We start from the raw sequence: 137028 nt of genomic DNA on the forward strand, positions 1-137028 counted from the left end.
AGAGGCTGGGGCTCAGGGAGAGAGACAGAGACCCACAGAGACACACACCACCCCAGACAGAGACGCCAGCTAGAGGGAGAGACAGGGTGAGGGTGGGTGTGAGGTCTCCATCCCTCCCTGGCTTCGTGCCTCCCAAGCACCCCGTACCCGAACCCTGTGCCACAGACACACCTTCTCCAGGCTGGAAGCCGGTGCCCCATCTGTCTGACAAACTACCCCTCTGTCTGTCTTGCACAGTCAGCCTGGGCAGAGGTTCCCTTGTGTGTGTGTGTGTGTGTGCACGCGCATGTGTGCGTGTGCACATTGTGCACGTGTGCAAGCCGTCTGGACTGTGTGTGTCTGTGGTGTGTGACAGTGTGGTGGGGGGGGCTTGGCTGTCTTTTTGTGGGACTGTGTGATTGTGTTGCAGCACGTGTAAGTGTGACGTGTGGACATGTGTGTGTTTCTGGGCACAGTGACTGTGCGTGCGTGAGAACTTGGGATTGAATTAAGCCACGCGTGTCGTGTTTGTGAGCATGTGTGTGACTTGGGTGTGATGCTCAGCTGTCTGGTGTGTGACTGCCCCAGAACTTTGGGGCTGTTGCCGTGTCTGGAGTTTCCGAGTCAGGTGGCCACGCGGTGTGTCTGAGTGACCAGGACAGGACAGCCCACATCTCTGAGGGCCAGGAGATGAGAAGGCTTAATAGCCCAAGGGAGACGGGGTGGAAGGACCGAGAGTGCCACCCAGGTGGGACCCCAGGAGCCAGGCTGGTGAGTGTGCGTGTGAGGAACATGGCAAAGGAATAGCTGTGGACGTGGTCACAAAAATCCCCGCAAATCTCTGCGTCAAAGATTGGCTGTGTGAGTGTGTGCGGCAATGCCTTTTTGTTAAGGGGGTGCTGTTGTGTGTCTGAGCCTGTGGGCTTGTGTCTGAGTCTGGGATCAGACATGTACGGGGGTGTGTGTGTGTGTGTGTGTGTGTGTGTGTGCTCGCATTCATTTTGGGAGGCTGGATGTAACGAGCTGGATAAGGAGTACCAGTGCATGACAATTAAGTGACATACTATGTGTGACCAGCCATGAAGGGTGTTGAAGGCTGTGTGTGTGTGGTTGTGTAGTCACGTGTGACTGTTGGATGGTATATGTGTGTACTACTGTGTGAACCGATGCCCGGCGCTGTGTGGGGCTGAGACTCTGATGTCGTGTGAGCATCGGCCTGTGTATGGTACCACTGTGTGTGTGTCATGCGTGCCTGTGTGTTTCCCTCCCTGTGTTTTGTGTGGGGATGAGCCACCCTGTTGTGGGGATGACACTGTGTGGCCTTGAGAGAAGAAGTGAGAGGTGTGTGTGTGTGTGTGTGTGTGTGTGTACGCACAGAGACACCCCTGCCCAGGGTCAGGCCGGAGCATTTGTTGGGTGTGGGCCGGGGTAGGAGCGGGTGACCTGGGGAGTGTGGGGCAAGTCCGGGCAGGAGAGCCCCTGTCACCCTCGTGACCCCGTCCTCCCCAGGACAGCCACGGGGGTCTCATTGGTGCCAGTGATGGGAGGTCCTTGAGCCTAGGTTTGTGTACGCATGGACGTGGCATAATCTGTACGGACAGGTGTGCGGTGAGCACGTGCTAATATAGTGTGTGACGGCAGGCATCCGGCTGTGTGCACCCAGATGGGACACGGTGTGTGTGGTGTGTGTCCAGAGAGAGTGTGTGCATGCACCGGGGTCTGCTGTGTGTCTCTACTGTGTGCACAGGTGTGTCCTACACGGGTGTGTGGTGTAGGGAGGTGTGTGTCCCCAGGGTGGGTGAAGATGGAGTGTTGGTGTGTGTGTGTGTGTCTGTGTCCGGGTGTGATGTGTGTGCATGCAGGGGGCCGAGGGAGAAGGGTCTTGGGCCGCGTCTCTCTCCTCTTTAGACAGAGCCCCAGAGAAGATATGAAATTTAAAAAAAAAATCAATTTTCATTCCACTTGTGCAGATTGTGTTAAGGGGAGGCGGGGGGGGGCGCTGGGTGAGGGATGAAGGGGCTGGGGTGAGGGTGTGAGGCCCGAGGCGGCTCCCGAGGCAGCCGGAGCAGCTTAGAGAAATCAAAACAACTGGTTAAACCCCAGCCCAGGGGGCCGGGGTGATGGGGGGGTGAGGAGACAGAGGCAAAGAGAGATGGGGAGAGACAGAGAGGGACAGAGACAGGGAGAGACAGAGACACCCAGAGACAGAGACAAGAAACAGAGACACTCAGAGATGGAGATATTTGGAGATAGAGGCAGACAGAGAGATGGGGCCACAAAGACCCTGAGAGAGAGAGAGACAGAGAGACGAGACACTGACACCCAGCAGGCCTGAGAGAGGCTGGGATCTGTCTCTAGTGAGACAGCAGCAGAGGCAGGCCTGGGCCAGTGCGCGCCTCACACACGTGCACACGCAGGGGCAGGGGCTGGCTTGGGACATCCACAGATGGGTGGATGGACAGACAGCTGGACAGATGATGGCAGGAGCAGCGGGACCCCAGGGTGGGGTTATCTCTGAGTGCCCACCCCACCCAGTTGGGCTGTGGGTCTGTGTGTGTGTGTGTGTGTGTGTGTGTGAGGCCGCATGTGTTTGTGGCCTTGCGGTGGCTGGCTGTGTTGGTGTGGTGTGTGTGCCTCTGTCTCCTTGCATGATGGAGCATGTGTGCACGCAGGGTGCTTGTCTGTGTGACTCTGTGTGCTCTCGTGTCACTTGTGTGTGACTGGCTTGGCTGTGCTGCCGTGTGTGCCTGGGTGTGTCTCTGTTTCTGTGTGGCACTGTGTCAGTGTGTGATTGTAGGTCTCTGTGTCTGTATTTGATTGTGAGCCTTGGTGTATGATAGTGTGTCTATGTTAGTGTGTGTCTGTCTATGATTTATGATTGTATGTCTTTGTTTCTGTATGGGACTGAATTGCTGTGTGTCTTGTGCATATCTGTGTATAATTGTGTGTCTGTCTCTGGGTTGATGTCTATGACCATGATGATGTGTGTGTGACTATTTTGACATGCATGTCTGTTGTGTGTAACACGGTGGTATGTGTGCCTGGGTTGCTGTGTGGGTCTATGTGATGTGCGTCAGTTGTGACAGTCTTGATGTGTATGAGTTTGTGGACATGTGCATCACACATCTTCGTGCTGTGTGTTGTGTGTGCCAGTGTGGTGTGTGTCACTTTGTTGAGCTGTGGCAGTGTGGTGCGTGTGCCTGGGTTGGCGTGTGGATCTGTGTAGCTGCTTGGCAGGGAGAGGAGGAAGGCAGCTCTCGCCCGCCCAGCCCCTCTCCACACTGCTGCACGCACACGCACACGCGCACACACACATATTCGGCGCCATGGCTGCGGGCGGTGGAGATGGGGGGCGGGGGGTATGGAGGAAGCAAAATAAAATTAAAAATTAAAGCTTGCCCGGAGTCCCCATCCGCCCGCGCGGACTGGCTGGGAGGGGCGGGGTTGTGGCAGCTCCCCCTCTGCAGCCACTGGGGCTGTGTGTCTGTCTGTCCGGCCGTCCTGCCAGGCCCCTGCCAGGGCCGCAGCCCCGGCCCCACAGGCCCTGCTCCCCCCATCAGTCGATCTGCGATCAATGGGGCCAGGGGGGCGCCAGGGGCAGGGCGAGATCAAAGGGGCCCCAAGAGACGGTTGCTGGGACAGAAACAGAGATGCGGAGACGGGGAGACAGAGACAGAGAGACATGGAGACAGGGATGTTGGGAGGAGAGATGTGGAGACCCAGAGACATAAAAACAGGGTGGTGTGGAGACGCAGAGACGTGAGGACCCAGGGACGGAGAGACATGGGGACCCAGAGATGCGGTGCTGCACCCCGGACAATCAGGGCAGACATGCAGGGAAGGGGACAGAACCAGAGGGGGTGGGGGCCGGTCCCCGTGGGCCTGACAGGACACGGGCGGGGGACAGAGACGGGAGAAGAGGCAGGCAGAGACCTCGAGATGGCAGAGATGCGAGCGAGAGAGAGAGACGAAGGGGGAGCGTGGGAGCAGGGCCCGGAGCGCCGATCCCACGGCTCCTCGTTATAACGTGTCCGGAGGAGGCGGCGGGGAGTTGAAAGCGTCGGGAAGAGAAATCAAAACCAACACGGAAATGAGAGGGGCCAATAGGGGGTGGGGGCGGGGGGGGGGTGCGGAGGCAGGAGGGAGGGGAGCCCGGAGAGGCAGGGAGAGCTAGGGAGGTGGGAGAGAGGTGGACGGGGCGAGGTGCGGGGAGTTGGGGGATAGAGGGAGATGGGGAGAGAGGTGGGGGCAGAGAGACGGAGAGAGTTAGAGAGGGGAGAGAAGGGAGGAAAAGAGACAGATGGTGCAGAGAGAATGAGAGATGCAGGACCTGGGGAGACAGGGGGGGAAAGAGACAAGAGAAGGGATGGGGGACAGGGAGGGACAGACCTGGAAAGAGATGGGGGAGCAGACGTGGAAGACAGAGAAGTAGGAAAAGACTGAATGGTGGAGGGAGAGAGACAGAGAGAGACAGACGGGGGAGAGAGCTGAGTGGGGAAAGATGGGGAGAGACACCCCAGGTTGAGGGGAGACAAGGAAAGAGGGAGGAGAGAGACAGAAAAATGGAAAAGAGATAGTGGGAGGAGACAGAGAAGGGAAAAGAGAGACAAAGAGGGAGAGAGAGACAGGGAGGGAGATAAACAGAGAAAGTTGGGGAGCTGGGGTGAGATGGGGGTGTGGGAGCAGACGGGGGAGGGGCTGCCCCCGGGAGGGGTCTGAGTGCTGGAGGGAGTGAAGGGGAGAAGCCTCAGTAGACACGGGGCTGGGGTGAGGGCGGCCGTGGGAGACTGGACAAGTCTGAGGGCAAGTGGGCTGACAAGTCTCCTCTGGTGTCCAAGGGGTCGGGTGGGGTTTACGGTGTGGGTTTCTGAGGTGTGTGGGATCTTCTGAGCAGCCGGGCGTGGGAGAGGGATGGTGTGTTTATGAGTGTGTGACGGGGAGGGGTGGGTGGGTATCTGAGGGGCTTGTGTCTAAAGGAGGGAGGCTGAGGAAAGCGTGCCCTCTGAGAGGTGGGGTCTGGCGGGGTGGAGTGGTGAGAGGCAGAAGGACCTGGGGGTTGGGGTGTCTGGGATGGGCCTCTGACAGGAGCAGATGTCTGAGGGTGTGGGTGACTGAGGGTGGGGTCTGGGTGGTGGGGTATCTGAGGCAGAGGGCTGACAGAAAGGGGAAAGGGTCTGAGAGACAGGGATGGGCAGGGGATGGGGTATCTCAGGAGAATTAGGTACCTGAGGAGAGGGGTATCCGAGGGAGTGGGGATCTGAAAGGGGGGACCTGTTGTGGTGGGGGGGAGCCAGATCCAAGGGGTGTCTGAGGGGGGCTGTCTGGAGGGGGAGGCAGATCTAAGGGGGAAGAGGTATCTGAGGGGGGAGGCAGGTCTAAGGGGAAGGGGTGTCTGGGGGGGAGGCAGGTCTAAGGGGAAGGGGTGTCTTGCGGGGGAGGCAGGTCTAAGGGGAAGAGGTGTCTCGGGGGGAGGCAGGTCTAAGGGGAAGGGGTGTCTGGGGAGGCAGGTCTAAGGGGAAGGGTGTCTGGGGGGGGAGGCAGGTCTAAGGGGAAGGGGTGTCTTGCGGGGGAGGCAGGTCTAAGGGGAAGAGGTGTCTGGGGGGGAGGCAGGTCTAAGGGGAAGGGGTGTCTGGGGGGAAGGCAGGTCTAAGGGGAAGAGGTGTCTGAGGGGGGCTGCCTGCCGGGGAAGCAGGCCCAAGTGGTCGGGGTCTGAGGGGAGCTGCAGGTTTAAGGAATCTGCGGGAGCACTTATGCGGGCGCTGGGGGCCCACTGTGCGGGGTGGGTGGGGCGGAGGGCAGGGCCGGGACGGCCGCCGGTGCTGGCCGGCTCTGGGCCGACAGATGAGAGCTCCGGGCAGCGCGGGAGTGGATGAGGCAGCCGGGGGGGGTCAGCCGGGAGGGGCGGGGTGGGGCGAGGAGGTTGGCAGTGGGATAGACTCGGGGCAGCCACAGAGAGAGACAGAGGGAGACCCAGAGACGCAGAGACGGACCCTGAGAGGTCAGGCGAGAGGCGAGGGATGGAGAGACCGCGGCAGAGACGGTGCAGGGCGGGCGGGCGGCGAGAGCCAGCGAGTGTGAGTGAGTGAGTGAGTGAGTGAGTGGTGAGGAGCGAGGAGGGAGGCTGGGAGCCCCTGGTTAGTGATGGGGCGCAGAGGAAGGGGAGGCTGCCGGGAGGACTGGTTGGGAGGACCAGCTGGGAGGGAAGGACAGGGCACAGGGCCGGGAGAGGGACCGGGAACCCGGGGGACCAGCAGGCAGAGGGGTGCCCGCTGGAGGAGGCAGGCAGGCGGGGCGGGATGTAGGGGGCGAGGGCAGCGGGCACCAGGCTGGCTGGGACCTGGGTGGAGGGGCAGTGTCTGTCTCTCCCGCCTGCTCCATCCCGTGCTCACGCGTCTGTCTGTCTGGCCTCTGCAGGGCCAGCTCCACCATGGACTGCAGCTGCGTCTCCGACCTTCTCTTCGCCCCGCCTGCCCTGCCGGCTCTCTGGACCCCTGGTAACTGGCCTGGACCTCCCCCACCCCTTCCCTAGCCCTCGGGCCTTCCCAGCAAGCCGGCCCCGCCTTTCTGCATCTCTCACTGTCTTCCTTCCACCTCCCCGGGTCTCAGTCAGAGTCACCTGAATCCAACCCCTTCATGAAAAACTTGGCTAAAAACTTCACAGCTAGATGTCCCTGCCACCTGCCTGCTGGGACGCGAGCGTGTTTTGGAGGGCAGGTGAGGTGTGGAGGTTGGAGAGGGACAAGGAACCTGGGGCCTGAGGACCTGGGGTCTCGGCCAGCTGCAGTCTGCTCCCACCCAGGACCTGCGGTCAAAGAGAAGCAGGGAGACTGGAGAGAGACGGGCACTGATGGGGCAGGGACGGGGGCGAGAGGGGGCACTAGGCTAGGCGCTGGTGGGCAAGTGGACAGACTGGATGACCCAGGCAGGGGGACACGGAAACGTGGCCAAACCAGCCGGAGCCTGGGAAAGAGGACGGCTTGCTTGGAAGTGGACGACCAGAGCGGGGATGTGGGCGCGCCCCACAATGAGAGAGAGAGAGAGAGAGAGAGAGAGGGGAAGAGACGAGACTTGGTGCCTGGTTATTTGGGGTCTTGGAGTGTGTCTCTGTGTCACCCTTCAGGCTTTCCGGAAGAAGGGGTCACACTGGGAAAGTGTGCGTTCGCCTCTTCGTTGAGCTGGTGTGCCTGCTTGTCTGTGTACGTCCGAGGCTACCCAAGTGTCTCTGGGCTGGGCGTTTGTGTGTCTTTGGGACTTTGAATGGCTGCATTTCAGGGCTGGGGGTGTCTGCCCGCTGGCCGCCATGTGTGTTCCTGCCTCGGTGGCTGAAGAGCCTCTGGCTGCTCCTTTCGTGGTGTGTGGCATTTCGAACCGAATGGACGGCTAAGCTTGGTGCGTTTCGGGCTGCGGGGGTGGGTGCTCCCCAGGCCTCTGTGTCGGGGGCTGTGTCTGTGTTTGGGGTGTGTGGAGGTGGTTCTTGCATCTGTGTGTCCCTGAGTGTAGCTGGATATTGGGGGCTGTGTGTCTTGACGTGTGTGTGTCTTGACGTGTATGTGTCTGTGTGCCGAGGTTGCCGGTCCTCCCTCTCGTTGTGTGTGTGTCAGCATGTACAGCACATCCGAGGACGTGCGTTGGACAGGTGGCGTTTCCGGGCTGCACTGTGTGTCTACAAGTGTGTGGCCAGTTGTGCGTTGTCATCTTTGGGGTCGTGTGGGTGTGTCTGTGATACAGCCGCTTCCCCCCGGGACGTGTTCTGGGTGTGGAATGGGCCAGAGGTCGCGTGTTGATTGAGCTCTGTCTTCTTAGGTGAGAAAGACCCCAGATGGAGTTGAGAGAAAAGTCCTCCCTTCAGAGAGGAAACTGCCTGGCCTTCAGCCTCAGGCAGGGAGGCCGTATTTCCCATTTTTAGATACCAGGCAGCCTTGATGCGACCCTGCTCCTCCTTGCCTCCCATCCCTGAAATTCTAATAAGCCAGAGAGGGCAAGGAACTGCCCAGGGCCACACAGCAAGTGGATACAAATGGTCTGCCAGCTCAGAGTGCCCTCCCTCACCAACCTCCTTCCCTTTCTTGCATGGTTCTCAGCTTCTTATAGGCTAATTCTGCCTCCTGTTTTCATGCCTGGTTCTGGGGTCTCTGAGGAGGGGGAAGGGGACAGAGGATGTGGCATAGGAGAAGCAGGACGCAGGGCCTGAGGCCTTGTGGATGGGAGGTGAGATTTAGGGGTGGGCAAGCCCCTCCTGTCTCCACCTAGCATCTGGGTGTCTGGACATGGGGCGCAGGACGCCCACCTGAGCGTGAGACATACAGCGCTGAGCTGTGGGTGTTAAGACTTGGGTGCCTGTGGGGCTGGGGGTTGGGAGGCTGTTCTACTGTCGTGGTGTCACCCAGGGTGTGCCTGTCAGGTTGACACATGCGTCTTGATGCTGCACTCACTGTTTCCACCACAGTGTTTCATTTGGCCCTTTGGGGTCCTGCGTGTCTCTCATCACGGTCGTGCTGTTAGTGGATCCCAGTGCTGAGGGGCCCGAGACGTGCTGTTGCGTGTGCTGGGATGGGTGTGCGATGCTCCGTATCCGGAGTGTCCGCCTTGGCGGCACATGGTGTGTGGTGTGTCATGCCCCAGCAGGAGTGTGGCACTCTGGTGCATCTGTGTCCCGTGGTACAGCTGGGGGTCCCTCGAGGGTGAGTGGACGTCTGTGAGACCTATAGGCTGTGTGCTGTGGGCATCCGCAGACACTCACTGCTCTCAGACCAATGTAGCATGGATGCAGGGAGGGGACACAGGGACGTGAAAAGTATAAATTCATGGACAGGTGCAGAGACACACATGTACACAGGCCCAGCCTGGACGTGCCAGGGTGAGGTCAGCTGGGGTGGTGGGGGGAGGGAAGTTCAGGGAGAGATGGACAGGAGACAGGGAGGGGGGACAGCAGGAATCAGGGTCTCTCAGACCAGAGCCCTCGGGGGCAGGGCCAGCCTGGGGGGCTGCGGGGAGAATGCTGTGGAGGGCGTGCCCTTCCCTGCAAGCCCCTCCCAGTTTACCCCCACAGTCAAGAATGCAGGAAACTGGTCCCTCCCTCCCACTCTCTGCCCAAGTTGTGCGAAGGTAGGGGATCAGGCTGGAACTGCCAACCCAGTGTCCCTGGACGCCGAGCTCTGTCCCTCTATTTGGACAGTTTGGGGACTAGACACCAATTGGGGCGTGAAGAGCGGGAATCGGGTCCCTAAACATGCCTGAGGCTGGGTGACTGCTCATCAGAGACCAGGAGTCAGGGGAGAGCTGGATGCCTCCTGGCTCCTGAATCCAAGGAGGACCCAGAGCCCCGGACTTGGCGCCCTGACCCGGGGCCGCACCCCTGCCTCCTGTCCCCAGGGTTTGCCTTCCCGGATTGGGCCTACAAGCCGGAGTCGTCCCCCGGCTCGAGGCAGATCCAGCTGTGGCACTTTATCCTGGAGCTGCTGCAGAAGGAGGAGTACCAGGGTGTCATCGCCTGGCAGGGGGACTACGGGGAATTCGTCATCAAGGACCCCGACGAGGTGGCTCGGCTCTGGGGCATCCGAAAGTGCAAGCCCCACATGAATTATGACAAGCTGAGCCGGGCCCTGCGGTGAGGAGGGGCTGGGGGCCGGGACTCCCACTCCCACCTCGCCCCTCTCCTCTCACTGTCCCTCTGGGCCCCTGCCCCCTGGGGGCTTTCCCTCAACTTCCTGGGGCAGAATCCTGTCAGATCCCAGCACACAGGGCTCTGCACGTGTAGCTACTGTAAGTACCTACTTGTGAGTGAAAGGAAGGCACGAAGGAAGGACCAGAGCCCTGGGCTTTGGAGCCACACAGGCCAGGATCCCAGCCCCTGCCTCACCCCTTCCTTGCCCTGTGACCTTGGCCAAAGGATTTCTGCGAGCCTCGGTTTTCCCAAGTTGTTGTGCTCTCTGCCCAGCCCAGAGCATGTGTTAGGGGCTCTGCCTTCACCTCCCTGGGTCCCACCCCCAGCATCAGCATCCTCCTTCTGTCCACAGCTACTACTACAACAAGCGGATTCTCCACAAGACCAAAGGGAAGAGGTTCACCTACAAGTTCAACTTCAGCAAAGTCGTGCTTGTCAATTACCCACTGTTGGACGTGGCAGCAGCCACCACGGGCTCTCCACTCTTGCTGACCCCTGGTCCCTTTGGGGGAGCCCCTGGGCCAGATGCTCCTCCCCTCACCCCCGAGGTGAGTTAGGATCCTGGGATCCCAGAGCGAGGTGCTTAGTGCCATGAACTCCCTGGGGAGGGGGCAACCAGTCTGAGTGGCACCCACTCCCTCCCCTCCCTCTCCAGACCCTGCAGACCCTGTTCTCTGCCCCACGCCTGGGAGAGCCGGGGGCCCGGGCGCCCCTGTTCACCCCCGAGACAGACAAACTGCGTCTGGACAGCCCTTTCCCGTTGCTGGGCTCTGGTAAGGGCCTGGGGTCCAGGTGTGCCGGGGAGGGCTGTGTGAGGGCAAAGATGGGGGAGGAGACAGGATGCAGGAAGGAGGCTCCGGGCGAGGCTGTGTGTGTGTGTGTGTGTGTGTGTGTGTGTGTGTGTGTGTGTGTGTGTGCACGTGCGTGTGTTTAAAAGTCGGAGGATGCGAGGTGAGGCAGGGAGGAGGGAAGCCGGAGAGGGGGACAGGCCGAGAGAAGGGTTTTCTGGGGGCGCTAAATGAATGGGAGACAGGTGGGGAGGTAGAGATGGGGGGAAGCCACGTGAGGGTGGGGAGATCCCGCGTGTGAGGACAATGGGAGACTCGGGTGGAATACGGCAGGGAGGTGGCACCCTTTACTAAGGCCCCGGCAGCCAGCCCTGATAGTGGGGCAGAGTGGCCCAGCCTGAACGCCACCCCGGTTCCCCCCCCACCAGGTGCCACTGGCTATTCCAAGCCCCCCGGCCTGCTGGGTCCCTTCGGCCGCGCCTTCCCAGAGCACCCCTGGAACTTTAGCCCGTACCTCACCGGCCCCTTCCCCAAGCTGCCCCCACCTCTCTACCCCCCTCACTTCTACCCCAACCCTCTGGCCAGTTCCCTGGGCCACCTGCCCTCAGCAGGGGCAGGGGGAAGCCCCACCGCCACGCCCCTGCTGGCTGCCACCGCGGAGGGCCTGGGCCCCGAGCGCCCCTCGGGCCTGGCAGCAGCCCCTCGCCTGGCACTGCCAAGGGCTGGGGGCCCAGAGGCTGCGCTGGGGGGGAAGGAAGACAGCGACTCGGAGCTGGAGATTACCGACGTCAGCGGCTGCAGCTCTGACAGCGAGGGCGACGAGGGCCTCCCCGCGCCCCCCAAGGCCAAGGCGGGCAAAGGGGGGGTCGGCAGCTGAGCCGGCGCGGGGTGATGGATTCTGCCAGGGCGGGGACCAGGGTGGCCGCTCGCACAGCCTCTTCCGTTGTCTGGTCTGCTCTCGATGTCCTGCCTGAGGCCGAGGACCAGCCTTCGGCCCCTCCCAGGCCCAGGCCCACGGCGGCCCCAGTCTTCTTCCCCAGCCCCAGACTGTGGGTCTCACCTCCCCCTCCGGAGAGGGGAGGGGACACGATGGCCTCCAGCCTCCTCCCCAGGCTCCAGTTTGAGGGGGTCCCCGCCTGGCCCACTCCCAAAGTGCAATACGGCGCCCAGCCTTCCCTGCCCACCTGCCCCTGTGCTGTGACCTGAGTGTTCGTGCAGCCGCGTCTCCCCCTGTGCCGGCCCCAGTCCTGATGCCCCCGCCTCCATCACAGGCCCCCTGGGGACAGGGAGCTCAGAGCAATAACCCCGCCCCCAGCCCCCACCCAGGAGGGCCCCCTGCCCCATGACCCCCACCAGCGACCTCCAGAGAGTTTACTACAAAAATAAAAGAACAGAAAGAAGTGTGAGATGCAGGGCGCCCAGCGTCGTCGTGGGTGACCAGGGGGCTCGGGGGTGGGAGCTGGGAGGGGTGTTGGGGGGGGGGCTCGGGAGTCACTGTCAAGACACAGGGACGAATGAATGAACAACTGGAGAAAGGCAAAAGGCATAGAGGCGACGGGGTAGGACAGACGCAGGAAGTGATGCCAGACAGTTGTGGAGGGTTCCAGACACCGCGCCGAGGCCCTTGCCCGCCGTCACAAACACAGACCTCTCCTTAGATAATATATATTAAAAAATAAACCTCCAATTCAGGGTATAAAAACAGAGCAAAGGCACTTGGGGGTGGGGGCTGGCCCCCCCCCCGGGCAATACTGAGATGGCCCAGGAATGGGGGCCAGATGGTGCCCCCATGGAATGAAGCCCTGAGTCCCCCAAGCAGGAGGGAGAGAAGGCCGAGGCCAGTGGGAGGTTCGGGGGGCAGTGATCCCAGCTGGGCCCCCCTAGGCGTGGCCCTGGCAGCCTGGCTCCCTCTCCTCAGGCCCTTGGGGTTGGAGATGCTGCGGCAGCTGTGCAGTGGCGGGTGGCCCTCTCCTTCTTGTGAAAAGGCCTGGGGGGAGGGGGAGATGTAGGAGAAAAAAGGAGATGGAGATGGGAAGAGAGATGGAGAGAAAGAGGAGAGAGATGGAGAGAGAAACAGACAGGGAGAAAGGGAGGGTGGGGAAGGAGCACAAAAGAGCCAGAGAAACAGAAACTGACAGAGACGGACAGATGGAGGCAGGAGGCAGAGTGGGGAGATGCAAAAGTCAAAGACAGAGGGAGAGAGATGGATGGGGCTGTGGAGTGGCGAGTGCCTGAGGGAGCCACTCTGGTCCCTCCTCCCCAGGCAGTGCTTGGCTCCCCCAGTCCCCCACTCACCTGCCTGGGGCAGGGGGCCTCAGGTACAGCCAGACTGGGGGACAGTGTTCTCCCCGAGCGGAGACAGGAGGAGTCTCAGGCGGCAAAACTCCTCCTCCACCTCCTGGTTGGGGGATCGTCAATGAGGAGGGTCCCTCCACTGAGTCAGCCCCCTCCTCCCCACCCACCGCAAGGCCACCACCTCCAGCTGTTTAATGGTCTCCTCCAGGCTGAGCAGTTCCTCCCGAATTTCCTGGGGCTGTGCTGGGCTTGGGGGGCCACCCCCTGGGACTCCATCGCCTTCGAGCAGCGGCCCCACCCCACTGTCTTCCTCCGAGGGGAGCAGGAGCTGCTTCAGGGACAGCACTGGACAGGGGCAAGGGGACAAAGTCAGAGGCAGGGCTCGGGCTGGGATGGGTGGGAGGGGAGCGGTGGGACAGAGGCCAGGGGCCTGCGGGTGGGAGTGAGCTTCCGGTTGGCCAGACCTGCAGAAGGGGCTGGGGGCTGCAAAAAGGGGTGCAGAGGTGAGGCTGGGGCTAGGGTGGGGGCGGGGCGGGAGGGCACCGAGGATGGAGATGGGTCCAGGGAGAGGCTAAACTGAAGGTTAAGGAAGGGGCGGGGCTGCAAAAGGAAGAGGGACTTGGGGCCACCAAGGACAGTGGTGCAGGGTCGGGGCCACGCAGGAGGTGGATTTGGTGCATTTGTTTCTGGTGGCTGGCCATACGGCAGGTTGGAAAGCACTGTTCCGGCTGGCGGCAGCCCTGCGGGGGTGGGGCTGAGCTACCTTTCTGAAGGGCCTTGGCGGCGAGCTGGCCCTCAGGGCCTGGTCTGCAGAAGGGCAGGAGGGCGCTGAAGATTCTCTCCATCCGGCCTGAGTCGGGGAGCAGGCAGGGGACTCAGATCCTGCTGGGCTTCCTGTGGACACCCCACCCCCACTTGGCACCCCTCTATCTAGGCTCACCGTCAGCCGGGGGCATCTCTCGGCCACCGTTGCCGTTCTCAGAGCTGCTGAGCAGGGGTTCACGGGTGCTGGGGGAGCAAGTGCTGGGTGACCCCGCCGCCCTGGCCCTGGTGGGCAGCAGGGGCAGGGGGACAGAGAACTAGAGGTGGGGAGGCAGGGAGGTCCGGAGACAGAGACAGAGGTCAAGGCTGGGAGACAGGGAGACAGAGAGGCCCGGCTGGTGGAAGACAGAGAGGCCTGGATAGGAGACAGATGGACCGTGGTGGGGTCGGCGCACGCGTGTACATGCCTTCACAGGCACGCGCGTGCACACACACACACACACACAGACACACACATGCACGTGGAGACTGGGCTGGAGCTCAGGTTCTGGGGACACACAGGGAAGCTGGCCCCTGCCCTCCACTTGCCTCCCTGGCTCCCTCACCTGCTGGGGCTGGGCCGGTGTTTGGGTCGGGAGGTGCGGGCAGGGACCTTCAGGGATCCGGCGGTCTCAGTGATGAGGGCACACCAGCTGGGGAGACAGGGCAGCCCCTGGGCAGTCAGAGCCCCCAGACCCTGTGCCAGGACCTCCCACTCACCCCCTGTCCCCAGAGAACCTGGGCCCTGGGCCTCCTCCTCCTCCACCCGCTCTTGGAACCCAGAGCTGCTCACTTCTTCCGCTCCGACACGGTCTGGGCCACCAGCTCGTATATCTGGGCCTCCTGGTCCCAGGTAAAAATGACATAGAAGGCTTTGTGATCTGCAGGGGGAGGGAGAGGTGAGGCTCAAAGCCAGGGCCATCCCAACATGCACCTGGGGAAGGCCCCCATCATGGTGGCACCTTGTGGCTCCCACGACTCAACTCACCCCTCTGCCCCGCCCCCGGTGCCTCCCTCCGGAGCCCTCTCTCACCTAATCAGGAAACAAGCCCCCAGTCTGGCTCTACCTATGAGACCCCTGGAACCACTCCCCCCACCATGCCCCCTCACTGGGCTCCCAGCTCCCACCCCTGCTGCCTACAACCCCCAAGAGGCAGCCAGGGTCTTTTCAAAATACCAGTTAGAACTGGCTGCTCATCTGTGCAAAAACCTGGGGCAGTTCCCCATCTCGCTCAGTAAAATCCACAACCGGCCTGTGGCCCCGGCCGTGCCCAGCCCAGGGCCCCCCCTCACAGCCTTGGCCTTGGCCTTGGCCTTGGCCAGAACGCGCGTGCCGGGCTCCTTGGAGGGCTCCTCCCCTGCCTCGGGGACAGCCGTGCCCGGGGCCTCACCAGTGGCCACCTCTCGGGTCATGGCGGAGGTGAGCCGCAGCACCGGCCGCAGCATGGTCTTGCCGTCGGGTGTGGGCGTCAGCGTCCGGCTGTGCGACTTGAGCAGCAGCCGCTCATCCTGGCGCTGAAGCAGCAGCAGGAGGTCGTCCAGCAGCAGGACGTGGACCTCTGCAGGGGGGCAAGGCCCGTGCTCAGCACCCTCGCTTGACAGCCCCGTCCCGCGGCCCCCCGCCCGCAGCCCTGGCGCTCACCCACAGCCTTGTCCTTAGTCACCCGCCACGTCAGCGGGCCCTCATGGACCAGCTTCTTCTTGGTGATGTCCAGGTTCTGGAGGCAGGAAGGAGTGATGGTCAGTGAAGGTGAGGGCGGGGCAGGGGAAGGTGCGGATGACCATGGGGTCCGGAGGGGCTGCCCCGCTGGGAATGAGAAGGGGGTCAGAGTTGAGGGGCCCCTCTGGCTTCCTGGGTGTGTTATCAGAGAATCCCCAGGGCGGGGCGGAGGGGAGGAGAGGGGAGGGCAGGTGGGCCGGGGGCGGGGCCACCTTGAACTCGCTCAGCATGGGGTCGCTGCTCTGCCGCAGGTGGGACAAATCCAGGCGCCGCTGATAATCCTTGAGCCGCTGGGGCAGGGAAGGGAAGGAAGTGTCACTGTGACAAGCCAAGAGTTGGGGCCGACCCACAGCGACCCCGAGAGGGACAAGCCGGGGGTCCTGCACACGCGCGCCCCACTGCCCTGGCCCGGGGCCCCGCCCAGGCTCACCAGCAGGTCCTCCATATCGCGCACGGCTTGGTTGACGTGGTGCAGAATTTCCCTGCAGCACTCAGCCGCCAGCTCCACTTTCTCCCGTTCCGCAGGCTCTTCTGCAGGCAAGGGGGAGACCAGCCCCGGTGAACCCCAACCCTGGAAGCTCCCAGTCCCTAGGCCAAGGTTAGAGACAAGAGAGCTGAGGCCCAGCAGCATGGGGCAGGGCCTGCGGCTACCTGTGTTCTGCCCGATGCTCTGCAGGAGCAGCGGGTACTTGGTCAGACGCTGCATCTCCGTGGGGATCATGTCCTTCAGCTGCAGACGGCGGCACCGGGGGCGGCTCTCGGCCTCCTGCGGGGACGGCAGTGCTGAGGCGGCTCTGCTGCGGCTGGCCTTGGGGACCGGGACACCGGCCCCCCTCCCCTGGGACCCTGGGGCCCAGACCCCTGCCTCACCTGCACAAAGGCACAGAACCGAGGCTCCTTGCGCTGTTTGGCTTTGAGCTGCTCTAAGGCGAACGACTGGCGGCTGCAGAAGCGGGAGGAGATTTTCTGGAACCAGGAGCCCTCGGTACCATCAAACTACAGCAAGATTCAGGCCAGGGAGGGTGTCTCAGGTGGGATTGGGGGGAGCGGGGCCTCACTTGGGGATGGCAGCCTAGACAGGAGGACAGGTTAGGGGCCCAGACCCCTAGATCTTGAAGGGGTTGAAAGCTTGAGACCTGGTCTCCTGGGGCCTGGACTTCAGGTCCCCAGCCAGAAGGAGGGGGCGGGGTGAGGGGAAGGGGGTGGCCCTAGGCTGGGCGCCCTCACCTGGGCCAGCAGCACATCTCCGATCTCCTCAATGAGGTAGCCACTGTCCTGCCTCCGCTTCATCAGGCGATCAAGGAACAGGGCTGTGGGGAGCAGAGAGGAAAGGGGGTGCTGTCAGGGCCCGTGAGACTGGATGCAGAGCTGGTCGGGAGCTGGTGCGGGGTGTCGGGCTGCAGGTGGGTGTGTCTGATCCATGGGGCCGGTGGGCCTGTCCCCCCCCCTCACTCCCCACCACATGCTTGTTGATGATGTGTCCCTAGAATGTGAGCTCTGGGGTTCTGGGGTGGGGTCGTGCCCAGAGCTGGAACAGAGGCTGCCCGTGAGACCAGGCTCCAGGGTTTGTCGTCGAGGCAATGAAGGAGAGAGCTGGCAGTGGGACGTAGGGCCACAGCCCTGCACTCACAATGCACCTCGATGAGCTCGTCCAGGCTGGGGAAGATGTTCTGTAGCTCCTCCAGGGAGAAGAATCCCCCATCCGCCATGGGCTGGTAGAAGAGGTCATATAGCACCCGGAGCATGCGCACGTGGGCCGCCTCTGTCACCAGCAGCTCTGCAGGGCCACCGGGCAGGAGGCATGGTTGGGGAGCGTGCAAACTATGGGGGGGGCACTCTCAGAGGCAGGCTGGGGAATGAGTAGGAGGGGACGGGACAGGGATGATTCTCTCTGCGTGGAGTCACTTGCCCCTGAAATAGCCACTGAGAATTCCTCAGCCCCACTGCCTTTCTGTTTTGGCTAGGGCAGCCAGCCAAGGTGACCAATGGTCCCAGTTTGCCCCGCACCATGGTTTTCCCGGCACATGGGATTTTCAGTGCTAAAACTGGGACAGTCCCAGGCAAACGGAGACAAGTTGGTCTCCTCACTGCCTGAAGCTGTGTTTTATGTCTAACACAGCCTGCAGCTGTGTTTTATGTCTAACCGTCCAGCAAGTTTTCTCAGGCTCAGTTTCTGGCACAATGACCCCCTCTCTGCACAGGTTGATGGCCCGAGTTCCAGGGGCCCCAAAAGTCCCCGGAGACTAAATGTACCATTTTGTGTGTTACATATGTATATTTTTCTGGTGAGAGAAACCGCTATGCTGTCCGACGTGGTAGCCATGAGCCACACACAGCTCTTCAAATATTGCTTGATTAAAATGAAATGCAATGCAAAATTCAGTTCTTAGTTGTACTCACCACACTTTAGGCACTCAACAGCCATTATATGGCTGGTGGTTACCATGTTGGAAAGCACAGATATTGCATGTTACCATCATTCCAGAAAGTTCTATCGGATAGCACTGCTGATGTTTTGATCAGATCCTCAGAAGGATCTGTGACCCAAAAAGCATTTATCTACTGCCCTAAAAATTCTGAATGAGAACCCTTCTTAATATTAAGTAATCTGTAAATTAACTTCCAAATGAGCTTCCAAAAGTACTGTACGTTTGCCAAACTCCCCTCAACACACAAATGAGTTGAAATCACAGCACAGAATCGAGACAAAAACGATACTCCCATCATCTGCTCAGAAGTAAGCACTGCTAATGTATTGATTATCTTCCCAAACTTTTCTGGGTGGGAATCTTTTTCTCCCCTGAGCGCTGAAGATCACAGTCATAACAGCAGTTGCATCCGAATGTTCTTACCCTGGGCCCACCACTGCTGAACATTTCACACTAATCATCTCATCTTCATCTTCGTGACAGTCTTTTGAGGTAGGAACTATCACTGCCCATGTTTCCCAAATAAGGAAACAAAGGCTTACGCTACAAATACAATTTTATAGACCGTTTCTGGCTCCTAACATCAACACTGTCCTGCACTACAAAAAATTCTTTGGAAATGTCACTTCAACAATGGCCGCATTCCCGTTCCACGGAATATTCCACAATTTACTTAACAAGCGGTGCTCTGTCAGAAGCGGGCTGCCTTGAAGCTCTGCCCGGTGTAAGTAACACCGAGATGGACATCTCCCTGCGCCTGTCTGACTCTGCTGGAGCTGGGTTGTGTCCTCGGCCGCAGTGGGTTGGAGGGGGCGGCACTTACCGTTGATGACCTCCTGCCGCTTCACCTGGCTCTTGGGAAGGCTGTGCAGGGTGCCCGGGGGGACGAGCTCCCGCCAGCCGGGGGGCTCTTCTGGCTCCAGCTCTAGTCCCGATCGGCCCGGCTCCCCCTCATCTCCAGGCTCGGGGCTGTGGGACAGAGGCCTCATTAGGGCCCCAGCGCAGGGCATCCCAGAGAGCAGCCTTCAACCCTTTATAGTGTCCAACCCCATCCCCTAGGGCTGCAGACCAGCCCCCAGATCTGGAAAGAAGCCTCTTACCCCTCTCCTGTGACCACTGGAGGCCCTCAGTGACCTCAGCATCTGATACCCAGTTCTTGGTGATTCTGGCAAAGACCCCCCACCCCGGCCTCCCTGACTCTCCAGGCTGCCTCAGTGGATGGGGGGGAGGAGTGACGTACGTGGCTCGTCGGGCAGGGCCAAGCACGGCCGTGGCGGAGCTGGGGTCCATGTCCACGTCGCTCCGGGAGCGGCCCCCACCCCGGCCCTTAGCCCCGAGGCTGCCCCGGGAAGGCCGGCGGCGGTCACTCACCCGCAGGCTCTCCGAGCGCCCCAGACGCCCCGACAGCCTGGACCCCGAGGCCAAGGACAGAGTCAGGCAGAGGCCAGGACAGAGATAAGGAGAGACCAAGACAGGGACAGAGACGGGGAGAGGCCAGGACAGAGATAGACAGGGACAGATGGGGAGAGACCAGGACAGAGACGGGGAGAGACCAGGACAGAGATAGACAGGGACAGATGGGGAGAGACCAGGACACAGAGACGGGGAGAGACCAAGACAGGGACAGAGACGGGGAGAGACCAGGACAGGGACAGATGGGGAGAGACCAGGACAGAGATCAAACATGCAACAGAAGAGAGGAGAGAGTCAGAAGGACCAGTGTGACTTTGGGGTGCTGGGGCAGTGAGGGGGGTGGCCAGAAGGGATACTGAAATTGGTGGAGGAGGGGAGGGGAACCCAGTATGGAGCACAAAACTGACCCCTCCCTTCCCTGAGGCAGGGGGATGGGGACAGAGGCAGGAGTTGAGGGAGGGAAGGGGGATTTCAATACTTAGCTCTTCGGCTTGAGGGTGGCGTGCCCACCCACCCCTCACAGGGGTGAAGGGGAGGGGGTGGCCCATGGGGAGAGGGGAGGGGCTGGGAGAAATGGGGGAGGGGCTAGCCCTCCCCCCACCCAGGGCCCAGGCACCCACCTCTTCCACCTTCTGGGGAGAGAGGGGCACAGGGTCAGAGGTGGACCCAGATGGAACCCAACTCACCTCCCCCACCCGCCAAAGGGTCCCCAAAGCAGCGGCACAAGGACAGGCAGGGGGCAGAGCCTGCCCCCCAACTGTGAGGGGGACAGGGCCCCCAGGCACAGAGCACAGAGGGCTGGGGGATGGAGGGAAGGGGCACTGGGAGGCAGGAGCAAGGCGGCTGGGCTGGAGGCTTAAAAGAGAAGGGGGAAGAGATGGAAAAGTGCAGGGCGGAGGGTGGGGGCAGAGGGAGAGGGGCCAGGAGGAGCTGAGGGGAGGGAAAGCAGAGGAAGAGGAAGGGGGAGGAAAGGAGAGAAAGAGAGGGAGGAGGGGGAGAGAGAAAATCAGTGAAAAAGGAAGGAGAGGAAGAAGAGAAGGAAAAAGGGAGGAAGAAGGAAGGAAAGGGGAGATGAGGAAAGAGAGCGGAAGAAAAAGGGAGAAGACGGAAAGAGGGAGGAGCAGGGCAGAGTGGAGACAGCTTGGCTCAGGGACAGGCAGGTGCAAGTGGCAGTGCGACCCCCAACACACACCCTCCCTGCACTGGATAAGCCCGGTCCTGCGCCCGGCACCTCCCCTGCACCCGGCCCTGGGCACCTCTCCGTGTCAGCACCCTCCTCTGTGCTCTCCAGGGGCGCTGCAGGCTCCAGGCTGGCCGGGCCCTGCGGGGGCGGGTCCCCCAGCTCGGGGAGGGCATCAACACCTGTGGGGATAATGGGGGTGGGGAAAGCAAGGCTGGCTGGAAGGTCCCTGCCACGGTGAGACCCACACCCTGGGGGCCTCCGTTCCTCTAAAGCCATCCAGTGCCTGGCCGACACCAAGTGGCTGCTCTATACTTCAGCGGGAGACGGACAGATGGAAAGACCTCTGAGAACAGGGCCATGGGCAGGTGGGGCTCAGTGGGTGAAGATGCTGCAAAACTAGGGTGCCAGCCTCGCACTCGGGGAGGAGACTGGATGCGTCCACATCCATGCATTCTCCCGACACTCAACTGGGACTTGTGGGAAGAGAATGTACCCGTTTAGAGGTGAGGGGACTGAGGTTCGAAGAGTGGGGAGTGACTTCCAAGATCTAACACAAGTCAAGCGCACAGCCAGGATCTGAACCCAGGCCTGGCCAAGTATTAGTCTGAGATCCAGAGGGCTGAGGGCCACCCAAGGAGTGTGAGACCTTAAGTTCATGGAGCAGCTGGGCTCACCATCTAAGGGGGCGCTGATTGGTAATGCACTCAGAGAGGGTTCTGGGAAATGAAGCCGTGGGGGCCGATGGGAAACGTAGTCCAGGGAGGTGGGGAAACCTGTCACCAGAATAGAGGTGCGAGCTTGCGAAGAAAGCCGTGGAAAGGGTAAACCGAGGGAAGGGGTTGGTTATCAATAACCCTGGTGACCAGGAGCAGGGAGGGCAGAGAAGCAAGGGGCTGTTTTGCTGCGGGGCCCAGGAAACTCTCACCTGGTTCCCGGTCAGGGCTGTCCCCAGACAGAGGGTGCAGAGGAACTCCGGGGGTGTCCTGCCCAGGGGCTCCGACATTCCGGTCCCGGGAGGGCACCCCCAGACCTCCCTTACGTTCTGTAAGGCCTGGCTTCTCACCTGGGGAGGCATTGAAGGACAAAGGGGAATATGAGAGTCCAGCGACTCTAATCCACAAAGGCCTGGGGATCCAAGATGCTGGCTCTGCCCCATCCTCCCCATCACCCAGGAGACCCCTCCTCCACCCTCAGAGCCAGGAGTCCCAGCCCCTCGCCCATCCTCCCTCAGACCTAGTAGGTCCCCTGCCCTCCTCTCTCAGGTCCCCAGGATGGATGCTCTAGCTTCAGGACTATTACCATCAGCCTCAACTTTGAGGTGTCGAAAGTCTGGGGCTGAAACGAGAGATGGGACCATGAGGTGGGGGCAGCATGGGGAAGTCGGGGCAGGGCCGAGGCTGGGCACCTCACCCTGGGGCTCTCCCCGGTTCCAGCGGGCGGCATCCAGGAAGCTGCTCAGTCCTTTCTTGGTCTTGGTCGGTTCTTCTGACCGCCGGTTCCCCATCACCTATGGAAGGTGGGGGGAGGAGGGGGCTGGGCATTTCTGTGCCGATGCCAACAAAGAGGGATCAGACCCCAGCGGTGCAGAGTCTCGAGGCCCCCCGGGGGGTCTCTGGGGAGGTAAGGGCTGGGTTTGGGCGCTCAGGGAAGCACCTTTTTCCGGAAGAAATTCCTCCCCGACTTCTTGTCCCCACTCTTGGTCCGCACCCCGAGGTGGCGCATGTACAGGGTGATGGCGCTGACCACGGCAGCACTGTGGGGAGGGGACGGTGAGGGCGCACAGACACACGCACTGCCACGCGCACTCCCACGGACGCAGGTGCCCTGCTACCCTCACAGCTTCCCCTCCGCTCGCTTCCCACACCAGCCCCATGACCACTTCCTGCTGAGTATCTGAGCAAAGCGGGGAGAGAGAGGGTTTTAGGGGATGGAGCCAGAGATGTTGCTCAACGCCCAGGCCCCTAGGCAGGCAGGCCCTCCTCCCTCGGGCCCAGGAAACCGAACTCCCCGCCGGCCTCTCTGCTTCCATCACCTCTTTTCCTCATCGTTAGAGATGGTGTGTCTGTAAGAAGAAGAAAGAAGTTTGTGACAAATTTGCTAAGCCTGGGGTCCCTGACCACCCAGCACAATTGTCCAGGTTGCTGTCCCCTTCAAAGCTGGGACAGGGAGAGAGAGGCAGACGGGGGGGGGGGGTGTTGCTGCTGACGCATCTGGGAAGGACAATCACTGAAGGACAGACTCTCACCCGGGGTCGTGAGAGTTGCAAGGACAGGACCCAAAGCCCAGGCCTGAATGCAAGACCGTGGACAAGACCCGGAAACTAGGAGGGACCCCAAAGCTGGGAAGGGAAGATGCAAAACCAGATGGATAAAATGCCAGGGCTGGGCCCCTGAAGTCAGGGGAGGAACCCAAACGCTGGGAAATAAACGCTGAAGCTGCAGAGGGAGCCTGGAAACGGAAGGAACGGGGCAGCAGAGGGCGCCCTCTGGGCTGCGGAGGGGCTGGTCCCACTCACTGCATCTCCTCCAGGTGGGTCAGCTGCCGCTCGGCCAGGTGCCGCTCCCGGGCCTCATAGCTGGCGCGGTCCCGCCCAACCCAGGCCCCCAGCTGGATCAGCTCCTGCTCCCAGGGCGTCATGCCCATGAGCTTCTTGGAGCGGAAGTCCTCCAGCTGCCGGCTGACGGCTGCCTGCTGGGTCTGCACCACCTCCTGCACGAACTGCCGCTGGACATCCTCGGAGAGGAGATCGGGCCGCGTGCGGTCTGCAGGGACAGGGACCAGTTCCCTGGGCTGTGACTCCCCTCCCACCCTTCGACTCTGACAGCTATGCTTCCTTGGGCTGTGGTGGCCATGAAGAAGGAAGAACAATCCCGTCCTGGGAGCATGAGAGTGCGGCCTCCCTCCCGGGGGGCTCCTGGTCCCTGCTAGAGAACTCTTACTCATCCCAAAATCCCCTCTCCTCTCCTTACCAAGTTCAAAGGCCACGGTGGGAGGGACCGACACCCGCAGAATCTGCTCAGGGGAGAGAATGGAGTGAAGGGGAGGACTCAGCAGTGAAGGGGCAGCGACGGGAGGGACGGAGGGGAGGACTCAGCAGTGAAGAAGCGACGGGAGGGAGGGGAGGACTCGGCAGTGAAGGGGGCAGTGTTGGGATCAATGGGATGGCAGCCCAAGTACCAGTGGGTACGATGCTCTGAGGGGAGGGAGCAGTGGAGGGAGGGCCAGGCTGGCACAGGGTCTCCCCAGACCAGGCCGCCCTTCACGTTGCCCTCAGCAGGTTGGAGGTTGGGAGGAGCAGGCTGGCTGTCCAGGGTGAAGGGGACGGGGGATGGGCCCCCTCGAAGGTGTCTCTCACCGCACACTTATCCAGGAAGCTGTGGCAGAAGTCGCCGAAGGCCTTCTTGGCCTCCTTGGGGCCCAGTGAGCCCAGCATGTCCGCGTGCAGGCAGCAGAGCTGGGGGAGACAAAGTGTGACCCATCCTCCTCCCACCCCACCCAAACCGCACTGCCCCTTGGAACGGCTCAGGGCGCAAACCCTCTGTGAAGTGCTCCCTGATGTCCCCCATCCCCATACCAGGCCCCCGCCTGCCTCCCCAGGCCACCACGGCTTTCGTTAATTTTCTCTCCTGTGAAGTGGTTCTTTGGTCTGTCTTCTCTCTGCTGCTGCTGCTACTACCGCCACCCCCAGCTACAGTAAGCGGGCTCGGTGTGTTCCTGACGCTGTGCAAACTCTTTAGCCGCATTACCCTGTTCAGTCATGGGGAGGATGATCGTTATCCCATTTTACAGATGAGAAAACAGCTGGTAAGTGACAAAGTTGGGACTGGATCTCAGGCAGCCTGTCTCTACTGCTCCCCATTGCCTAGCAATACCGTGAGTTACTTGAGGGCGTGTGTGTGCGTGTGTGTGTGTGTGTGTGTGTGTGTGTGTGTGGCAGGGGGGACGTTCTGATTCATCTGTGTCCCAGACAGGGCCTAGTACACGGCGGCACTGGGCACATAAACAGGAGGACAAGTGGCACTCACTCACTCACTCATCAAGCACTCCTTGAGGTCGCCTACGTGGCAGCCCTATGCTGGCTGACACTGGCAATGCTGTGGGGCCTCCAACCTGTCCTGGCTCCTGGGGGACTCTCATCAGGTAAGGGACATGGTCTCAGTGTGCTAAGGACTCGCCCCAGTAATCTATGCCTGCCCCCTCCCCACGCCCCCATAAAGCAAAACTCCATCAGAGGCCAACAGGAAGCAGCCCAAGGGACCACGACTATCTCCTGGCCGCTCCCCCAGCCAAGGAGGTGAGGAAACAGCATGAGGACAAATCTCAAAATGCCGAAGGCCATCTGGGTCACCTCAGCCGAACCCCTGGCCAGGCCTCAGTTTCCACATCTGTAAAGGGACACGGCAGTCAGCACAATCCCTGGGCTAAATTCCAGGAGTTCAAGTTCTAGAAACCCTCAGGCTCAGCAGGGGGACTCCGTTGCCCAGAGGGCCAGAGCCTCCATGCACCAGGGGAGGGGGTAGCCACTTTTCTGGCAATTTCCTGATTGCCTGCCAGTTTTTGAAGCTTTGGTGTCAGTCGATACACTCTTCTCTCTGCACCCCCCAGGCCTCCCTCCCTGCCACTTCCATCAGTCTCCTTGTTTTCTGGAGGGATCTACCTCGCATTTCCAGTACAGAGCAGTGCCCTAGGCTAAGCCCAGCTCCCAGCCTGCGCTGGGCTGCACGGGGTCTTGGGACGGGACCCGGGTCCACAGAGCCCCCTCCAGCCAGTGTTGTGGCTTCTTCCTCCCTAAGTCACCTGCTGGGTTCTCTAGACTCTGCAGGTGTCTCCCAGATGGCATGGCTCCACATGCACACCTCCCCGGTATTTTCTGCCCGATAACAAGTTTTCCGGGTCATCCGTTACATTCCCTCTGCCTCGTGGGCTGCTTTTAGCAGTTTCCTTGTTTCTGGACCAGAGCCTACTGTGCCGCCTAGACCCGAGGAGGCTAACGGTTTTCTCCCAACCACCAGCTCTGAAGGACTGATTGGTAGCACATGCAGAGAATTTGATTTCCAGAGTCTGGGAAAAGTCGCTGTCACTGATGGGTGATGCTGCCGTGGGCACGGAAGGGGGCCGGGGGCATGGTTTCCACCAGGCTGCTGGATTCTCCGCTGCTCTGCGAGGCTCTGCCGCGCCTACTCTCCCGGGCTGCGCCCACTGCTCAGAAATTTACACGGGGCACCTGCAACCTTGTCTGCATCCCGTAGTGGGCTTCCTGGCTCTCAAGCTGTGCGCTCTGGATCCCGCCTGGCTCATCCTCGCTGGTCTAACGCACTGAGCACTGTGGCTGGTCCCAGCCCCGCCCCGCCCCGCCCCTCGCCTACCCAGCCCCGCCCTCACCAGGGGTCCTGGCTCGAACTGCATGGCCACGTGCTGCAGGAGGGCCATGAGGTGGGCCGGGCGCCGCTTCACCTGATCCAGGCTCTGGAACTGGTTGTTTTGCTCCTCGGGGTTCTGGGGGCGGGGATGGGAGTGAGACAGTGGGGAGCAGAGGAGGGGCTTGGGGCTTGACCCTCCCTCTTCCCCGGCACTTCCCGGTGGATCCAAGCTGGCAGGTGGGGTGCTGATGGTGTCTCTGCTGTGATGGTGGCAAGTCAGGGGTTGGGGAGAATGGATGAGATTTAACGTTACAATGGTGGGTGAAGAGGACGGAAATCAGGAGAGATGGAATGAGGATCTGTGCTGTAATTAGGGGGCGGGGGCAGCGATAAAAACTGGGGTTAAACAGGGTGAGAGTCTGTGCTGTAATGGGGGGGGCACTGAGGATGGGGTGAGGGCATGAGGAAGGAGGTACCAGGAAGATTAAAGAAAGAGAGATGGGCAGTGAGAGGAGGCTGAGTGACAGCATCTGAAGACAGAGAACAGGACCTAAGGTGGGAGAGGGGACACTGAAGACGGGACTTGAGGGCTGGGGCCCCGGGGGGCCTGGGACATAAGCTCTCCCACCCCACCTCCCTCTCACCGTCTTCAGCTCATTCTCAAAATCCTCGTCCTCAGCCCCAATGATGCTGACGGGCACCAGGCCGGGCCGGGGTGGCCCTGGGGCCTGTGGAAGGGGAGGGATGGCTTCAGCCCACAGTGCTCCCCACCTCACAGCCCCCCAGTCCCCTCACCCCTCGGCTCTCTCGGCTCTCTCCACTCACCGCCCCTCGGGCGACGTCTTCGGCCTCCATGGGCTCTGCAGGGCTGGGGGAAGAGGAGGGGCCGCGGTTAGAGGGGTGGGAGGGGGCGGCCCAGGGCGGTTACTCACAGATTCCTGGCCCAGGTGCCAAGGTGAGTAAACAGCCTCCGCCCCCATCCCGGCCTCCACAGCTCAATGGGGCCTCTGTGTGGCGACAAAGAGCCCTTCAGAGGCCAGCCAGGGCAGGGAGCCCAAGGACAGGGAGCCTTGTGGGGTGGGGTGGGGGGGAAGCTGGAGGCCAGGAGCCTGGGTCCGTGAGAGAGCTGTGGCCGGGAGAGCCTGCGATTTCGGGTCCCCAATGGAGGAGGGGCTGGGGGCTGGGTCCTGAGGAGGCAGGGCCTGCAGGCGAGCAGAGGTGGAAAGGCTAAAGGGGAGCTGGGAGGGAGATAACTGGGGCATGGGGGCTCTGCTCTGACCTGTGACAGGCTTGGGGCAGGATGCTGCCTCTGAACCCACCAGCCCTGCTTCCTGTGACAGGAAATCACAATGGCAAATCCCCCAACCCCCAACTGTCTCCACACGAGAAAACCAAACTCTGAACCCTCCTCCCTCAGGACCAAGAGTCCTGGACCCCACTTCTTCCCCTCAGGGACCTGGCATCTTTCCGGCTTCCATCCCAGAAAACAAGGGACGGTCCTCAGAGAGCCTATCCCAAGGGGTGTCTATCTCTCTCACCCTATGTCCACCTGTCCGGTCTGTGTGTCTGCCGGCTAGCCTCTCCCCAGCCGCCTCTCCATTGAATCTGCCTCATGCCTTTGACCTTCCTCTCCCCGTTTCTTCATTTTCTCTCGCCTTTCCTTCAGACCTGTCTCATTTTCCCACTGTCCCTGCCTCCCCTCCGCTAGGTCCCACCCCTGCTTCTCTTGCTCCCTGTCTTCCCCCTCAGTCTCTGCCTGTCTCCCCACATCTGGTTCCTGCAGCCACTGTCCCCGCACCTGTCTGCGTCACTGTCTCATGGGCTGTCTCTCGTCTCTCTCTCTCCCATCTCTCGCTGTCTCTCCCATCTTGTCTCCCTTAGAATCTCCACTTCTCCCCGCGTCTTCCCACTGACATCTTCTGTGTCCTTAATTAGTCTGACTAATGCCACTCGAGCCCGTGTCAGGTGGGAAGGCGCTGTGGAAAGAGGGGTGGGGTGGACCTGTGCGGGGGGGTCCTCCCCACAGCCCAAAGCTATTTATAACCCTAGTCGCTGGAGACCCACCCTTCTCCCTCTTCCACAGGCCTCCTCCCTAGCACTCAATAAATGGCAGCCGGGATTTTGATTATGATCATTAAACAATGATGCTTTCTGGAGTGTCCAAATGCCATCCTATGGGTTCACCCAAGCAGGCCTCATTTTTATTCTTTTCCATAAAGTGTATCTGTTCAACATCCAAGCTTGGGTGACTTAAGATCTGAGCATTGTTAAATGTTCACATAAATAAATTTGCAAAACAAGACAGAAAAATAATAGTAATTTATTATGAGAGCTGAACTTACACCACACTTACAGTGTGCTAGGCACTGCTCTAAGTGCTTCTCACAGAGTAAATCACTGAACCCTCAAAACCACAAGCACCCCATCTATTATTACTCCCATCCAAGATAGAAAACCTTCACCGGGGACTTCCCTGGTGGTCCAGCGGTTAAGACTCCGTGCTCCCAATGCAGGGGGCCTGGGTTCGATCCCTGGTCAGGGAACTAGATCCCGCATGCCGCAACTAAGACCTGGCACAGCCAAATAAATAAATATAAAAAAAAATAATAATAAATAAATAAAGAAAAAGAAAACCTTCACCGGGCCATCAGCTGCAACTTCTGGGCTGGAAAGCATGACCATGGACATGGAGGGTCCCTGCTCATCCCACTCAGGGGTGGAAAAGTTTGACAGAGGCAGGGAAGATTCCAAAAGGGCAAAGGCGAGGACACACACATTATCTGAGCAAATGTTTACATGCCAGGCAGGCCCTGGAACATGCACTTGATGTGTATTATCTCTTTTATTCCTCATCACAATGATAGGAAATAATAGTTAACACTTAATGTACACTAAGTGCCATTAAATACGTGCCAGGAACAGTATTACTGCTTGATAGATATTAACTCAGTCCTCTCAGTGACCCTGTGAAATCAGTCGTCTTCTTATTATCCCCATTTTACAGAGGAGGAAAGTGCAGCACAGCTCATAAGAGGCAGAGCCAGGATTCTGACCCAGGCAGTCTGGCTCCAGAATTTATGCATTTAACTCCCAGAATGTACGGCTTTGGAGCATGGGGAATCCCCACCCCGACCTTAGGAAACTGAAATCTGAACCAAAGCTGAGACACATCAGGTTTCCCTGTGGTGTCTGGGAGTCAGGGGTATGTGGGCACTGTGGCCTGGGCAGGAGTGCAGATTGGACTCAGCTGCCCCACAGAGGCCTGGGGCTCAGAGAGGATTGGGGAGGGGGGTGGTTGCTTAGAAGATGGGGCGTCGTCCCACAAAGGCTAGAGGATGATGGGTTGAAGCGGTCAGATGGATCTAAAGGCAGCTGACAAGCCCTGGGGTCCAGCAGAGGGGGTGCTATGTGCATGGGGCTGTGGAGATGAGGGCAGGTTCAGAAGGTCCTTAAGGGTGGGGGTCCTAGAGCAAAGCGGGCATGTGTGAGGACTACATGGGTGCCTGGGTTCTATGCAGGGCTCAGGGTCTATAAGATACTGAGTGGATGAGCCTGGTCTCCAAGAACCTCTAGGAGCCTTAAAGAACCTAAAATACAGAGTATTCAAGGTGAGCCCTTGGAATGCATAAGGACCCAGATTCTATCTGACATATGATGGGTCTACAAGGATCCTTGGATCACACAGGATCATAAGTCCTTAATGGAAAGAAGCTAGTTTACGGGATCTCTGGAGACTTAAAAGGGGACCAGAATTCTATAGGGGAGTGTGGTGGTCCCCGAGACCCAGGATCTACAGGGCCCCGGATTCTAGCGGATGCTATTGATCTATGGAAACCCCACATCTGTAAGGAGCCGGACCTCCATGGGGGGGGGGGCAGCAGGAACCTGGAGGGTCTGTAGGACCTTGTAATTTACATGGAGCGTGGCGGGTCTACACGAGCCCCAAATCATATGTAGGACGTGGCGGGTGTACACGGCCCCAAATCCTACAGGGAACGTGGCAGTGTGCATGGTCAGGGATGCTGGGGAGGACGTGCGGAGTCAGGGTGTGACGCCCGCCGGGGGCCGCGTCCTTCACCTGCTCCCGGTCGGAGGAGAAGCACCGCAGCTGCCAGAACCGAAGCCTCCGCGCGCCGGCTCCGGGCTCCCCCACCCCCGCCTCCGAGTCGCTCTAGCCACCCCAGAGTCCACCTTTGCTTCCAGCTCCACTCCTCCCGCCAGCCGCTCTAGCCCGCTCCTGCCAGGCTCCAGCCCGGGAGACTCTACTCCTCCTGCCGGCCGCTCTAGCTCTCCACTGAGCCACGCTGGCCAGATAGGGCCGCTCTGGCCTGCCTTGGAGGGCTGGCGTTTCCGTATCTCGACTGCCCCCGTCACTCTCCTGGGCCCCGCCCCCTGCCCCCTGCCCCCCGCCCCCAGGCCAGAGTTGGGGATGGTTCCAGCCCCCAGACCAGTGCTCAATCCGAGAACACCGAGTCGCCCCGGCCCTTAGCCCCCAGACTGGGATCCTCACCCTATCTTTCCGCCCTAACTTGGGACCGTTTGAATTCCCAACGCTCGTATATTAATTCTCCCTGCACTGCCTCCCACCCCGCCTCACACTTTCCGCTGGGGCCGCAAAGCAAAAATCCTTGGTTTGAGCATACCTTCCCATCTGACATGCAGTGGAACCTGGAAAAAGTAATTAACGCTCCCTGGGCCTCAGTCTTCCCATCTGTACAATGGGAAAAGATCTCCAGTTCTGTTCCCCTGCCACCCATCTCCCAGGGTATAACTCATGACCCAGAAAAAGACCTTTCCAAAAAATGCTTTCAAACGCGTTCTGCAACTTTCAGCTTCACAGCGGCCTATGACCCTGTTATTGTCGTTTTTCCTTTTGGGTGGCTCTAAAGCATGCGGGGTTGGAGGATGGCGCTTAGCTGAAAGCACCTGCGAGTTCAAATCCCAACTCCACTCGGTCTCACGATGTATGTGACCTGGGACGAGTCGGTTTTACTCCCTGGGCCTCAGTTTCCCCACCTGTGCAATGGGAGTGATCATCCGTCCTCCGCCAGACAGTTGGGAAGCCTTGACCCCCGGCTCGCAGCCCTCATCTCACCTACTGGGCACTGAGCAAGAATTAGTTCTCCTCTCTTTGTCCCCTTTGACAGATGGAAAAACTGAGGCCCAGGGAGGGGCGCCTGCTGGCTCAGTGGGGCCGGGAGGAGGCCGCTCCACTGCCGGCAGCGCCCAGCCCCCTCCCTCCTCCTCCCCACTTCCCCTAGCAGCCGAGGGGAGAGAGGCCGGGCGGCGCCAGGGACGGTGTACCTGGTGTCCGCGCGGGGAGGTGACCGGCGGGGCGCCCGAGGTCGGGCTCGGCGATCCCGGGCCCGGTGTCCCGGCTCCCGCTTCCTGGCTCTGGCGGGGCAGGAAGTTGGGGCGTTTTTCCGGAGGCCCCCGCCCCGCCGCCCCTCTCCGCTTCCTGCCCGCGCCCCGGGCCCGCCCGGCACCTCCGCCTCCTTCCCCTTCTCGCCGCCAGCCCCGCCCCTCCTTTCCCCGCTCCGCCCGGGACCCGCCCGACCGCTGCCGGCTTAGTCCGTCTGCCCGTCCGCAGGGCGCGGGTTCCACCTTTCTCATATATGTCTGGCGTCGGCCATCACCTCCCTGGCGAGGCTGGGGGCCCTGCGTCCGCCTCAGTCTGCGCAGCAGCCGCCCCTGCTTTCCGTCTCTGTATGTCTCTTGGTCTTCCTCTCTCTTTTTTTTTTTTTGCCTCTGTGTGTTTCTGTCCGTGTTCCTCTCTTTGTGTCTGTCTCTCTTTTTCCGTTGAGGTCTTTCCCTCCCGCTAACGGGCCCCTGCTTCTCCCCGTTGTCTTTTCAACTCTTTGTCACTTTCTCCCCCAGAGCCTTCTCTCCCCATCTCTGGGTCTGGATCTTTCTGCATCGCCATCAGTCATTTCCCCAACTGTTGCTTTCCCTAGAGTCTCAGGGGTCAGCCTCTCGATGTCCATTTATCTATGGACCCTTCTTTCCTTCCTATCTCTTCCTGCTGTCTCTCTGTCTCTCTCTGATACCCTTTCTCTTCAGTGTCTTTCAATTCACTTGCTTTGTCTCTCCATCATTATCTTTGTCTCGATTTCCCTCCCCTCTCTAGCTCAGAAACTCTGTATCTCTGTCCCTCTCTGTCAACCGCCTCTGGATTTCCCCACCATCCCCAGTTTAGGGCCACAGACTCTCCAAATCCCACTTCTACAAGGCCACTCCCAGAGAACAGGTGTGGCCATGGTTAGAATTTGGTACCAGTCTCACCAGACAGTCCACTGTGTCTTTGGGACTTAAATATGCATAAATGAATATGGTTACCTGGGTCCCCTTTGTGTCCCCCTCTGCTCAGGCACATGGCCTGGGTTGGGGCCCTTCCCAAGACACTTCCTGGTTCTTTCAGGGGACAGCCAAGACTGGCTACCTGGTCCCAGGTGTGGGGAGTGGTCAGGAGCTGGGGGAGGAGGGGGCTGAGGTCCTGGACTTCTGGGTCCCAGAGGAGGAGGGGGAGTGGTCCCCATGAGATCCGTGACTCCTGCGAGGGTCTGCAGTTGGGAAGGATTTATTATCACTAAGTGGCCATGACAGAGCAGGGAGCGGGGGGGGGGGAGGTGACATTAATGAGGCTGCTACAATCAGCTCCCCTAGAAGCAGCGACTAAGGGCTCATTACCCGCTGGATGGGAGGGGAACCTGGGAAAGGCAGTAAGGGGAGGATTGAGTTAGGGTGTGGGGAGGGGATGAGGACGGTCTAGAGGGAAGAAGAGTGGACACTCCCAAGGGGGAAGTTGAGTCAGGATACTCCCAGAAAAGATTGTGAAAAGAGAGCGGGTTCCAAGGAAGTGGGGTGAGACACGGTTTGGGTGCACAGCTGGTGGGGCAGCCCGGCTGGGTCACGGCTTCTCCAGCTGAACGTCTCCGATGTGGAGGCTGCCCACATCCTGGTAGGTGCCCTGGAGGCCCCGGGAGATGTCCTCGTACATGGAGCAGTCATCGAGGTTCAGGCCCTGGGGTGGAAACGGGGTGGTGAGCCGCAGGGCCCTGACGCCTGGGTCCCTGCTCCCGGCCAACCTCAGGGAGGAGCCCCGTAAGAGCCCCGCCCACCCCACAGACACGCACCTGCCCCGCACCTGCCCCCGCCTTCCACTCACCTCATAAAGATTTTCATCTTCGTAGTCATCCTGGACATCTGCCCCGAATTTCATGTTCTGCCACCGTTTCTGTTGGGGGATTGGGAGCCTCCGTGAATGGGGGGAGAGAATGTGTTTTCAGACCCTCATGGAGGCCAGGAGGTGCTTTACCAGAAAGGATAAGGGACATGCCCAGAGCCACATGTCCTGTAAGTGGCAGGTCTCTCTGGGTCCAAGCCAGTGTCCTTTTGGCTGTCGCCACTGCCTGTTCTTCTCCACGAATAACAACAGCAATAATAGTAAATGGCTGTAGTTGCCCCGCGGCCTAAAGAGAGACTGGTGCTGGCCAGAGACTCTGGGAGGACACCAGCCCCCATCTTCCCTGGCCTTGGCTACATCTGGAGGCTGCGGCACTCCTGGGTAGAGGGGGAGAGTTGGACATCTCTGTGGGGGTCGGGGAACGTGAGGACAGCCCTGAGGGGAGACTGAGCCAGGACGCCCCTCCGGGCCCAGTGCCATGTAAAATGCTTTCATTATATTAAATTCCTGACCCCCTCACCGCCCCTGTGAGGTGGGTGCTGCGATTCTGTCAAGTTTTAGGCGGGACCCTCGGACTCAGGGGGCCGCTGGTCCCCGGCGTGGCTCACCCTGAAGAGCAGCAGCGTCCCAGGCACCACGGCGCAGATCAGCAGGATGATGCCCTCGGCTGTGATGATGTTGTTCTTGGTGCCCTCCCCCATGTCCAGGAAGGGCCTGGGGAGTGGCTCTGCAAGGAGGGAGCGCTGCTCAGAGCCCAGCGCCTCAAGTCCTCCCCTCGCCTCCTGGCCACGCCCCCATCGAGGCCCAAGACCACTGAAGTCCCCACCTTGCAGGTGAGAAAATCAATCAGCCGCTGTGTGTGAGCCGGGGAGTGAGGATGCCCGAGATGCAGGAGCTGCAGGCACTGGCTCCATCCCCCCCCCACCCCCGTCACAGGTGAGGAAGCCAGTGGCCCCACCTGTGGAGTGATGTGCACTCACCACGCACGCGGAGGTAGGTCCCACAGGAGCGCTGGACCTTCTGGCCTTCCTTGACTTCGCACCGGTACATGCCCCTGTGGCTCTTGTTCACCTGCTGGATGATCAGCTCGCCCTTGGGGCCCGGGCTTGAGAGCTCCATCATAGGGGGCCACGTGGAGTTGCCTTGGAGGATGCGCCACCACGTGACGTTGGGGTTGCTGCCATTGTGCGTGCACAGGAGGCGGACCTCGTCCCCAATGCTCACCGTCACCGATGGTGGGCCCCAGTCCACCCACAGGGCCTGGCACCTTGGGCCTGCGGAGAGGCGAATGCGTGAGGGACCGTGAATGGAGACACAGGCCCAGCCCGGCCCCTGCCGCTCCAGCACTCCTGGCTGTGTGTGTGCATGTGTGTGTGGCGGGGGTGTGTGCAGAAGAGTGTGAGTGACACACTGCTGGGGGGTCCCCACTCGCCTCTCCAGAGCCACCTCCTGCTACCCTCTCCATACCTGCTCCGAGCTTCAGCCCCACTGAGCTCACTGGCACTTGGATAGTTGGGTCCCTCGTGCTAGCAGGGCCCCTGGCCAGGCTCCTTCTAGAATCAGTTTGGGCATCACCTCCTCCTGCAGGCCTTCCTAGATTATTTTCTCACCCCAGCCCCAGCCTGGCCCCATACCTGGCGCTTTATATATTGTGTATAACTGTCCCAGAACCCTTAGAAGTCGGTTCTCTCATTATCCCATTTTACAAGTGTGACAGCTGAGGCCCAGGGCAGCAGGAGTGGCTCAGGGGTTCAAACCCTGGCCTCCTGGCCCTGGGCCCCTTCCTGCCAGTTTGTGAGCCTGTCCTGCCCTGTGACCCTGGGCCCGCCCCTCGTTCTCCGTTTGCGTAACTTTGTGTGTGTCAAGCTGGGGGCCGGGGTGAGTTCAGCGTTTGGGCTGGGCTGGGTGTTAGGGGAGGGCCTCAGCTAGGTGGTTGGCGGGAGGGGGCTGGGTGGCCCAGGCTGGGGAAGCCCCAGTTCTTGTGCCACTATCCCCCCCGCGCCCCCCCCCACGCTGCCCCTGGGCCAGTCCACATGGCTGTCTGTGGCGGGAGGAGGAGAGAGGTAGCGGAAGAGGCAGCAACCTGAGGGTCACGGACTCCAGACTCAGCTCCCAGTGGAAATTTGGGGTGACTGGCCACCTCTCTCAACTCCTCGCTCACACGGGGTGGTTCACAGCCCTGCCAGCTGGCATTGCGTGGGAGGGCAAGGGGGAAGGTCACCGGCCCCCCCAGCACTGAGAAGGGCTTCCCTATGCAGGGGATGGTGACCGGGATTCCAGGCAGAGAAGGAGAAAGCTTCTTCTCCCCTGAAGCTGATTACTACCCACAATCCCCTCCCTGCCCCCAGCTCTGGAGCTCAGTCAAGGGCAACCTTAGTTCCTTATTTTGATCTGGGGGGACGAGGGGGTGCGGAAGGTGTCTCTTGCCCTGCCTCCCCCCACCGGGGGATGCTCCTTCAACTTCGCTGAGCCCCCCTCCAGCCTCCCATTGGCCTGCTTGGGACAGTCAAGCAGATGCAGTTTCTACGGGGTCTTTTCTAGCCCCCCTCCTGCCAGCTCCTCTCCCGTCCCCACTGCCTGGGCCCTCTCAACAGTCTCCCAGTTCCACCCCCACCTCCCCCCAGCACCTGCCTGTTGACCACGTACCCAGGCCAGCAGCGAAGATCAAGAGGAGAAAGATGGTGGCACGCGGGGTTCGGAGGGCTCGGGGACCCCCAGGCATCTTCTCCCAGTGGGTTGTTTTGTATGGGCTGCAGCAGCCCTGGGATACCAGATCCCACCTCGGCCGAGCCCCAAACCCCGCCCCACTTCCTGCCCAGCCCTGCGGAGATGGGCTCCACTGGCCCCACTGCTGGGTCCTTTGGTTGTCAGGCTGGGGGCAGCCCCTGCCGGGAGGCTTCAGGCCATGAGTGGAGAGGAACTGCTCCCTGCACCTGTGGCCGCCACAACTCCCCCGAGAGGAGGCTGCTTGGGTAGGGGCAAGAGGTTGGTTTAAGGCCTGGCTCGTCACTGGAAAGGAAGCCCGAGGGAGCCGGAGTTTGGGGTGCCTGCTGCGCACAGGTGGTCAGGGGACGGGAGTGGTTCCGAGCCAGGTCTTTGCCTCTCACTGGCCTTGGGCAAAACTTGTCCCCTCTCTGAGCCTCCGTGTCCTCCCTTCTTGGGGTTGGAAAAGAGGATTTAAAGAGGTTGTGCATGCACAGCACTGAACACAGGGCCTGGCACGTAGTAGGTGCTCAGTAAATGTTAGTTACTATTAATGCTCATGAGGAATAAATGAGGCACGCCCACCAGCTCCGTGACTAGGTGGTGGCTTCCCTTTCCAAGATTTGGCATTTTTAATTCAAGAGATGAGGATAAAAATATCTCCCTGATGTTGTGACATAAGTTGATGTTCCCGACCCCCAAAGGGCCACGAAGGGCTCTTTCTTGGTGTTCTTTCATTTCAGCCTCTCCACAAGTGGGCAAGGTAGGCCACCCCCCATTTTACAGGGGAGGAAACTGAGGCCATCACAGAGAGGGAACACCATCACTGTTACTTGCCCAGTTTATACAGTCTGGTGGTGGAGCAGGGATTCCAAGTCATTTGTGTGTGACCGGCTTCCTTTGAGCATTATTGTAGGTCAAGTGGGAGGAAAATGAGGCCTGAGGGGTGGGGGAGGGGAATGACATGAGGTTGTTTAGATGTTTGTGAGCAGTTAGGGGACCATCTCATACATGCACGCGCGTGCACACACACACACACACACACACACACACACACAAGGAGACACCATGAAAAAATTCATGGCAGGGAGATTTTTGGTAGCAAAAACTGGGAAACAGACGAAAAGCCCATTTACAGGAGAAGGGATGCATAAATTGAGGTATAGTCAGTCAATGGAGTAGCACACAGCAGGAGAAGAGGCCGAGCTTTGCTTGTCAACATGGCTGCATCTCAGAAACAACAAGAAAATGAGAAGAAATGTACTATGACAGGATCCGGCTGACTTGTTTTCAAAAAGCAAAACAACAGCATGTGCTGTTAGGGACACATGTGTCTACAGTAAAGGTGTAAACGCACGCAGGGGAGTGATACCCCACTCCTGAGAGGGGTTACCTCTGGGGGAAGCAAGGAGGTTGCGACTGGGAAGGATACGCAGAGGGCTTTGTCTGTCTTAGTTTTATGTCGTTTTACTTTTTAAGCTGGGTGGTGGGTTCATGGGTCTTATTTATTTATTTATTTTTGGCTGCACGGGGTCTTCGTTGCTGCGCGCGGGCTTTCTCTAGTTGCGGTGAGCGGGGGCTACTCTTCGTTGCGGCGCACGGGCTTCTCATTGCGGTGGCTTCTCTTGTTGCGGAGCACGGGCTCTAGGCACGCGGGCTTCAGTAGTTGTGGCTTGCGGGCTCTAGAGCGGAGGCTCAGTAGTTGTGGTGCATGGGCTTAGTTGCTCCGCGGCACGTGGGATCTTCCCGGACCAGGGCTCGAACCCGTGTCCCCTGCATTGGCAGGTGGATTCTTAACCACTGCGCCACCAGGGAAGTCCCATGGGTCTTTGTTACACTATTATGTATATATACTGTTTTGCATGCTTGAAGTATTTTGTAATTTAAAAAAAAGGTGCAACTGTCACCCGCACAGAAGAACGTGGGCCTCAAGAGTTCACACCTCCTGGGTTTGAATCTCAGCTCTGGTCATCTGAGCCTCAGTTTCTCCTCCTGTAATCTGGGCATAACCTCCCTACCTGTGAGGCTGTAAGAATATCACAGTGTGCTTAGCACAGTTCCTAGGACACAGTTCCTCTGGCCCTCGGGCCTTCCCTCCTTCCCTCCAGGGACCCAGGTGTTCTGTTGGGTCCCTCTCTGTACAGCAGGTCATTAGCCCCTCTGTACTAAAGTTCTTCCTATAACCCCCATGTAGGAAGAAGTCTGGATCCAGACGCTGCAGCCCTTAGGAATTCACCTCCTTCAGCATCCTTCCTGGCTGAGCCAGTTTCCAGGCCCTCGACTGACCCCCAGTGGCTGGAGGGGCGCAGCCGCCGCATTGCAGGCCCTCTCAGGCTCGCTGGCCTGTCTGGGCACCTCCACCTCCCGCTTACCCAGCACCCTGGTATCTGGCACTGTGTGAGCAAACCAGACGCTTGGCATTGCATTCCCAGGACGATTCTGGGAAATATCCTCCTCCTCAATCAGCAAAAGAGGAAACTTAGGCCCCAAACAAGGAGTGACTGGCTCAAGGTCATGCCCAAGAGTGTAACCCTTTGGGCCTCATCTTCCCCACTTCTAAGGGACAGTGCCCTGTAGTGGCTAGAGCCCAGGTCCAAATGCTGGCTTTGCCACCTCCTGGCTGTGGGACATCAGGCAAATTACCCAACCTGTGACTTATCTTCCCCATCTCCAAACTGCGTTTTTTGGCACCTACTTCACAGAGTATTAAGTGATATATTTATAAAGCACCTTGCACGTGGTAGGCTCTACTCCAGTGTTTATTCAGATCAGATCTTCCAGCCCTGACAACTTCCAGGCTGGCGGGAAATGACACCTTCATTCCCCACTGGGTGTAGGGGACTCTGGTTTGATAGTTCTTTCCATTTTGAACATCTTGGTCCATCAGGTGTGCTGCTTTGAGCCAAGACACGGCATCTCCCCGAATCCCTCAGGTAGGAGTAAGCAGCTTTACAGGCAGGCTCCGAAGGCTGAGGGTAAGTTGCTCAAGGTCGCACAGAATTTTGGGCAGCGTTGGAATTTGAACCCGTCATTTGGAGTTCAAAGCCAGGCTTGGCACTGGAAGGAAATGGGTTTGATCTGAGGAGTAACTTGGGATGGGGGAACCTCAGGGGTCTTGGCCTAGGCCAGCTCAGGCTCAGCATCTTAGTTTTCCCCAACTGGGAGGTGGGCCAGGTCTCATAGGGTGGTAAGGGGACCCTTCCAAGGCTTAGCACCTGCCTACTGGAAGCCCTTTGTATCTCCCACCTGGACCAGAAGACCATCACAGGTGGAGCTCCCGTCCCATTAGTGCAAAGAGCCAATCACCATGCAGAACCGTGCTGGGGGGGCGACACCACGAGGGCCCTGGGAACTTGGCCTCTATGCAGGGGCCATGCCCCTCCCTCTGGGAGGGAAGTAGCAGCCCCCTGCCAGCCGGGTCCCTGCTGCAGCTTCAGCACTGCATCCCAATTCTTGGGGCAGGTACAGCTAGCTCCATCTTACAGCAGGGCCCAGGCCAGAGATCCCCAAAGTGAAGGCTCCCGTGTAGGTCAGGAAAAGGACGTGCATACTAGGCAGGTCACCTTGGGCTAGAGGCACACAAAGGACCACCCCGAGTGACGGCTGTCCTTGTCCACTTTCTTCCAGAGAAGCAGCACCTGAGCCCCAGGGCCCTCCTGTTTTGTTCCAGCAGGGTCCAAGGCTCCACGTGGGGCCACTGCTTGAACTTTCAGTTTCTTTTTCTGAGAACCGCAAAGGCAAGGTGTGGGAGAGGAGCGAGGGCCCCTGGGCCTTGCACCAGCATCTCGCCCACTTGGGGCAGAACCGTGTGAGCCTGCAAGGCCAGGCCTCAGGTTTCCGAGGCTGTTGAGTACCACAGCCATGCAGAAAGGCCCCGGCCCCTCTCCTTCGCAATGGAAGGGAAGTGCAGTGCAGTGCTCCTTCCTCTTGCCCGCCCACCCTCCAATCAAGAGACCCAGACCAGGATTACGAATGAGGCAATTTATTAACCCAGCATCATTTGTTCTAATGCTTCTTGTTGGCAGCTGCCACCTGTGGGAAAAGACAGACAAATAGTTAAGATCAGTTGTGGGGTCTGTGTTCAAGCACTTCACAGTAGCTCCCCAGTAGCCATGGGACGGACGCCAGGCACCCTGATTTGTGGTTTACGTGTATTCATCTCATCCGATCCTCACAATCTTGGGTACCTCCCCATTCTACAGAAGGATAAAACTGGGACTCTCAAGGACAGAGAGCGTTGTCGTGTGTTTCCAACATCTGCCCATTACTCCCACTGTTTGTGAAAGGCCCTGCTCTGCCCTGGAAGAACCACCTACTCATTCCAGGCCACCCACAATCCCCAGAGGGCTGACACCTCCATTCTCTTCTGACACTTAAGTGACTCAACAGTCTAAGACTCCTAGGAGGCCTGAGTCAATAGGAAAAACAACAATGGGTTCATGCCAGGCCCTGGGGGCTTCTGTTGCTGTAGCTCACTGAATCCTCACCACCACCCTCCGAGGTAGGCAAAAGCAGATCACTCTACAGACAGGGACTCTGGCCCAGGGTGTCTATAGTCAGTCAGCATCTGGACGGAGACCTGTGTTCTGAGGCACCCTAATACTCAGTAAGCATGAAGGCTAAGAAGAAACACCACAGTCAGAACCAGAAGGCTGACCCGGGAAGAGGGAGTCGCGTGCCCTGCAGGAGAAGCAAGCCCAGCGAGCTGCACCCTGGGCCTCCCTTCACCCAGGCACCTGCATTTTCAACCAGCCCCCACAGGAAGTCTGTCAGAAACGCTCTTTCTCCTGCACCCTCCTCCCCTGGGCTGTGCCCTCCAGGGGAGGAAACTCCGAGCTGACAAAACCCAGGCTCCAGAAACACCCAGGCGGTGACTGAGGTACCCAGCCCTCACCTGTCCAGCGATTCTGTCCAGATCTCTCTGTCCCTGAGGTGTTAGTTTGCGGCCCCTGTGGGAGAGAAGGGTCATGTAGCCCCAGGTGAGTGCAGGCTCCCACCAGCGTCCCCGATCCCTGCCAGGCCTCCCCTGGACACGAGCCAGGCTTTCCAAGAAGGCACCTGGCCACAGGGCCACATGGCACCAACCAAGTCCCACTGAGGTCCCCAGTCGGCTGCATTCCAACAAGCTGGAAGCTGGGGTGGGAGCTCCCCCGGGAGCTGACGGGATGTTGTTGGTGCAAGCATTAGATCAAAAGCCCCGAAAAATCAATTGGGAAAAGCTAACGAGCAGGCTAATGAAAGCGGACAGTCGCTAAATTACCTTCCCGGAGCCTGGAGTAGTTAGCCAGAGAGGTCGGGGCGAGGCCCCGCGCTGTTCGCTTTTCTGAAGAACCCCCTGCCTGCCTGGGGGGCAGGTGCAGACTGTGCAGGACAGACCTGGCACCTCACTGCGTGGGCGGAGGGGGACAGTCCTTGATAACTTCATTATAGGGGATCTGGCCCCAAGGCTCCTCCACACCCCCAGCTTCCCCTCCCCTGCTTACCCGTCTTGGTCCTTTTCCACCATTTTCAGCCCCTCCAGGGCTTGGAGGACCCGACGGGCCACGCTCTTGGAGCCTCTGCTGAAGTGGCTGGGCATGACACCATTTCTCTGACGCCCCCCATAGATCTTGGTCATGGAACCAACCCCAGCGCCGCCCCGGAGGTACAGGTGCCGTGCTGTGGAAGCTGGGTGGGAGGCAAGGGAGACTTGAGAACCCTTCTCAGGCAGAGAAGACGCTTCTCCACAGCTGAGGCAGCCTTAGGAAAGGGCCTTGCTCAAGGTCACGAGTCTAGTTGTGTGCGGCAGCAGATTCTCACCTCACCGTTTTACAGTCAGGGAAACTGAGAACGTGAGAATGCACACCAAGCCCAGTACCTGACCCCCCCGCCCGCTGCCCAGTGCGGGAGACTGGCGTGCACAGGCAGTGGAGGGACCGCCGTGGCCATGTGACCAGGCAGGCTACCCGCGCCCCGGGACTTGCTTAGTGGTTAGTGCCCAGCTGTGCTGCGAGGTGGACCGGAGGTTCTGGGGGAGAGCCTAGCAAATGTTTAAGCCGTGACTGTCCCCCTCCATCTGCCTGGGCGCTCTGAAGGGCAGCAGAGCTGGAGAAGAGACCTACTGATCCTCCCACACCCAGCCCTGGAGCGCGTGGGTAATAGTGGTAGCAGGGCTGACATCCTATGCAGTGGACGTTCCCAACCTGGAAGGTGCGTCACCCCGCTCTGCGGACTGGGATTCTGGTCCCTCGACTGGCTTGGGCAGGTCCCTCACCCACCCCGGCCAGCCTCCTTGGAAATCCTCTTCTGTTCAACTGGAACACTTGCCTGCCAGGCCCTATGCCATCTGCTTTTCACACTCTCTCCTACGAGGCAGTAACATGGCCTTAGGAGCCCGCCCGATACTGTGGCCTTGGCAAGTCACCTACCCTCACCTGAGAACCAGGACAAACAGTACCTCACTGAGCGCTACTGTGAAGATTCCATGAACGCGTCAGGTGCTATTTTCCTTTATGGAAAAGGTTAAACTCCTGGAGTACCCTCACGCCACATAGCTCTATAGGGACAGCCCCTCCAGACGGTTCTGCTTTTCTACCTCAGGGGGCCACCCAGGTTTGAAGAACTGGGGCCCACGTGCTGGCCATCACACAGCCCTGCCTGGCTGAAAGCTCAAAGGTAGGGATTCCAGGTCACCCCCGAGACCAGCACGTTAGATTCCCCTTAGTCCTGAAGATGAACAGGGGAGTCAAGGATTCATTCCTTCAATAATGACTTGCTGCCAAGAGTCACAGGGCACTGGGCCATCTCCATGACCCTCCAGTGTCATGAGCTGGGGGGAGGGGCAGGTGGAACGGACCAGGTGAGGTAGGCTCCTCCTTCCCTCCAGCTGCCCCTCCCAGAGCAGTTCCTGCACACAACTGGTTCTCAGCCTCTCTCCTGCCCTCTAAGACCGTCTCCGGATACAGCCACAGGCTTCAGGGGCCAACAGCGCAGCACAAACCATCGCCATTTCTCCAGGACCACTGAGCAGCCCCTCCCTGATACCACTGCCTTTGGCCTCTGCTCACTTTAAAACCACGCTCCTTGGTTCTTTTTGTCCTCACCCCACCCCCTAGATCGGGGCTCTGACCCTCTTCCAGGCACCAAGCAGCCCACCCACTGCCAGGATCAAGAGAGTCACCTGTTACAAGCCACCGCCCCCCCCAATCTTTCTGCCAGGAGTGACCTCATGGAAAACTCGCCTTTAAGACCAGTGCAAATGCCCAATGGCTACCACTATCCCTCCTGCACCTGTCTGTGGAAGGCGTAAGAGCCTCACGAAGGGGGAAAGATGAACACCCCTAATTTCACGAACACCCAGAAGAGGCTGCACACTAGAAATGAATCTTGCTGAACCAGGACTGGCGCTCAGCCCAATCTCAGCACGGAAAGGAGCGAGCTGTCTGGTAGATGGGGTTTGAACCCCAACATTGCTCCCTGTCAGCTGTGACAGAGTCCACCCTCTTCAAGTGGTCTGCGCCACGGTACTAAGGGGACAACATACTTCAACCCTGAGCAGTGACTGGCAGAGAACAAACTCCAATAAAGCTCAACCTTAGTTTCTCCCAGGGGGAGTTTCACATCTTTCTTAATGACGCATAAAATTATCTGATGCAGGAGAATTCCCCGGTGGTCCAGTGATTAGGACTCTACCCTTTCACTGCAGGGGCCCGGGTTCAATCCCTGGTTGGGGAGCTAAGATCTTGCAAGCTGAGCAGCATGGCGCGCGCGCACACACACACACACGCGCACACACACACACACGCGCACACACACACACACACAAGCACTCAGGCGCCCCAATCCAACAGCTGCTCACTCACCGCCGAGCACCTACCGAGACACACACTGTATTCTTATTCTCACCTCCCCCCCAAGCAGGCCCTTCTGAGAATTGAGGTCAAGAAGCCTGTCCAGGGCCACATTGCACCACTCCCTTTCAAAGCCCTTCAGTGGTCTCCCCTTGACACTGCCCCTCCCCTTAGAGCACTCCCTCCACTCTCCTGAAACAGGCTCTTTCTAGCTCTACACCTCACCCCTCACACACACTGCCCCCTACACCACCGCCTGGTGAGTGCCCACCCCTACAGATCTGCACCTCTTGCGGACCACCCTCAGGAAGGCCCTGCCATCTACCCCTGTCCTCTGTATCCCCCATACCTGAGGTCAATAGTTGTCCACACCGTGCTCTTACATGTCCCCAGAATTTGACCCCCACTGCCCTGTTGCCTTCACTGCCAGAGCTCAGCCTCCCAGGACAGGTCGCTATCCCACTGTGCTTTAGACCCAAACCCCTGAGGGGGCAAAACAGGCCAAGCTCCCACGATCCAGAGGAGGAAAAGCAAATATGGCAGACTGTGGTTTTGGAACCAGCCTGCCACACCCTCCCAGGGTCTTCACCGGTCTGTATCTCACTTTCCTCCTGGGTAAATGACTATCTCCTATGACTCCACTTGTCCAGAGTATGGACTGACCAAACTAAGTGGGAGCACTCTAGACTCCACTAGAGGTCGGCAGACTTTTCCTGTAAAGGGTCAGACAGTAGACCATGTAGCCGGTGGCAACTGCAACTCCTGCCTGTCATGATTTTAAACAAACAGGCAGGGCTGTGCCCCAACAACGCGCACACAACACACCCTGGTCTAGGACCCTTACCCTGTGCCACTAGGGCAGCTGGGGAACTGAAGTCAAAAGTGAGCGTTGGAAATCCAAAGGGAGAGCAGCAGGGCAGGCAGAGGACGCACACCCAGCATGATGTGTTGGGGAAGCTGCAGTGGGCAGAAAGGGGCCACGGCAACTGTCAAGATGACCAGCAGGCTCAACTCAGTGTGCGTTACCCAGAGTCCTTTCCCCATTTCCCCTTAATCTCTCCCCACCTAGAAAAATAAAGTAGAAAATGCTGCCAAGGGGACAGAGCTGCCCCCACCTCCAATCGATGACAAGAGTCGGGTAGACTGTGGCATCAGGAGCTGGCAGACCCCAAGCATGCTAACCTCCCTGACATCAACTGCAAATCGGCAACCACCAATCCTACTTGGGAAGTTTTTGTTAGGTACAGGTTATACAAAATATGCATATTCACCTGATCAAATGGGAAAAGCTATTAGATTCTTTCTCTTCATCTTAGATCCAAAGTTGCCTTGCTTGACCTATCAGCTCTTGGGGCATCACCAAAGAGCAGTCAGGACCAGACATGCCTTGCTTTCCAAGATGGGTGGATGGCAGAGGTAGTGGTGGTCTCGTCCAGGCCCCGTCACCACTGACTGTGTGCCCAGGGAGGTCAAGTCAGCTCCCCTTCACCAGACCCATTTTTCTTTATAAACACATACAAGTGAGTAGACAGATATGCTACCCACCCGACTTATCTCACAGATTTGACCTTTTAGTCCTCAGGGGTCAGAGGCTGTGCCTGAGCATGCTGGCCCCTATGCCCAGTCTAGGGCCTGAAAGATTGGCCCACAAATCTACAAAATACTTCATGCTCTGAGGTGCTGGGCACCTTATACCAAGGCCAACTCTTCTCAAGGTCATTCTGGAGTTTTGTCCAAACTCTGCTTCCCACCTACAGACACGCTCTGGCCAGGACAGAGCCCCCACTTCACAGAGGACGGATGAAGACGGGAGAGGCCGAGAGCCTTTAGTGAAGGCCCTGTGCAGAGGCTGCCACCTTGGCACAATCCAGCCTTGAACCCCATCCCCTACTCCCAAGGTAAGCCTCCATGGGGGTGACTGGAGAAACTTGAAACATTAAAGACAAATGAGGCAACACTAGCACTAGCACTATGCAGTCAGGGGCTACACTTAAACTCAGTCCTTCAAAGTCATTACTAAAGGATTAATAAGAAGGTAAGAAAAGGGACCGGTACAGGGTGACCATAAGGTTTTCTCCAGGGCACTTGAGGCTTGCCAAGAAGATTTAGAGCAATGAGTGACCTGGTCAGATCCCCAACCCCTTAGTTACGAACAACTCATTTAACAAGACAATCTACTGTGATGATCTGAACAACAAAACAAACCCACAGACATTCGAAGGACAATGCCTCTCTCTAAAACAAACCGCCTCCAGGCAAAACGTGAACATGCTACTCATTTGTCCCTGGGTCTCCCACAAGGCCCAAAGCACAGGTCCTCACATGAATCTCTTACAAATGAAGAAACAAATTCAGAACACAAAAGTATTGAATGTCACACAAAACATGCAGTGATAGAGTTAAAGATTTCTCTCTTGTTATTTCTGAGAGCAAGTAAGAGCTCACAAAAGGGACACCCAGTCCCCCACGCCCCAGCCAAAGGCCCCAGTTCCTCACCAGCTCGTGTGTAGAACCAATTCTCATCGTAGGGAGCGAGCTCTTTATGCTTGGCCAGCTTGACAGTGTCCACCCATTCAGGGACTTTCAGCTTCCCGGACCTGGGACCAAGACAGTGAGAAAGACACAATTCAGGAGTCTCCACAATCTCCATCCCAGTTCCCTCCCCTCAACACAACTGCAGATCAAGAAGAGCCCAATGTGTCCCAAAATACAAAGAGACTGAAACTCAAACACAATTCAGGCCTCATGTAGAAAGGATGGACCCCACAGAGACCTCCAACAAGCCTCCCCAGACTGAAAGCCTGCGGGCGCTGAGGGATCAGGCAAAGGCGACAGCCTCCACCCACTCGGACCCCAGTCCCCACACTCACTTTTTGAGGAAGGCTGCCAGAGCTCTGACGAACTCCTGCTGGTTCACGTCCTTTACAGTAACTCCAGGCATCTGCGGGAAAGGTCAAGCATGTGAACACAGGATTGATGAAGACGACTGACAAGGGTCGGGGGCCAGCCGCAACGCGATCTAAACCGCCGCACTCTCCCTACTTCCGAAGGCCCTACTTCAATTCCCGGCTTTAAAGGCCCCTGCGCCTGTGGGTCCTAGAGAACTCACCGACGCCCACGGTCCCTGCGGGTCGGACGAACACTGCCTGCCCCCGTTTGTGAAGACGCTGTATGACCCCAACCCCTGATTCTGGGGTCCCTCGCACTCCCCGCTGCCCACCAGGCCCAGCCTCGGTTCCTGGAGCGCGCGCACCAGACATGCCCGGGCCTGCAGCTCGCACGTGGCCGCGACTCCAGGGGGCGGGGCGGCCCCGCGCGGGTACCCCGGAGCTCCCAGGCACACGCTCCGGGCTCGGGAATCGGGCCCCGACACCCCGCACCCGGGTCGGACCGGAGCACTCGCCTTACCGTGCGGCCTCCAAGCTGCCAGCCAGGGAAAAGGGAGCAACGGGGTTTCCCGGGCGCACAAGTCGGGCGTTGGTTATCGCGAGAGTTCCGAGAACTCGCGAGAGCGGGGTTAGAAAAAAGCGGCCGCGCCTCTCTCGGGGCAAATGTGGCTTCCCCTCCGCGAACGTGGGAGGGTGTGGCGTGAGAGCGGAGGCTTGTTTCCTCCCCGCCCTTCCTTCTCCTGCAGCGTGAGAGAGGAGCTCTCGTCTTGAGTTGGAGGGAATCTAGCTTCGTTTGCGTTGATCGTGGATGGAACAAACAGCGGCGGAGACTGTATCTCCTGGCGGAAGTTATTGGTGGGCAGGAAATAAAGAGACCTGGCTACTTCTGGCGCCACCAGCGGGACGACCCCTTTTCCGGGCGGAAGTGTCTTTTCTGGCCGGAAGTGGGGCTAGTAAGGGCGGAACTGTGACCGGGAGCGCAGGGGAAAGGCAGCGAAGAAATGTGGCCACCACCTGCCCTTCCTCGACCAGCAGTACTCGCGAGAGCGGAAGGGGCCAGAAACCGCACCCTTCTTAGGGCGGAAATTGCTTCACCACGGCCCAGGAAAGCGGAGTGGGAATGAGGCACTGGAGGCTGGGAGCAGATAAGGGCAGGGGCAAAGGCGCAGAGGCGGGACCTTCCGAGAAGCTCAGCTCTGCCTCCTAGCGCCTGAGTCTCTTCGCAGGTAGTGCACACATACTAATTCTATCAACAAATACTTTTTGTGTGCCTACTCTGTGCAAGGCACAGGTAAACATTATGTAGTATTACATGCATTATCTAGTTTAATCCTTCTAAGGTCCAACACCCAAGAACACAAAGAACACACCTGTGGTTTGATAAAGTTGCTAACTTGCTGCAAGGAGAAAACATTTAAATGTGAATCCTAATGTAAACGATACTGTGTCAGTGTAGATTCAGCCAGTGTAACAAATGAACCACTCTGGTGTGGGATGCTGGTAGTGGGGGAGACTGTGGGAGGGCGGGGGGACTATGGGAACTCTTACTTTCTGCTCAATTTTGCTGTGAACTTAAAAACTACTCAAAAGAAAAAAAAACCCACCTCTTAAAAAGTGGTTCGAGGGTAGGAAGTTGTTTATGTTGTGATGAGGGGAGAGGCCACGTTAGAGTACATTAACTCTGTAGGAAAAAAAAATTCCTAAGGAATCAAGACAGCGTAGTTTACTTAGTCATCAGTGTTCTGAGAACCCAGAGAGGAGTTGCACGCAGGCCCTGCCCTCTGAGAGTACTTATTCTTGGAGGGGAAGACATAGTTGGTCAGAGATAGGCACAGCTCAGGGTGATCAGGCCTGCAAACTGCGGGCCAAGGGCCCCCAAGGAATGTAAGGAAATCTACCTAAGGGGCTTATCAGAGACATTAAGTCAGATGAAAAGGATGAGGGTCTATGCAGGGCATGGGTTATAGGACTGTCTATGTGTCTATATTGGCGGCTGCAGAGCCAGCTACACAATGGGACAGGGATACAGAATGAGGTCTACATGGCCCAGGCAATGAGAGTCTGAGTAGAGAAACTGGATGGGGATGGGTGGTATGATGTTGATTCTACATTGCTCAAGGAGTGTGGTCTGGAGTGGAACATGTTCACATAGGGCTGACATGAAAGGAAGCATGGATTCCCAAAGGGCAGAATGTAAAATGAGCTCCTGAAGTGAAACATGGGCATCTGTGGGGGAGGAGACTTGTTTGGAGAGAGAAGCAGGATGGTGCTTTACATTTGGAACCTCATTGGTTATTTCTGCAGAACATCAGGATGGTACATGAAGGAAGCTTAGAAGAGGGATGATTTACTCAATACCCTATTGGACCTGGGCAACACCTTTCCTCATCTGGCAGTGGGTAATGGGAAAGGGAGTGACATATGAAACAGTGCTCACAGTCTATTGGCTTTAATCTCCAGAGGCTGGTCAGAGGCCAAGGGCCCGTTGGCTCCCCACAACCACAGGTAAAGGCTGCTGCAGCCACAGAGGAGCGTGAGCAATTTGTAAATGTGCCCCTTTCCCCACAGCTGACCTCGCAGAGCCTCCACCCTTCTCCCTCAGGCACCAATGGGGAAGCCCTGACAATTTGATAGACAAAGTAGCCCTAGCCAGTAGTGTAAAAAGCCCTGCCAGGTCTGACAAGAAAGGGAGATGCGCTGCAGAGAAATGGTCTGTAAAGAGTGGCCTGCCCCCAGCTCCTTCCTCCATCACTTTTTTTCCCCTCCCTTTTCTCATGTCATCCTTTGACCTCAAATTATACTTTCTCTTTTACTCTTCCCAGCTGTGTGAGCTTGGTGTACTGGGGACCTTTGGTCAGCCCCGAGTAGCAGGGTCTTAGCCATGTTGCATGTTTCAACGCTTCCCTCCCCCCTTGACTATGTGGGCTTAGCATGGCACAGCAAGGTTTAGGCAGGTCTATTAAGGGGCAATCACACATCTAAGTTAAAACAAGGCCAGGGAAGGAAGGTGTGAAGCAGACTTTGGTCTTTGGTTATCTTGCACTGAGTCCTGGGAAGTGTTGGAGATTTGTTGCTCTGTAATCTGTTAGAATTAGAAGCAGCTCACCTTCTCAAGGCCCCAAACTAGAATAGAGCAAGTTGTAATTGGATGCCATCACCATCAATTATCTTGAATAAAAAGAGGTGTAGGTAACATTAGGAAAAAGAATCAGTGATCAGGCACATCCCTTGAACTTTCTGTTTTGCCCTTCTAAGAGTAGGAATGGGGATGGGGGTCTCCGAGTCTTCATATCTTTGGAATAGCTCACCAGGTCTTCACGTGCTTGGAACAGTTCAAGGAGAAGGACTTAACAGCAGAGGACTAAGAAACAAACGTGAGTAAGACATTATTACTTACTGCTATCTTAAGTAGAAAAATAAAGTCTTTTTGAAAAACCCTTGCGACTTGTGTCTGTCTCCTGGAGTCCTGAAGTTTTCACTGTATTATAAAAATTACCTATTAATTGATTTGGGGCCTGGCAAGGAAGGAACCTTTCTCCAATATTTGCCTACAAATTTTCCCTAAAATACTTGGGCAAGTCACTTTATCTAAGGTGTTCCTTTATTTGTAAAATTGGAGTAATCATGCATAGCTTACAGAGTTGCTGTGAGGATATATGTGAATTGCATATAGTGTGTACTCAATAAATGATAATAACTGTCACTAACCTTTTATAGGTCCTTCAAAACTTAGATACATGAACCTCTCTAGTTCATGAAAAACCCTTGATAAAGACTAACTTGATTCTTCCTGTCCTGATTGGTCTCAGTCTCCCCGTTTGAAAAATGTTACGTTAGATTAGCATTAAGTTGACATTCCATTGACCAAAGCTGGCCTGAAGATATGTCTTGTTTGACCTACATAGGATTTAAAGAAGAAAACTGAGCCAACATTTGAAAATTAAGATGTTTTAAAAAGAAATCTAGTTTTCCAGCTTCTCTTGAAAAATCAGAAGATATGGCAATCCCGAACCCACATTCCTGCCTGGCAACAATCCACTAGGGCCAAAAGGAAGCTGCCTCCTTAGGTAGGGCATGCATTCTCAGTTTTCTAGGGCTCCTCTGGCCTTCTTTACTCATTTATATGATCTGCTTGGCCCTGTAGGTATTTCCACTTGTGCCCCTCTGGGCAGCTGGAAACTGTCCATGCTTGGCACAGAGCAGTCACTTAATTACTGAGTCAGTGAATCACCTACTGTGTCTGCCTACTACTCTTTCTTATCTGGCCATAAAAAGAAATCCAAGTTTGTAGTTATTTGTGGTAGTTACTGAATAACTGATTTTCACTTTGAGAAGTGAATTGAACAAGTCCTTTCTGTCAGTCAGGATAGACTAGGTTAGGCTGCAGTAGCAAACAATCCCCACATCTCAGTGGCTTAAAACAATACAGGTTTATTTTTTGCTTACTCACACAAACCTAGACACAAAATGAAAATTCTCTCCTGTTTTCACATGCATGGAGACAGACATGAGTGCACAGGTATATACAGAATCACACGTCACATAAATACCCTGGAACATGAACTCATGCAAAAATCTATTTAGATACTGGTTAACTTAAACTGCACAACTTTCTCTTTGTTGGGGATTTTAAAAGGTCCCAGGATCCAAGGAAGGTAAAAGAATATCCACCTTCAGCCAAATAAATGGCCATGCTACAAAAGGAGCCAAAAGCTAACAAAGCACCCGAAAGCTTTAAAAAAGCCTGAAGCTTGTACTACATTAAATTCCATGCATAAATCTGTAAGTAAAATAACAAATATGCAATGCCTGCAGGCTGTTGCCCCCCTACCCCAGTGAGGCCTCCACCTCTGGGCTTCTAGCTCAGGAGGGAGATGGACCCCAGATGCCCAAATGCAGCGCCACGGAGGGGGCTGGACTGGGTCAGAGAGAGGGGACAACAGGCTGGAATCCTCTTTCTTCAGCAGGAGCTACAGACAGGAAGGAAGGGGGCAGGACCAGGTTACATCTATTTCCCCCCCAGCAAACCCTCTCTTTTTACCCCATCTAATCCAGGCCCATCTTTGTTCACCTGGATTATAGCAAACACTTCCTCCTCACTGATTTTCCCACTTCTAGTCTTGCCTCATCCAATCCCTCCATCACAGCCACCATACTTGTCTTGCTAAAGCTCAGGGTCTCAGAATATGTCTCTTACTCAGAAACATTCCCTCGCTCCCCTTAATGTACAGGTGCTTGTCTAGATGCCCAAGCCTGGCATGCCAGGCCTGCATGATCAGAAGCCCCTTCATACTCACCTGCTTCTGTTCCGGCAGTCCCCCCAGTCCCACACAGCATGTCCAATCCACCATTTTGGACAGGAGAAATCTCAGCCTCCCCTCTCTGTCCCCGTAGGTGTTTCTCATGCCTCAAAATTCCTCTAGTTCTCTCCAGGTTTGTCACTGAGTTTTCTGAAGACATCCAGGTTTCCCAAATAGAATGGAAGCTCCTTGAAGGCAGTTATCAAATCTCCTTCCAGGCCAGACCCTTGTTACCTCTTCAGCCCCTCTCCAGACTTCAGCAGGCAGCTTGGGTCCAGAGAAAAAGCCTTGGGCTGGAGTCAGGAGAACAGGCTTTGCCACTGTCTTGCTATATGCCCTCAGGCAAGTCCCTACCTCTCTCAGGGCCTCACTTTCCTTGACATCAGGGCACTGGACATTTGCTTTTGAGTACAAAAAGGATAAAACAGATTCACTGAATAACTCTCAACTGTAATCTCACGGGCTAGGTTGAAAAGCTTGGGGCCTGGGCCTGGGATCTTGAACTTGTGACTTCCTGATCTACTTGGTTAGTCCCTGCTTACTCCAGTACCTCCATTTCTCAGTCACGCCTATCCCATCCTCTCCTTTTAAGGAACAGGTTACCTGGTGGGCCACAGGTGTGGAGCACGGAAATCCAGGCACGGCTGGAAGGACCAGAAGGGGTCAGGCGGGGAGCCTGAAACGAATCTTTCAGTCCCACAAGAGCCTCGGCTGCCTCCCACTGCAGCTGCCACTCTGAGGGGTCAGAGGTCCAGGCCAGGTGAGAGGCTCCGGGGGCCTGCAAAGGAAAGGGAGAGAAGCAGACTGGGAATCCCCACTTCTGCCCACCCTCCAGGTGCTCCCTCTGCCCCTGGTTACTTCATTATCCCCTACTCTTCCCTTCCCCAAGCTCAACTTCCTCCCAGGGTCCTGGATCCCACTTCTTCCCCAGGACCTGTGGCTGCAGCAGAAGGGGGTCTGGGGTGTCACAGGGCTGAAGTATCAGAGTCGAGCATCTGGAAATAAGGAGAAAAGATGCCAGGGGAATTAAACATGGACAGACAGGTACACGTGGAAACAGGGGCAGGATTTTGCTATGTTCTGATCTGGGAATCTGAGTGCCTGCTGGGTCATTAGGCTTTGTGGCCTTGGGCAAGTCCCTTCCTCTGTCATGGCCTGCTTTGTTTTCTATAAAATGAAAATATCTGTCAGCTTCTTCCTACCAGGGCTACTGTGAGGATTATGGGAAATAACTGGTGTCAGTTAAAAAAAAAAAAACTGACAAAACATCTAGAGGGATTGAGGTGACTGTTCCTGCCCTACCAGAGTCTGGTTTCCTTCCCTCCTAGTTCCCCAATCGCCGTGGAACTTGAGGAGCAGCTTGGCCCACCTTTAGGAAGCTTTCTCTAATGGCCTCTGGCCTCTCTCCTAGGCCTCTGAGGCTCTTAGCATCATGTCGTTCCCCTGCCCCACCTCACTTCAGCAGGCAGTTCAACCCTATCTTATCTGTTTAAGTGGATTTAATAGCCACTATTTGTTTAAGGCCAGGGCTTGTGCTAGGTGTATTCCATATATTATTGCTAATTCTCATTATTACCAAGAAGTAGTAGTGTCTCCGATTTACTGACAGAAAAACAGGCTCAGAGAGGTAAAGATACTTGTACAAAGGTTCACAGCTAGGCAATGACAGAGCTCGGAGAGCTCTGCCTCACCCATTAGTCTGAGACCTTTTCTTCTTCTTTATCATCTACTATGGTATCCAGCACAGGGTTAGGCACATCATAAACACATATCTTTTTCTCCCTACTCACGTGTGGGGCAGGGTAGAGGGCCCTTGGGATTCTCCAGAAAGAGGAGCCATCAGTATTGGGCGGGATCCTGTGCAGGCTGGGAGGGGCCGATGAGTGGGCAGCCAGAGGGCAGTGCCAGGGTCAAAGCCTAATGAGGGTAAGAGAATGCAGAGCGTATGCAGAGGTCATGGCTTGTCTTCCCTCTTCCTACCCTGTATCTTTTTCCTCTTCTCTTTCTGATACAGTGGTACCTAGTCATTCACATATCTCTTGAATTAATGTTGAATTCATCTTACCAGGGAAAGGATGCAGAGGGACAGCAGGTTCTCGGCATAGCAAGCGGCACACCACTGGGGTTGGCACGGAAAGGCCTGGAGGCAGCCAGCATCCAGCGGCCCAAGGGCCTGGAGGCACTGGAGTCCAGGGCAAAGGCAAGGCTTCTGGGAGACAGCTGAGCAGCAGGGGCCCCCGGGAGTTCTCCTGCAGGGGGCATAGGTTGGAGTCAGGTACAAGGCTGGAGGAGGAATGGGTATGTTCCAGGATGTAGGTAGGACCCCAAAACTTTAGAGCTTGAAGGGCCATAAAATCCCACCCCCTCACTTTGTCCATGGAATAGAAGTGATTTGCCCAAGATGACACAGCAATTCAGGGCTGGACCTAGAACCCAGGTGCGGAGGGCATAGAGGAAGGGACCTGGGCAGGGGCTAAGACAGGAGTCCCCTCAGGGCCCAGTTTTTCCTTACCTTCTCAGGGGGTGTCAGTGCCAGTGGGACTGCCCTGTGGGGAGTCTGAGGCTGGGGTGCTATGTTCTCCTTTCCAGCTGTGAGGGACCAGGGAGAGCTTTGGTGAGCTCTTTCTCCTGAGGGCCATCCCATTCCAACCCCAAACTGAATTATCTCCCTCTGTCCCATTTCTACCCACAGACCTCACTGCATCCTCCCAACACTTAATCACATTTTACAGTTGGGGAGGGTGAGGCCCAGAGGATAGAAACCTTGCCCCAGGACTGGGACTCTTTTTCCTACTTAGGCTTTCCCTGCCCACACTCCTGCCCTGGCCCTGGCCAGAGACACTCACGGTGGACCCCTGGTCGAGTGACTCCCTTCTTGACACGGCTGGGAGCTTTGGGAGGAGCCGCCCCTCTCCTCATCAGTCCCTGAGCCAGGTGCCGCTTTAGCTGCGCCTCCTCCTGCCTACGCAAGGCCACCTGGGCAGCCATGACTCTTCGGCGCTCCCTAAAGAGGGGGGTGGCGAGCCGGAAGTCAAGTCAGCCGCCTTTTAGATGAGGCCCATCCTCTCCCTTCCCTGGATCCCATACTCACAAGATGAGGACACATTTGTGACACTCGCAAGCCTGAAAGAGGCAGAGGCGCTTGTGGCCCTTGAGGTGGGCAGTGATACCGTGACCGCGGCAGCGGGCGCAGGTTGGAGAGCGACTGACAGCTCTCCTGGGGATGAGCTCCACGCCCTGGGGGGCTCTAGTCTCACCCCCCGTGGCAGAGTCTGAGGGGCAGTGGTGGACAGCAGGCATTTCACTGGGTTCCATGTATCTAGGGGCAGAAGTGGAGGGTCAGGGTGGCCATGTGGGCCCTCTCCTGACCAGCCCTCTCGCCTCTGGGAGGCCACGCCTGAAGGATCTTTCCATTTCGCCCACTCCTGGACTCAGCTGTCACTCTTGAGTCTCCCCTGGCTTTCTCCTTCTTCACTTTCTTCAGGCATCATCCTTCCCAAGAACCTCTCTCCTCTTTCCTTTCTTACGTATCTTTCCATCCAAACGTTATTCTCCGCTCACCTGTTCCTTTCCAGGCAGAAATCCCAGTTTTGGGCATACTCGCGCACTCTCACGCCCCCTGCAGCAGTTCTTACACCCGCCTTCCACCAACACCCCATTCCCCCAGTTTCCCTGGCAGCCTCTTCAACAATTATCATCCTTCCCTCCTGCATGTATCCAATTCCCACACATAACGTTTATGCTCCCCTATCAATTCTTAGCCTCACGTATGCCCTGCAATTCAATTCCCCCCCGCAGCCCTTTTAATCAGACCACTCTCTTGCACCTCAGTAACTACATCATTCTCATGGATGCCTTGCCTCACTTTCAAGAATTATTTTCATTCCTTCAGCAAAGGTTTACTGAGCCCCTTCCATGTGCCAGGCCCCGATCTAGGCCCAAAGCCCCCTCCCCACGGCCCAAATTCCTCCCTTGCACCCACACGCCTTCCAAACTAAGGCAAACCCGCGCCGGCGCTGCGCCCGGCCTTTACGCGCCTTCGCCCATTCCCAACAAGCAGCCTCGAGCCGCGCCCGCCACACCTCCCCGTGCATCTGTTCCTCGCGTGCACCCCGTTCTGCCGCTGTCCCCCCAAAAGCTGGGCCCGCGGCCTCGCCCCGCTCCAGGGTCCCAGGGAGGGGGCGGGGCTCGGGGAGCGCGCCCAGGGGCCGCAGTGGGGGAAGGGCGAAGGGGTCGCGAGGAGCGTTAGAGGGGAGGCGAGGGGATGCCTGGGGCGGGGAGCCCAGCGCAAGACAGGGAGGGGAAGAGACGGGAGGGGCGGGGTCGCGTTCGCTTCGTCAGCCCGCGGTTACCACAGCCTCGAGCGTTGTCAGACTCAGGATGAGGCGAAAGGAGGTGGTGACGCAGTGGCGTGAGTAATAGCCTCGCTCGCGCCACTTTTCCCGCCCCTTCTTACAAGGACCAATGAGCTTCAAGCGGCGCCTTCTGCCGCCGAGGCGAGCGACCAGTGCGTTTCAAGATCCTTCACTGACAGCCTGCCCCTTTACCTCCGGCCCGCTTCTCCTCGCGCCAGACTATCAGGCCAGCCAATAGCGCGTCGAGTTGAGTCTCGCGCCACTTTTCTCTCCTCGTGTGATTTGCCTTCCCAGACTGTTCTTTCCCTTTTTGGGGAGGTGGCCAATGGGGCGTCGAGTACCGCTTCCAGGACTAGGCTGGCCCTGCCCCCCAGGAACGGCTGTCCGGCCCGCCCTCCCGCGCACGCGCAGTCTCGCCCTCCGGACTGCCCTCCCCCGTCGGCGCCTCTTGAGCGTTTGTCCTCGACTCTGCGCGGGCGGCTACTCTTCGCTGTGTGGACGCCCGTGTTTTCTCACTTCTCTCCCGCTGCCCCAACTCCCGATCTACCTTTCTCCTTTTATGTTCCCCACGCTGCGATATCCCTGTTTCCTTCCTGGGTTCCACCGTCTCACGCTGAGCCCCACCTTCTCACGCTGAGCCCCATTCCTTGTGTCTCTTATCGTCCGCGCTGGTGCTGATTTTCCTAATTCTGACTTTTTCCGTCTCTGAGAGCCTCTCTTTCTGCCTGTTCATCCTGCTGATTTTTGGAACCCCTTTCGCCACGTGCCTCATTCCCTCATAGCCTGGACCCCTGCCCCTCCCATCCCCCTCTTCGATTCCCGAGACGCTTCTGTGGTTTTTCTGTCTTTTTAGCCCTTTCCACCCTCTGTGTTCATCTTCCTCCCGGATTTCACCCCATTCTCGGGGCTCCACTCTCTAATTGTAGCCTTCTCTGTGCATCTCTACTAGACCCATCTCACGGTTTCCCTCCCCATTCTCTGTGGTGTCTCCTTTTCTCTATGCATTCCGTCCTGTCTCCTTTCCTCTCTTTGAGCCTCTGAGATCGTCTCCTCTCTCCCCTGAGAACCCGGTCCTTGTGCCCCACTCCTCATTTTTCTGCCGCTCCGGATTGTGTGCTCTCCCTGTTCCCTGCAAGTTTCCATTCCAACAGTTTGTTCCTCCGTCTCTGTGTGGTTTCTCTTTTGTAGGGATAGCATCGCCTCTGACCACTACTCCATCCCTTTTTCCTTGAGGGTTTCATTCCACTCTTTTCTGGTTGTGTCCGTGCTTGTTCTCAGATTGCTGGGTCCCGTTGTTTTGCGTTCCCAGGCAGGTGTGTGCCATCTTCTCTGCTTGGTCCAGCTCCTTTGTTTGAATCTTTGTCAGCCTTCATTTCCCCTTCCTGTGTCCCATCTTTTCTGCTGGTCTTGGCCTCTTAGTTTGCCGCAGATTTCTGGGTTACGGATCCTGTGTCAGGTATTCTGGACAGAAAAGTGTGGCAGAAGTGACGTCTAGCTGGACTGCTGTGCAGGGGGGCAGTACTAGACAAAGTTGGAAAGGTTGTTTGGGGCCAGTCTGGGGGAGGAAGGGTGAGGGTGTGTGGGATGCTTTAATGCCAGCTAAAGCAATTGACATTGAACCTTTAGGTAGTGGAGAGAGAGATAGGGGGACCAACATTTTTGGAGAGCTTAGCTCTTGCCTGGCACTTTATACTAATAATCTTATTAATTTTCAACAATGACTCTATGAGATATATTACTGACATATTCTATAAATGAGTTCAATAAGATGCACAAGATTACACAGCTAGACAGTGGAGAGGTAAAGATTCCAACGTTGGTCTGTCTTTGAGTCCAAAGTCTATCAACTTTGTACAACCTACAGTGCTTTAGTTATTTCCAGTAATCCCCAGTTCCCCACTTTTATTCTCTAACTGTTGCATAGGCACTCATTTCAGGTGGCTAATGCCTATCTTTTAGTTTGTGTGTGTTCTTGCAAGATGTGCAGTGTCTTATGTGCATGATGCTTTAATTTATGTGAATGACATTATTTACTATTTAAAATAATCAGCACTGTTTTTATGATCCATCCATGTGCATGTGATGCATACATCTAACCAGTTGCTTCTAACTGCTGCATGATATTCCATGGTGTGCACCCCCTGCATGTCGCATGTTCACTAGGTCTCAGGGAGGGACGCCCACATTGCCTTCAGCTCCCTGTCACCACAATAATGCTACATCCTCATATGTGTTCCTTTGTAGTTGAAGGTGGAAATCTCTGTTATGTGTACCTAGGATATACCAGAGATGGCTCTTTGTAAACCTAATTTGACTAAGTATTGCCAGACTCCTCCCTACAATGAATGATACTTTGGGTCTGAGACACTGATCAGAACTCCTCCCTTCCTCAGGGTGCAGAAGAGGACCCTATCCCTGGCCCCAACTACCCCATGAGCAGCAGTGTACAAGGGTCTCTGTAGACCCACAGTCCTACCAATGCTCATATTTTCCTAGCTTTCTGATCCCTCGCCAGTCTGATAGATGCACATTTGGATACATTGTATTTCTCTGATTATGGTTGAGCTGGGGTGTTTCTTCATATGCTTGTTAGCCTTTCTGGTTTGTTTTTTTTTTTGAGATTGCTTCTTCATATGCTTGGTCCATTCCCCTACTGGGGTTGCTCTCTTTTTCTTGTCAATTTGCCTGAGATCCTTGACCATTCTCATCGGTTTAAGACTTTGCATACGCTCTTCTTATGCCAATTTTGGCACTTCGTATTATTTTAGAAACGTATCCACTTCATCTGGGTTTTCAAATTTATAAATGTAGAGTTGTTAAGGACAATTTTATTATTCTTAGAACATGTGATGTCTGTTAATTTTTATTTTTCATTCTGTATTTTATTTGCATCTTTTTTTCTTGATTAGAGTTGCTGGAGAATTATCTTAGTAATATTGTCAAAGAATGAATATTAGTCTTTTGTAATACTTTTTTGTTGTTTTCTATTTCATTGATTTCTGTCATCATCTTTATTTCTATCCCTTTTTGGGGGATGCTTTGTTGCCCCTTATATAACTTCTTGAGTTAATTCATAAACATTTTGTAATTCTTCTTGTTTCCTGATAAATGTATTTAAATTATAAATTTACTTCTAAATATTGATATAGAAATCAGAGTCCCAAATTTTGATGTGTATTTAAAAATACTTTTGATGTTGAAATGATTATTGGCTTACAAGAAGTTGCAAAAATTTTATATAGAGTCCCTTAAACCCTTCCTCCGGTTCCCCATAGGGACATTCTGTATAACTGTAGTATACGAGCAGGAAATTGACATTGGTACATTACTCTTAACTAACTTACAGGCCTTATTCAGTTTTCACCAGATTTTACATGCACATGTGTGTGTGTGTGTGTGACATGTAGTATGTTTGCAATTATTCAGTTCTAAATACTTTTTAATTTCTTTTTCGAGTCAAGGGTTATTTAGTAATATGTTGGTTAGCTTCTACACATACATTTGTTGTTCTGATCTCATTGTCTCTGGATGGAGAGTAGCCTGTATAATAGTGATCCTTTGAATAAGCCAGCGTCCTCTGCTCAGCACCATGTCCAACGGCAGAACCTAAGCAGTAGAGTGAAGAGTCAGGATTTGAGAAGTTAATGTGTGTTTGGGTTAGGTTGGAAGAGAGACTATGGAGATGGGAAGACCTGTGTCCCTGAAGGTCTCAGGGAGCCTATGTCAATGAAAATGATAATCAACTTTCTGCTCCAGAAACAGTGACCCAGAGGCTGACAAGAACTGAGCTTGAGACCTAGATTGAAATTGGTTCCAGACTGAGGTCCAGCATCCAGGACCCAGACACAGGACCATGGGACCTCAGCATTTGAGCCCTGTGCAGCTGCTCTGTCTCCTAGGGGCCATTTCCACTCTGCCTCGTATGTCCTGTGGGGCTGGACGCTTAGGGACCCTCTTGGCTGGGATGGGAGGGCTGGCTTCATGTCACTGGGGGAAAGAAAGCTGCGTATCTGGGTCCCTCGGGAGACAGGGTCTGTGGAGGCTGAGCTCTTGATTGGCGGCTCGGGGCTGAGAAGGTAGTGTGAGGGGCAGATGACTGGAAGAACATTCTCTCTTTAGGGACTGGAGCTCTTTTGTGTTATGAAGCAACATCTTCACTCTTCAGAGCTGTTGGTCTCCATAACTGGCAATGGCTTCTGATGAGGAGCATGGTGTGTAAACTGAATGAGGGCTGTGAGGAGACGCTGGTGTTCATCGAGACAGGTGAACGGGGGTGACTTTGCTACATTTCTTTTGCTTGCTCTTCTGACCCCACCTCCATTCCTAGCACCCAGGGACTCTGGACTGAAGTTCCAGATATTTACCCCATTATATGTTTGGGAACAGCATCAAGACATCGGCAGGAGAGGGGCAGGACCCAGCTGGTTGTGGTGTGGGCCGGATAAGAGGGTAGAATGGAGGTGGACAGATCCCAGGAGGGGAGGGGGACTCTGGGAGAGAAGACAAGTTTGGGATACAAGGGAGAGAGGCGCAGACGGGCTCCTGTGGGGAGAGGAGTGAGGAGAGGCAGATGAGACCTGGGAAATCTGAGCGGCGAGTGGACAGTGGAGGAGGGGCAAAGTTGGTGATGGGGCGGAGTGAGCAGGAAGAGCGGGGGTGGGGTGGGAGGTGGAACTGGGTGTGGCCAACGACACTGATCAGCGCTCTCCAATCTTCTGCTCCGCAGGGACCAAAAGGGGAATTGTGGGTTTTAAAGGCTGCAGCCCAGCTTCATCTTACCCCCCCCAAGTCTCCTACCTCGTTTCACCGCCCGGATTGTCCATTGCCTCCTATAGCCGCGTCTGCCGGACATACCTCTGCAATAACCTCACCAACATGGATCATTTTGGGAAACTCAAGGCCAAGGCTCCTAAGACTGTAGCATCTTCTTCCCATAGTTGCCCAACCTGTGTGGGCGAGCACTCTAAGGACTGCCTCCCAAATTTTGTCACCACCGAGGCTTGCCCCGAGAATGCCACTGAGTGTTACAGTTCCACCTTAAAATTTCAGGCAGGTGAGAGAAGAGAAACTTTCTTTCTCAGATGCCTGCTCTAGGCCTGCTGCCTTCCCGTCTCTGAGGGAGGTGGGTGGGACTCGGAGAGGGGATGGGGCTTGTGGCACATAATTCCAAGGAGGAGGGGAGGAGGTGCCTGGTACCTGAGTGTTTGGTGGGAGAGCAGGTGTCCTGGTTTGTGAGGGGTGTCTGGAAGGAGGGGTAGGATGTTTGAGTCTTGTAAGTGTCTCTGACTCCCCTGGCTCTCTTCCTTACAGGGTCTCTCAATACCACCTTCCTCCTCATGGGCTGTGCTCGTGAATACACCGATATTTTAGCCCACTTTCACCATATTGGCAGCATCAGAGTGACTGAGGTCATCAACATCTTAGAGAAGGCCCAGTTTGCTGGTGCAGAGCCCTCTAGTCGGAGACCTGCTTGGGGCATCCTCTTAGGCCTCCTGTTTGCCTTCAGGGACTGACGATCTAGCTGGACCAAACACCCCTACCCCTTCACATAGCAAAATAAAGTTACAGAGTTGCCTTTCTTCTTTGTCCTGTGGTCCATGAGGGTTGTGGAGGCGTGAAAGGTCTGAGGAGGGCCAGACGTGTCCAGGGAGGCGGAGGGGAGGGGCAGGTAATGGGCAGTGCTTGCAAAGTGACAGAATCTTGCCCAGCAAGCAGGAGAAACCTAAACACTCCCCTTCTCCTCCTCCTCCTGGGGACCTGAGTACTAGCCTGGGTTCAGCCATTGACTTGGAGATCCTGGCCAAATCTTCTCCCTTTTTTGGGCTTCCATTTCCTTCTCTTTAAAATGGAGGCCTTGTAGGGAAGTCATAGGGATTATAAATTCAACTTGAGTAAAGTTTAAAACCATATATTTTATGATAAAGGGCCTTTAACTTAAGATGGCCAAAGCACGGACACGATATGATATATTTGCTGTAAAGAGAATTATAAGAGTTTTATTTTTCTGATATTAAAAGTTACTTAATGAAGACTTGTTTCCATTAAAAAAAATAAAATGAAAGCCTTATGAATTAGAAGTGTGGCTCATTGGTATGTGTCAGATACTGTGGTAGAATCTGGCTAGGGTTTTTTTGTTTGTTTTGTTGTGTTTTGTTTTTGGTGCAAAAAATTTATTAAATGAAAATGGACGTGGATACAAAGGGCGTGTGGTACGTGAGTGAGACATGTTTTGAGCCAGCCAGACTCAAGGTTGGAAGGTCACTTTTTTTCCAGCTTTACTGAGGTATAATTGACAAAATTGCAGTAAAAGTGTACAACATGATGATTTGCTATATGTATACATCGTAAAAGGATTCCTACCACTGAGTTAACTAACACGTTCATCACCTCACATATGTACCCTTTTCTTTCTTCTGGTGAGAACACAAGTCCTATTCTCTTAGCAAATTGCAGTTATACAATACAGTATTATCGACTATAGTCAACATGTTATACATTAGATCCTCAGACCCTATTCACCTTATAACTGAAAGTTTGTACTCTTTTACCAACTTTTCCCTATTTCCCCCAACCCTAGCCCCTGGCAACCATTTTTTGAATCTCTGTTTCTATGAGTTCAACTTTTTTTTTTTTTTTTAGGATTTCACAAGTGATATCATGCAGTATTTTTTTGCCTTTTTTCCCCTTATTTTTACTGAAGTGTAGTTGATTTACAATGTTGTGTTAATTGCTGTACAGCAAAGTGATTCCGTTTTATATACATTCTTTTTTAAAATATTCTTTTCCATTATGGCATATCATAGGGTATTGAATATAGTTCTCTATTCTATACAGTAGGACCTTGTTGTTTATCCATTCTATATATAAAAGTTTACATCTGCTAACCCCACCCTCCCACTCCGTGGCTCCCCCAAGCCCCTCCCCCTTGGCAACCACCAGTCTGTTCTCTATGTCCGTGATTCTGTTTCTGTTTCATAGATAGGTTCATTTGCGTCATATTTTTTTTTTCCTGTCACATTTTTTATGTACTATAATATAAACTTTAACGTGTAAAATGAGATATATTAAACATGAATACGAAGTAAACATCAAATAATCACATCATGTATAACTTAAGTATAGCATTTTAAACCATATTAAACATTAGTACACACAATTAATCAAAACAGTACAATAAACATGTATATGTCACCGTCTACTGCACATTGCAATTATATGACCTAATAACTTATTGTTATATTTAACCCAAATTATTGTTTCACACTTATTTTGTAGTTTCATTATAATTTGTAAAAACAAACACTAGTAGCACCACAGTAAGAAATGTATGAATACTCAGGCAGCCGAGCTGAGATCTTGGGGAGAGGGAAGAGCACCACCAGAGTACCCCAACCCCTTGGCTACCCACCTGCCGCCATAGTCTCTGGACCTTCCATATCCATATCCATATCCTCCAGGTCGGCTGTCATACCTGCCACTTCCATAGTCCTGGTCCCCACCACCTACTCTAGAGTAGCTGCGACCACGCCCATAGGCCCCAAAGGCACCCCCTCTTGTTCCCCGGGCTGACTTGCCCGCGTGGTCTACACGGATCTGATGACCGTCCAGAGACTCTCCATTCATGGCTCTCATGGCATCTGAGGCATGCTCTGGATTGGTGAAGGTGATGAAGCCAAAACCCCGGGATCGCTGAGTCTCCCGGTCCTTGACAACAACCACCTCAGAAATAGGTCCGAAGCTGCTGGAGTGGTCTTCCAGAGCCTGCTCATCAGGGTTGAAGTTGAGCCCTCCCACGAAGAGCTTCCCTTCTTCAGAGGACATGGCGGTAAATTCAAGTCCTGGAAATTAAGTAAAAGGCCGAAGAGACAGCTACCGCCAAGAAGCCGAGAGACTGGCTGTGTCATATTTTAGATTCCACATATAAGTGATATCATATGGTATTTGTGTTTCTCTTTCTGACTTACTTCTTTTAGTATGCTAATCTCTAGTTGCATCCACTGCAAATGGCATTATTTCATTCTTTTTTTATGGCTGAGTAGTATTCTATTCTATATATGTACCACATCTTCTTTATCCATTTATCTGTTGATGGACATTTAGGTTGTTTCCATGTCTTGGCTATTGTGAATAGTGCTGCTATAAACACAGGGGTGCATGTATCTTTTTGAATTATAGTTTTGTCCGAGGCTAGGGTTTTAAGTACAGGATCTCATTCAACCCTCAAAAGATCCCAGTGAGATAGGTTTTATCCCTATTTTGCAAAGAAGAAACTGGATCTAGAAGGTTAAATGACCTGCCCCCAGTAGATTCCCTCTTGCCTCTTGTGCAGATCTCTGTCTCTACTGTGGGAATTTTATTGAGACATTTGGAGACCTGAGATGATTTCCTCTGCCAACTAGTTGTTTCTTTGTGCAAGTTGGCAAATAGGAGGAAAGAGGAAGGTGCAATGCTGGGGGTGGTTAGTTTTTACGGAAGGTTCAGGTTGCAGGCTCCTAGGAGAGGAGAGTGTAATTCCCCTTTCTGGCCATAAGGAGGAGTCAGATACACCCTACGCTGCAACTTCAGGCCTTCAAGTTAGGGTTGTGTAGGTGGGGAAGAGTGAAGGGAGAGACTCTGCGCTAGGCTATTTACCTGTGTGATCTCAATTTAACTCTCTCCACTGTGTTATGAGGTGGGGAAGCAGACACCTAGGGAACTTTTATTGTTGCTTAAGCATTTTCTGTGCATTACCTCATTCATTCTTAGTACAACCTTATGAAATAGATATTGTTACTTCTGTATTTCCATTTTATAGGTGAAGAAACAGGTTTAACTACCTGAGGCCCCAGAGCCCACCTTTGTTAATAGCTTGGACAAGTGGGATCTGAAATGCCTGCAATTGTCCCAGAAGTGGAACCGGCATGAAGACCTCAATGACTATGGACAGGTTTTGGAAGGGTGGTTGGGAAGCCAAAGGAGGGCATGGTAAGTGGATTAGGTCTCAGTGGAGACCAGAGAGCCTGTAGCAAGAGGCTGTCAGGTCCCAGAAGGAAAGTTTTGTGGGTAAGTTTTATCCCTGGGTTTCACCTACTCTGTACTTCTGACCAGTTGAGCTAGTAGATCATTTTATTTTTAATTTTTAATAAATTTATTTATTTATTTATTTATGGCTGCACCGGGTCTTCGTTGCTGTGCGCGGGCTTTCTCTAGTTGCGAGCGGGGGCTACTCGTCGTTGCAGTGAGCAGGCTTCTCACTGCGGTTGCTTCTCTTGTTGCGGAGCATGGGCTCTAGGCACGTGGGCTTCAGTAGTTGTGGCTCACAGACTCTAGAGCACAGGTTCATTAGTTGTGGTGCACGGGCTTAGTTGCTCCGTGGCACGTGGGATCTTCCTGGACCAGGGCTTGAACCCGTGTCCCCTGCATTGGCAGGCAGATTCTTAACCACTGCACCACCAGAGAAGTCCCTAGTAGATCATTTTAGAGGGCTGAGCTGGGGCCTGGGTGGGCCAATGCATATGTCCATAGATTCTCTTAATCCCACTAGCCAAGGGGATTGAGAACATCAATAACCTTCAAAGGGAACTGGAGAGTCAAAGGGATGGTGTCCTAAGGTGTCCCAGATGGAAGGCCCAGATGTTCCATCATGATACTAGAGACAGAACATATTTACTATGTACAGAAGATTATATGTAACAAAAATATTGGATATGGCGTGTGATTTAATGAACCCCACAAACATATCACTCAACCTAAGAAATAGGCTATCAGGAGAAACTTGCATCTTACCTATATGTTTCTTTCTATCACATCTCCTTGCCTCCTTTCATGAAGTAACCACCACCCTACATTTTACTTAGCTTGGATTTTTACATACTTTGATCACATATGTATAATATGTTTAAACAGTAAATGTTGTTTATATTTGCTTCCTTTTGTAAAATGGTTTATTATATATGTAGTTTTCTGGAACTTGCTTTTTAAAAACTCATCATCATATTTCTAATATTCATCCATGTTCCAGTGTGTGGTTTTGTTCTTGCATTTTCACTGATGTATTGTCTCCTGTTGTGTTATTGTATCACAATACAATCCTTGTCAGTTATGCTTGGATTTCCCGTCTCCCCACCCTCCCAGTTTTTGGACACTTATTGCTGCTATGAATATTCTTGTACGTGTCCCCTTGTGCTTAAGTGTAAGAGTTTCTCCAGGGTATACACCCAGGAATGGAATTGCTGGGCTGTAGGTTTGTTCAGCTTTGGGAAACAATGCCAAATTGTTTTCCAAAGTGGTTGTAGCAGTTATACATTACTGGTGAGAGAGTAAAGAATTCTTGTTCATCCACATGACCTCCAACTTTTTTTTTTTTTAATTTTATTTATTTTTGGCTGCATTGGGTCTTTGTTGCTGTGTGCTGACTTTCTCTAGTTGCGGCGAGCAGGGGCTGCTCTTCATCGCCGTGCTTGGGCTTAGCATTGTGGTGGCTTCTCTTGTTGCGGAGCATGAGCTCTAGGCATGCAGGCTTCAGTAGTTGCAGCACGCGGACTGAGTAGTTGCGACACATGGGCCCTAGAGCGCAGGCTCAGTAGTTGTGGTGCACCGGCTTAGTTACTCCATGGCACGTGGGATCTTCCCGGACCAGGGATTGAACCCGTGTCCCCTGCATTGGCAGGCGGATTCTTAACCACTGAGCCACCAGGGAAGTCCCCCTCCAATTTTTCAAACTTAAAAATTTTTGCCAATCTGGTGGATGTAAAATGGCGTCTCCCTGTGGTCTGTGTAAGTATCCCCTGATTACTAAGTAGGTTGAGTGTCTATCCATAGGTGTATTGGCTGTGCTTCTTTTGTAAAATGTCTATTTGTCTTATTTTATTTTTTTGGTTTCTTTTTCTATAGGATTGTTTATCTTTTTCTTATTGATATGTAGGATTTCCTTATGTACTAATTCTTTGTCAGTTAGATGATTTGTCTTCATTTCTTATGTTCTCTTTTGAAGAACAGGATTTTAGTGTTGAACTTATCAATCTTCCAGTTTTATGATTGATTCTTCTTGTGCTTTGCTTAAGAGATCCTTCTCGGGAATTCCCCAGCAGTCCAGTGGTTACTACTTGGTGCTTTCACTGCCGGGGCCCGGGTTCGGTCCCTGGTCAGGGAACTAAGATCCTGCAAGATGTGCAGTGCAGCCACAGAACAAAACAAGAAAACACGCTGCATCGTTAACATGACAGTAAGGTCCTCGACTGTCTGATTCTACCCATGTTTCCAGACTGAGTCTTCCACAGTAACTCCTTTGACACACTGATGGCTTACTAGCTATCTTGTTATGAAATATTATTTTTTAAAAAAAAGAGAGATCCTTCTCTATCCCAGAATCCAAAAAATGCTCTCTTTTGTTTCCTCCAAAAAAGTAAGTTTGGCTTTTCACATTTAAGTTCTTAATTTATTTAGAATTGATTTTTGTGTGTCTGAGATAGGAGTCTATTTTCATTTTTTCATATGGATAATTAATTGTCCAGCCCCCTTTATTGAATAATTCCTTCTTTCCCCATTTATCTGCAATGGCATCTTGGTTGTATTTCAAAGTTCCATATTTGTGTGGGTCTGTTTCTGAAATCCCTATTTTTCCATTGATCAATTTATCCACTCGTGTGCCAACAGTACACTGTCTTAATTTTTATAGCTTTATAATAAATCTTTATACCTGATAAGGCAAGTCATTCCCCCTCCCCACTTGTTCTTCATCTTCAGGAGAACCTTGGCTATTGGGCTTTTGCACTTCCATGTAAATTTGGGATCAGCATGTCAAGTTCCAAGAAATCCTTGTTGGGATTTTGATTGGAATTTCATTGAATAATAGCTGATTTAGGGGAGAGTTTATATATTTATGAAGTTGAGCCTTCCTATCCATGAACATGTGACATCTCTCCATTTATTTAGGTCTTCCTTAATATTTTTCAGTAAAGTTCTTCAAGGAAGGACTGAGAGCTGCTGGCCAGGTGTGTGGAGAGGGCTGCAGGTGAGGTACGGGTGGGAGGAGGTCCATGGGCCACATTAGGTGGAGACAGTTTGGCCCTTTGCCATGGAACCTGGGTGAGTTTTAGGTGGGAGGAGCCATGAGCACAAAAAGAGCAAACGAGGGGAAAATCCTCTTTATTCAGACCTTTCAGGTGGTTCACGGTGGGTCACAGGCCCAGTCACTTTCCTTGGAAGCCCTCAGTTCCTTGCGGGATGGAAGCCTTTGTCCTCATCCATCCAGGGCTCAGAGCAGCCTGTCAGGGTTTCCAGAAGGCCAGGAGGGACTCCAATCCTGGGCCCAGGTCCCCAAATATATTCAAGGGTCAGAGCTGTTTCTCTGGTTCAGGCTCCTGACCCCACAAAGACTCTGGGGTCTCAGGTGGGCTCTTCCCCACAGCCTTAAAGGGAAGTTCCTGGAGGAAACTAAGAAACCACATCTGCTTTGTGGTTGATCTGGCAGTAAATATCTGTGTCGGGGTGTAGTAATTCCTGTAAAAGAGAGACGAGGCCTTTGAGCCTCTGTAAACTTCTCAGAACTTGTCCCAGGATCTTCCCGGCCCTGGACTCCCAGGGCTGCTCTACAGGGGCTCCTGGCTGTGCCGCAGGTTTTCTGGCTCCAGACCCATCCCTCCTCTTCATCCCTTTTCCCATTTTCGCTGCTGTTTCCTGGACCCCAAGGAAGTACCCTTAGGAGTGTGGGATCAGAACATTCATCCCCAACATTCACCTCACAGATGGGAACAGCTGGCCTGGGGCTGGGTAGGAAGGCCTGGGCAGGGGAGAAAGTGGGCATCAGGGGACAGGGAAGGAGAGTTATTTCTCCTCAGGAGTGACCAGCTCTGCCTCCCAAGCAGCTGTGTCCAAGCCTGAAGCCCCGACCTCTGTCCCCATCCATGCTGCGTCCCCCACCCTTGGTAGCCCAGGACTCCTGCCTGATGCCCCCAGTGCCCACTCTGCTCCTGGCTGGGTTCCAGCGTTCTTCTCTGAAGGGACCAGGCAGGCTCAGGACAGGGTGTGAGGGTGTCCTGCCCCTGAAGTGGGTCCCACTCCTGGCCAGGGTGGGGTTCATATTTCCTGGCTACTCTGGGGGGAGGGAAGTCTGTGCTGTGCTGCAGGGTTGGACAGTCCCCCTGCACTGAGTCTGCACAGCTGGGACCCCGGGGGTGAAGGGACAGGGAAGGGATGTGCTTACCGGGGAGACACAGCTGCCAGAGGGACCATGTCCTGGGAGCAGAGACAGGAGTTAGCACCAGGGGTGTGAGGAAGCTTAGGCCCATCCAGCCGGGAGAGGTTGGGTCTCCAGCTCCCAGAGAACCAGGGTTTAAAGAGTATCACCCAGAGAGAGACCCTCTGGGCATTTTAGGGTCCAGTGAGGGCGAGGGGGGGGGGTGACCCATGACTCAGAACCCATACATCCGGCAGACCAGCCAGTGGGGATCCCCATGCTGAAGCCCCAGGGAAAGGGTCAGAGACCCTTGGGGTGGCTGGCAGGAGCAGACACTGGGGGGCAGGACCAGGGTCTCTCAGCTGCTCCTAGGCTGAGCAGACACTTACCCAGTGTGGTTGCTGGGAGCTGGTGTTCTCTGAGGTCATTCTGGCCACTGGCCCTCAGAAAGGTCAGGATTATTTTGAGGGTTGCCAGAGGAGGTCACAGCTTTGGTGTCAAAATAGGGAACAAGGAGGGCCCCTTTTCCAAGCAGGGAGCGGAGACCTCCTTTCTCCACCAATGCTGTTTAGGAAGGGAGGCCCCAGGAGAGGGGGGCTGAGGAAAGTCCTTAAGAAGCCACATCTGTCCTGGGACCAGAGGGGAAGGACCTGCAGGTCGATGGCAGTCCAGGAGAACGTGGCTTGAGAAGGGACAATGGACCCAGTAAAGGAATCAGACCAAAGGCTTTGAGTGGAAGGGCCCGCTCCTCAGAGGAGAGCAGTGCCAGCGCATGTTCAGGACACCTGGGGAGCCTGTGCACCTTGGAGCTCGTGCCTGTGGTGGCTCTGCTGTGGCCAGACCCACCCTTCAGGCCGGGAGATGCTGAAATAGGACAGTGGCCTCAACCTCCATCTCCATCTGCCTGGAAAGAGGCGTAAAGGTCATCCTACCACCTGCTGTCGTGGCCAGGTCCACGTTCTCCCATCTCACACATCATGGGCTGTGGTTAACGCATCTGCCACGTGGGGGAATTTGACCCTACCTGGCCTGTCCAGGTGGTTCCAGTCTCCTTGGCCAGGATGACCCTCAGATTCTGAGGCTGTGAATCCCCCTCATCAGGGTGGTTGGATTTAAATAAACAGCAGGACAAGCTGCTTACCGAGCCAGCACAGCTGCAGGTCTGCTCAGGGAACTAGCCCAACCCTGGAGGGGGCATTAACTGTGCCTCATTTACAGATGAGGAAGGTGCTGAGAAGACACCCAGGTCAGCATCCGGCGAGGAAGGAGCTTAAGGGTGAGAGGGAATATCCATGGGGAAATGGGGATGCCGGGGAGAGCCAGGCCGGAATCCGAGGATGGGGTGTCCTTCCTCCTGGCCTGGGGTCAGCCTGGGGGACGGGATTAGCATCTGGGAATTGCCACTGTACCTTCTAGACCTCGTGAGGAAAACAAAAACCCCAGAGCGGCCACCAGTGCCACCCTAACCAGGACCCCAATCGCGATGACAGTAAGGACCTCCATACTGAGGGCTGGGCCGTTTTCTCGCCCTGAAAGGAGAAGAGAAAGGGGGAGATGAAGGCCCGAGTTCACTGGAGGGAAAACCATGAGAAGTCTTACAGGGAGAGGGCCTGGTTAGGGAGGAAGGAAATGCTCTGAGGTCTGTGTGTGGTGTATATGTTTGGTCATCACAATGTCCTCCCAACTCTCCCATTACAGGTGGTTGCATCCTTTTCTCTTTCTCACATTTGAAACCTTGGACTTGCACTGTCTCTATGTTTCTCACTGTAGACAGGTCCATGTCCTGTTCATTTTCCTTTTAAGGTCACTTTTCCTCTCACGTTATGTCCCTTCCCTTTGTTTCTTCTTTCCATCACTATTGTTGGTCTTAGAGGGCAGGTCCTTACCAGCCCACTCAATGCTGATCAGTAATAATAATATTAGCTGACTGTTTCCAGATCCTTCTGTGTGGCTGGCACAGTGGGAATCCTTTACATTCATCTGCTCTGATCCTTCCATCCCCATGAGGGAGGGGGATCATTCCCTTTTGCATATATAGATCTGAGACATATAGTGCTTAAATAAATCAGCAAAGGTCATAGAACTGGTAAGTGATACCATTGTAACTAAGTTCCGCTTGAATTTACAGCTAATAACAACAATGTTAATAATAATAGTAGTGCTACTTGATAGCATTTATTAAGCCCTGACTCTGCCTATGACCCTAAGAGCTTTAATCTCATTATCTCCTAATAAACATCCTCACATCCTAAGATCCAGCTGTTCTGTTCCAGTTTTGCAGATGAAGAAACTGAGGCTCAGGTGGTTGATTGTCTTGCTCAAGGTCAAACATCTGGTGCACACCACAACCAGAACCATGAAAAGATCAGTCTAATTCCAGAGTTCTCATCTATGTTGCTCTAGAAGGGGGTGCCCACCTCCTCAAGGCTTGCATCCAATTCACACCCCCTCACCCCTGCCAGTGAAGGATACAAGGGAGGAAGTGGGAGAGGTTGGGTCACTCACAGAGCACCACCACGGTGACGGGGTCACCTATGCTGGAACTGCTGGGGTTGGAGACCTCACACCAATAATCCCCGGCATCCTCCCTCCTGACGGGGTCTATGGAGAGGGTGCTGTTGTCCGGGGACAGTGTCATCTTCTCTGTGAGCAGTAGACTCTGGTCACTGAAGAACCAGGAGACGGAGATCCCAGTGTCATTTGTGATGTAGGTCAGGACGGCAGGGTCCTTATGTTCTGTGACTGTGGTGTTGCTGGCTCGGATGGAGGGCTGTGCCACTGGGCCTGTGGAGAGACTGAGGAGGTGACTGAGAAAGGGTCAGGGGACTGGGGCCACGCTCCTTTCTCAGAGATCTTAGCCACTCCCGGGGCCCAGTGAGGTCTGTAAAGGTGACCCAGAGGATGGCCCTGACCCTGTGATCAAGGTCCTCGGTCTCGCTTCACTGATGATCTGTAAGGAGAGGGCTGCATCTCCTCGCTGACCCACAGGTATCCCTGGATGACCCCTGGCCAGTCCCCTAGATATCTCTGTAGTATCTTCTCAACCCACGTGTCCAGCAACCTCATTGTCAGGTGGAATTTTTCCGATAGATTCTTGTGTGACTCTTTCCTAGAACTTTTGTGACGTTAAAAGGTCAGGCCCCACTCCTCATATACACTTCTGGGTGTGTGTGGGAAAGCAGGCTTGCCAGCTCTGTCCGTCTCTGGTATAAGGGCAGTTTTACATAAAGTAGAGAAGGTATTTACTTTTTGTTAAATTATTAGGGAATATGGATGGCCCTGCCCAGTCTTTGTAACCTGAGGAATCAAAGAGTTTCCAATCTCAAGGATTTCTCACTCTAAAGAGAACTTTTACTTCCTAATCTGTAGAGTGAATATCACGGCGAAGGAAATCTCTAGAGATGTGGGTTACCGATTTAACAAAATACTGGCACCCTTAGGAATAGGAGGAAATTCCTGAAACTAAATAAAGGCCTTATTATATGAAAAGCCCACAGCTAGCATCACAGGCAATGGTGAAACACTGAAAGCTTTTCCTCTAAGATCAGGAAGAAAAGGATGCCACTTTCACCACCCCTATTCAACCGAGTACAGAAGTCCAAGCTAGAAAAATTAGGCAAGAAAAAGAAATAGAGTGCATCCAAATTGGAAATAAAGAGGTACAATTATGTCCATTTGCAGATATGTAGAAAACCCTAAAGATTCTACAAAAAAACTGTTAGAACTAATAAACGAATCAGCAAAGTTGCAGGATACAAAACCAACAGACAAAAATCAGTTCTGTTTCTCTACACTTACAATACCTTATATGAAAAGAAAATTAAGAAAACAATTTCATACACAATGCCATTAAAAGAATAAAATACTTAGGAATAAATTTAACTAATGAGGCAAAAGAAATATATGGAAATCTACAAAAGTTGCTGAAAAAAATTAAAGAAGCACAGATAAATGGAAAGACATCTGTGTTCATAGATGGGAAGACATAATATTGCTAAGGTGACAACACTACCGAAAGAGATCCACAGTTTCAATGCAATCCCTATCAAAGCCCCAATGAAATATTGTGCGGATATCGAAATTTCCAAAATTTCACATATAATCTCAAGGGACCCCAAATAGCCAAAATAATCTTTAAAAAGAACAAAGTTGGAGGACTCATACTTCCCAATTTTAAAAGTGACACCAGTTCCCTGGTGGTCCAGTGGTTAAGACTCCGCTCTTTCACTGTCAAAGGCCTGTGTTCGATCCCTGGTCAGGGAAATAAGATCCCACAAACCACACAGCGTGGCCAAAAAAAAAAAAAAGTAAAAGTGACTGCAAAGCTACAGTAACTCAAAATAATATGTGGGTCTGGCATAAAGACAGACATATAGACCAATGGAATAGAATAGAAACCCCAGAAATAAACCCTGGGATATATGGTTAAATGATTTCACCAAGAATGCCAAGACCATTCAATGGGGAAAAAATCTATTCAAAAAATGGTCATGGGAAAACTGGATGTCCACGAACAAATAAATGAAGTTGGACCCTTACCTTGCACCAATTAAAATAGATTAAAAAATCTAACCTAGTTTTGACGTGAGAGTCAAAACTATAAAATCTTAGAAGAAAACATAGAGGAAAACTTCTTGAAATTGGGTTTGCCAATGATTTCCAAGATATGATACCCAAAGCACAGACAACAGAAGAAAAAAAATAGGTAAATTGGATTACATCAAAAGAAAATTTCTGTGTATCAAAGGACACAGTCAAGACAGTGATGGCAGTCTACAGATTGGGAGAAAACATTTGTAAATTATATTTGATAAGAGATTACTATCCACTTCTTCAATTCAACAACAACAAAAGGAACGTGACCCTGAGGACCCTCCTTCCTTTCCTGTCTGCAAAGCCCCTCACAATACATGAGGCTTTCTGGGACTGAGAGAACCCCCTCTCAACATTCCAGATCTGCCAGGAGAAATCAGACAGCAAGGGGAAGAAAGGTCTGCTGAGATGTAGTGGGAGGGTTCGGGGGCAGATTTGGGATTTGCTTGTAACTTCTGGGAAGTTGGGAAATAACTTCTTTCAGACTCTTCTCTGAAAACCTACTGGCTCTGCCGCAAAGCTTGGTACTGATGGTCCAGGGGTCACTTACCAGAGACTGTGATAGTCTTTATTTATTCATTTATTTGGCTGCATTGGGTCTTCGTTGCTGCGTGCGGGCTTTCTCCGGTTGCGGAGAGCGGGGGCTACTCTTCGTTGCGGTGCGTGGGCTTCTTATTGCGGTGGCTTCTCTTGTTGCGGAGCACGGGCTCTAGGTGTGCGGGCTTCAGTAGTTGTGGCCCGTGGGCTCAGTAGTTGTGGCTCGCGGGTTCTAGAGTGCGGACTCAGTAGTTGTGGTGCACGGGCTTAGTTGCTCCACGGCACGTGGGATCTTCCTGGACCAGGGATCGAACCCGCGTCCCCTGCATTGGTAGGTGGATTCTTAACCACTGCGCCACCAGGGAAGTCCCTGTGACAGTCTTGACTGTGGTTTTACTGAGGCCAGTGACCAAGTTATGGACAAGGCAGTTATGGGATCCACTATCATTTGCAGTGATGTTGGGGATAAAGCTCCTGTGTGATTGTTGGGGCCTCCCGTTGACAAGCCAAGAACACTGAGTGGCTGGGTTAGAGGTCGTGTGGCAGGAGAGGCTGAGGTTTGCCTCTGGATGGTAATAGGGGGAAATAGTGAGGGTGTCCAGGCCATCTGGAGCAAAGAGCAGAAAGCCACACGTGGTGCAGTCAGAGGGAAGGGAAACTCTTGGTCTGTATTAGGGCCACAGTTCCCTCTGAGCTGGGTCATAACCTTGTCTTTAAAAGTTCCAAACATAACCCCTCATGTTTACTCATCCTGAGTCTGAGATATTAATCTGCTTCTCCTGTCACGCTGTAGTGACCCTGAGCCCCTCAAAACAGGGCAGCCCATCCCCTCTTCGTCCTGGCTCAAGGCTGGGCCTGCCTGGATTTGCCCGGGACAGGAAGTCATGGCCAGCCTGGGTGTCCAGGGGTCAGGGTCCGAGTACTTGGTCCTGAGAGGGATGGATGTAGCCTGGTCTCTGACAGCATGGATTTGGGAGGGCAGCTCAGGCCACATAGGAATCGAAGTTACCCACAGAAAACATTCAGGGTGAATGGGTCACTGTGGCTGACACTCACTGGGTTCCGAGTTTCACACACATAGGGTCCTGTGTCATTCCTTGTGACATGGAGTAAAGTGAGAGTCCTGTTGTCCTCAGACAGTTCCAGCCTGGTGCTGTTGGGGAGGCTCTGATTGTTGATCCGCCACATGTGGGAGGTGTTCGGAGTCTCAGGGCCACATGTTAACACTACAGTGTCCTCCTGCTCCTTGGGGTTGAAGTTGCTGCTGGTGATGACGGGTGTGGGTAACACCGCTGTGAAGACAACAGAGAGAACATTGCCCCTTTTATACCTTGATTCTTCCAACAGCATCGTCAATCAGAGTTGGCATTTCTCACCTCTCAGCCAACCTGAGAGTCTTTAAAGAATAAGGTAGGTCTGTGTATCACAAGACAAATGCATGGGGATCGGAGCTCAGAGAATGTGAGGCTACCTGCTCTATGTCCGGGAGAAGCCCAGACTTCCTCTGGGGTCATTTAGTTGTGAAAGAACAGGGCGGGATTCAGAGACTACCTTGTGGCTGTCTTGGTTCTTCATTGACTAGCCTGGCCTGGGAACTGGGGGTTTGAGCAGAAAGACACACGGGGAGACCAGGAGAAAGCCCAAAGATCAGTTCATCGCTGATGAACTGCAGGGCCCGGAGGTGGGGCAGTTCTGTCCAGGTGTTTGATAAAGACTGACATGAGACAGTGACCCCATAAATGGTAGAGCAGAGTCCAACGAATAAAGAGAGAAAAGATTGAGCAGACAGGCAGGAAGGAGGGAATGGTGAGTGAATGAACGAATGACCCATAATCTCTTCAGAGACTGCATCCTGGGTGCAGGATCCGAGGGGGTCTGGCCACATGCTTTCCCTCTCCCTCCAGGGGAGAGACACCCACACCATTCACTCCTTCCCTCTTTCACAAAAGCAGCTGAGTGCGTTGCACATGGGCGCTGTGCTGGCTGCAGGTGTAGAGTGGGGTGAGGGGGATGCCTGGACATTGCCGGCACTGATTCGGATTGCTGCCTCAGGTAATTGAGTGCTATAGCAAACACAGATTACTTCTCCATTTGACCTCACTCCCCAGACCAGAATCTCTCCCTCTGAGCTGGAGATGCCGGAGAAGAAAGGATCTGAAGAATGTCTGGTGTCAGGGTCCCCAGATACCTAATAAGGCCCCCAGGGTGGAGGAGAGGATGGGGCTGCAGACACATCTCTTGTGACTCATCTGCCACTCGGGTCTGTGTGACCCTGATTCAGTGACTGTATCTCACTGTGCCTGAGTTTCCCCTCAATAAAATAAAATAAATAGTAAATGGTCTCTACTTGCCAGGTTCTCTATGATTTAACCTTAAATCATTCATAATTAACTGACATAAAGCTGGTCATAGAGGAGATGACTAAATAAACTGCATCTACTATTATTTGCATTCAGAGGAGAGGGCTCCCTGGGCTGTGCCCCGGTGGTCAAGGAGCTGCCAGGAGCGTCTTCTCTCCTCTGTTCCTCACGTGGGTACGCTGAGTCCCCCAGGGCAGTTGGCTGATGGCCTGGGGACCTTGTACGTTTGTGTTCTCCACGCTGAGTCTCAGGTGCAGGACCAGGCTCTGCCCCTGCCCAGATGTGACTCTTGGGGCTGAGTGACCAGCTCAGGAGCCTGGAGACCTGGCAAGGCTCCCCAGGATCACTGGAGGCAGGAGCCCTGGACAGGGTCTGGGCAGGGGCTCGCCGGGGCTGAGCTTCTCTGTGAGGATTCCTGAGGGAACCCAGGCTAGGCTCCTACTGAGTCCTACAGGGTCTTCCTCACCGTCATGGGCCCAGAAGGGGCCCAGGGGGTTGGACTGAGACTGATCTCCCTCTGCTGAGTTACTCCCATCAGACTGGTCCTTCTTTCTGCACAGAATGTCTGCAGCATCCGGATTCTGGGAAAGGAATTCTGATCCTTTAAAATTTATCTCCACTGTGTGTGTGTCTTGCACTAAATGTTCAAACCCCAACCTGGGATGTAATACAGAGGGGGATGGAGACACAGTCCAGGCCTGTCAATCCTCTGCGTGTGAATAGAATCACCCCACCCAACACCCAGAGGTCAGAGAGGAATCACTCACGGTATACGTGGAGTTGTCCAGCTAGTCGTTCAGTCTGTAAATCATTCCTTGTGGCCAGCAGGGTGTAGTATCCTGTGTCGTTCTGGGTGACGTTCTGGATCAGCAAGGATCCATTGGGGTATATTGTCCCTCGACCGCTGTGTGCAGGCCCTGGTGTATTTACTTGAGTGTACACTCTACATGATGCAATTAGTTGGTTATTCTCTACCCTTTCTCCTCTGTACCAGGCATAGCCTAGAAGATCCCCTGTCACATTGTGGACAAGTAAAAGAACATCCGTCCCTTCTGCAGCATTGAAGGGCACTGATTCAAAAAGTGAGGTGGGGACTTCCCTGGTGGCGCAGTGGTTAAGAATCCGCCTGCCAATGCAGGGGACATGGGTTCGAGCCCAGGTCCGGGAAGATCCCACGTGCCGCGGAGCAACTAAGCCCATGCGCCACAACTACTGAGCCTGTGCTCTAGAGCCCGCGAGCCACAACTACTGAAGCCCGCGCGCCTAGAGCCCGTGCTACGCAACGAGAAGCCACCGCAATGAGAAGCCCGTGCACCACAATGAAGAGTAGCCCCCGGGTCACCACAACTAGAGAAAGCCCGCGCGCAGCAACAAAGACCCAACGCAGCCAAAACCAAAACCAAAAACAAGAACAAAAGTGAGGTGGGCAGTGGTGGGTAGGTTCCAGAAGGTTACGAGTGAGACTAGGAGGGAAGAGAGAGAAATTAATATTCTGACCTATGTGTTGGGATGGAAAAATGGGGCCCTGGGTCCTGAGCAGGTCTCTTCATCCCTCAGCCTTGGTGTGTGTTTTTGTAGTGCATGTGTGTGTGTGTGTGTGTCTGTGTCTGTGTGTGCATGTGTGTTTGCTACTGGTTCAGGGTCAGCAGCATGACCCCCATTACTTCAGCCCCTCTGAGCTTGTTATTTCCTCTGTTTCCCCAGGTGTCTGCCTGGCTCACTCCCTCGCTGCCCTCACATGCTTGCTCACACTCAGGGGCCTGTTGGGAGCTGCCCTCCCTGACACCTGCTCCAAAGACCCTCCGTCTTCACTTTCTGACCTTTCCCTGCTCCGTTTCCTTCATGACACTTGTCAGCACCTGACAGCACATTCTAGATCTCTTTGCTCGTCTGTCTTCCTCCCCATAGAGTGTGAGCTGTGGGATGGCAGGGACTTGTCTGATCCTGGTTGTAACCCAGGGCCTGGACCAGGCTCCAAATACCTGGTGAGGAAGGAATGAGTGTTCCCAGGGCCTCCACCGCCTGGTGTTTGTCAGTTTCTAAGGGTGGTGGGTAAGGACAGTGTTTAGCTTCCTGGTTGCGTTCTTTTCTGGATTGACACCCTGACATAAATTGTTATTGTCACCAGTTTTGAAAAATTACTGCTCAGTGATGAATAATTTGGAAAATGTACAGTAATTGAGGCTTTCCTGCCCCTCACCAATTCCAGTTCATTGAGATTTTCCTGTTGCTCAGTCCCTCCCCCCACCCTCCCCTGCTCCCATGTCCTCTCCCCTCAGGTCCAAACAGAAGCCCTCTGTCCCCTCTCAGAGCCCTGTCTCCCCCAGAGACCTCAGCCAGTCTCTGTTCTCCCACCTCTGCCCACACCCTGAAAATTGTCCCCTCTCACCTGCCAGCAGGAGCCCGTTCCAGGGGATGCACCCTCTGCGGGCATGGGCTGAGGCGGGCTCCATGGTGTGTCTGCTGTCTGCTGTGTCCCTCCCTCTGTGAGAAGAGCTTCAGCTCCCGAAACGCTCACAAGCACTGCTGTCTGATGTGTGAGCTCTGCTGTCCTTCCTCCCTCTGTGCTGGGCCTCCTCCTGGGGCAGGAGCACTTCGCTGGGTCACATGGGCCGGGGGCGGGGTCTCTGCCCAGAACCCTCCCTCTCCCTCCCCTCTCATTCCTGCCTTCCTAGTGCCCTCCTCCCCCTTCCCCTTCTGTCTGTATTTCTATTCCCTGAACACTGCTGAGTCCTCTGCCCTCTTTAGCAGTGATTCTCCACCTACACACACACACACACACACACACACACACACACACACACCCTTGTTTGGACAAGCACAACCTTGGGGTGTCTGGGTCCGGGGCTCCCCGCTGCTCTGGGTCAGGATGCACACTCAGCCTCCCCCAGCCCTCTCATCTCCTTCTGGCTTTTTCCTTCAGAGCAGGAGCCTGGGGTGGGGGGGTGCAGCAGGAGCCCTTGTCACAGGGGTGTCATCCACGCGGTGCATCGGAATCACCTGTGGAACTTCATGAAGACTGTGAATGCCCAGGTGACACCTCAGAAATGCTGCTTCAGCAGCTGCCCAGGTCACATGCTTGCCCAGCCTGGCTGAGACCCTGCAATGCCGATGAGGCCGCCGCTCCCCATCCACCCCAGTGTTGGCCTCTGCTGTGTTCTGGTCTGGGGTCTGTCAGCACCACACAGAGACCCAGGGGTCTCTAAACCCAGGCGATAATTTCACTCTGTGACACAGAAACCCAGCTGGGTGCCCTGGGCCTTCCCAGTGTTCTCAATATCTGGGAAGGTTGGATTTACTCCCAGCAGGAAGGTCACAGATGACTCTGGAGGTGAGAAAGGGGTAAGCTGAGTGACGACTGGTGAGGGGACCTGACCTCCACCTATGAGTGTCACCAGCCTGATGTCTGTTTCTAGGGACAGAGACCCAGGACCGGGTGTCAGAAGGAGCTGCAGTTCCCAGGTGTGAAAGGAAAGGTTTTCTGTGTGTCCTGGGAAGAGAGAACGGTGGTGCTGGGAGTTTGGGTGGCTGTAGGTGCATATCTTCTCTCTCTGTGTGTCTGTCTAAGATGCAGATCTTGTGTGTGTGTGTGTGTGCGTGTGTGTGTGTGTGTGTGTATGGTACCCATCTCTTCCCATTTGCTCCAACTGGAACCCCGGGCATCAGCATGGCCACCTCCCAGTCCCATCCAATCCATCATGAAGTCCTGTTCCCCCTGCCTCCCCTAGAAAGCACTGGAACCTGGCCCTTCTCCCACCTCCACTGCCCCCTTCTCTAGATGACTGTAACAACTCTTTCTGTGTCTCTGTTTTTGCCCCCTCCATGTCTTTTCCACATAGCAGCCAGAGGATTTTTCTAAAACTTAAATCTGGTCACACACTCCCAACCCTTCAACACCTCCACCCTTGCTCTCAGGATAAAGCCCCAAATTTTGGGCACGGCCCCCCAACCCACGTACCGTCTGGGTCTTCTGGGCGCTTAGCCCCTCTCCTCCTCCCCTCCCTTGCTGAGCTCCCTCCGTGCTGTGAATTGCCACTTCTTTGGGCCTCGAGGTTCTGCCCGTGCTGTCCTTTCCACCCTCTGTGCCCCTCTTGCCCAGCAGTCAACACTTGCTCATCTTTGAGTCCAATGTCACCTGCTTGGGAAGCCTCCCTCTTATGTCTCTCAGGATTTTCCCTCTTGTATTCATCACAGTTTGGCAGATGAGAAAACTCAGATAATCAGATATATCTGATTTGTGGGATCATTTATTAATGTCTGTGTCCCCAGCTCAGACGTGAGTCTGTCCTCACCACAGAGGGCCCAGGCCTGGCACAGGTAAGGGTTTGTTGAATGTCTGCTGAACAAAAATGTGCAACTGGAGCCTTTTGGGTCCAGAATCAAGGTTGGGGCACACAGCAGTTTTGAGTTCACACGCTCCCTGCCCTCAAGAGCCCTGGGGGTGGCCATCGCCCTGCCCTCACTGGCCAGGTAAGGAAACCCAGGTGCCCTCACTCCCTCAGAGCCTCAGTGTCATCATCTGGGAAACGGGGTGATCATAATGACACTAGTGTCATCTGTTACTGGCAAGATCCAACCGTTGAGTAGGAGTGCTCCAGCCAGCCTGGATGCCCCTGGGGCAGGGCTGGGGTCTGATTCACGCAACAGAGGCCTGCACCAGGGCAGGGCCTCAGGAAATGACCAGGGAATCTAGGAGCTTGGGGGAATGAGCTTTGTGAGTAGGTAGGCTCATGGGTTTGTGAGTAGGACTGGTTCAGCCCTGGGCAGGGGGCCTTACCCAAGAGGATTCTAACTCCTCACAACAACCCTAAGGGCAGCACGATTATTATTATCCCCGTGTTACAGTTCATGCATACCTTCACTTATTAATTAAATGAAGATTTGAGTGCCTATGTGCCTGGCATACCAGGCTCTGCAATTGTGGGGTAAACAAGGCAGACACAGCCCTGCTTTCAAGGAACTCGCTGTCTAGCTGGGGGTAACAGTAAGGATAACCTCCACCCCTCCTGAGGGCTTGTTGTGTGACAGCACCAAATACATTACTACACTCACCCAAACATCACAAGAGCCCAGTGATAGGCACTCCTATCATTATGCCCATTTTATAGCTCAAAACGTTGAGGCAGGGAAGGAGGGAGCCTGTTGTCCGGTGTACCACTCCTCATAGCCTGAGGAACCAGGTCTCCAAGGCCCATTGTTGACCATGGTCTGTATTGCCTCTGGGCACGCTGTCCTGTTTGTGAGGCTGTGTCTTGCTGTGTGACAGGGAATGGCCTTGGGCCCCAGTCTGAGCTCTGAGCCTGTCTGAGCTTTCCTGTGTGTGTTTGGAGCCAACTCCAGTTCTATCCTTGGCTAAGGATGATGTCTATGGCAGGGAGGATGATGAGTTTGGGGGTCTCTGGGCCCGGGGGCTATGTCAGTTTCTTTCCTGCACAGGAAATTCCCGTAGGTCCTCACTTGGACTGACACATACTCCTAATCCAGCAAGGACTTCATGTGTGCCTCTGCCTGAGGCTTGCAGCATCTCTGTTGGTCTGTCAGTGTTTCTCCAGCCCGCTCAGACCTGTAAATAATGTGACCCCCTAGGGAACCCAGGTGATAGCACTTCCTTCTCCCAAGTGAAGGTTAGGCTGTCCAAAGCCAACCCAGGGCCCCTTAGTCCTAGGAGTAGGAGTCAGGAAGTTAGGTCCTAGGGCAGCCAGGCTGAGGCAGGCGGACTGACAACGAATGGATGAGCGGATTGAATGAAGGATGGTGGGACAGGACTGTCTGAAGCTGTACTGCACCCCTCCTCCAGGCATTCCCCACTATGGAGCACCCCTTCCTCCTTCCTTTCCCTGACTCACCCCTAAACTTCCTTTTTGGACAACAGCTTCTAAACCTCTTCCTCATTACCGTCGCAACAGTGTCAGAGACCTGGGACTTCTTAACGCATCCCAGTGGTTAAAGACTCTGCGCTTCCACTGCAGGGGGAACAAGTTCGATCCCTGGTCGGGGAACTAAGATTCCCACATGCCCCAGTGCGGCCAAAAAAAAAAGGTGTCTCACACCTGAAAATCGCGCTTGAACCATTTCCCACGTTAGAAACACCGAGGGCAGGAGTTGCCCACGGTCACACAGTGAGTCCAGAGCCGGAGGAGGAATCCTGGTCCGGGACACTCACATTCTGGACTCTCCTCCCAAGATGGTACTGGGATGTCCGATAGTCTCTCTGCTGGGTGTGGTATTTCCCTCTCACATCACCCCCTCTTGGGCCCTTTTCGCGGTCGGGGCCCCACGGGCCAAGGCGGTCCCATCCCCCTAGCTTACTCCATCAATCCTATGTGGTCCCCGATCCCGGGGCTAACTCCAGAGGCCAGGGCCGAATCCAGCCGCCAGTCGCGGCCCCTAGGGCCAATCCTTGCTATCGGGCCCCCAACACCACCCAGTCGCGGACTTGCTCCTCTCTGGTTCGCGCCCCAAGAGCAATTCGGGCTTCACTCCATTGCGGGGCCCCGCCCCCCATGGCTAAGGACTGAGGCCTGGCCCCGCCCCCTCATGCGCATTGAAGAGACCACGGACCAACAACAAATGCAGCCCTGGAGGGCAAAAGCGTCTTTCTGACCGAACTAGCGGGGAGTCCCGCGGGGGTCTCTCCAGAGGGGAAGCCTGGGTCTTTTCACGTGTTGGCTGTCAGCGTCGTTTCCCCACTTCACTTCCGGCGTAGGAATCATCTAGAACGCATCCCGCCCACCGCTGGAGCAGGAGACAAGGCTGCTGCTGAGCCTCCTTCTAGGGGCGAGGGGCCCGCCAGGTCCTCAGGCAATTGGAAATCGGGGCGGGGCGACAGTGCCTGAGGCAAAGCTCTGTCTGTGACCCATTGGAGGAGGAAGCCCCGCCCTTTCCTCCGCCTTCTGTCCTCTAGTTCTCCTATTCTCTTTCTCAGGGTTCTTTTCTCTGCCATCTCCTTTCTGGCGAGAATGGAAGGGAGTGGATGGTGGACCTAAGAGTGATCAACGCCTGCGCACTGGCCCCGAGCTGCGCATCGCCTCGCAGGAGAGAGAGCATTAGAGGGCGTGGCTCCAGCCTGAGAAAAGGCGGGAAACGGAGGAGGCTCTAGGCTCGCGCATGCGCACAAATCAACTCGTTCCGACGGTCTCGGAGAGGCGGCTTTGGGGCGGCGCTGTGGTGAAGGTGTCCCTTGAGACTGGGTTCGGGAGGCCCAGGGAAACCGCTGTTTATCTTTAGCACCAGAAGCACCATCCCGCCCCTCCTCCCCGCCCTCCCAAAGCACACGAGCAGCTGTGGCACTGAGAGACACCGATGACCTTCTTCTCCTCAGTTCTGAGAGAGGCGGCCCAGCCCTTCCGGGGGACACAGGCCTCTGGGCTGAGACCCCCATTACCAGCCTTCGGACTAACCGTCCTCACAGCGCCCTCAGCTTCCGGATTGGGGCCGCCTTGTTTCCCCCCCTCTGGCTGTTTCACCGAGTCTCCCCACGTTCCCCGGAGAGAACTTGCGGGCCCCCCTTGTGCAGGGCAGGGCTTCTGAGCGCAGAGAAGGAGCTCAGGGCCCGAGCCTGCTCCCCGGGGGCACCATGGCCGGCTTCGGAGGAGGGGCGGGGATGCTGCCGCCGGCGGAGTCTTGTGCCCACGACCCGCCCTCACCGCTCCCCCAGCTCTCCCTCCCGTCAGCGCCGACCTTGCCTGGGACTTGGGCGGAGCCCCAGCTCCTCTCCCAGGCGCCCCCTTCCTGAGATCACAACCCACGAGGCCATGGGCCCGGCGGGCCTGGGACTCCCTGGGGACAAGTGTCTTCCTGCCCACTGGACAACCCAGAGAGCTCAAGGGTCGCTCCTGCCCGGTTTTCGGCCTGGCCTGCGTGGACACTCGCCGAGGGTAAGGGTCCACGTTCAGCAGGGTGCCGCGGTGGCCCACTTGGTGCCCGCCCCAGAGCGGTGCTCAGAGTTGGGGGCCCAAGGGATGAGTACGGGGCCCTCGCCCAGGGCCTTTTTTAGTTTCTGTTTGATTTCCCCCAGATCCCCGCGGGGAGGCAGCCTGGAGCAGGGGAAGGAGTCAGAGGCTAGCTGGGGGTCCTGGCTTGGCCCCTAACTGCCCAGCCTCCTGCAGGATCCCTCTCTTCTCTAGGGCTCAGCTTCCTCCTCCGTCAAATGGGGCTGTTGATCTGTGTCTGCCGGCACTGTTGCGGGGTCACCTGAGCTCACCTGACATTCTGGCAGGTCTAAGTTCTTCCTGACCAAATGAATGACCATCCCTGGGAGGCCCCCTTCCTCCAAGCTCAACTTACCTGGGTTCCGGTAGTGTCTGGGGTTCTGGCTGCTGATTTTCTTACTGGGTAATGACGTCCCACCAAATCCTGACATCACTTCATAACCAGGTTTCCCCTTGAAGACCAGCTTCATTCCCTGGGCCACTGTTCCACCCCTCTTGGCTGGCAAATTGGTCTCTAACATGAACCCCACATCTGATTCTGGGCCTGAATCTGTGACCCATTCAAGAAATGTCTTATGTTCTGAGGCCGGTTGCTGTATGGATGGTTCGTTTGGTTTTGACAGAAATTGCCACTCAGCCAAAGATCCCTCTTGGGATTTGGCTCCCTGGGCTGGAGCTGCGTGCTGGGCTGTAGGGTCTGACTGTCGCCTTCTCTCTTGGGACATCAGTTCCGTCTGGGCAGGTGGTCCATTTTGGGGTCCAGGTCCTACCTGGGCTCCAGCTCCCTCTCTCAATTCCGGCTCCTGTTGAGTTCTAGAATCTTTTCCCGGCCCAGGTCTGTGCTGTGAGGCAGCTTCCCGTTTCCTGAAGGGCACCCTTTGGATGGGAGGTGACTGCTGTGGTGCAGGCTCCTGTGGGGCAAGAAATTCCTGCTGCAAAGCAGATTTTTGCTGTGCTCGAGGTTCCTGCTGGGATTCAGCTTCAGGGGGCTCCTGCTGCGTGAGGGCCTCTGCTGTGAAGTGGGCTCCTGCTGGGCATCGGGTCCCTGCTGAGCCTTAGATGCTGCCTGGGCTGTGGGTGTTTTTCTGGTCCAGGCTCTGGCTCTGGGATAGGTGTCTGGTGTGGCTTTGATTCTCAGACGGGCCTAAATACTGACTTAGAACCTGGCTCCACTGTTGCTTTTTCCTCAAGGGAGATATTGATCTCCCAGGCTTCATTCCTCTGGGCCCCCACAGACCTCCTTTGTCACAGATCCCTCAGTGGTTACTCATGATGACACCTTCATTTGGGTTCCACTCCTTCATCCTGGCATCCCTGCTCTTCCTAAGGCAGTTGGCACGTGGGCTGAGCACAGCTGCCTCCCCACTCCTGTGCCAAATGCAGCGCTTGTGTGCCTCCTGCTGTGGGAGGAGGGATTGGGAGCCGAGGGAAGCTGAGAGCCCAGCACTCTCCTACCAGAGGAGGCCCCACTCACCACTCAGCTAAAATGTTTCTTCTCATAAGGCCAGCACCCCAACTTAGTCCTCTGTTTCATCTGGATGATAGAAGCCAGATTCTGGAGGAGTGTTCCTTTTTTTTTTTTTTTTTTTAATTTTTTTTTTTTTTTTGCTAAATAGGTACTGTTTATTAAGGCTTGTATTCTCTTAGAGGAAGTTATCCGATGTCGTCTGTGACTCCGTACAGGCAGTAACAATTCAGAGAAAGTGACACGTTCTAAATACAAGTCTAGATAAAACGGCTTAAACTGTAACCTGGAGGGCCTGACGAGTACAGTTTTCAGAAAGCACCTGCGCTCCGCACGGGAGGCCTCTGCCCGGCTCGTGTGCAGGGCGCCAGGCAGGCGTGCAAGGAATGTTCCTTTTCTGTTCTCTCCTTCTGATGTTTGAGGAAAGGGTCAGAGAGGGAAGCAGAATCTACCCTGTTGTAATCGTTTCCTCCGTATTCATTCTCTCAAATGGTTTCCACTTTAATTTCCTTCTATTATCGTTCTGATCATTTTACTCCCATGTTAAAAAAAAAGAAAGACATCTTCTCATTTTTACAGCTTGAAGCTGTTTTGAGTGGCATTTGAAATCTTCCACACCATCTCTCTAGCCTTCAACTATGCCTCTGCACGTATGTCTTCTGTAGTAGATTGGAAACTTACAGAGTCAGATGACCATTAATGATGGTGATGATGATAATCATAAATACTGGAGGCATTTTATGTGCTAGGAAATGGTGCCAGGGTTTTTTTTTTTTTTTTAACCTATATTATCTTTAGTAAGACAATGTCTGATTCATTAATCTAACTTCTTTCTTTGCCCCACCTAGCTCTTACCTCAGAAAAGTTTGTTGAATGAGTAAAGGAATAAAAAGTTGGAAACCGGAGCGAGATTGAAGGTCGTGTTGGATAGAGGTGTGTGTATAATCTGGATTGAGTTTGGAATGAACAGGGTAAAGTGGGTTGTCTGGATTGAATGTGAGTTTCTAGACCCCATTTGAAAATGATTTTGACCTATTACATTTAAATATATTTATTGACTTTTGTTTACTACTTGCTTGGTTATATTTAAGATCCAGTGGGACCAGCTAGGCAACCAGAGATTCCCGGTAAGTAAATTTAAGCCTGGGTAAGGGGAGGCCCCAGGAAAAGACTGACAAGAAAAGAAGCCACTAGAGGGGGCAATAATCTTGGGGAACATGCTTTTTGGGATGATTTAGGGAGTGGGAACAGGGATGGGGAGCTTGAGGTGGGAGAAGAGCATCTTCTAGGTGTGCTCACTGCCTTGTTGACAGAATGCTTTATCGGGACAGTGGGCTCTCAGAGCTCCTATAAGGGCAGAGCAAAGCTTGCCAGCTGACATCGTCTGAGAAATTGCTGGCAGGCTCTGGAGGGCTTGGTTGGCTTCTTGTGGTGTCTTTGGTGTCCTAGGGTGAAAAGAAAAGGGAAAGACTACTGTTAAAAACATATTTAGAATTTATTTTTTATGAGAGCTTTTAAAATGTTAAAAGTAAGACTCATCCCATGGAAATAATTAAAATGAAAAAGTATATCCAGTAAAAAGTTAAAGGATGTCCCGACCCCAGCCGCTACTCCTCATTCTGTACAGCTAACTGTTGTTACTAGTTCGCTACATAGTTTTCCATACATTTTTGTATATAAACATAATAGTTCACTTTAAAAAACAAAATGAGCTTATCCTGTACATATTGTTTTTGCTATGTTCCTTTAACAAATCTTTTATTATGGCACATCTATGGAAGTCCTTAGGACTTAAATGTGCAGTTCAATAAGTAGTTACAAAGAAATATTCATGAAACTACTACCCAGGCCTGGAACTAGAATACTACCAGCAACCCTCCTCCTCATCTGTTCACTATCCTCCCTCTCCCCCTCACAGTGGTAATCCCCACTTTTGCAGTAAGCATTATATTTTTTTCTTTATGGCTTTACCACCTACCTATACATTCCCGTATAATTTAGTTTAACTTTGCGTTATTTTAAACTTTAGGTATATCAAATCATGCTATAACTATTCTCTCTTATTTTTTTCTCTTTTACTCAACATTATGTTGCTTTATTATTGTTCATTCTCACAGATATATAATATTCAAATATACTACTACTGATTTATTCACTGACCAATTTTCAGTTTGGGGTAGTTATAAACAACACTGCTATGAAACCCTTGTTCATTTCTTCCACTGTACATAAGCAAGCATTCCTTTTGAGAATGGAATTGCTAAGAGTGGAGTTGCTTGGTCACACAGCTTAAACTTTAGTAGATAACTACCAGCACTTTCTCAAAGTGATTTACCAATTTACATTCCCTTTAGCAGGAGATGATAGTTTCTCTGTTCTACTCTCTGACGATACATGGAATTATCAGACATTAAAATTGTTGCCAATCCTTGGGATTGACATATATACACTAATATGTATAAAGTGGATAACTAATAAGAACCTGCTGTATAAAAAAATAAATAAAATAAAATTCAAGAATTCAAAAAAAAGTTGTTGCCAATCTTATGATGTGGAGTGATTTTTTTTTTTTTTTTAGTTTTAGGGTTTTTTTGTTTTTTTGTTTTTAAATTTTATTTATTTATTTATTTATTTATTTATGGCTGTGTTGGGTCTTCGTTTCTGTGCGAGGGCTTTCTCTAGTTGCGGCAAGTGGGGGCCACTCTTCGTCGCGGTGCGCGGGCCTCTCACGATCGCGGCCTCTCTTGTTGCGGAGCACAGGCTCCAGACGCGCAGGCTCAGTAGTTGTGGCTCACGGGCCTAGTTGCTCCTCGGCATGTGGGATCTTCTCAGACCAGGGCTCGAACCCGTGTCCCCTGCATTGGCAGGCAGATTCTCAACCACTGCGCCACCAGGGAAGCCCATGATCTTTTTTTTAAAAAATAAATTTATTTATTTATTTTTGGCTGCGTTGGGTCTTCGTTGCAGTGCGCGGGCTTCTCATTGTGGTGGCTTCTCTTGTTGTAGAGCATGGGCCCTAGAGGCGTGGGCTTCAGTAGTTGTGGCACGCGGGCTCAGTGGCCATGGCTCGTGGGCTCTAGAGCGCAGGCTCAGTAGTTGTGGCGCACGGGTTTAGTTGCTCCGCGGCATGTGGGATCTTCCCGAACCAGGGCTCGAACCCATGTCCCCTGCGTTGGCAGGCAGATTCTTAATCGCTGCACCACCAGGGAAGTCCCTCTAGTTGGTTTTAATTCATATTTTCCCAGTTACTAGCAAGGTTGAGTGCCACTTCACATGTTTATTAGCTATTTGGATTTCTTGTCTCTGAAATGCCTACTCAACTCTTTTGCCAATTTGTTGTTTCCTGCCTTCCTCTCATAGATCTATAGGAATTCCTTATCAGTCTGAATATTAATCCTTTATCGATATTAATATTTGCAGACATACCCCTACTCTTCTTCTTGTCATTTTCTTCTTTTGATGACCAAAATTTCTTAATTTCAATAAAGTCAAATTTATTAATCTTTTCCTTTATGACTTATAATTTTTGTTACTTGTTTAAGAAATCCTTTCCTACCCCAAGGTCATGAATATAGTCTCCAATATTCCCTTGTAAGTTTGTCTTTAAAATTTAGACCTTTAATTCACTGAAATTTATTTTTGTGATGGGCTTCAAATAGGGAGTCTCTGCACCTTTTATTCACTTAATATATTGTGGACATCTTTCCAATCAACATATAATGACCTACCTAATTATTTTTGACAAGTGCAGAATTTGCTCTTGATGAATTTTTTATTGAGGTATAATTGACATCTAACATTATACTAGTTTCAAGTGTACAACACCATGATTTGATATTTGTATACATTGTAAAATGATCACACTATAAATCTGTTAATGATGAGCATTTAATATGTTCATTTGTCACTACAGTACTGCTATAATTAATATTCTTGTACATATATCTTTGAATATCCATGCTAGTATTCTATACTAGAGATTTCTTGAAGTGAGATTACTGGTTAAAACATACACACATTTAAGTTTTTGATAGGTACTACCAAATTGTATTTTACCTCCGTCAACAGTGATAAGGATCTAGATTCATCCCATTCTTGATAATATCATAACATCAATCAGTTTAACTCTTGCCAATATTCTTTTTATATGACATTTAATTATACCTAGACTAGGGAGGAATCACATTTTGTTTGACACCAACACCGGTGTCATCGTCAGAGATCAATGACCAGGTCCCCAACAGCCCCATCTGCCTTCACTTTGATAAGCAATGGCATTCTATCATTAAGGAATTTGGTTAAGCCTCTTTAGTATTAGGAGAATTGCGTTTTGCTTTTCTTTCTCTTCCTATTTCCCCACAAGTTGACACTGAGCAGAAAGGGCTGAGAAGTGTGCTTATCCTGGTCTTCATTTCATTTATCTTGTCTCTTCTCAACCCCTGCTTCAGCCCTAGTTGATTCCACAGAGTGACTCTCGTTTAAGGAATGTCATTCTTTTGCAACTTACTGGTTTTCTTCACTCTGCCCTTGAAATGATCACAGGGACACGGCTTCTTTGGCAGCCCAGGCACTGTCATGAGTTTTCTTTTAGGGGCTCTCAGGAACCAATCTGAAATAAGGGAGTTGCTGCTTAGAAGGGTTAATATGTTTGAGGCAGGGCTTTACTTGCCATCTTCCTTGCCTCTTGATTCGTTTTCATACTGCAGTGGGTGTGGGAAAGGGTCAACACAGAACAGTGGAGATATCCAGTTATATGAGCACTAGGGTCTCTAAGTTGTTTGCCTGACCTGTATGGGCAAGGATTTGGTGGCAAGTTTGGAGGAGGCATCAGGGTATCATTCGGGAGACTGAAAAATGAGGAATAAGACCTAGGTGTCTGCTTTTTAGTGGTTGCTTTACTTCAAGCAAGCCGTTTTGCCTCTCTGATTTCAGTCTACTTGTGAGTAAAATAAGGTTGAGAATGGGGTCCAGGAAAGACTTGGAAGGCGGCCCTGGGTTGTTGGGGAAAAAAGGGTAAGGGAGAGGGGGCAGCCAGAGATTCAGCCAGCTCCCCCCTGGACCTTGGAGGAGTCTGGCTCTTACATGAAACTCAGGAAGAAAATAAGTGTTGGTGCTGCATGTGGTGGGCTTGTGGAGAGGGGAGAGGGTGAGGTCAGCTCAGATAACATCTGAGGGAGCAAGTTGGGATCTGATGGTGCACCCCTGTTGTCGATACTGGATTACTGACCTTTGCACTCACATTCTTGGCCTCCGTCCTGGAGCCACCTCCTAGAAGCCTGGTGTTGGTCCCTATGGCCTCTGGCAATCCCTGTAGGAAGGAAACTGGTCACTTCCAGTCACTGGAAAGGGAAGGGGCCAAGAGAATTCGTCCCCCCCCATCATTGTGCTACCGAGGTCAGCGCAGCTCCATTGATCTTCCTTTTTACTCAGGGATCTAGGGTGCTTCAAGAGAGGAGTATTTTAAATGGATAAGGAACTGAGGTTTAAAATCTGGCCTAGAGAAAAGCTTAGCTGGAGGTAGGTGGAGAAAGAATGGCTTCTGGATGGAAGAGAGGACCATAGGTAGGGGTTAATCAACACCTTACAACCTCCCCCCATTAAGATCCCTCCCTACACACATTACAATCCTCGTGACCTAAGGAATGAGAGCAAGGAGTAGATTATTCCATAAACCAGTCAGGACCTTCACCTGACCTCCACGTTTGGTTGTATTTGAATCCATAATCCCAGTTCAACTATAAGAGGATGGTATTTACCTTTGTTCCTCTGGAACAAATCCATTCCTCTATTCAAGACTGTCTTACCACCTGATGCTATCTTATTCCCATTTTGTGATACCTAAAATATTTTTATGACAATCAAGTATGATGTTTTATAGAGATTCTTGAGCTAGAACTGGGTCCAGATGATGCTTCCTCTGTACAGGAGTTGCTCATATTTCCTGCCAGAATTAATTATGGTTTCCCATGGTTCCCCGTCACATTTGAATACAGCTCTATCCTTGCACAGTTATAGTTTGTTGTTTGAAATGTGTTGTGGACTGAATTGTGTCCCCCTAAAATTCATTGAAGCCCTAACCCTTAATAACTCAGAATGACTGTATTTGAGGATAGGGCCTTTATAGAGATGATTAAGTTAAAATGAGGCCCTGATGGTTGGGCTCTAATCCAATCTGACTGGAGTCCTTATAAGGAGAAGAGATTTGGGCACACAAAGAGACACCAGGCATGTACATGTGCAGAGGAATGACCAGGTGAGGAAACAGCAAGGCGATGGCCATCTGTAAGCCAAGGAGAGAGCCCTCAGAAGAAACCAAAGTTGCTGACACATTGATCTTTGACTTCCAGCCACCAGAATTGTGAGAAAATAAGTTGCTGTTGTTTAAGCCTCCCAGTCGGTGGTATTTTGTTATGGCGGTCCTAGCAAACTAAAAATTTTTCTGAACCAATGGCTCAGTAGTCATTCAGCTACATGGCTCCTGACACATGGTAGACACGTGGTAAATGTTTTTTTGATAAGCGGATGGACAAGTTGTCCAGAGAGGGCCCTTAGAGCAGCATCTGGTTCAATCCTGCTCTCCTATTTCCCAGACTCTTTCTGCCCTTTCTGCCACACAGATGAAGGGTGTTGCATCATTTCTCCAAGTGCTGGTTTCCAAGTGTTTTCATGTGCTATTTTGAGTGGTGTTGTTAAAGTAATTTCAACGGGCATAACCCCAGCTGTCTAAACTTTTCTACTATATCACTGTCACCTGACCTCTACTTCTGGTTCCAGAGAAAAGCCACAGAATATTAGAGCCAGAAGGAAACTTGGAGATTATTAGTGGAACCCCTTCATTCAGAAGTTTTTCTTTTTCGTTTTTAATGCAATATAACTATATTAGAGAAAATTTGTAAAGTAAAAATGAAGAAATCTTTACCCTTATCAGCTGTTGGAATTTTGGTGTGTTTCCTGCATATAATTTTTTAATAAAGTGATAACCAGTCCATTTACTGAACCCTTATTAGGTTCACATTATCCATAGTTTACTCTTCACAACAGTTGTACGCGCTAAGTGGTATTTTATTCATTTTAAGAAGATAAAACTGAGGCTGAAAAATGTTAAGCATCTTGCCCAGGGTTTCAAAGTAAGTGATGGAGCCAGCATTTAGATCACCATTCCCCTCAATTCAAGTCTGAGTGTCAAGGTCCAGGTGAGTCTAAACGTGTCGCCATGTTTGAGAATTATTGGTAGAGAGCACTGGCTCCACTGGGCAGTGGTTCCGCCTCCAGGGGACATTTGGCAATGTCTGGAGATATTTTTGGCTGTACTAACTGGGCGGGGGAGGGTGGTAGGGGAGAGGCTGCTCTTGGCTTCTAGCAGGTGGAGGCCACACGCATGTTTTTAAACAGGTTACAAAGCACAGAGCAGCTCCCCCTCCTTACAACAAGGAGTTATCCAGCCCTAACGTCAGTGGGGCTGCTATGAAACGCGGGTGTAGAGTCTCCTAAGGGCAACATTTTGAACTCAGAAACCTGAGGATTGATTCTTTCACTTGGCAAATATTTACTGAGCACCGTGCGGGATAGCGTGAGGGACGTGGAAACAATACACCAGATTGTGCCAGAGGGGAGGTTACAGTGTAGAAGGGCAGGGGTGGAGGTGGGAGAGGCACACCAACACCAACTTAAGGTAGAACATGAAAAGGGCAGAGAGTCGAGTTAGGCTTAAGCTTGTTCACAGGAGGGAGGGCTCACATATGGTCCTGGGACGAATCAAGGGAGGCTGTGGGAGGAGGTGGCTTGGGGTGGGTTTTGTGAGCAAAGTTGAGCTGGTGGGAAAGCACAAGACCAGCTCGGGAGCAGCCCGAGGTCTAGTTGAGCGGAGCACAGAGCACTTAATGCGAGGAGGGCTGGACTGGAAAGGAAGCTGTGGCTGGAGCTTGGAATCCAGGCTCAGGACTCTAGCCTTGGTGTCTGTCATAGTGGTGGAAAAGCCTTCCCTTCCAGAATGGTGGTCTAGGCCCCAGGGTTGGGGGGCCCAGCAGCTTCCAGAGAGCTCTCTCTATAAGGGACGGAATGTTGGAAATTGGGGTGGAGTCGGGAGAACTCCTGATTTTAGGACAGAGTTGATGCTCAGTATATAACAAAGCTATTTCACCTCAAAGTAGCCCTTGGGGAGATGTTCCCCTCGAGTGGTGACATAGGTCGGGGTGAGGTCTCTTCTGCACAGCTGTTCTGCTAAGGGCTAGGCCACTTCAGCTGTAGTGAAAAGTGGAGCTGATTCAGAGCCCCTAACCCAGGGTCTGCTTCCCAAAGGTGAGTTGTTCAAACAGGGCTTGGTGTGGCTACAGTTTCAAACATGGGTGCTACCTGGTGGTGTGATTTTTCTAGTTTATCACCACACCATGAAATAGCATTAAAAATAGTTGGGGCACCTCTGGTGCACTGTAAAGAATACAATCGAGGATGACTTATTGTCTGTGGTTGTACAGTTGCCTTCAACACCCTCCCACCACTGCCTCCAAGCCTGGCCCTGGGGACATTCATTACTCTCTAGAACAGGGACCGGGGGGCAGGTGAGGCAGCAAATCTCTGTTGGGCCATTATTTTTTTCTCCCCCGCCAGCTACAGTTGCAGACACTTCCATGCACACGGGCCTCTTTAACTTTCACAACACTCTTTGGATTTATGTACAGTTCTTTCCTTTTTGTAAATGAAGAAACGGGCACTGAGACAGGCTAACTTGCCCCTAATCCCTGTAACCTAAAGGGGCTACATTTTACTGCATGTGTGGTCATGTTCTTTTCTGTTTTGCCATGTTTCTCCCCCCTCTTTATCTTTCAAAGATAAAAAAATTTTTTTTACCTGGATTTGAGCTGCTGTGGACCGTGGACACCAGCATTAGTGACAGCAACAGAAGGAGGGAAGAGATTAGAACTTTCATTTCAACTGTTGGTGCTGCTGTGCGTTGCTTGAAGAGTCTGTGGAAGGTTCCCAGTGAGAGGGTCCCGAGTTCTTGAAGTGGCTCAGGCCGTGCGTGGTATGTGGCTTGGGGGTCTGCACTTTACTCCCAGGCCAGTGTTCCCGTTAGAGGGCGAGAACGGCCAAGTGACGCTGGTCTCATTAGGTAACTGGACCGTGTGATTTATGGGAATCTGGAAGGTAAAACTGGCCAAAGAGAAGGAGTGAAGCATATTCTTAGGAACATGAGAGGGTGACTGATAACTTGGCAGCAGTTCTCAGCCCCTCCCCTCCTCCCTCCCGCCTCCCTACGCGCCAGTGTGCTATGATTTCTTCCCCAAGTCTTTTTCCTTGTTTGAATTTCCTTATACATGTGAGTGACATTTTCTAGCTTAGTATCTGGCAGGAAAGAGAGTGCTAAGGGGCGGCAAAGAGAGAATCACGCGGCGTGTTTCCCCTCTGTCCTCCCCACTCCCGTCCTTGGATCAGCAATAGCGGTGCTGTTGTTTGGGAAGTTGCCGTGTCCCCACTGTTTACAATTTCCTCCAATTCTGTGTCCACATAAGGAGGGAAGCAGAGAGGATCGAGGAGGAGAGGCTCTTCTCTCTTGCCCCGAACCCTGGCCTGGGGCACTGGGTCAAAGCAGGCCTCCTTGTTGTTGGTCAGGCAGGTGGCTGTGGCCTCGTGGCTCCCGCCTAAAGGAGAGGGAACTGGGTTGGTGGAAGACCCTCAAGGCTTCAGGTCCAAGAGGGTTTGAGAAACAGGAGCCACAGCGGGGAAGGTGTTTGCCCAGGCTGCTGGGGCTCTTGTTTCAGACCTTGTTTGGAAACAGCCCAAAGCGAAAGGAGGTGATACTACTTGGAGCAAACATGGAGAGTACACAACATCAGCACTTACTGAGTGTGACTCATTCCAGAGGCTTCAGGAAATGGGTTCAAAGACGGCGGGAGGCTGGACTTAAGTGCTGGGTGATATTTGTGGGGCTGAGGGGAAGGTTAACAAGGAAGTCCTCCCTGGGTCCTCCAGGCAGGAGTGAGTAAAGGTGGTGTGACTTTTGTTCCAGCCAAGAGGAGGGAAGAGGCCAGGCGTGGATTTTGTTTGCTCATTCTTACCCTCTCAATTTCAGATTATTTCTGCCTATGGACATGTTGGAGAGTTGATTGTAGACTTTGCTTTACAAAGTTACAAAGTTTATAAAGCGTCTGCAGGCGGCAGGCACTGTGCTAGGCAGTGGAGATTGTCCTCGAGTTGGAGGCTCGGTCTGTGCTTGGTCTGATGTAAACCACTGATGTGGCTTCTCCCTGGAAAAGAGTCAGACTCTTCTCTTGTTAATATTGACAACTAATTAGAGCTCGTCTTGAGAACTTTTGTTGTGTCAGCACAGTCTTTGTGACTTACAAAGTTCCCCCTCCAGGAAGGAGGTAAAGGGAAAGTGGGAGAAATAACCATTTTCCCACTGTTATTTGGTTTCCCCACTCCACAGTATGCGTAGTAGACATTCACAAATGCTTGTTGATTGATTCCACGCTTCCTGTTGCTCTAAAAAGAGTCATTTATTCATACACACATTCAGTGAGCATTTGAGTCCGTAATGTCTGCCCGGTATTTGCAGGTGGTGGCTCCCGAGAAGAAGAAGGTGTGACGCTGTCTCTGAGGAGCTCTCACTACACACATAGACCCGTGGAGAGTCAGTCCAGTGCTCCATTTTATGGAAGCGGAAATGAAAGCTCAGGGAAGTTACGTGATTTGTTCAAGATCACAGCCAGTTAGCCTCAAAGCCAGGGAAGAAAAACTCAAGTTTCGTGACTTGCTGGAATGTCTGTTAGCCTGGCTGCCGCAGGTGCCAGTGTGGTGAGCTCTAACAGGAGAGAGAGGACGTCAGGATGAAGTGGGAGCCCACCAACATCTTGGATTATCCAGAGGGAAATGTCTGGTTGAACCCTGACTGCAAAAATCGAGGACACTTGCGTTCTCTTTCTTTTTCACTTTGAGCTTGAAATGAGGAAAACGGGAGCCCAGAAAACCCAGAGTGGACAATCTTCACAGGGGGTTGACGAGATGGGCCCCCAAGTCTGTGTTCGCCTCTATCAAAGTGTTTCTCACGTAACCGCAATGCTCTGGCTTTGGACTGGGTTCCCTCCGTACCTGGCCCTCAGTGAGGGCAGGGACCAGGTCTGATTCATCCTTGTGTCTCCAGCGCATAGTGCATCGCAGGCTCTAATAGATATTTCTTAAAAATAAAACAACAAAAAGTGTACACCTGCACAGCTATAGGATGTCTAGGTAGCAGCACAAGTCAAGAACCCATCTCCTCACATGAGCTGATGTGGAATTTGGCTTTCTAAATACAGGTGAAGTGCTCAGAATGGGGATGTGGGTCGTCCTGTGGCTCTGCTGCTGTGCTTGGGACACGCCCAGGATTCGGGGTTTCTGCTCTGGTTGACCCACTTCACTTGCCCTTCAGAAGGTGACAGGAGAGTACAGGGAACTTCCGAATATGTCCTTTTGGAAATGGCTGAGGGAAGATGGAAGGGCGTATGGTGGTTGTTCACAAGAATGTGAAGGTCTGTTGTGTGAAAACGTATGAGGCTTATTTCTGTGCCTATACAGAGTAGCCGCAGGCTTGGCGAGTCTGCATCAGACACATTTTTGCTCAGGATGAGCGAGAACTGTCAGAGCAAAGTAAGTTTCCTTGGAAAATTACAAGTTTACTGATGGAGTTCAGGTGGGGGCTGGATGTCTGAAAATAACTGTCACAGTGATTTTTTTTCCTTGAAGTTTCCAAGGGTAGAGCTTGGCCTGGAACCCAGGATTCCCACTAATACCACATTTTATTAGGTATATAAAATCTGCCATTTGAAATGTGACATTACTCTATGATGTGGGCCCAGGTCTGTTTGACAGTTACTTCCAGTCATTGTGGGTGGTTGTGATTCTTTTATCTAATCTGTGACTCAGACGTCACCCCCTCTGCCAACCCTCCCACCTCCTTTCCAGGTGAGAACGGTGAGATCAAGTGCATTTACTCATCATGACCACAAGGTGGCAGCGCTGCCCCATCCGTGTTTCTGAAAACTCTACTGGGATATGGGCACGTCTGAGAGCTCCGGTTAGGATTAGGAAAAGGGCGCAAGTGAAGTGACTAGGTAAATTTTTTTTTTTCCCCTGCTAAGTGACAGAGTTGAGGTGAGTCTGAAACCATTGCATTGTAGAAGTGGCAGACACTTTAGGGAAGTGACCCAAACTTTAATGTGCTTACAGATCACCTGAGTATCTTGTTCAATACAAATCTGATTTTTCTGGTGGAGCCTGAGATTCTGCATTTCTAATAAGCTTTTGGATGATGCCGTTCCTGCTGGTTATTGGTCCCCACTTTGAATAGCAAAGCCTTAGAGGTCATTTAGATTAATTCTTCCTTCCCCCGATTTATGGATGAAGAGAGGCAGAAGTCCAGAGGGAGAAGGTGCCTTGCCTGACGTAGCCATGACTTCAGCACTTAGCTTTCTACATCTCAGCCCAAGCTTCTCACTCAGTCCACTTCCTGCCCCACTATATCGTGTGCCCCCCTTTCCTGTTGTGGTGGCATCTCTGTAGCTTGGGAACCAGAACTCCCATTTTCACCACCATCCCCTTTGGTCTTTGCTCGAGGTGTCACTTTGGTTACTCCTGTTTATGGAAATAGTCAATAACCAATCTATAATAAGAATAGAAAAGAGTTTTATTTGAGCCAAAGTGAGGATTGTAGCCTGGGAGACAGTGTCTGGATAGCTCTGAGGAGCTGCTGTGGAGAATCATGTTTTTCAGCACAGCTTTTTTTTTTTCCCCTATCAATAATTACTTTATTTTTTTCTTTCTTTTTAAAAATTTTATTTCATATTGGGGTATAGTTGATTAACAATGTTGTGTTAGTTTCAGGTGTACAGCAAAGTGATTCAGTTATACATCCAGATGTATCCATTCTTTTTCAAATTCTTTTCCCATTTAGGTTGTTACGTAATATTATTGAGCAGAGTTCCCTTCAGCACAGTTTTATATCTTGTCAGAAGAAAGACCATCAAACATGTCAGGGGTTCATTCCTTCAAGGTTTCAAATAAAAACAGATGAACAGTTACACAGTGAGTCAGTATGGCTTTGGCGCCTGCAAAGGGAGTCTTATTATCAAAGGAGTACTGGCACTGGCATCCCAGGAAGGCAGCCATTTAATCTTTTTTTTAAGTGCACTGTCTTCTTCCTTCCTGCCCCCTTTTTTCTTCTCTCTCTTTTTAAAATTTCTATTTTATTTATTTATTTTTGCCCATGCCATGTGGAATGTGGGATCTTAGCTCCCCGACCAGAGATTGACCAGGGATCAAACTCAAGCGCCTTGCAGTGGAAGCGTGGAGTCTTAACTGGATTGCCAGGGAAGTTTCCCTCTCTCTCTCTTTCCGTCTCTCTCTTTCTTTTCTTCTCTCTTTCTTTCCTTCTCTTCCTTTCTTCCTTCCTTTCTTTCTTTTTCTTTCTTTCTTTCTCTCTCTTACTGAGGTGTAGTTTATTTATAATATTAAATTAGATTCAGGTGTACAACTTAGTGATTCGATATTTTTCTAGATTATAGTCTATTTATAGTTATTATGAAATATTGGCTATATTCCGTGTGCTGTACCATATAATTCTATAGCTTATATATTTCATACATAGTAGTTTGTAACTCTAAATCTCCTAATCCTATCTTTCTCCTCCTCTTTCCTTCTTCCCACTGGTAACCACTAGTTTGTTCTTTTTTTTTTTTAAAGTATTTGTTTATTTATTTATTTATTTGTGGCTGTGTTGGGTCTTCGTTTCTGTGCGAGGGCTTTCTCTAGTTGTGGCAAGCGGGGGCCACTCTTCATCGCAGTGCGCGGGCCTCTCACTATCACGGCCTCTCTTGTTGCGGAGCACAAGCTCCAGACGCGCAGGCTCAGTAGTTGTGGCTCACGGGCCCAGTTGCTCTGCGGCATGTGGGATCTTCCCAGACCAGGGCTTGAACCCGTGTCCCCTGCATTGGCAGGCAGATTCTCAACCACTGCGCCACCAGGGAAGCCCTTCTGCTGATTTTTTGATTGGGTTGTTTGTTTTTTTCATGTTGAGCTGTATGAGCTGTTTATATATGTTGGATATTAATCCATTATCAGTCATATAATTTGCTAATATTTTCTCCCATTCAGTATGTTGTCTTTTCCTTTTTGTTGACGGTTTCCTTTGCTGTGCAAAAGCTTTTAAGTTTAGTTAGGTTCCATTTGTTTTTTTCTTTTTTCTTTTGTTTCCTTTGCCTTAGAAGACAAATCCAAAAAAAATATTGCTATGATTTAAGTCAAAGAGTGTTCTGCCTCCGTTTTCTTCTAGGAGTGTTTTGGTTTCCAGTCTTACATTTAGGTCTGTAACTCATTTTGAGTTTATTTTTGTATATGGTGTGAGAGAATGTTCCAATTTCATTGTTTCACATGTAGCTGTCCAGTTTTCCTCGCACCACTTATTGAAGAGGCTGTCTTTTCTCCATTGTATACTCTTGCTTCCTTTGTCATAGATTAATTGACCATAAGTGTGTTCGTTGGTTTATTTCTGCACTCTCTATTCTGTTCCATTGATCTATGTGTCTGTTTTTGTGCCATACCACACTGTTCTGATTACTTTGTAGTATACTTTGTAGTATAGTCCAAAGTTAGGGACTGTGATAGCTCCAGGTCTGTTCTTTCTGAAGATTGTTTTGGCTACTTGGGGTCTTTTGTGTTTCTATACACATTTTTAAATGATTTGTTCCAGTTCTGTGAAAAATGTTCTTGGTATTTTGATAGGGATTGCATTGAATCTGAAGATTGCCTTGGGTGGTATGGTCGTTTTGACAATATTAATTCTTCCAGTCTATGAACACGGCATGTCTTTCCATCTGTTTGTGTCCTCTTCAGTTTCTTTCATCAGTGTCTTACAGTTTTCTGAGTACGTCTTTTACCTCCTTAGGTAGATTTATTCCTAGGTATTTTATTCCTTTTGATGAGACTGTAAATTGGATGGTTTCCCTAATTTCTCTTTCTGATAGCTCATTGTTAGTATATAAAATGCAACAGATTTCTGTATATTAATTTTGTATCCTGAAACTTTACCGAGTTGATTGATGAGCTCTGGTAGTTTTTCGGTGGTGTCTTAAGTTAAAATGAAATATAAGAAAAGAAAAGAAAAGCAAGGAAAGAAAGCTTCCAGCTAATTACTGAGATGCCAGAGTTGAGAACCACTTTCAGAGCAATGTTCCTGAAAATGCTATTTTGTCATTTTTCTGACCTTTCAAAGTTTTCCAGTGACTCCTGTCTTCTGTAGGATGAAGTTCAAATTCCTAGGTTGCCACTGAAAGCCCCCATAGCATGTTCCCCATCTGCTTCCTTGGTCTATGCAGTAAGACCCGAACCCACGTTTTACATTCCCATGTCTGCATTTATTCTAATTCTTTTCCTTCTTCCTATAATACCCTTCCATTCCTGCTCAGCCTCCTGAATTAGTTTTCATCCTAAGGCCCATTTCAGATCCTGTCCCTTCATTGAAGTCTTTTATGAGCATTTCTGTTAGAAGCAGTCATCTTTCCTCTCCTTGAATTCTGGTAGGTAGGATTGTGTGGAGTGAAAATAGGGGCTTTAGATTTAGAAATATGTGAGTCTGAATCCTAGTTCTACCTTTTACCAGTTCTTGGATAAAGGACAAGTTTTTGTGTTTTGTTTTTAAATATTTATTTAATTGGCTGCTCCAGGTCTTAGTTGAGGCACACGGGATCTTTGTTGCACCACACGGGATATTTAGTGGGGCATGTGGGATCTAGTTCCCTGACCAGGGATCGAATGCGGGCCCCCTGCATTGGGAGCATGGACTCTTAGCCACTGGACCACCAGGGAAGTCTGGGGACAAGTTAACTGATCTTCTTGGAGTTCTGGTTTCTCATTGCCAAATGGGGATAATATTAGTACCTACTTTAAAGGGTCATTGTGAGCATTAGAGAGGTATAAACATAAAGGTCCCAGCACACAGGAGGCGCCATCCTCCTCTTGTTCGTAGCTCAGTTGTCCTCACAGAGATGGTGTGTGGTGAAAGGCTCTTGTCAAAATTTCCTCCAGAGCCTGTAAAAGATATTTGTGTCTGGTCAGCACTAAGATGACAGACACACTTGAACTGAATTGAGTGCGTGAGTCTTCAAGCAATTCAACTGAGAGTTTTTCCCCTGGAAGCCAACTCAGAAATAAGTGACCTATGGATAGAGGAATGTAACCCAACGGGGTGGGGGCAGGTAGAGAATGGGTTAGAAACATTGGGAGAAAGCTCTGATGCCTCCCACACCCACCTTTGCTCTCAGCAGGACAGCATTGAGGAAGTAGACTCCTTAGTAAGACTCCCTGAGCCATGAGTCCTGCATAGCAACCCTTCACTAATCCATTCCTTGCCCAAGTGATGCATACACAGGTGTCAGGTCCCCTGTGAGGTGAATACTTTCACCTTTTCTGCTCCCTCCACCCACACAGCTCAGTGTTGGGTGCTGTGGTTCGGCCCCAGGTCCCAGGCCCCTACTACGGGTCTAAGAAGTCAGGGCCAGGAATTGGGGCTGAGGAGGAAGTCAGAGGCCTGGGGACTTTCTACTTGTGCTCTAACCACTGAGCAGTCCTGTGGGGCAGTGATGAGGCGGGACTTCTCATGGGGTGGTCCTCAGACCATCTGCATCAGAGTTACCTGGGATGTTTTTTATAAATTCAGATGTATAGGCCTCACCTTGCAGCAACGAAAAGCAGAACCTCAAACACTGATATTTGAGACTAACTGAGTTGGGGCTGGATGTCTGGTTCTGGAAGGCAATGGAATCCTGCCTTCTCCAGCCACCTGCAGTTTGGGTCTCGTCCCTCTGTGAGGTCGACACTGTAGTCTCTGCTTTCTTTCTTTCTCTGGGCCGTTGGAGGGGTACATTCCGTCCTGAGAATGCGTGAAATCGTGCTGATGCTTATGCTAGAGGAGGCGTTTGGAGACAGTGGCTTTTATTCCCATTTTCCTTTCACCCTTCATTTGCTTCTCTCCTCGCTTGTAGCCCCTCCCCACCCACTCCCCCTCAGGGGTGGGTTTCACTTCTCTTCCTGTCCCGGGTGGCTTCCCACCTGTGTGGGACCGGACTGGGGGAGGGCGGGGCGCCATCTGTGTGGTTTGGTGCTGGGGGGATGAGCGCTGGGACAGGAGCAGTTGCACGGTGGTTCCTCTCAGGCCCGGCCACCCTCGATGTGGAGGTGGTGCTTTCCATGAGGTTCAGCTGCTTCACCCCATGAGGAGCGGGGACATGCTGAGGGTTGGGGATGGTGGAGTTGAAGCCTGGCATGTGAAGTGGAAATCCTGTCACCCACACAGAGGTCTGCGTGCTCCCCATCTTTTCTGAAATGGAGGGTTAGTCTCCCTCAGGGCCCTGAGCCGGGCAATGCAGATAAACAGGAGGAAATATGAACCATCCACTACGCGTTTGGAGGGCTGATCCAGTTACACTGCCTGCCCTGAGTGAGGACAACTGAGAGTTTATAGAGTTCAGTTTTGGGGATGTTCACACACTGGGTCCTTGGGGACATCCAGAGATGGGGCAGGGCCCTGGGCTGGGAGTGAGGACAGCTGGTTCTGAGTCAGCTAAGTGACCAATTTCCTTTGTTACCATGAGAAAGTCTTCATATTTATCCCTTCACTGTTGTAGTTATAGTTGATTTTACAATATTTTGTCCTTTTTTCTTCATACTAGCTTAAGTGGTTGACAGACAGCATTTATCAGTGAGATCTTTTTCTTTCCTATAGAGTCTTACTTCTTGTTGTAGATTTTTCTTTTCCACTTACAGAAGAGCGTTTAACATTTCTTTTAGGGTAAGTTCAGTATTGATGAACTCTTAATTTTTGCTTCTCTGAGAAGTTTTTTTTATCTCTCCTTCAATTCAAAATGATAATCTTGCTGGATAAAGTATCCTAAGTTGTAGGTTTTCCCCTTTCAGCAGTCTAAATATCAATAAATCTTGCCACTCCCTTCTGGCCTGCACGGTTTCTGCAGAAAAATCAGCTGATAGCCTTATGATGGTTCTCTTATATGAGATTCTTTGTTTTTCTCTTTCTGTCTTTAGAATTCTCTCTTTAACTTTTTTCATTTTCATTATGATACATCTTGGTGTGGGTCTCTTTGGGTTCATCTTGTTTGGGACCTTCTGTGCTTTTTGTACCTGGATATCTGTTTCCTTTTTCAGGTTTGGGAAGTTTTCAGCCATAATTTCACCAAATGCTTTTTGGACAACTTTCTCTCACTTCTCCTTCTGGGACCTCTATAATGTGAATGTTGGTATGCTTGAAGTTGTTCTAGAGATACCTTAAGCTGCTCTCATTAAAAAAATTTTTTTTCTTTTTGCTATTCTGATTGGGCAATTTCCATTATTCTATCTTCTACATCACTTATGCATTCTTTGGTATCACCTAGTCTGATGTAAGTTCCACATAGTGTGTTTTTCATTTCGGTTATTGTATCCTTCAGTTCTGACTGGTTTTTTTAAATATATATGTTCTAATTCCTTGTTAAAATTCTCACTGTGTTCATCTATTCTTTTCTGTAATTCGTTTATCATTCCTGTTACCAATGCTTCGAACTCTTCATCTGGTAAATTATTTATTTCTGTTTCATTAGTTGTGTATTCAGGGGTTTTCTCTTGTTCTTTCAAATGAGATAAATTCTTCTGTCTTCTCATTTTGCTTAACTTTCTCTGTCTGTATGAAATTAGGTGAAACCGTTATTCTGGTCTTGAAGGTGTGTCTTTGTGTGGAGCATCCCTATACATTATGTGTGTGCCCAGTAGCTGGTGGGAGAGCTGAATCTGATGTGAGCATGTGTCTCATCTTCCCCCAGGGAGTGCTGACAGCTATCAGCTTGGTAGGAGATGGAGAGGCTAGAGCCAGAGCCAGGTGTGAGCTGGGGCTTCTCCTCTGCTCAGTGGACAGCACCCCCTACTGGGGCCAGGGGTGAGTCACAAGTTGCTGGAGCAGAAGCCCTGAGGGTTGGTCCAAGTTGGCTTCATTGCCTAAGTGTGTAGTCTCCTTCCCCTTCCCAGCGTTGGCACCTTGGCTCCAGAGGGGAGCCGTGCTGGCACAGGAGGAGCTGGGTCGGGTACCGGCTGGGGCTGGGTCACGTGCCAGGGCAGTCCCAGGAAACCAGCCAGAGTCCTGGGCAGTTTCAATCCGCTTCCTCCTTCTTGTTTCGGGAGTAAGTGAGCGTGTGTGCGTTCTTCACCAACGAAGTATAGGTTTCAAACAGCCCCACTGTTAGTCCCACTGGTTTTGAAACTCTTCCTCCCAGTTTTGGACCCTAGGCCTGTGGCGCCCGGTATGTCGTTTGAACCTCTCACTCCCCAGGGAGGATATCTCAGCCCTTGCAATCCTCCTCCTTTTCTGTGTCCCCTCCCAGGGGCTCAGGTCCTGACCTGATCACTTCTCTTCTCTGCCTACCAGATTCTGTGTGCATCTTTCTCACAACCTTCGTTGTGTCTTTCCGCCAGTCTTACTAGGTAGATATATTTCTGATGTGTCATACAGGGAGGGGAGCCCTGTTTCCTTCTGCTCTCCTGTCTTGATCTCCCTCCAAGCTTGTGTATAAGTTCTTATGTGGACATGTGTTTTCATTTCTCTTGCATATAAACCTGGGAGTGGAATTGCTGGGTCATATGGAGGCCTTAGGATTCTTAAGAAGAGAAGTTGCCTTAGAGAATAAGCTCACAAACCCATGAAGCACTTTAAGTAACTCTTGCTCTTTGTTAATTTAGTGATAGGCAAGTTTTTAGTTGGTTCTTTGAAGAATTGATATTAATCAAATTTCTCTGTCTAATGTGAACTAGCCAACAAATGCACAAAGTCTAACACTCCAATGTAGGGTAACAAAGCCCTTCTTGGGTTTAAATGGAAGTGAGAGAGCTTCAGTTGGGGGAGTGGGCCTGTTAGCTGATCTTAACCATAATTAACACTCTACTTTCTTCTCTGTATTATGATAGGAATTTATTGTTCCATTTGTATTACTCTTTTCTTTGATCTTCTTTTTTCTTCTTCACACATCTCTGCCACTGTATATACTCGTATTTTATTCCTCCTTTTCCCTCTTTCTTCAAACTTCTGGTCATATCAAACTGTTCCACAGTTCTATGTAAGTTAAAACAATAAAGTTATGAGACTCAAAGGAGTTATAGGATTCCTTTTATAAATATATCATATCCAGATAAATATGGACACCTTAAAAGTAGTTGTCCTGGGGCTTCCCTGGTGGCGCAGTGGTTGAGAATCTGCCTGCCAATGCAGGAGACACGGGTTCGAGCCCTGGTCTGGGAAGATCCCACATGCCGCAGAGCAGCTGGGCCCGTGAGCCACAATTACTAAGCTTGCGCGTCTGTAGCCTGTGCTCTGTAACAAGAGAGGCCGCGATAGTGAGAGGCCCGCGCACCGCGATGAAGAGTGGCCCCCGCTTGCCACAACTAGAGAAAGCCCTCGCACAGAAACGAAGACCCAACACAGCCATAAATAAATAAATAAATAAATAAAAATTTGAAAAAAAAAGAAAGAAAAGGGAACATGTAAGAAAGAAGGAAACACGTAAAATAGTCTCCGAACTAAAGGAAAGTTGATGTAGCAAGCTACTGAATACTCTGTGCTTTCCTTTCTGCAAAAAAAAAAAAAAAAAAAAAGTAGTTGTCCTTAGTGGCTGTGCATTTATTCCAAAAGTTCTGTCATTACTGAAAATATTTTGGTCACTTAACAGTAGAGTTGCTCTCAAAACCTGTCTGAGCCCTATAAGAAAACTAGTTTCACTTCCTTATAATCTCACTGAGTATTTCAGGGGTCCTGCCACTCTGCTTGTATTTATTTGTCATCCTGTTCCCAGTTCCCTTCTTCCTTTGTTGCTCTGGTCCCCAAGCAAGAAGAGTTCTGGGTTCAAGGGGGCTCCAAGTATGGGGCAAGGCTCATCCTCATAGAGAGCCCAGGCAGGGAAGGGAGGTTGGCATGATTCACAAAACCTTGACCTTTAAACAAAGCATGCTTAAGCAGCTCTTTTTAGTCTGTCCTTTCCAGTGTCCCACTTCTGCTTTGTGATCCCTCCCACACCTTTATAACAGAAAAGAACCATCACATCCTAGGGCTGGGACATAGCCTTGAATTGCCCAACTCTCAGAGGCAACTTGGGGAGAATATGTAGGGAGAGGCCCTTCAGAGGGCTCTGTTACCTTCTGCTCCTGGGTAGTTAATTAATGTTCTACCAGCACTTCCCACTCTTGGGGAGACCAGGATCATGTTCCAGCCCCACTTCGCTGCTCAGGGCAGACGGCACTTTGTACAGACAGTTGTGATTTGAAAGAGACCTGCATCTGAGCTTCATACTTCATCTTTAGAGTCTATATCCATTTGTGGTCTTGTATCTACTCAGTTCTCAGGCTCTAGATCTTCATATTCTCTTCCTCTCTTCCTCTCTGTTCATGGGGCTAAATGAGAATGTCTACTAGTGTGGGGGGAAAAGAAATTAGCTTGCACAGCAAAAGTTAAGATAAAGCTGAGCTCCCTGCCCGTTGTGACTCACTCTTCTCCCCAGAAGTTTCTGAACACCCCCAAACCCCAGTGAGATGTTAGCTGACTGTACCAATATGTCTATGGGTTCTCCTCAGTGGTGGGGCTACGTTTGAAGGTTTTATGTTCTGGCTACCATCTTACCTGCCTTTCTCTCTTCCAGAGGAATCTACTTCTCACAAATAAGTGTGAGGCCAATGGAGTATAGATTCATCCTCCTTTCACCCTTTATTAGTTGCAGAACAAGTGTTGTAGTGTTTGTTTAGATAATATAACGGTGGGGAGAGAGATAAAGGAAGCATTGGATCACCTGCCAGGGAGTGGACCATAGAGCACCATTAGTGAACGAACATCTCTGGAGCAGAGTAAGGGACAAGGTGCAAACAAGGAAGGAAGAGAAAGGAAGCCAAAGAATTGTAGGAATTGAGGGTGTAATCCATAGGGGAATAAAGAAGGGCCTAGACAGAGCCTTTGGGTGGTCCCATCCCTGCTGCCTGAAAGAAGAGTTGCCTGATTGGTGCTTATTATGGGCATGGCCTTAGGGCAGGTTCTGGGCTAAAGAGATCGATAGACATAGTCCCTACTTTACAAGTATATAGTCTAACCAAAAGAAGATAATAACTAATAGAAACTAGCTGAGATTTTCAAGATGTGTGTTATTGTGGGCTGGGATACTGCTTCCATCACTAACAGCTAACGTTTATTATTCACCCTTTTTTTTTTTTTCACCCATTTTTTTCTTAACTCTTTGCACATGGATTAACTCATTGACTCCCGACAACAGCCCTGTGAAGTAGGTATTGTTATAATCCCCATTTTATAGGTGAACAATCTGAGGCACAGAGACATGACAGACAGCTTGCCTGAGGTCTCACAGTAGGGACTCAGGAGCAGGCACTCCAGCACAGCTGGTCTGGCTCTAGAACATGTGCTCTTCAGTAACATGGCCTCTAGTAAGTCATCCAGAGTGTGCGGAAGCTCTGTGGCTTCACATCCGCATGCCTTTGTACCCGCTTGCCCACCCTTCTGCCTGGAAGAGTCTTCCTTATAGACTCTGGTCAAGGGAGATGCTCCTTTGACATCTTGTCTGACTCCTTCTGCCTATCCCAGGGCGGTCACTGTCCTCAGGGCTAGACTAGCACCTTGTTTAAATTTTGTTAAACTACTTAGTAGTTTGTTTGTTTGAATATCTGACTCTTGTGTTATAAGCTTCTGGAGAGCAAGGACTTTTTCATTCTGGAAATTTTCAAATAGTTGCAAAAGTAAAACTAATAGTACAATGAATCTATGTGTACTCATCATGAAGCTTCAGCAATTATCATTTCATGGCCAATCTTGTCACATCTGTACTCCCGTCCCCAACCCTCGACTGTTTTGAAGCAAAGCCCAGGTATCAAATCATTTCATCTGTAAATATTTCAGTTGTGTTACTAAAATATAAGAGCTCTTTAAAAAAACATAATCACAGTGCCATTGCACACTACGAAGTAATACTTCCTTAGTATCATAAAATAGTAAATGTTCGAATTTTAGCAATTATCTCACAATTTTTCTCTTTACTTGCCTTCTCATTTTTCTTTACTCTTTCATTTCTTCCTATGTCTCCCCTCCCTCTTTTATAGTAGAATTTTTGGAATAAAGATCCTAACAAGGGCTTTATTTGATAATCATCGCTTTGTTCTCAGCAAGTGGCTTAGTGCTTGACATATAGTAAATCCTCAATAAATGATGTTGAATGAATGAATCAACAGAAGTCTATAAAATGTCCTGGTTGAATTAGTGCAGCCTTACTGTCACTTTTGGTTGGTTTATTGGGATGGCTTTTGGTTTCTGGTAACTTTAGTTAGGGGTTAACTTCGGTGCTAGCTACTATCAGTGCCTGTGAACGTTACTAAATGTTTGAGGGCAATGAATGCACCTATGACTCAGATTTATAGGCTAGCAGGAAATGCACCCTTGCTTTCTTGTCTCTGTTTTTTGTCCTGAGTCTCGTAATAACAAGTTGAGTTTGGACTGACCACGTTTGGCTTTTTTGCTATTTCTTCAGAATGGCAACCCTGAAGGAGCTCCCTGAGAGCATGATCAGCTTTCATATGGTGCTGTGGTAGGCAGCATTCTAGGATGGTACCCCAAGAGTTACTCCTAATCCCTAGACTGTGAATATATGATGAGTAATCATGCATGTGATTGTGTTACCTTATGTGGAAAAAGGGATTTTGCAGATGTAAGTAGGGTTACTAATCAGCTGACTTTGAGTTTAACAGAAAGAAATATGATCTAAGTGGGCTTAATGTAATCAGAGGAGCCCTTTAAAAGCAGACAGGTTTTTTCAGCTGGCCTCAAAAGGGGAAATCAGAGAGATTAGACGTGTAAGAGGGATTGGATTTAAGGGATGTTCTCCATTGCTGAGATAAGAGGGGGCTTCATGTCTAGGACCTGAGAAGGTCCTGTATTAGCTGAGAGTGTTCGTACCAGGACACTGAGGACCTCGGTCTTATAATTTCAAGGAACTGAATTCTGTGAGATGATAAATGGGTGTTGTTTTAAGCCACCAAATTTGTGTAATTTGTTTTGCAAAAATAGAAAATTAATACAGGTGCTCTGTACCTAATATGTTGAACTAGCTGCTCCTTTGCTTATTTTATTTTTAAAAATTGAGATAAAATTAAAATCCATTGAAAAGCATACAGATCTTAAGTGTACAATTTGATTTTTGGTAACTGTACACATCCATATGCTCACCACCTGAATTGAGATGTAGAATATTTCCATCAGCCCAAAAAGCTCCCATGTGCCCTTTTATAGTTAATTCCACCCCCTATGGTGAGCTCTAACACCACTAATTACTATTGCATATTCTTGAACTTCATTAAGATGGCATCATACAGTATGTGTTCCTTTGTGTCTGGCTTCTTTGCACAGTATAATGTTTTAGATACTCAGGGTTTGTGCCCTTTTTTATTGTTATTTAGTATTCCATTGTATGGATATACCACAGTCTAGTTATTCATGCACAAGTTTTGTGTGTTTTTTTAAGATTTATTATTTATTTATTTATATTTGGCTGCATCGGGTCTTAGTTGTGGCAGGCAGGATCTTCATTGAGGCATGTGGGATCTTTCGTTGTGGTGGGTGGACTTCTCTCTAGTTGTGGCATGCGGGTTTTTCTCTTCTTTAGTTGTGGCGCACGGGTTCCAGAGCGTGTGGGCTCTGTAGTTTGAGGCATGCAGGCTGAGGCGTGCGAGCTCAGTATTAGTGGCGCACAGGCTTAGTTGCCCCGCAGCCTGTGGGATCTTAGTTCCCTGACCAGGGATCGAACCCATGTCCCCTGCATTGGAAGGTGGATTCTTTACCACTGGACCACCAGGGAAGTCCTTCATGCACATGTTGATGGATATTTGGGTTATTTCCTTTTTGGGGCTATTATGAATAATGCTGCTATGAACATTCATGTATAACTCCATGTGGATATCTATTTTCATTTCTCTTGGGTAAATACCTGGGTGTTGCATTGCTGGACTGTATAAGTACATTTAAATGTATAAGACAATGCCAAACTCTTTTCCAGAGTGGTTGTGCCATTTTATGTTTCTACCAGCAGTCTGTAAGAATGCCTGTTGTTTCCCATCCTCACAACACTTGGTATCATCAGTCTTTTAAGGTTTAGCTGTTTGGACTCACAGACATAGAGAACAGATTTGTGGTCGCCAAGGGGGAAGGGGGTGGGGGAGGGATGGACTGGGAGTTTGGGGTTAGTAGATGCAAACTCTTACATATAGAATGGATAAACAACAAGGTCCTATTGTATAACACAGGGAACTATAGTCAATATCCTGAGATAAACCGTAATGAAAAAGAATATAAAAAAGAATATATATATGTATAACTGAATCACTTTGCTATACAGCAGAAATTAACACAACATTGTAAATCGACTATACTTCAATTAAAAAAAAAATTTAGCTCTTTGCCAAAAATTTCTTTTGAGTACTCCTCTGAGCCTGCAGAATAATTATTCATCCTCATGTCCATCTCGTGGAATGTTTTTCCAACGCCAGAGTTTTTCAACCCTACCTATGATTTTTTTTTCCTCTTGCTTAACTGTTTAAATTAAAACTATTTTTTTTTATTGAACGTAAGAGTCTTTATATTCTATAGTGCTTTACAATTTTCAAAAGTTTGACACACATGATTTCATTTAATTCCATAATAACATTTTAATTTTTACCCTCTACCTCTTTATTGCCCCTCCCCCATTCCTCTCCCCACTGGTAACCATGAGTTTGTTCTCTATATCTGTAAATCTGCTTCTTTTTTGTTTTATTCACTAGTTTGTCATATTTTTTAGATTCCACATATAAGTGATATAAAGTATTTGTCTTTCTCTGTCTGACTTATTTCACTTAGCATAAAGCCTTCCAAGTCCGTCCATGTTGCTGCAAATGGCAAAATTTCATTCTTTTTTATGGTTGAATAATATTCCAGTGTGTGTGTGTGTGTGTGTGTGTGTGTGTGTGTGTGTGTGTACATATATATGTCACTTCTTCTTTATCCATTCATCTGTTGATGGGCACTTAGGTTACTTCCATACCTTGGGAATTGTAAATAATGCTGCTATGAACATTGGGGTGCATGTATCTTTTCGAATTAATGTTTTTGTGGGTTTTTTGGGTATATACCCAGCAGTGAAGTTGTTGGCTCATATGGTAATTCTATTTTTAATTTTTTGAGGAACCTCCATACTGTTTTCCACAGTGGCTACACCAATTCACATTCCCACCAACAGTGTAGGAGGGTTCCCTTTTCTCCACATCTTCCCCAACGTTTGTTTTTTGTGTTCTTTTCTTTTTCCTTTAATATTTATTTATTTATTTATTTGGCTGTGCCGGGTCTTAGTTGAGGCATGAGGGATCTTTAGTTGTGGCATGTGAACTCTTAGTTGTGGCATGTGGGATCTAGTTCCCTGACCAGGGATCAAACCCAGGCACCCTGCATTAGGAGCGTGGAGTCTTAGCCATTGGACCACCAGGGAAGTCCCTATGTTCTATTTGATGATAGCCATTCTGACAAGCTGAGGTGATATACCTCATTGTGGTTTCGATTTGCATTTCTCTGATGATTAGCCATGTTGAGCATCTTTTCATGTGCCTTTTGGCCATCTGTGTTTCCTCTTTGGAAAAATGTGTACTCAGTTCTTTTGCCCGTTTTTTAATTGCGTTGTTTGCTTTTTTGATGTTGAGTTGTATAAGCCGTTTATATGTGTTTTATGTTAACACTTTATCAGTCATATCATTTGCAAATATTTTCTTCCATTCAGTAGGATGTCTTTTTGTTCTGACGATGGTTTCCTTTGCTATGCAAAAGCTTTTAAGTTTAATTAGGTCCCATTTGTTTATTTTTGCTTTTGTTTCCTTTGCTTTAGGAGACATCCAAAAAAATATTGCTGCGATTTATGTCAGAGTGTTCTGCCTATGTTTTCCTCTAGGAGTTTTATAGTATCCAGTCTTACGTTTACGTCTTTAATCCATTTTGAGTTTATTTTTGTATATCAATCATAGCTATGTTTTAGGTGTTTGCTAACATAAAATACATGTGAGAATCACCTGAGAGTTTTTCAAAATATAAAGCCCAAGTCTCACTCCAGACATACTGTATCAGCTTCTTTAGCGATGGTTTATAGGCTTATTATGAATGTTGAAAGTGTTCCCTAGGTAATTCTGAATTATACTCCTTAACTAAAACCCACTGCTTTTAGACTTAAGTCTTACTTCTTATAGCAGAGGTTCTCCATCCTGGCTACACATTAAAAGTATCTTGGAAACTTTAAAGATTACCAATGCCTGGGTTCCACCCCACACCAATTAAATGGAATCTGTGGGTGGCGTCTGAATACCAGTTGTTTTTAAAATTTTCCCAGTCGTTTAATGTGTAGTCATATTTCCCATTGGATTTCTCCCTCTCTTCTCTTGTGGCATTTTCCATTTCTGCTTTTGTATTATAATTTTTTATGTCTTATCTCTTGTCTTCTGCTTTATATTCCCTGGGGTAGGGACCCTGTATTTCTCATTTCTGTATCTTTCATGGGGTCTAACACTGAGACCTGTAGCACCGTAGGTGCTCCATAAGGATTTCATGAACACATAAATTGGTCATCAGGACAAGATTCTCAATCACAGGTTGGTCATGTCCTGAATCTGAGGTTTACACGTTAATGCGACAGGGTCCTCATCCTCCCCGTGGCTGGAGTTGTTGCTTGTGATGACTGGTGTGGGTAACTGCTCCATGAGGTAAGAGAAAGGACATTGCCCTGTTTGGTAGTTGATTTCAGGCATGTTATTGGGACTAAGAATTCTGTGTGTGTATGGGGAAGAGGAGCAGGGATGGATAAGGAGACAGATCTAATTAGAACGGAGGGATTATACTAGAGAGTAGTGGGACAGAAAGTAAGGAATATTAGTAGGGCTTCCCTGGGGGCGCAGTGGTTGAGAATCTGCCTGCCAGTGCAGGGCACACGGGTTCGAGCCCTGGTCTGGGAAGATCCCACATGCCGCGGAGCAACTAGGCCCGTGAGCCACAGCTACTGAGCCTGCGCGTCTGGAGCCTGTGCTCCGCAACCAGAGAGGCCACGACAGTGAGAGACCCGCGCACCGCGATGAAGAGTGGCCCCCACTTGCCACAACTAGAGAAAGCCCTCGCACAGAAACGAAGACCCAACACAGCCATAAATAAATAAATAAATAAGTAAAATTAAACTTTAAAAAAAAAAAGAAATATTAGTAAAGAGGAAGAAATTTGAACTTATCTGGTGGGCCAGGGGAGGTCACTGTAGGTTCTTGCGTAGGAGAGTGAACCAGTTTTTAGGAAGGCAATGAGGCAGTAGTGTGCAAGGGAGATTTCAGTAGAGACCAAAGATGAGAGTTCAGTACTGGAAGCAGTACTTCCAGCAGAGGTGTTGAGGGCCTGGGTTATTTAGGTGTATGGGAATGGAGAGAATGACATAACTGAGAGATGTTAAACAAGGAATCAACAGGCTTCGACTATGTATTGAATCTAGAAAACGAAAGAGCAAGGGCTGAGGAAGCAGTGGCGTCACTGAGAGAAATGAGTGACCTGTGGGGCAAAGCCAGTTCAGATGGGGAGCAATTTCAGAAGGTATTTGGATGTGAGTGTCATGAGTTCTGGGAAGTAGAACGGGCTAGAGATATAGATGAAGAAGCCACCTGCAGAGAGGTCATGGAAGCTGTGGAAAGAGGGTGGTGTGGAGTGAGACAAGCAGGTCTGAGTAGGAAATCTGCTGTCGGGGTGCAATGCATGGGGGGGCTGATAGGAGGAGAGTGTCCAGAAGGAACAAGTTGTGTGTGGTCTCAGATGCTGTAAAAGTGAACAGTGTGAGGACAGTGCCTGATATATAATTTTTATTATCAATATAGAGCAAATTTTACAAATAATTCAGAAGCGGCCTTAGCCAGGCAAAATTAAATTACACAGAATAGCGTGGATGAGGGGAGGTATATACAGTCTGTATCAGGGTTAAAAAACCCTGAAAGAGGTTCCTGAGTACAGAGAACTCCCAACCAGCCCTCTTTGAGGGGGCCAGTTCCACACAGCATTAGATCAAGTAATGAATATGGAATGAAACCTTTTTCTCAACAGCCTCAAGGAGGTTCCATCCATGCAGAAGGAGGCTGGGTGGGAAGTAGACGTGCCTCTCCTTCTCCTGCCCTTCCTTTTCATGCTGACACATTGGGTCTCATAGACCCCATGGGAGAAAACAAGTTTCAGAGGCTTTCACGGAGCCGAGAGCTGAGTTATAATCCTCCCCTTGTGTCCTAAGGAGCATCCGCACCAGTGCAGCTTTCTAGGTTGTAAACAATGCCAACTGCGTGGGTGGTCGTGTCCCCTTCAGGTGCTCCTGCTTCTCAAGAACCGAACACACCTTAGCAGAGGCCAAGGTTTCCTGAGAAGGTGAGTGGGGCAGATGGAACGTGCACAGGCAGAAGCACGGAATAGAATGGTGCTGATGGTTGGCCTGAGATGCCTAGAAACTGAGCGAGATCCATTTCTGGCCATGAATGTAGAAAACTGCTTCTTCTTACCTTCTTTTTGGAGCCCCTGACATAAAAGGCTTGAGGAGCTCCTGGCCAGAGGGACTTGAGGGGTTTTGGTGGCTTCTTTCACCTAAGGCAGTCAGATTGGCTTACACAGCAAATTAAGTAAACAACCCCTTTCACATAGAAAGGAGTTACAAAAATTAAAATTGCAGAATGTCTCAGAAGGAAGGGGAAAAACTCAGTACCACAAACTGTGCATTCTTTAGCAATTATTTAGATCATCTCTGAAGGGTAGCTTTCTGATTCCTTTCCCAAGTCCCAGCAGATTGTATGTGTTAAGAGCCAACTGCCCCCTAAAGCAATAACCCCTTCCTCTGTGGGCACTTCCTGGAGTAAAGCCCATAAAGTTATTTAAACGTACCTGCATTTTTTGCATTTTGTATTAGGAATTACTTATGGACCTAGACAAGTAGTTTTTTAGTTTCTTCTAGTAGGTTCTCTGAAGAAGAGTTTTCCAAAGGGCCTAGGTGGTATTCTAGGTAAGCAGCAAGGTGTTTAGGCCCTGATCCTGCAGGTAGACAATCCTGACAGTAGACAAAGGTGTAGAATTTGCAGTCTTAAATTGGTTATATATGTATTTTCCTGTGGATTTATACTGGACTTTGAAGAGCTAGGAGAAGCTTTTCCTTTTCCAGTTTCTCTCTCTTCTTTTCTGGCACATGCATTTCAGTGCATAAGGACATAACTCTCAAGGTTATGGCAAATTCAAGTTAGACTCCAATAGGACAGGACTGAGGTGGGAAGGAATGAGTTTGCTGTGAATACGCAAGTTTAAAACTGTTCTAGGGCTTCCCTGGTGGCGTAATGGTTAAGAATCAGCCTGCCAATGCAGGGGACACGGGTTCGAGCCCTGGTCTGGGACGATCCCACATGACGCGGAGCAACTAAGCCCGTGCGCCACAACTACTGAGCCTGTGCTCCAGAGCCCGTGAGCCACAACTACTGAAGCCCGCGCGCCTAGAGCCCGTACTCGACAACAAGAGAAGCCACCGCAATGAGAAGCCCACGCACCACAACGAGAAGAGTAGCCCCCGCTCGCCGCAACTAGAGGAAGCCCGCGCGCAGCAACGAAGACCCAACGCAGCCAAAAATAAAAAACAAATAAATAAATTTATATAAAAAAAATAAATAAATAAAACTGGTCTAGGTCAGCAAATGGGAGGGGTGGACATTCTGGGAACTCTCTCCCAAGGTCTGCTTTGCCGAAGTTCAATGACAAGGAAGGTTGGGTTTCCTCCAGACCTCCTCCTGGATGTACCTTTTCATCTACTGACACTGAAGGAAGGGGCTGTGACCCGGCAGCCAGGATGTGCCTCATTAGGCAGGTGCGGGGGGAAGACACACTTCCCATTTTCCCTAACGGTGAAAGAATCTCCTAGCAATGGGGATGAGAAACTTGGAATAAGTCAGTAATGCAGGGAACACTACTTCTTCTTTTTTTGCATTACTACTTCTTCTTCTTCTTTTTTTTTTTTTTTTAGCTTCTTAATAAACCACTTCTGTGGCTGTTGGGGATGGGAGGCTGAAGTTGGTTTCTTTGATTCCTGGGCATTGAAGTTCAGGGCAGAATATGCACTTTCGTCGATCTGAAAGGAATGAACAGCAGTCAATTAAATCAGTGTCGTAGGCCAGGCCCTCACCTTGTCCAGTGTGATTCAACACCACATGCTTTCACCACTTTGAAACTTTTAGCTTCAGAGAAGGGCTTTTATTACCCATTTTCTCTGCTTACTAACATCCTGTTGAATGATCATTAGGAGAGATAGATTATGGAATGCTACAATGAAATACGATGATACAGCAATGAGAATAAATTGAGCACAAGGGCATACAATGAGATGGATGAATCTTACAAAACAATTTTGAATGAAAGAAGCCAGACACATGTAAGGTCTTACTGTGTTTTTCCTTTATGTAAGAGCATAATCGCATTGGAAGTGAGGAGAGTGGTTACTCTTTGAAGGGAAGTAACTGGAGGTCTTTTTTTAGGGGGGAGAATGACATGTTTTATTTATCGATTTGGGTGCTGCTTACATGGGTTGTTCAGATTGTTAAAATATGATTTAAGCACTTTTCAGTATGTATGTATATTCTATTGAAGGTTAAGATGAGAATATTCAGTAAAATTTATTAATAGACAGTAAAGGAACTAAGGCCTCAGACCCATTAGAACGGAAATGATCCTTTGACAGTAAGGGCAGGATCAGATTGGAGGCAGAGGAAGGAGAATGATCTAGTGCCTTCCTTGAGCTGGGCATTGTGATGAGGGCTTTACATTTCTGTCATTTAATTCCTTGACCTTCTCTTTGAAGTAAGCAGCATGCCCATTTTACAGAGGACAAAGCTGAGGATCAACGAGGTTAAGTTACTTGCTCAAGGTCACAGACAGGATTGAAATACAGGATGGGAAAAATTCTAAAGCCAACATTCTTGCATGAATTAGACCCATGGGAGTGATTAACCAATACTTCTTTGTTTGTTGTTGCAGTGAGGAACTTTGATCCAAACTTGATCTCCCATTTGTGTCTTCAAGAATAACCCATTCTACACAGAGATATTTTCATGAGAAAAAGAGCCAATGAAACTGGCTTGTTGGGTGAATTGTCAGAGTAGCCCTGACCTGGGGAAGCAAAAGAAGAGTTACCAACCCATGAAAATGCAGAGCTGACTTATGGCCTCAGAACGTCGTGTTCCTAAGCTGTTGTGCTTCTAGCTGAAGGAGGTGGCAGGTGGTGAGAGGGTGGGGTGGGGAGGTGGCCCATGATTAAGACTTAAGGAATTCGCTTCCCTCAGTCTGTGGTCCAGACCCCAGGGCATTAGACCAAGGAGGGGTGGGGAGAGGCCTCAGTGCACTTCTGAAGATTTCTTCCAGTTCACAAGGCCTGAGTTTTGCCCAGGTGTGTATCTCAGCAGCAGGCTCCAGCGGCAAGGAGGGGCATTGAGGCCCACAGTACCCAGAGCACCAAAGGCAGGGAAAGTCTCACCAAAGGAGATGCCCGCATCCGTAATAGAGGCAGGAGGGGGAAGGAGGTAGGATGAGGAAAAGGCTCCTGGAAACATGTCCATCTCATGGCCTGCCTGGCTTGCCTGGCCTAGGAGGGGTGAGTGTCTCTCCCCAGGCTGTGTCTCAGGGGAATCTTACATGGCTAGGAAGGGTGTGAGGACCTATGCCAGTTTAAGCTTGGGAAACTGAGATCCCCTGTAATAATTCAAAAGGCAGGGAGATGTTTTGGAATCCAGGATCCCTGCTAGGGCAGGGCACAAGGGGAACAAACCAGCTCTCACTGAGTGAGCAGGTTTACTTACCGTGGTTGTGGTCTGAGGATCTGTGCTCTGTGAGGTCTCGCTGGTCACTTGCCAGAAATAAATATCAGACACTGTGACTGCTATTCCCAGGCACAGGGTCTTTGCTTCTTAAATTAGGAAGGACACTGTCAGCATGATTCCTTGGGGCTCCTCAATGTTCATTTATACCTTGGTTGGTCCTCTTTCCTCTGAGGACCTCCTTCTTCAATCTACCTATCATCCCTTCTAGTGTTTACTTCTCTCCTGCTTACTGGCTGTTCACATTTAGGGCCATTCATGCCAACTGCTTCTGAGCTTATTTCTACCCTGACACCTTTCCCCTTTTGTAGGTAGATGCTGTTTTTTCTCACTTTATTTATTGCCCAGGAGGCCTTTGGTTGTTTCTGCTTTTCTTAGGTTCTCTTCCTGTCCTGTCCCTCCCTCCTCCTGCTACTGTTGTCGACAGAGCACAGGACTCCCTTCTTCCTGCTTCTCCTTTCATTTCCTCATTAGTTTTCCTTCTTGGACCTTGGCTTCCCTGACTGTGGACAGAGGAACATAATGGGCTCTGCTCCCTCTAAACCAGATGGGGTTGGGAATAACCATGTCCAAGAGACATGAAGCATGAAGCATGAAGACCAGGGAAGAAGAGACCCCTAAGAATTAGTGCCAAGAAGCAGGGCTTTAGGAAGCATGAGGAGCAGATCCAGGCCAGAGACAGAGATGAAGTCTCCTTCTCTCTCCCAAGCATGACGATTAGCCTCAGGGAAAGCAGAACAAGAGGAAAGGCATCATACCCTTCAGTTTATCTCATATACAGGAAATACACCGGGGGTGCTGTCAGAGCTACCCCAGCCAGGACTGCAATCACGATGCCGGCAATAGCGCCACCTGAGAGGCCAGAAGAACTTCCTTGTGTTGAATCATCTGTCATGGAAAGAACAGAGAAGAATGAATGAAGGTGACATTATTTTACAGTGGGAGGTGCTCTGCGAAACAACTGTCAACATGAAGTAGTCTCTACTTGTTCCTTCAAGGAATACATTTTCTTTTTTTTTTTAACTTTTTATTTTATATTGGAGTAGTATAGCCAATTAAAAATTTGTGATAGTTTCAGGTGAACAGAAAAGGGGCTCAGCCATACATATACCTGTATTCATTCTCCCCCAAACTCCCCTCCCAACCAGCCTGCCACATGACACTGAGCAGAGTTCCCTGTGCTATACAGTAGGTCCTTGTTGGTTATCCATTTTTTTAAATAAATTTATTTATTTTATTTTTGGCTGTGTTGGGTCTTCGTTGCTGCGCATGGGCTTTCTCTAGCTGCAGTGAGCGGGGGCTACTCTTCGTTGCGGTGCACGGGCTTCTCATTGCGGTGGCTTCTCTTGTTGCAGAGCATGGGCTCTAGGCGCGTGGGCTATATACTTTACATATATCTCATTTGATTCATGTAACCCTGCCAGATCGACATTATTTCCATTTCATAGGTGAAAAACTTGAGGCTTCCAGTGGTGAAAAAACGTGCCCATTGTCATATAGCTAACAGGTGGATCTAGAGTCAGGTAGTCCTTGACTGTAGGAGTACCTGATTTTATAGAGCCTAATGGTAATAGTAGTAGTAATAGCATCTAACAGTTATGGAACATTTTCCTCTGTGTGTGGCGTTTTACCAAGAGTTTAATTTAATAGTACATTAAATCTTTGAAATAATGCCATGAAGCAGGTGCTTTTACTGCAATTTTCAGTTGAGGAATCTGAGGCTCAGAGGAGTTAATAATCTTGTGCAAGAAGTTTATAATTGTTAATGTTTACATTGAAAAAAAAGATCTCAAATCAGCAACCGAACTTTACAACTTAAGGAACTAGCAAAAGAAGAACAAACCAAACCGTGGGCCAGCAGAAGGAAGGAAATAATAACAATTAGAGTGTAGATAAACAGAGAATGGAAAGATAATAGAGAAAATCAATAAAAACAAAAATTGGTTCTTCAAAAAGGATTAACAAAATTGACAAACCTTTAACTAGAATGATCAAGAAAAAAAGGGAAGATTCAGATTACTAAAATCAGAAATGAAAGTGGGAACGTAACTACCAATTCTCAAGAAATAATAAGAATTACAATAGTATTATGAATCATTATATGCCAACAAGTTGCATAACTTCGATGAAATAGACAAATTCCTAGAAACTCAAAAGCTACCAAGGTGGAATCACAAAGACATAGAAAATATGATCGACCTGTAACTAAGAAGGAGATTAAATCAGTTTAAGCATTAGACAAAATTCAAAATCCTTTCATCACACTCTAACTCAGAATAGGAGGAAACTACCTCCACATAATAGAGGCCATATATTAAAACCCGTATCTAACATCATTCTAAATGTGAAAGCCTGAAAGTTTTTCCGCTAAGATCAAGAATAAGATAAGGATGCCTGCTTTTGCCACTTCTCTTCAAAATAGTATTGAAAGTAATAGACCAAGTAGGCCAAAAAAAAAAAAAAAAAAGAAGAAGAAATAAAAGACATCGAAATTGTAAATGAAGAAGCAAAATTAATTGTTTGCAGATGATGTGACCTTATATAGAAAACCCTAAAAATGTCACAAAAAACTGTTAGGACTAATAAGCAAATCTGGCAAAGCTGCAGGATACTAAACCAACACATAAATACAGTTGTATTTTCTATACATGAAAAGTGAACAGTATGAAAAGGAAATTTTAAAAATTCCATTTATAACAGCATCAATCAGAATAAAACATTTAGGAATTAATTTAACCAGGTAAGTGACAGACTTGTACACAGAAAAACTGAAAAACAATTTTTCAAAAAGGAGAAAACATAGTAAGAGAAATTAAAGAAGACATAAATAAATGGAAAGACATTCTGTGTTCACGGACTGGAAGATAATATTTTCAGATGACAATACTAACCAAAATGTAGTGGATGTATACGGGTAATGATTGCAAACCAATATGAATGTACTTAATGCCACTGAGCTATAAACTTAAAAATTATTTAAATGGTAAATCTTACATACTTTTTATTTTTACCATATAAAGAAAGTGCACCAGAAAAAAAAAATATTGTACAAGGTCACAGAGTAAATGCCAGACCCAGGATTAGAAACTAATTGTATTTTTTCCAGAGATGGCGCTATTAAGATTTTGCCATCTGTTTACTATAATGGTCTCTTAACTGCTATTCTGCCCCCTGTGACCTCTATCCATTTTGCACACCGTTTGTAGAGTAATTCTCCCGGGAAGATGTAGCATGGGGCGAATGGTCACTTACATTTCACACCCAGCCTGAGGGGGTCACTTCTGCTGGAACTGCCCAGGTTGGAGACCTCACACTGATAATCCCCAGCATCCTCCCTCCTGACGGGGTTGATGGTGAGGGTGCTGTTGTCTGGGGACAGCGTCATTCTCTCTGTGAGCAGTAGACTCTGGCCATTGAAGAACCAGCATATGGAGATCCCAGTGTCATTTGTGCGGCAGGTCAGGACCACGGTATTCTCATGTTCTGTGACTGTGGTGTTGCTGGCTTCGATGGAGGGCTGTGCCACTGGGTCTGTGGAGAGACAGAGGGGTGACTGACTGAGAATAGGTCAGGGACCTGGGGCCGCGCTCCTTCCTCAGAGGTCTCAGCCACCCCTGGGGCCAGTGAGCTCTGTAAAGGTGACCCAGAGGATGGCCCTGACACTGTGATCAAGGTCATGGGGCTCTCTTCATTGATGATCTGTAAGGAGAGGGCTGCACCTCCTCTCCGAGGATTGGCCAGCAAGGTGATGTCTTAGAAATTCAGAAGGTTGGGGGTGTTTCGAGAATGTAACTAAAATGAAATCCAGCAATTCCACTTCTGGGGTATAGACCTAAGGGAAATGAAAACAGGATTTCAAAGAGATATATGCATTCCCATGTTTATTGCAGCATTATTCACAATAGCCAAAATATGGAAACAAACTAAAAGCCCATCAACAGATGAAAGGATAAAGACGGTGAGTCTCTCTCTCTCTCTCTATATATATATACAATGGAATATTATTCCATCACGAGAAAGGACATCCTGCTACAGGTATTTATGACAACATGGATGGACCTTGAGCGCCTGATGCTAAGGGAGATAAGTCAGACCAAGAAAGACAAGTACTGTATGATATCACTTATATGTGGAATCTTAAAAAGCCAAAGTCATAAAAACAGAGAGTAAAAATGGTGGTTACCAGGATGAGACAGGCTGGGACGTGGGACCCTATGCTGCAGTGCTGCAATGCTTGCACCTGGACAAACGTCTCTTGAGCAACAAAATACAAAGAAACTATAAGGGACTAAAAAAAATAACTGCATGCATGCACAGTTGGGGCAAAATCTGGACAACAAGATACAAAGAGACCAAAAAGCCCTACTGCCACTTCTGAAGAGCCGGGAGTAAAAGCAGGGGGTGGGGAGCAAAATCGGGGTACTGCGCATGTCCCCTGCACACACCACCACCTGAGGGGTGGGCAAACCACCTAAGCCCCTCCTCCAGCCCCACCGCTGGACACACCCTTACCCTCCCCCCATGTGAGGGACCAGCTTGAAGCCCCCTCAGCGAGCGAGCCAGCAAGGAAACCTGTTATTTGTTCTCATTCCCCCCTGCTGCAGCAGGGACCCCAATAAGGCCTTGCCTGAATTTCTTGGCTGGCCTCTGATCAATTTCTATTGATTAAGGAGGCCAGGAACCTTGGTCGGTAACAAGGAGATGGGCTTGCGGGGGATAGGAGAGATGTTGTTTAAGGGTGCAAACTTGCAACAAGTAGTAATTAAGCCATAGAACTCTAACATGAATATAGACAACAACATTGTATTATAATCATCGAACTTGCTAAAAGACTAGAACTTAGGGCTTCCCTGGTGGCGCAGTGGTTGAGAATCTGCCTGCCAATGCAGGGGACACGGGTTCGAGCCCTGGTCTGGGAAGATCCCACATGCCGCGGAGCAACTGGGCCCGTGAGCCACAACTACTGAGCCTGCATGTCTGGAGCCTGTGCTCCGCAACAAGAGAGGCCACGACAGTGAGAGGCCCGCGCATCTCAATGAAGAGCGGCCCCCACTCGCCGCAACTAGAGAAAGCCCTCGCACAGAAACGAAGACCCAACACAGCCAAAAATAAAAATAAATTAATTAATTAAAAATAAATAAATAAAAAGAACAGTTAAAAAAAAAAAAGACTAGAACTTAATTATTCCAACCACTAAAAAGAAAAGATAATTATGTAATGGGATATAGGTGTGAAATATTGCTACAATGGCAATCATATAGCAATATATAAATGTATCAAATTAAAATATTGTACACCTTAAATTTAAACAGTGTTATATATCAAATATATTCAGTTTAAAAGAGAAAAAAAAAAAAAAAAGGCTCTTCTCAACCCAGAAAACCTCTCCACACAGGTAGAAGAGAAAAAGGAAAAAGTTTTATTATAGCATTAAACCAGAATGTGATGTACACTACAGGCAGTTTGCTAAGAAATTGCAAAGACCGAAAGAAAGCTCACTCCCTTATATAGCCAGACAGATACAACCCCCTACATACATGTTCTTAAGATAAACAGTAACCAGTCCTCAAATAAGAGGACTTGACAGCACCATTTGTCACATATCCTACATTCATCTGGTAATTGGGGGTGATCGTCTGTATTAGTTAATTAACTTTATCCAAAGGAAAAATAAACTTCTCACATCTTCACGACTGGAGGTAGTTTTGCAACCTGGAGTGTGGTGTCCACCTCAACTGGGCTCTTACCCTCCCCCAGAATCTGGGAGACAGGGGTGCCATCTTCCCTGTTGATCACATTTTCAAAGCTATAACTCCCAGGTCCTTGGGAAAGATACTCCCTGGGTTGGAAAGCTGGCAAGAATCTTATTTAGATTTTTAAAAGATTTACATACATCTCAAAGGGACGGAGAAAGAATCTACAATGACACATTTTCTAAAGAAAATGCTGTGAAAGAAAGGGGAATCTCTTTTCCTTTTTGCACTAGGAAAAATTAATTTCTCTTTCTTTTTCAACTTGTATTTACCCTCAGGGGCTATTCCAGGAAAGAAGTAGTGTATCATGTCAAAGGCTGCAAAGCTAGCCTGAGGAGCACCTTGCAGGTTTAGCGATAAAAGAGGATATTGGTGACCTTGATCTCAGAGAGACAGCAGTGAGCGGTCCTGAAGAGAGATCTTAGTTCCCTGCCCAGGAATTGAACCTGGGTAGCCTGAATGAAAACCAGGAATCCCAGCAGCTAGACCACCAGGGGCTAGAGGCTAGAGGCAAAGTTCCCCTGGCTCTACTCCCATTGAAGGCAAGAATGTTTCAAGGAGGCAAAAACTGTAAAAACAGGTACAAAGTTGTTTATTAGAGACACAGCATAACAAGTGGGAGAGCACACAGAGAAGCAGTTTGTTTATTTAAGACAGAAGCTGGGCAGAAATACACACCCAGAGAGAAAGGGTATGGGCATCCTCTCTAATGAGGAGGAGTGCAGTAAGTCAGAAGCTAGGCAGAGGGACTTCCCTGGTGGTCCGCTGGTTAAGACCTCGTGCTCCCAATGTAGGGGGCCCAGGTTCGATCCCTGGTCAGGGAACTAGATCCCGCATGCCGCAACTAAAGATCCCGCATGCCGCCACGAAGATTCCATGTGCCTCAACTAAGACCCGGCACAGCCAAATAAATAAATATTAAAAAAAAAAAAAAAAAAAAAAGAAAGAAGCAGCAGCAGCTAGGCAGAAATACACACCCAGAGAGGAGTGTGGGTGTCCTGAATGAGGAGTGCAGTGAAGAGGTGATTTGAATCATTTATATAGGACAGTCCTTCCAGGTCTTTGTTTACCTTTGGCCAATTATCTAACTTCTTTTTCCACATCTGACCTGTTCTAGGACCCTCCCCAAGATGAGTGCGCAACTTTTTGCTAAGATGGATCCCACCGCAGAGGCCTGTGGGGGTATGTCCACACTTATTATGGGGTGGCGCCCCCTCCCTTTTTGACTCCCTGCACATGTGCAGACAGGGAAGTTTTCCCTGACCTCAGGAGTGGTCATCTTATCTCTTTACTTCAGCAGAGCTCAGCTCCTGCCACTAGCTTTGTCTTTGGAGTGTCTGGGTGAGAACAAAGCTTCAATTTTACGCCACTTGACAGACAACAGCTGTACGGCCCAGAGGCCCATCTATTTCCTACCTCAACCTTGGTAAAAGCAATTTTATTTTATTTATTTTATTTTTAAAAGTTAATTTATTTTTAATAAATTTATTTTATTTATTTTTGGCTGCGTTGGGTCTTCGTTGCTGCGAGCAGGCCTTTCTCTAGTTGCGGCGAGCGGGGGCTACTCTTTGTTGCGGTGCGCGGGCTTCTCATTGTGGTGGCTGCTCTTGTTGCGGAGCACGGGCTCTAGGTGCGCAGGCTTCAGTAGTTGTGACTCACGGGCTCTAGAGCGCAGGCTCAGTAGTTGTGGCGCACGGGCTTAGTTGCTCCGCGGCATGTGAGATCTTCCCAGACCAGGGCTCGAACCCATGTCCCCTGCATTGGTAGATGGATTCTTAACCACTACGCCACCAGGGAAGCCCAGTAAAAGCAATTTTAGAGAAAGAGGAGATGGAAAGAGAGCATGGAGGAGTGAGTGGGAGGTGAAAAAATAGAAGCAAAGAAAATATGTCCAGATAGTTGAAGATGCTTGACTGAGAAGGGAAGAGGCAGTGAAAGGAATGGAAGACCAAGGAAGTGATTTTTTTTTTCAGTAAGTGTCTTTAGAGGCTCTGAGGGATGGGTGACAAAACCGATGCAGAGGGAGAATTTGAAGGCTGAAAGGGCACAGGCTGCCTAACCCACTGTAAGCCCATGAAACACCATCTCTGGATGTGAATGTCCACTTGGGGAATGACTATTTTAGATTCTTTAAAGTTCAAGTCTGCAGTGCAAATAACAGAATCAGGGTTTAGGGTCAGGGTTAGGACTTAGCTTGCTCAGGGTCAGGAACTGATATGAGATGTTTAGGTTGAGAATGTGGGATTGGTATAGGGTCAGAGTTAAGAATCAGTCTGGTTTTGGGATCAGATTAGGGGTCAATATCCAGAAGAGACAGGCTGATCTTACAAACCTGAACTTCATTCTGTCTCTACTTTTTTTTTCTCCTTCTCCATTTTGTAGCTAATTTTCTTTCCTTCTATTCTTCATTTCTCTCTCTCCCTCTTCCTCTTTCTCCTCTCTCTTTTTCTTAACCCCCCCTTTCTCTCCCCTCTATCTTTGCAATTCAAACTAGAAGAATGTAAACAGCTTTAAAAGTTGGTTCTTTGACTGAAATTGACTTTAGACCCAACATGAATAATTTAGAAACCAAAGGAGCATTAGCTAGTTCAAGGCTCTACAAATAAATAAGCAAAATCTAAATTCCGATACATTTTATTAGCCCACAGTTGATTTTTTTTGCAATGAATCAGTGACTTGCAATTGATTTTTTTTGGGGCGGTGGGAGGACTGGAACAGAACAAACTTTATTCAACTGCCAAAGAACGGAGAAGCCGGAACCCAGTTTGCAAATTAATTTATCGGAAATTGATTTTTAAAAGCTTGTAACCTTGTTTCACAAGTACAGTTGGGCAAAACCCTTAACTTCCTGTAAGAGGACATCAGACTTGGCTAATCCTCAACTGGTTCTGAAGAAGTAAAATCATGTGTTGATAAATGCAGATACATTTTAATATCAAACAGTAGGGATAGTAAGCAATAGGCCATATAAGGAGTAGCCATAAATTATAAAAAAGAACAAATCATTTAAACCACAAAAGAATTATACTAGAAATCAACCCTAGCTTCCTTCCACCAAAATCTCCCAGTTGGAAATATAAAAAAGTTCTTCTAAATAACTCCTGGGTGATTGTATTTAGAAAACAATGGCAGTAACAGTGTCTATGTTTCAAACCCAGTATATTACAATATGGAACATCTTACAAGGTCCAATAGGATAATCACGGTGCAGAACTCCATGTTTTGGAGAAAATCTATGCCTTCTTCTGAAGATTGCAATCAGACATTTGGAAAGGGGCTCTAGGCTTATTACTGGGCCCCAGTGGAGTCTGGGTACCTGGTGCACTGGAAACACTAATCCTAGTATGAAGGTATTTGGAGCTGGGGTCTTTGGGAGGTCATTAGGTCATGAGGGTGGAACTCTAATGATGGGATTAGTGCCTGTATTAGTCAAGGTTCTCCAGAGAAACAGAAGCAGTAGGGTATATATGAATATATAGAAACAGATTTATTATGAAGAATTTTTTCATGCAATTATGGAGGCTAAGAAGTCCCAGGATCTGCTGTCTGTACATGGAGGCCCAGGATAGCTGGCAGTACCAGTTCAACCTCGGGCCTGAGAACCAGGGGAGCCAATGGTATAAGTCCTAGTCCGGGTTCGAAGGCCTGAAACAAGGAGGGCTGATGTCCCAGGGCAGGAGAAGATGTATGTCTCAGCTCAAGCAGAGAGCAAATTCTTCCTTCTTCTACCTTTTTGTTCTATTCAGGCCCTCAATGGATTGGAAGAAGCCCACTCACTTTGGCGAAGGCCATCTTCACTCAGTATACCAATTCAAATGCTATTCTCTTCTGGAAACACCCTCACAGAAACACCCAGAAATAATGTTTTACCAGCTATCTGGGCATCCCTTAGACCTGTCAAGTTGAACATTAACCACCGCAGTGCCCTTTCATGAAGAAGGAAGAGCTAGTTGGCTCTCTTTCAGCCATGTGAGGATACAATGAGAAATCTACCATCTGCAGCCCAGTAGAGGGCCCTCACCAGAACCTGATCACGCAAGCACCCTGATCTGGGACTTCCAGCCTCCAAAACTGTGAGAAATAGTTCTGTTTTTTTTTTTTTTTTTTTTAAATCCATGAAGTTATTTATTTATTTATTTATTTTTATGGCTGTGTTGGGTCTTTGTTTCTGTGCGAGGGCTTTCTCTAGTTGTGGCAAGCTGGGGCCACTCTTCATTGCGGTGCGCGGGCCTCTCACTATCGTGGCCCCTCCTGTTGCGGAGCACAGGCTCCAGACGCGCAGGCTCAGCAGTTGTGGCGCACGGGCCTAGTTGCTCCGCGGCATGTGGGATCTTCCCAGACCAGGGCTCGAACCCGTGTCCCCTGCATTGGCAGGCAGATTCTCAACCACTGCGCCACCAGGGAAGCCCCAATAGTTCTGTTCTTGATAAGCCATGATATTTTGTTATAGAAGCTCAAATTGACAGTGACACCTGGCCACCAACACCAAGGGCATTGTTACCTGAACTGCACATCACATACTGGGTGCAGTCAAGCTACCAAACCATGATGTTGGGCACGCACAGCAGCATCCACCATCCGTGGAAAAGGTGTGTTTGAGATCAGGCTCAAGCAGGAATGGAGGGCACAGGTGGACACCCCAGCAAGTGGCTCAGGCACCCATGGCACCCACTCCTCCTGCCTCTTCCTCCACCCACACCTATGAGCTCATGGGGATTCCCTGTGATCTATTTACAGAGGAAAGAAAGCACAGACTAGGTGTATGGATGAAAATGCAGTGTGGGCCGGCGCCAGGCAGAAGTGGGTAGCTGCTGTGTTAGCACTCGCACATGTGGTCCTGAAAGAGTGATGTAAGGAAATCCTTCAGGCGGCAAAACTTCAGGGGTCCACTTTGTGGGAGGGAGAGAAGTCCTCAGGTCAACTTCTGCATGGACCCCTGGTGAGCCATTTGGTCAAGGACTTGGTAAGAATAAAAGCATCAAATGAAGACACGGAGGATATGTGGATGGTCCTCTGGGGATGGGCACAGAGTGTGAAGATGTTCACGTCCCACACGAATGCCCACCAGAACCCATGCCCTGAGCAGGAGGCTCTTGGTACCCAGTGGACAGTGTCAGGCGGCTTCTCTCCCATCAGTGCTTGCAACACTGGGCCCATGTGCAAAGTGGCTATGTGGGTGGTGGAGGCTCTGATTTTGGATAGAAAGCAGTGAGTGATCTTGACACAGGATCTTATTTCCCTGCCCAGAAATTGAACTTGAGTAGCCTGGATGAAAACCAGGAATCCTAGCCCCTAGTCCACCGGGGGGCTAGAGACTAGAAGTGAAGTTGCCCTGGCTCTTGCCCTGTGGTAACAAGAATGTTTCAAGGAGGCAAAAACTTCAAAAACAGGTACAAAGTTTGTTATTAGCAACACAGCCCAACATGTGGGAGAGCACACAGAGAAACAGTTTATTTATATAAGACAGAAGCTAGGCAGAAATACACACCAGGAGAGAAAGGGTGTGGGCGGACCACAGTAAAAAGGCTGTTAAATCATTTATAGAGGGCAGTTCTTCTGCATCTTTTTTCTCCTCTAGCCAATTATCTCGCTTCTTTTCCCACATCTGACCTGCCCTAGGACCCTTCCCAATAGGCGTGCACATCTTTTTGCCGAGATGGATTCCAGCACAGAGGCTAATGAGAGGTTTGACAACACTTATTATGGGGTGGCGCCCCCTCCCTTTTTGACCCTGAGGAGGCTTCCTGCGCATGTGCAGACAGGGAAGGTTTTCCTGACCTCAGGAGTGATAGATGTGGTCATCTTATCTCTTTACTCCAGCAGAGCTCAGCTCCCGCCACTAACTTTGTCGTTGGAGTGTCTAGGGAAAACAAAGCTCAAATTTATTCCTCTCGACAAACTCTAGCTGCTCTGTCCAGGGCCCATCTATCTCCTACCTCAGCTCCCCACAGAGACAACAAATGGGCTAACTCTCCCCAAGGTGACCTGGCTGTTGACTGTACTCAGTGCCCAAACCAACAGAGGCAGAGGCCAACTCTAAGCCTGTTATGGTGTCTTTCTACAGCAGGACTACCCAGGACACATCCCACCCTCCAGGGGACTGAGCTTTCTCCCCACAGGGATAAATACACACTGTGGGTTCTGATTTGCCTTCTTGGACTCAATGCTTCTGACAGCCCTGCCATTTGGGAACTTAGAAGATGTCTGTTCTATTGCTACAGTATCCCATGAAGTATTGCTTCCGGCTAGAGGACATATTTTAAGGCAAAGGAAGTGAGGCAATTAACTCCCATCCATGGAGCTCACTGATCTTCCAGGTGCCCCACTACACAGAGACAGTTGACTTATCGGAAGGGTGGAATGGCCGTGATGGTTGATGAGGGCACCGGGTGAGAGAAGGTACCCTGCCACCCAACAGGAGATGCTGTATGTCTTGAACCAGTGGCCAGTCTATCGTGTCACCTCTCCCAGAGCCAGAATGCAGGGGTCCATGAATCAGGGGAGGATAAGGGAGTGTCCCCTCCCACTAGTACACCTAACAACCCACTTAAAGAATTTTTGCTCCTGGTCTCTGTGACCTTGGGCTTGGTGTGGGTGAGGAACCCCATCAGAGCTCTAATCAACTGGAAGCCAGGACTGCCCCCTTGCCGTTTTGTGCACCTTGTGCTGTTGAAACAACAGGCAGAGACGAGGGCCACTCTGCTGATGGCCAGAGGGAACCTGACCACCAGAGGGAGGCTGGGTTGCTGGATCAAGGAAGACTATGTTTGGAAGCCAGGGGATGCGTTGGGGGTAATATCTCCTTGGCCGGTGGCCCTGTTCAGCAGAAAGTGGCCAAGAGCCAATAAAGACAAGACCATTGAACACTTACTTCCCTTAAGAATGAAGATTTGTGTCACACCAATTGTCCAGAGGAGGTGTTGGCAGGTGGTAAGAGAACATAGAATGGGTGGTAGGAGAGGGCAGCTCTGATCACCACCAGCTACACAGTCAGGACTTTTCATCTTCGTTATAGGCTGTTTTTCCCCATCTTCCTCTCACTGTGGTACATGAAGAACTGGTTGTCTAACGCTGTGGGTGTGTGACCCATTGTCATTAGCACAATATGGTTCTATGATTAAGTAATGGATGGGAATTGTGTCTTCTGTATTGAGCACTCTGATTTTCATCCGGACAAAGGAAAAGGGTCACTGTGCTGGACACTTTCTGTTTCCTTCTTCAAATTCACTCTCTCACCTTCTCTCCTTGCCCTGTGCTGTGGGGACTGTCAGTGGTATCTCCTGCCTTCCAGCTGGGTTCAGTCAATGGGGAGACCCAACAGGAGACCAGAGGGAGGACATTGAGTGAGGTTGGGGCATTAATTCCCCGGCTCCCTCCCTGTAGTGTTGCTGTGGGCTGGATGGATTTTTCAGCCTGAAGTTGGAGTTCCTGTCAAGTAGCCCTCTCCAGAGAGGATTCTCTCTATGTCTCTGTCTTGCAACTCCTCAGTGTTCCAGTACAGAAACCCAGTGGTATCAGCACCAGGAAACTGCTCTCACCCTTGTGTCTCCACAACAGTCACACACCCTTGCCAATTATCTCATTTTTAATCTCTTCTCAAGTTATGCAGGTGGAATGAGTCCCCTTTTGTGCTGGGGCCCTGACTGCTAGGTAGAATCCATATTGGTGTAGTGTACCTTCACCTCCCAGGTCATGGTGATGGGCAAATACCTTTGACTTCAGCACCCTGAAGGCTCTGCTACCATTGGAGCTGGAATGGAGATGTGCACCCAACCAGTGAAGGACAGCCTTCAGATGGTGAATCTCTCTCTGGTTTCTTTACCTTCCCCTGTGCCAAACCTCTGGGTGTCCTGCCCTATACCTTACATAGAGAAATCCTGTCACTGTGGGAAAAGATGGTGTCTTTATCATCAGACACATATGACCACTCCCGAAAAGTTTCTCCTACAGGGTGAGTTTAGCTGCTCCTCAGTCCTCTCATATAGTTAGTTGTGACCTCATAACTGGGATGCTGACCTAGATGGAAGGACCAGGGAAGACTTTCCTGAAGACAGACATCTAATGGAGAATGACCCAGACAGAGTTAACCTAGAGCTCACAAAGGGGCAGAAATGCATTCCAGACAGAGGACACAGCGTGTGCAAAGGCCAGGGGGTAGGAAAGTTGAGTGAAGTAAATGAGTTCAACTGACTCATTTGGGTGATTAAATGAGCTAAGACGCCTGAAGTGCCCAGTATGCAGTGAGTGCCACATAAAAGCCAACAGTTATTATTATTGCACACCAGTGGGCACACATCCAGGGTCTACCTATTTGGAAGTAGCAGTAATAGAGGAACAATATTCTCTCCTCCTGACTACACAGGCAATCCATAACATCAAGCTTTGATTACAGCTCTACTGAGGTATAATGGACAGGCAAGAAACCACACATATTTAAAGTACACAGTTTAATGAGTTTTGATGTGCATACACACTCCATAAAGTCATCACCACAGTTGAGACAGTGAACGTATCTATTCCACCCAAAAGTTTCCACATGAGCCTTTGTAGTCCCTCCCTCTGCACTCGGCCCCACCCCCCCCCAGTACCCAGGCAATCATTTACCTTCTTTCACTTACAATAGATTAGTTTGCACTTTCTAGAATTTATATAAATGGAATGTTATAGTATGTTCTCTTTTTTCATCTGGCTTCTTTCATTCAGTATAATTTTTTTATTGAGATGAAATTCACATAACATAAAATAAACCATTTTAAAGTGAACAATTCCATGGCATTTAATGCAGTCACAATGTTGTATGACCACCACCTCTATCTAGTTCTAAAACATTTTCATCACTTCCAAATAAAACTCTGTACCCATTAAGAGGTTGCTCTCCATTCCCCCATCCCCCAACCCCTGGAAACCACCAATTATGTCTCTATGGATTTACTTATTCTGAATATTTCATATAAATGAATCATACAGTATGTGACTTTTTGTGTCTGGTTTCTTCCACTCCTAGGTATACACTCAAAAAAATTGAAAACTGATACTCAAACAAATACAGGTACACATGTTATAGCAGCACTATTCACAATAGCCAAAAGGTGGAAATGGCCCAAATGTCAATCAATGGGTCAATGGATAAACAAATTCTGGTATAAACATACATTGAAATATTATTCAATCACAAAAAAGGATGATGTACTGATACATGCTACAACATGGATGAACCCAAAGCAATCTACAGATTCAATGCAATCCCTATCAAATTACCAATGGCATTATTCACAGAATTAGAACAAAAAATTTTACAATTTGTATGGAAACACAAAGACCCCGAATAGCCAAAGCAACCTTGAGAAAGAAAAACGGAGCTGGAGGGATCAGGTGCCCTGAATTTAGACTATACTACAAAGCTACAGTAACCAAGACAGTATGGTACTGGCACAAAAACAGAAATATAGATCAATGGTATAGGATAGAAAGCCCAGAGATAAACCCATGCACCTATGGTCAACTAATCTGTGACAAAGGAGGCAAGAATACAATGGAGAAAAGACAGCCTCTTCAATAAGTGGTGCTGGTAAAATTGGACAGCTACATGTAAAAGAATGAAATTAGAACACTACCTAACACCATACACAAAAGTAAACTCCAAATGGATTAAAGACCTAAATGTAAGGCCAAACACTATAAAATTCTTAGAAGAAAACATAGGAAAAACACTCTTTGATCTCAGCAAGATCTTTTTTGACCGATGTCCTAGAGTAATGAAAATAAAAGCAAAAATAAGCAAATGGGACCTAATTAGACTTAAAAGCTTTTGCACAGCAAAGGAAACCATAAACAAGACAAAAAGACAACCCTCAGAATGGGAGAAGATATTTGCAAATGAAGCAATGGACAAAGGATTAATCTCCAAAATATACAGACAGCTCATGCAGCTCAATATCAAAAAAACAAACAACCCAATCAAAAATGGGTGGAAGACCTTAATAGACATTTCCCCAAAGAAGACATACAGATGGCCAAGAGGCACATGAAAAGATGCTCAACATCACTAATTATTAGAGAAATGCAAATCTAAAGTACAATGAGGTATCACCTCACACTGGTCAGAATACCATCCTCAAAAAATCTACAAACAATAAATGCTGGAGAAGGTGTGGAGAAAAGGGAACCCTCTTGCACTGTTGGTGGGAATGTAAATTGATACAGCCACTATGGAGAACAGTATGGAGATTCCTTAAAAAGCTAAAAATAGAACTACCATATGATCCAGCAATCCCACTACTGGGCATATACCCTGAGAAAACCATAATTCGAAAAGTCACATGTACCCCAATGTTCATTGCAGCACTATTTACAATAGCCAGGATATGGAAACAACCACAAAGTCCACCAACAGATGAATGGATAAAGAAGATGTGGTACATATATATAATGGAATATTACCCAGCCATAAAAAGGAATGAAATTGGGTCATTTGTAGAAATGTGGTTGGACCTAGAGTCTGTCATACAGAGTGAAGTAAGTCAGAAAGAGAAAAATATCATATATTAATGCATGTATGTGGAATCTAGAAAAATGGTACAGATGAACCTATTTGCAGGGCAGGAATAGAAGAGATGCAGATGTAGAGAACGAATGTGTGGACACAGGGGAGGAAGGGGAGGGTGGGATGAATTGGGAGATTAGGTTTGAGATAAATACACTACCATATGAAAAGTAGATAGCTAGTGGGAACCTGCTGTATAGCACAGGGAGCTCAGCTCGGTGTTCTGTGATGACCTAGATGGGTGGGATGGGGGGGAGGGAGGTCCAAGAGGGAGGAGATATATGTATACATATAACTGATTCACTTCATTGTACAGCAGCAACTAACACAGCATTGTAAAGCAATTATACTCCAATAAAAAAATAAAGTGAGCAATTCTGTGGCATTTAGTGCAGTCACAATGTTGTATGACCACCACCTCTATCTAGTTCTAAAACATTTTCATCACTTCCAAATAAAACTCTGTACCCATTAAGAGGTTGCTCTCCATTCCCCGATCCCCCAACCCCTGGAAACCACCAACTATGTCTCTATGGATTTACTTATTCTGAATATTTCATATAAATGAATCATACAATATGTGACTTTTTGTGTCTGGCTTCTTCCACTCCTAGGTATATACTCAAAAAAATTGAAAGCTGTTACTCAAACAAGTACATGTACACATGTTATAGCAGCACTATTCACAATAGCCAAAAGGTGGAAATGGCCCAAATGTCTATCAATGGGTCAATGGATAAACAAATTCTGGTATAAACATACATTGGAATATTATTCAATCACAAAAAAGAATGATGTACTGATACATGCTACAACACGGATGAACCTCATAAATATGCTAGGCAGAATCATTTTGAAGTTCATATTCAAATTTTTGCATGTATCAATAGCTCATTCCTATTTATAGCTGAGTAATATTTCATGGTGTGGTTATATCACAGTTTGGTTGCATTGTTTCCCAGTTTGGGGCTATTACAAATAAAGCTACTATTAACATTCATATGTCTTCATGTGTCTTTATTTGGACATATGCCTCATATGCCTTTATTTCTGGGAAAGCTATTGCAAAACATCTATTTAACAAAGGACTTGCAACTAGAATATACAAAGTGCTTACAACTCAATAAGAAGACAATAAAAAAATGGACAAAATATTTGAACAGGCACTTCACTGATGAAGATACATGGATGGTGAATAAGCACATGGAAAGATGCTCGATAGCATTAGTCACTAGGAAAATACAAAATAAAGCTACAATGAAAAAAAAAAGCTACAATGAGATACCACCACGGAACTCTTAGAATGGCTAAAAGGGAAAAGAATGACTATACCAAGTATTGGCAAGGTTGTGGAGAAATTGGAACCTCTCACACACTGCTGGTGGGGAATGTAAAATGGCACAACCCCTTTGGAAAACAGTCTGGCAGTTTCTTAAAAACTTAAGCATATGCCTACCATGTGACTCAACAATTCCATTCCATTTCTATATTACTTCAATTAAAGTGAAGTCAAGTGGAATTATCTTGAAAGATTTTTGCCTGACAACTGATGTTATTGATGAAGGTGAGTGCATTCTCAGCTCAAACCACCGTGGTTGTACGTTGCTTGGTGGCTTCTAGGAAAGATGGCTTTCTCCACAGTGCTGTAAACACTAAGATGTTAGTCCTGCCGCTGCAGTGTTGGACTTTATCCTTCCCTGTTTCTTCTTCCTGTGTGGTGAAAAGATTGAAAACCATGCCTCATTTTACTTAGGAGGAGATTGAAGGCAAGAAAGAGGAAGTAAGTTGTTCAGATCAGAGTGAAACAATGTCTGGTCTAGAATCTCAGCCTCT

General features: G+C 50.7%; 9 protein-coding genes and 1 long non-coding RNA gene across 18 annotated transcripts; 2 read left to right on the forward strand and 8 right to left on the reverse strand.

The window, feature by feature from the left end:
* The first annotated feature begins 6406 nt into the window (after window positions 1–6406).
* On the forward strand, window positions 6407–11308 carry ERFL (ETS repressor factor like). Its single transcript, XM_061173964.1, has 5 exons — window positions 6407–6473; window positions 9352–9586; window positions 9996–10191; window positions 10299–10416; window positions 10860–11308. The coding sequence occupies exons 1-5, from the start codon at window positions 6407–6409 to the stop codon at window positions 11306–11308; spliced, it is 1065 nt and encodes a 354-aa protein (XP_061029947.1).
* Window positions 11309–12186: 878 nt separating this feature from the next.
* ARHGEF1 (Rho guanine nucleotide exchange factor 1) lies at window positions 12187–31148 on the reverse strand. Of its 6 annotated transcripts, none has more exons than XM_061174521.1 (30): window positions 30937–31021; window positions 26458–26500; window positions 26277–26360; window positions 25655–25768; window positions 23628–23726; window positions 23242–23284; window positions 22788–23034; window positions 22305–22334; window positions 21926–22025; window positions 21683–21779; window positions 21572–21583; window positions 21198–21335; window positions 20346–20451; window positions 18917–19084; window positions 18500–18645; window positions 16878–17024; window positions 16475–16557; window positions 16118–16243; window positions 15899–16013; window positions 15678–15778; window positions 15460–15537; window positions 15170–15245; window positions 14919–15086; window positions 14321–14408; window positions 14094–14180; window positions 13667–13734; window positions 13490–13576; window positions 12908–13071; window positions 12727–12829; window positions 12187–12418 (listed from the first exon to the last, which is right to left on the reverse strand). In XM_061174521.1, the coding sequence occupies exons 2-29, from the start codon at window positions 26485–26487 to the stop codon at window positions 12746–12748; spliced, it is 2886 nt and encodes a 961-aa protein (XP_061030504.1). In that variant the 5' UTR covers window positions 26488–26500; window positions 30937–31021; the 3' UTR covers window positions 12187–12418; window positions 12727–12745. The 6 variants fall into 6 exon arrangements, with proteins under 6 accessions (XP_061030504.1, XP_061030503.1, XP_061030507.1 ...); XM_061174520.1 differs by having other exon boundaries at window positions 21572–21607; XM_061174524.1 differs by having other exon boundaries at window positions 21572–21779; window positions 30937–31148.
* Window positions 31149–32539: 1391 nt separating this feature from the next.
* Window positions 32540–35537, reverse strand: CD79A (CD79a molecule). Of its 2 annotated transcripts, none has more exons than XM_061173650.1 (5): window positions 35462–35537; window positions 33907–34089; window positions 33424–33542; window positions 32798–32866; window positions 32540–32653 (listed from the first exon to the last, which is right to left on the reverse strand). In XM_061173650.1, the coding sequence occupies exons 1-5, from the start codon at window positions 35535–35537 to the stop codon at window positions 32540–32542; spliced, it is 561 nt and encodes a 186-aa protein (XP_061029633.1). The 2 variants fall into 2 exon arrangements, with proteins under 2 accessions (XP_061029633.1, XP_061029632.1); XM_061173649.1 differs by having other exon boundaries at window positions 33796–34089.
* A 3934-nt stretch (window positions 35538–39471) lies between these two features.
* RPS19 (ribosomal protein S19) lies at window positions 39472–46856 on the reverse strand. 2 transcript variants are annotated; one of them, XM_061172915.1, is made up of 6 exons: window positions 46756–46856; window positions 46218–46288; window positions 45844–45944; window positions 41002–41185; window positions 40413–40467; window positions 39472–39550 (listed from the first exon to the last, which is right to left on the reverse strand). In XM_061172915.1, exons 2-6 carry the CDS (start codon window positions 46286–46288, stop codon window positions 39524–39526), a joined length of 438 nt encoding a protein of 145 aa, XP_061028898.1. In that variant the 5' UTR covers window positions 46756–46856; the 3' UTR covers window positions 39472–39523. The 2 variants fall into 2 exon arrangements, with proteins under 2 accessions (XP_061028898.1, XP_061028897.1); XM_061172914.1 differs by having other exon boundaries at window positions 46751–46769.
* A 4302-nt stretch (window positions 46857–51158) lies between these two features.
* On the reverse strand, window positions 51159–54850 carry DMRTC2 (DMRT like family C2). The gene is made up of 8 exons (XM_061173503.1): window positions 54627–54850; window positions 54382–54539; window positions 54048–54124; window positions 53601–53781; window positions 53326–53452; window positions 52470–52530; window positions 52139–52313; window positions 51159–51205 (listed from the first exon to the last, which is right to left on the reverse strand). The coding sequence occupies exons 1-8, from the start codon at window positions 54848–54850 to the stop codon at window positions 51159–51161; spliced, it is 1050 nt and encodes a 349-aa protein (XP_061029486.1).
* Window positions 54851–59743: 4893 nt separating this feature from the next.
* LYPD4 (LY6/PLAUR domain containing 4) lies at window positions 59744–61403 on the forward strand. Of its 2 annotated transcripts, XM_061173725.1 has the most exons (4): window positions 59744–59810; window positions 60010–60153; window positions 60617–60943; window positions 61201–61403. In XM_061173725.1, exons 1-4 carry the CDS (start codon window positions 59744–59746, stop codon window positions 61401–61403), a joined length of 741 nt encoding a protein of 246 aa, XP_061029708.1. The 2 variants fall into 2 exon arrangements, with proteins under 2 accessions (XP_061029708.1, XP_061029709.1); XM_061173726.1 differs by lacking the exon at window positions 60010–60153 and having other exon boundaries at window positions 59744–59841; window positions 60609–60943.
* Window positions 61404–63202: 1799 nt separating this feature from the next.
* Window positions 63203–63779, reverse strand: LOC133078338 (RNA-binding protein 3-like). The gene has a single exon (XM_061173351.1). It carries the CDS (start codon window positions 63709–63711, stop codon window positions 63226–63228), a length of 486 nt encoding a protein of 161 aa, XP_061029334.1. The 5' UTR covers window positions 63712–63779; the 3' UTR covers window positions 63203–63225.
* Window positions 63780–68304: 4525 nt separating this feature from the next.
* Window positions 68305–78989, reverse strand: LOC133079032 (carcinoembryonic antigen-related cell adhesion molecule 1-like). The gene is given in 10 exon segments (XM_061174291.1): window positions 68305–68370; window positions 68609–68650; window positions 69074–69105; window positions 69436–69488; window positions 70456–70486; window positions 70489–70575; window positions 75190–75468; window positions 77304–77617; window positions 77954–77999; window positions 78926–78989. Coding segments are annotated over 10 exon segments (1014 nt in total).
* An 8022-nt stretch (window positions 78990–87011) lies between these two features.
* CXCL17 (C-X-C motif chemokine ligand 17) lies at window positions 87012–95037 on the reverse strand. Its single transcript, XM_061174292.1, has 4 exons — window positions 94780–95037; window positions 91160–91240; window positions 90440–90541; window positions 87012–87377 (listed from the first exon to the last, which is right to left on the reverse strand). Exons 1-4 carry the CDS (start codon window positions 94856–94858, stop codon window positions 87280–87282), a joined length of 360 nt encoding a protein of 119 aa, XP_061030275.1. The 5' UTR covers window positions 94859–95037; the 3' UTR covers window positions 87012–87279.
* A 22048-nt stretch (window positions 95038–117085) lies between these two features.
* Window positions 117086–122339, reverse strand: LOC133079034 (uncharacterized). Its single transcript, XR_009698013.1, has 3 exons — window positions 122152–122339; window positions 119658–119787; window positions 117086–117161 (listed from the first exon to the last, which is right to left on the reverse strand). It is a non-coding gene; the product is annotated as an uncharacterized LOC133079034 (long non-coding RNA).
* Window positions 122340–137028: the final 14689 nt, after the last annotated feature.

This window comes from Eubalaena glacialis, chromosome 18 (assembly GCF_028564815.1).
Source record: "Eubalaena glacialis isolate mEubGla1 chromosome 18, mEubGla1.1.hap2.+ XY, whole genome shotgun sequence".
Taxonomy (NCBI): domain Eukaryota; kingdom Metazoa; phylum Chordata; class Mammalia; order Artiodactyla; family Balaenidae; genus Eubalaena; species Eubalaena glacialis.

Coding starts and splice junctions, on each gene's coding strand:
- ERFL (XM_061173964.1), top strand. CDS start 6,407: ATGGACTGCAGCTGCGTCTCCGACCTTCTCTTCGCCCCGCCTGCCCTG. Junction 6,474..9,351: donor GCCGGCTCTCTGGACCCCTG/GTAACTGGCCTG, acceptor TCCTGTCCCCAG/GGTTTGCCTTCCCGGATTGG. Junction 10,192..10,298: donor CTCCTCCCCTCACCCCCGAG/GTGAGTTAGGAT, acceptor CTCCCTCTCCAG/ACCCTGCAGACCCTGTTCTC.
- ARHGEF1 (XM_061174524.1), bottom strand. CDS start 26,487: ATGGAGGCCGAAGACGTCGCCCGAGGGGCG. Junction 22,026..22,304: donor TCTAACGATGAGGAAAAGAG/GTGATGGAAGCA, acceptor CCCTCCCCACAG/TGCTGCCGTGGTCAGCGCCA. Junction 16,244..16,474: donor GAGATGTGCTGCTGGCCCAG/GTGAGGGCGCCC, acceptor ATCTTGCTGTAG/TTTGATGGTACCGAGGGCTC.
- CD79A (XM_061173649.1), bottom strand. CDS start 35,537: ATGCCTGGGGGTCCCCGAGCCCTCCGAACCCCGCGTGCCACCATCTTT. Junction 33,543..33,795: donor GACCTACCTCCGCGTGCGTG/GTGAGTGCACAT, acceptor CCCTCCTTGCAG/AGCCACTCCCCAGGCCCTTC. Junction 32,654..32,797: donor AAGATGAAAATCTTTATGAG/GTGAGTGGAAGG, acceptor TTTCCACCCCAG/GGCCTGAACCTCGATGACTG.
- RPS19 (XM_061172915.1), bottom strand. CDS start 46,288: ATGCCTGGAGTTACTGTAAAGGACGTGAACCAGCAGGAGTTCGTCAGA. Junction 41,186..45,843: donor TTGGTTCTACACACGAGCTG/GTGAGGAACTGG, acceptor CCTCCCACCCAG/CTTCCACAGCACGGCACCTG. Junction 40,468..41,001: donor GTGGAAAAGGACCAAGACGG/GTAAGCAGGGGA, acceptor TCTCTCCCACAG/GGGCCGCAAACTAACACCTC.
- DMRTC2 (XM_061173503.1), bottom strand. CDS start 54,850: ATGGAACCCAGTGAAATGCCTGCTGTCCACCACTGCCCCTCAGACTCT. Junction 53,453..53,600: donor CCCTCTGCATCCTTTCCCTG/GTAAGATGAATT, acceptor TACCCTCATTAG/GCTTTGACCCTGGCACTGCC. Junction 51,206..52,138: donor CCACACCTGTGGCCCACCAG/GTAACCTGTTCC, acceptor TCCTGTCTGTAG/CTCCTGCTGAAGAAAGAGGA.
- LYPD4 (XM_061173725.1), top strand. CDS start 59,744: ATGGGACCTCAGCATTTGAGCCCTGTGCAGCTGCTCTGTCTCCTAGGG. Junction 59,811..60,009: donor GGCCATTTCCACTCTGCCTC/GTATGTCCTGTG, acceptor TTCTCTCTTTAG/GGACTGGAGCTCTTTTGTGT. Junction 60,154..60,616: donor GCTGGTGTTCATCGAGACAG/GTGAACGGGGGT, acceptor TCTGCTCCGCAG/GGACCAAAAGGGGAATTGTG.
- LOC133078338 (XM_061173351.1), bottom strand. CDS start 63,711: ATGTCCTCTGAAGAAGGGAAGCTCTTCGTGGGAGGGCTCAACTTCAAC.
- CXCL17 (XM_061174292.1), bottom strand. CDS start 94,858: ATGAAAGTTCTAATCTCTTCCCTCCTTCTGTTGCTGTCACTAATGCTG. Junction 90,542..91,159: donor CCAAGAATGTGAGTGCAAAG/GTCAGTAATCCA, acceptor CCCTTATTTCAG/ATTGGTTCCTGAGAGCCCCT. Junction 87,378..90,439: donor GGGCAGAGTGAAGAAAACCA/GTAAGTTGCAAA, acceptor TTTTCACCCTAG/GACACCAAAGACACCACAAG.